This window comes from Anas acuta, unplaced genomic scaffold (assembly GCF_963932015.1).
Source record: "Anas acuta unplaced genomic scaffold, bAnaAcu1.1 SCAFFOLD_50, whole genome shotgun sequence".
In the NCBI taxonomy this organism is placed as follows: Eukaryota; Metazoa; Chordata; class Aves; order Anseriformes; family Anatidae; genus Anas; species Anas acuta.
Window position 1 is genome coordinate 1,673 of NW_027076097.1, and position 141,536 is coordinate 143,208.

At 45.7% G+C, this 141,536-nt stretch overlaps 2 protein-coding genes, 10 long non-coding RNA genes and 1 pseudogene across 13 annotated transcripts in view; 4 read left to right on the forward strand and 9 right to left on the reverse strand.

The window, feature by feature from the left end:
- The first annotated feature begins 13,181 nt into the window (after positions 1 to 13,181).
- LOC137848959 (uncharacterized) lies at positions 13,182 to 35,751 on the forward strand. Its single transcript, XR_011091607.1, has 4 exons — positions 13,182 to 13,397; positions 33,171 to 33,250; positions 34,319 to 34,594; positions 34,867 to 35,751. It is a non-coding gene; the product is annotated as an uncharacterized lncRNA (long non-coding RNA).
- LOC137848963 (uncharacterized) lies at positions 16,308 to 18,032 on the reverse strand. The gene is made up of 2 exons (XR_011091611.1): positions 17,864 to 18,032; positions 16,308 to 17,591 (listed from the first exon to the last, which is right to left on the reverse strand). It is a non-coding gene; the product is annotated as an uncharacterized lncRNA (long non-coding RNA).
- Positions 19,856 to 23,994, reverse strand: LOC137848962 (uncharacterized). The gene is made up of 5 exons (XR_011091610.1): positions 23,902 to 23,994; positions 23,274 to 23,346; positions 21,861 to 21,940; positions 20,947 to 21,322; positions 19,856 to 20,060 (listed from the first exon to the last, which is right to left on the reverse strand). It is a non-coding gene; the product is annotated as an uncharacterized lncRNA (long non-coding RNA).
- Positions 35,752 to 39,169: 3,418 nt separating the features above from the next.
- On the forward strand, positions 39,170 to 61,785 carry LOC137848954 (uncharacterized). Its single transcript, XR_011091603.1, has 4 exons — positions 39,170 to 39,386; positions 59,205 to 59,284; positions 60,353 to 60,628; positions 60,901 to 61,785. It is a non-coding gene; the product is annotated as an uncharacterized lncRNA (long non-coding RNA).
- Positions 42,337 to 44,061, reverse strand: LOC137848961 (uncharacterized). The gene is made up of 2 exons (XR_011091609.1): positions 43,893 to 44,061; positions 42,337 to 43,620 (listed from the first exon to the last, which is right to left on the reverse strand). It is a non-coding gene; the product is annotated as an uncharacterized lncRNA (long non-coding RNA).
- On the reverse strand, positions 45,885 to 50,023 carry LOC137848960 (uncharacterized). The gene is made up of 5 exons (XR_011091608.1): positions 49,931 to 50,023; positions 49,303 to 49,375; positions 47,890 to 47,969; positions 46,976 to 47,351; positions 45,885 to 46,089 (listed from the first exon to the last, which is right to left on the reverse strand). It is a non-coding gene; the product is annotated as an uncharacterized lncRNA (long non-coding RNA).
- Positions 61,786 to 65,213: 3,428 nt separating the features above from the next.
- LOC137848967 (uncharacterized) lies at positions 65,214 to 85,229 on the forward strand. Its single transcript, XR_011091615.1, has 4 exons — positions 65,214 to 65,430; positions 83,445 to 83,524; positions 84,593 to 84,868; positions 85,141 to 85,229. It is a non-coding gene; the product is annotated as an uncharacterized lncRNA (long non-coding RNA).
- On the reverse strand, positions 68,324 to 73,443 carry LOC137848957 (cysteine protease ATG4A-like). The gene is made up of 5 exons (XM_068668440.1): positions 73,289 to 73,443; positions 72,260 to 72,405; positions 71,143 to 71,199; positions 69,881 to 69,992; positions 68,324 to 69,608 (listed from the first exon to the last, which is right to left on the reverse strand). The coding sequence occupies exons 1-5, from the start codon at positions 73,353 to 73,355 to the stop codon at positions 69,544 to 69,546; spliced, it is 447 nt and encodes a 148-aa protein (XP_068524541.1). The 5' UTR covers positions 73,356 to 73,443; the 3' UTR covers positions 68,324 to 69,543.
- Positions 74,203 to 76,350, reverse strand: LOC137848958 (uncharacterized). 2 transcript variants are annotated; one of them, XR_011091606.1, is made up of 3 exons: positions 76,245 to 76,350; positions 75,617 to 75,689; positions 74,203 to 74,282 (listed from the first exon to the last, which is right to left on the reverse strand). It is a non-coding gene; the product is annotated as an uncharacterized lncRNA (long non-coding RNA). The 2 variants fall into 2 exon arrangements; XR_011091605.1 differs by lacking the exon at positions 76,245 to 76,350 and having other exon boundaries at positions 75,617 to 76,088.
- Positions 85,230 to 98,402: 13,173 nt separating the features above from the next.
- LOC137848956 (uncharacterized) lies at positions 98,403 to 121,455 on the forward strand. Its single transcript, XR_011091604.1, has 4 exons — positions 98,403 to 98,537; positions 119,677 to 119,756; positions 120,825 to 121,100; positions 121,373 to 121,455. It is a non-coding gene; the product is annotated as an uncharacterized lncRNA (long non-coding RNA).
- Positions 101,564 to 110,888, reverse strand: LOC137848955 (cysteine protease ATG4A-like; annotated as a pseudogene).
- A 6,326-nt stretch (positions 121,456 to 127,781) lies between the features above and the next one.
- On the reverse strand, positions 127,782 to 140,930 carry LOC137848943 (ubiquitin carboxyl-terminal hydrolase 42-like). Its single transcript, XM_068668437.1, has 16 exons — positions 139,923 to 140,930; positions 138,084 to 138,321; positions 137,140 to 137,340; positions 136,427 to 136,537; positions 136,165 to 136,267; positions 135,893 to 135,960; positions 135,666 to 135,736; positions 135,051 to 135,133; positions 134,022 to 134,133; positions 133,504 to 133,644; positions 133,209 to 133,309; positions 132,604 to 132,745; positions 131,644 to 131,925; positions 130,756 to 130,844; positions 129,120 to 130,221; positions 127,782 to 128,546 (listed from the first exon to the last, which is right to left on the reverse strand). Exons 2-15 carry the CDS (start codon positions 138,319 to 138,321, stop codon positions 129,147 to 129,149), a joined length of 2,817 nt encoding a protein of 938 aa, XP_068524538.1. The 5' UTR covers positions 139,923 to 140,930; the 3' UTR covers positions 127,782 to 128,546; positions 129,120 to 129,146.
- Positions 140,931 to 140,948: 18 nt separating this feature from the next.
- Positions 140,949 to 141,536, reverse strand: part of LOC137848948 (uncharacterized) — a 7,894-nt gene continuing 7,306 nt past the window's right edge. Inside the window, exons 3-4 of the long non-coding RNA XR_011091599.1 lie at positions 141,402 to 141,536; positions 140,949 to 141,320 (exon numbers count right to left, since the gene is read on the reverse strand). The exon at positions 141,402 to 141,536 is cut by the window's right edge and continues 20 nt beyond it. This is a non-coding gene — a long non-coding RNA (uncharacterized lncRNA). The remainder of the gene's footprint in view (positions 141,321 to 141,401) is intronic.

Below are 141,536 nucleotides of genomic sequence, written 5' to 3' on the forward strand. Positions count from 1 at the left end.
GTTGATCTGTAAGAACGAGCAATCGTCAGCACAGCAAATCCCCGTGACCTTGTGTCTATCAGCATCGTCCAAATCCCTCTCTAGAGCTGTGGGCTGGCTAAGCTGTGTGTTGGATGGTGAAAGTGGGAAATGGGAATGGGTTGGGAAAGGATGTGTGAGCCGAGAAGTCCTTGCTGGGATGGGAAGACTTCCTTGGGGTGGAAAGGCATTGGGCTCGGAAATGAAAGAGATGGGAAATGTTCTCTGGGTTTGAAAGCATTGGGAAGCAAAAGCATTGGGATGGGCAGTCACTCCTGGGATGGGAAAGTACTGGGATGGGAAATCTTTAATGGGGTGGGTAACATTTATTGAAGTAGGAAAACCATGGGAAAGTCCTCCAAGAGAGGGGAATTCTTTGGGAAGAGATCTCTTTGGATGAAGGGAAAAATCTGTTTGTGTTGATGGGAAATCTTTTGTATGGGAATCTGTTCTCATGTGAACTTGTCAGGATGGGAAATGACCATGAGGATGAAAGCTGGTCCTGGGCTGGGAAATGCTCAGGACGGGCAAGAGGCGGTGTGGAAGCGTCGTGGGCATGGCAAGTGCTGCGTGGGAGGGAAAGCCTGCTGGGGATGGCCAAGTCTTGCGCTGGGCAGCCTGCTTGGCTCCAAAGCCTGCAGTCCTCCCCAAGATGTCGGCGAGGGGCTGGTCAGCCGTTGGGACGGAACCCCCGTTGCCCGCGTTCCCCAAGCAACCGCCCCACTCTCCAGCCACCATGGCAGGTCCAGCAGCCGGCTCCCGCTCCTCCCGGGGCTGCGGCCCTGCTGGCGAGCCCAGCGCCCCAGAGCTCAGCCCAGCGCCCTTTTTCCCACAGAGGGTTTCCCCAGACGGCTTCCGCGGCTTCCGCAGACGCAAAACTCCCCCTTCGTCGTCCCAGCCGTGCCGCCAACGGTGGCTGCCTGGCTGCTTCCCTCCCTCCCCGGAGCGATGGCGCTGCCCTTGCAGCCCCCGCAGGTACCCACCCTCCCCTCCGCACTGCCCCAGGCCACCGTCTGGCACGTGGTGCCGGGGGTCCAGGGGCAGGTGCTGCAGCTCCCCGCCAGGGTGCAGCTGCCACCTGGGGGGCACCTCCCAGCCCAGGGGCACCACCTGCAGCTTGGGCAGCTCCCCGCCGCCGCCGTGGGGCAGCTCCCTGCTGTGGGGCAGCTCCCCTACAGCGCTCCTCTGGGTGCCCCCAGTGTCTCCCAGCCCCTGCTGATGTGGACGGGGACGCTGGTGCCCCAGGATGGTGCTCCCCTCTGCTTGGGGCCCAGGGCCGTGCTCCATGGGGAGCTCCTGCACCCCGCAGGCACCTGCCTGCTGCAGACCCCTGCCTACCCCGGCCCCCCACCACTCCTCGTGCCGGGGCCTCCGCTGCGGGGGCAGGCGCTCCCCGCGCCCCGCACCCTCAGCAGCAGCCGGGGGCAGCTGCCGGAGCCCTGCTTGCATGCCGTGGGGCTCAGCGAGGACCAGGGGCCCCCGCTGCCCGGCCCCACTCCCCCCGAGCCTGCCCAGGCTCCAGCGACCGCCAGCACTCAGACGGCGACGCCCGACGGTGAGTTTGGGTCTGGCCCAGCCGGCCGCTGGGCGCCCCACACCCAGGAGCCATGGCAAAGCTGGCAGCGGTGGATGCTTGGGGGATTGCATTGGCTTGCTTTTTCCTCAGCGGCGACACTTGCAGAGGTGCCTGAGGAGCCCCTGGAGCTGCTGGAGCTGGGCCCCGATGCCTTCGCCGAGGCCTTTCCCCAGCTGGCAGGGGACAGCCAGCAGCTGCAGCACCTGCAGGACCAGCTCCCGGCCGACCTGGACAGCTCCGGCTTGGAGGAGCTGCTCAGCTGCCTCGATGCCGTGGAGCCCCAGGACGCCTTCGCCGCTGTCCCCAGCAGTCCTGTCCTCAAGCGCTTCCTCTCGCAGCTGCCCGACCTCTGCGAGGACATCGAGGAGCCCAGCACACAGGGACTGGCAGCCACCAGAGCGCTGGGTGAGGTCCCCTCAAGCCCTGGGCTGCACCCCGACAAGGTGCAGGCTGGGCGGGCGCTGCAGACCCCTGCAGCTGCTGTGCCGCCACTCAGCTCCCCCCTCAAGCCTGCAGCCCGGCCCCAGCTCAGGAGAGCCCTGCCCAAAAGGCCCCCCCTGCAGGAATTCATCCCTGCCCACAGGAGAACCCTGCCCCAGCCTCCCTTGGCTCCCCTCAAGAGGCGCCCCGACCCTGACTGCCTCCCTGCCCGCAAGAGACCCCTGCCCCAGCCTCTCCCCAAAAGGCCCCCCCAGCAGGAATTCATCCCTGCCCACAAGAGAACCCTGCCCCAGCCTCCCTTGGCTCCCCTCAAGAGGCCTCAACTTCTCCCAGCCCTCAGGAGAGCCCTGCCCAGTCCCCCTCGCAGTCCCCTCCAGAGCCCCCCGCTCTGGAGGGGACTGCCCACGGCTCTGCCCACGCAGCCGCGCACGCTGCAGCGTCCGGCGCAGCCCCGCGGGGACTACGTGCCCTGCGTGGGGCCCTGGGCGGGCGGCGACGCAGCGCCCACACCGCTGGAGGAGCAGGAGTCGTCGGTGCCCATCACGCCGCAGCAGCGTCCCGAGCGGGAGCGCCTCAAGAAGCTGGCCCAAGAGGAACGGCAGCGGGCGGCCCACCACATGAAGATCGGCCCCGGGCAATTCTTCGAGCAGCGGCAGAAGGACCACGCCAGAGCCTACTCTTACGGCTACCCGTGACCGACCTCGGGCTTCTCCTCGACGGCCCCCGCAGCACCCAGGCCCGCTCAGCACGCAGGCAGGCACAGAGACCTCTGCAGGCACCTGCTCCAGCTTCAGCCACGCTCCTCAGCCCTTGCCCCTCTCGCTTGCCCTCTCCCCTCTCTCGTGCTGGACCTACGCACTGCTTGCCACTCTCAGGGATGGGCAACGGCAAATGCCAATGGCAAATGTGCGCGCGCCTCACCCAGGAAGGTGGCAATGGCAAGCTGGGGGGATGCTGGCAGCAGCTGGGCTGGGAAAGCTTGCCCATGGCAACTGCTGCTTGGGACACCAAAGGGCTGAGAGACAAGACTTAGCTCTTCTTTCGGGGCATTGCTCTTCTTTGCTGCCTTCTGGATTACATTCCTCTCCTTAGGTGCTCACTCAGCAAGGCCTCTGCCTGCAGCTCTTCTTGCACTGGGACACCGAGGGGATCAGAACTGGGACGTTGTTGGGATAGGAAATGATCAGTGGGATGGGAAGTGATGATGGGGATAGGAACTCATTGGCACGGGAAAAATGGGTTTAATTTGTATTAAATTTACATTTTTAAATTTTACTTAATTTCCTGGGTTTTATTATTTATTTAATTAAATCCACTTGATTGACTGTGTTGTACGGTATGGCATTGTTTCATTATTATAAAATGATAAGTATTTAATATTATTAATTAAACAATATTTCTATATTTTATACTCGTAAGGGGGTGTCGAGAGGCAGGAGACCTTTTCTCCATGAACACCAGCGACAGGACCCACGGCAACGGGGTTAAGCTGAGGCAGGGGAAATTTAGGCTTGACATAAGGAGGGGGTTCTTCACAGAGAGGGTGGTTGCACACTGGAACGGGCTCCCCAGGGAAGTGGTCACTGCACCGAGCCTGTCTGAATTTAAGAAGAGATTGGACTGTGCACTTAGTCACATGCTCTGAACTTTTGGGTAGACCTGTGCGGTGTCAAGAGTTGGACTTGATGATCCTTAAGGGTCCCTTCCAACTCAGGATATTCTATGCTTCTATGATTCTATGATACATTATAAATTATCAATATTCTCATTTCTTATTTTGTTTGCTTTTATTCCTTTTGTACCCTATTAAACTCTCTTTATCACAGTGCACTGGTTTGTTCTTATACTTTTTCTTATACTGTGGAGCCCAAAACTGCACTCAGTACTCAGTACATGGAATACCAAGAGAGACTGCCTGGCATTTTCTCTTCTCTGCAGAAGCTCTGTTGCTAACACTGTCCAGAAATCACCACTGTCACAGACAGTAGTAGCATTCCCTCCTCCCACAGTTGGTTCTTCCCCCCCAAGACTTAGACACCATCCAGAAAAATAAGAAGAATAATACTAATAAAGTAAATAAAATAAAATAAAATAAAATAAAATAAAATAAAATAAAATAAAATAAAATAAAATAAAATAAAATAAAATAAAATTAATTAAAATAAAATAAAATAAAATAAAATAAAATAAAATAAAATAAAATAAAATAAAATTAATTAAAATAGTCAAAAGCTGTCAGGAAGGCAGTGGTGCAGACTGTGGAGAGCCTGGGTTCAAATCCTTCTTCTGTGAGGCTCTGAACCTATATCCCACCACAATCTCTCTGCTAATGTATGGCAGGGAAAGGAGGAAGAAAGAACATATCTCCTGCACTTTCCATTTATTGTTGACTGACAATTCTGTAGAGTTATAAAGCCTCAATCAGTGAGATACAGGGTTCTTCTCACATTGTCTCACTGTGCCCTAAGCGGAACAGCTCTCATTTAATAGATGCTTCACCACAAAATCATGAGTCATCTGCAGTTTTGAACTTTTCTGGGATCAAGTCCCTTCAGATGGTTGAGGAATCTGCTCCAGCACCTATGTAAACTGGTGCTCTACTAAGCTAGTGAGTGAACAAGAGAGAAATCCTCTGCTAGATGACTTGACAAATTGGGTCTGAAAATAGTGTTGAGGCAGAATAGTCCACGATTTTTGCCTTGGGTGCACAGAGGGATTGGGTGTTGTAGACTTCTTTTATTCTTCATTAAGATAAACATTTTCAAAAATGTGCTTGTTCAACCTTGCTCCCACTGTGTGCATGGGAGGGAGATAACTGAAAGTGGGGAGCATTGCTTGGATCCTGCAAGTGGCTGAGGTCCAGTGGGGTTGGAGGCTTTCTTCCTCCTTTTGGAAATGCAAAGCAACCCTGCACCTCCCCTGTACTTGCAGGAGGATCATGACAGCCCAAAGCACAGCGGCTTTGTAATTGCTGCATACACTTCGATCGGATTTACGTTTGGTAGCAGGGGCCTGCAGGGATGGCGTCTGTGAGAACAGTCCAGACAACAGCCAGCTCCAGATAGCTCCAAAAGGGCCCCGGCGCTTGCCAGAGCTGAGCCAATAAGCGATGTTGTTTGCACCTCTGGGAGAGCAGATGGAAGAAGGGGGAAATACTGCTGCACAACAGAAGCTGGAAGAGCAAGGAGTGAGAAGCAGCCCTGCAGCCCCCAAGGTGAGTGCAGCAGGAGGCAGGGGGTGCTCCAGGCTCACAGCAGCAGTTCCCCTGCGGCCTGTGCAGGGAGAGGCCCCCGGTGGAGCAGGCTGTCTCCCTGCACCCATGGGTCCCCCATGGAGCAGATCTCCACGCTGCTGCCCCCCTGTGGGTGGAGGAGCCCCCGGTGGAGCACGTGGCTTTGGCCTGGAGGAGGCTGCGGCCCATGGAGAGCCCCCGCAGGAGCAGGCCCCGGGCCGCAGCTGCAGCCCCCCCGTGGAGAGGAGCCCCCGCAGGAGCAGGGGGGCTGGGGGGAGCTGCCGCCCAGCCGTGGGGGACCCGTGCTGGAGCAGTTTGCTCCTGGGGTATGGATGGATGGAGCCCGTGGGACGGAGCCGTGTGGGAGCAGTGCTTGAGGAGCTGCTGCCTGTGGGCAGCCCGTGTGGGATCAGCTGGGGAAGGACGGCATCCCGTGGGAGGGACCCCACGGGGAGCAGGGGCAGGGAGGGACCCTGAGGGTCACTCTGCTGAGTCTGCTTTGCCCGTCACGATACTTGTTGAGCCATCGCCCTGTCCTTATCTCAGCCCTGGAGCCCTTTGCATCATATTTTCTCCCCCTTTCCCTTTGAGGAGGGGGAGTGAGAGAGCGGCCGTGGTGGAACTCGGCTGCCCACCCGCTTTGAACCACCGCAGTTGCAAAGTCCTGGGAAAGATTTCTTTCAAGAAATTAAACAAGGTGTTTAACAAAGAAATGCAGAGTTTCCTTTTGAAGGCTTCCTGGAGAATTGGGCTTCTTTCCTATTCCCAGCTCAGAGGAAGGGAATTGTTGATTTCACCTTCTTTTTTCTTGCATGGAAATCAAAGGTGAACTGCTCTACAAGGACGGGCAACGTCTCAGAATCAAGCTCTTTTGCTCTGTAGTCCTTTCTCAAGGAAAAGATTGATCACCCACCTTCCACAGATGTAGGGGAGCAGAGAATAATTTGGGAACTACTCTAATTCAAGTCAGTTTGGGCATAGTGGTACTTCCCTAGCTGTTTCTGAGACAGACGCATTAGCAACAGAGAGTGTTGTGCCGTCACTGGGAGGCGCCTGCGGTGATGACTTCAGAAACAGAACTGAATTGTGTCACCACAGCACTTTGGCAACAGCTGCCTCTGTGCACGTTTAGCTGGGAGGCACAGAGAAGGGTGCTGGATGCGATGAAACCACGTGAGGAGTTGTGGATCTCCCCTTGAGGTGCACAGAGAGGGACCATGCCCTTCTGTAAGTGTTTTGATGCTTGGCTGAGGAAAAAAATGTGGTTTTGTTGTGAATGCTTCATTGTAGTATTCTGTAGTTTGTGTCAAGTCCTTACAGAAGCCTCAAGGTTGGTACTTTGCTCAATGATGGAGCTGCACAGAGTGAGAACAGACCCAATGTACGGGGGAGGGCCTCTGCACGTTCTCTTCTTCCTACAGACGATCAACAAATAAGGGGAGACAGAGAAGAGTGTGCTGTGGTCCTCCCATAGACCGCAAGTACTAAAGCATAAACAAGAGGCTTAAGAGTCCCCCTGTCATGTTAAAATTCAGGACAGCAATGGACTTCCTCACACGGGCTGGCCTGTCGACTAGTGTCTCAGGCTGTGGCGTATGAAGATGCACTCCATCTGCTTTCAGGGTAGCAATGGCAGTGGGCAAGCTGCCTGACCTTAACATTTGTCATTTCATTTCTCACCTGAGTTTTGGTGGTTCTCCACGATTCATTCTTGGTCTAGAAAAAAAAAAAAAAAAAAAAAAAAAAAGTGAATTTGGATCAAAATAAAAGGATAAAAGGATTTCCTTTCCATTAATTACATGTTCTTAACTTAACTAAAAAAAGTGAACTGCGATGAAAATAAAAGGATTTCCTTTCCATTCATTACATGTTCTTACCTTTGTAACAGATTTGGTTATTGACTTAGAAGGCAAATATCTGGCCAGACTGCAAGACTTGTGCTCGCAGCGTGGGACAGCTCTCGTAAAGGTGATTCAGGGCAGTTTCTGGAAAACAAGACATCAGATCTCCAAAACACTTCCTTTGTGCTAATGTAGGAAGGGTGAGTAAGTGTAAAGGTAAGAGCCCAGATACCGTAAGAAGCAGAAAGTGTGAAGGAAACTTCCTTCTGGCTGATACAGCTCCATATCTAGTTGTCAAGTTTGAAGAGAGCAGTGCTAAGTTTCTTGGGGAGAGGAAAACAAAGAGGCTGGGAGAGGGTACAAAGAAAAAAATGGGATGAGCTATTTCAGGAAATCCTAGTAACTGGAAATAGAGATTGGAAGAGTGCTTTAAGCCAAGACAGACATGTTTTAAAACTAAAACCTAAGAGTTGAATGAACCAAGAAATGAATCCCTTTTGATTATGCAGTTGTGTCCAGCGTTATCTTGGGAAATATGGTTTCCACATAAAACGTATCTGGGGCTTGAAGTTCTCCTAAGACCCTTCTCTGTGTATTCCCTACTGTTTGGTAAGCGCTGAGGTCACACTGCAGACAGCAGCACGTCCTCTCCCCACTACTTAGCTGTCTGTTCTCACAACACGTCTAGGAACAGAATGGCTTGGACACAACTGCGCCTAGGACCGAGTTCATTCAAGCTGCTGGACGAGGTAAAAGCTCTGGACAAGCGAAGGGGAGGGAGGGATGGGTGGACATACAATATGATCACTTTAATCTCATTTCTCTAAGAATCCTGGCTGAGAAAACAAAACAAAACAGAATCAAAAAGAACAGAACAGAACAGAACAAATGAAGCAAGCAGCTAGCTTGCTGGAGACATTGTCTGGGAAGCAGTGAAAACACTTGCAAACAAAAACACGTCAAAGGACTAACTCTTTGAGCTTAATTCTAATCCAACAGCATAACCTCAAAGTCCTGTTTCTGTTCGTAACAGGCTGGTCCAGTAACATGTCCCATTGGATGACTTTGCAGCATAGATGTCAGGAATGCAGCTTGGGATCCCCTCCTTCTACTCAGAGTTCACTTTGAAGGGATGAGCAAGTAATTCTTCCTGGGTTGACGGAAATCTAAAGTCTGTTTTCTAACACTCTTCCAGACGCTTCTCTGTCCATCGGCCTGTCCTGCCAACTCTGGTGTGAGTGTGAAGTTGTGGCAAGAGGGATTTCCCATTCCTATTTGACCTGATGGACACCAGCTTTCCTCGGAAATGGCTGATGTTGCTGAGGAGGCAGCAGTATCAAAGCCCTTGCTGATGAAGGTACAACAAGCTGGGGAGGCTTTGGCATTTCTGCACAACGCTGCTCCCTGACTGTCACTCCAGACTCAGATTCGGAAAGAAGCAAAGCAAGCTAGAGGAAAACTGGATGTCCTGGTAATTTTCTTTTCCTTTAATTTCTTCATTCTTCACTTGTAAGAAAATCTAAATCTTAACCCTTTGTTTGAAAACACGGCTTTACGGAAATGCTTATGGGTGTGCTCCTTCACCTTGTGTGGAACCTGCTTCACCTCGCTTCAGCTATAGGACACCTATGCTCCAATTTATGCTTCCCATGATAAAGCGGTGTTCTTTCGGTATTCTTTTCTGTGATGCTTGCAGGCGAGGTTGAAAAGAGTTGTCAGTAGGATTCTTCGTTTCCTTTGCAGTATCCAAAGCTCCGTATTACCGTGGATCTTCTCCTCTGATCTGGAAAGCTTCACAGGCCAAAAGAGAATTGAGATGAAGAAGGAAATAGTGAATGCTGACCAATATTGCCAAGTACCACCCGTAAGTTTTGTGAAAGAATCCGGTGCATTTCTGTAGTGGTAGAAAGTTCATAAAATCATCGTCGTGCACTTGAAGGCAAGCAATGCTGTAAAAATGAAGAATGCAAGGCCCTGCTTAAGGACAATCTTCAGGCTGCTTCTAGATCAACAGCTTATTTGCTTCTTCCACAACCTCATCTCCGCTTGCTTAGAAGTTGTGAAGGTCGGAAGCACACTCCGTCTTTTTCATCCCCTCTGTGTATCTTTTCCCTGACAGCAACTTCTGTCTTGGCTCTTCACATCCAGCCAGAGCAGTTGCTTTGCCTCCGCAACCTGCAGGCTGACCTCTCGTGTGTACCTGTGCTGGACTGAGGGTAATGCTTGTAACGCACACAGATGCTGCATTCACTGTGACTTTTAGAAAAGAGAGCAAGAAGCTAACCTGCACAGCAGACTCTTAGGTTTCTGTCTCTCTCTCTCTCTCTCTCTCTCTCTCTCTCTCTCTCTGCATATATATTTCAGTACTTATTTACTTCTTTAAAGATACCTTAAACAGAATAGATACTTTAAGAAAGCTTACTTGTTCTTCCCCTTTCCTTGTTTTTAACGTTTGCTTTTCTAACCAATCCTTAATGTTACAACATTGGATTGATGCAGTACTCAGTCCTTAGAAGTTCTCAAAGCACATCAGTGATTTCTCTATTTCTCAACCTTTCCATCTTCATTGAGATCTCTCATCTGAATTTAGGTATGAGGTGAAGAAGAACACTGCAACCAGCTGAAGCCGTATCAGACACATACTTCTGCTAGGAAGTCATTCCGAGTGATTCCACGGTGTACTTTAGACAGGTTTGCTCTGGTCCTCTGGACTCAGCATCCCCAAGGGATATTTCAAAGCTCTCGGAAGGACCCGTCATTATCTCTGACACTGCAGCCTCCAGTAGGAAGGGGTAAATATTCCTTGCCCTTGTGCAAAGGAACTGCTCAGTTAGCTGTTTCTAACCCAAATCTCGGTGTTGTCTTCTATTGACAGACACCACCCGGCTAGCCAAGCTAAACCACTGAAAATGGAAGGAGTGGGACATCTTCCAAAGCCTGCTGCTGCTTCTAAGCAGAACTGCGCTGTAGGTGGGGACACAGCAAGAGGAAACATCCAGGCCACGGTGGAACTGCAAGGCACCTGTCTGAGCCACACAACGAAGTCAGCGATTCCCAGTTGGAGACTGTTGCTCGACCAGTGACACAGCAGCTGGAGCGCTTCTGGTTGCTGCTGATGGGTTCCCGTGAATCAGCCAGGCATAGGAGCTATGAGAACGACTGAACCGATTTGAAGTTACCCGAAAGAAAGAAGAGAGGAGAGAAGAAGACAAGAGGGGAGGGAAGGGGAGGGAATAAAAGGAAGGGAGGGGAGGGGAGGGCAGGGGGAGGGTAGGGTAGGATAGGATAGGATAGGATAGGATAGGATAGGATAGGATAGGATAGGATAGGATAGGATAGGATAGGGTAGGGTAGGGTAGGGTAGGGTAGGGTAGGGTAGGGTAGGGTAGGGTAGGGTAGGGTAGGGTAGGGTAGGGTAGGGTAGGGTAGGGTAGGGTAGGGTAGGGTAGGGTAGGGTAGGGTAGGGTAGGGTAGCATAGCGTAGTGTAGCGTGTTAGAGGGGAGGGGAGCATAGGAGAGTATAGGGTAGTGTAGGTGATCGGAGTTTAGGGGAGTGTAGGGTAGGATAGGGGAGGGGAGTGTAGGAGAATGTAGGGGAGGGGGGCATAGGGTAATGTAGGGTAGTGTAGCGAACGGGAGTGTAGGGTAGTATAGGGGAGGGGAGTGTTGCAGAGTATAGGGACAGGGAGCATAGGGGAGGGGATGGTTGGGGAGGGGAGGAGACAGGAGGGGAGGGGAGGGGATGGGGGGGAGGGGAGGGGAGGCAAAAGTGGGGAGAGGAGGCAAAAGAGGGGAGGGGAGGGGAGGGGAGTGGAGGGGAGGGGAGGGGAGGGGAGGGGAGGGGAGGGGAGGGGAGGGGAGGGGAGGGGAGGGGAGTGCTACCATTAAATAAAATTGCCAAATACATGACATTTTGGATCTGGAGCCAAATCTTTGTGTACATGTCCTCTCCCCGTAGCCCCACGTGCTGACCACCCACCCGAATCTATCATACTGTTGGTCAGAAAGAACAGGGAGCATAGGGGAGGGCAGGGGAGTGGAGGGAAGGGAAAAGAGGGGATGGGAGGGGTGGGGAGCGCTACCATCAATAAAATTGCCAAATACAATGAAGGAGCAGCAGAGCCTGCAACCTCCATTCCCCAACATCCTCCAACCACCCCCCACTGCTCTGTGGGAAATAGGTGGAAGAATCAAGACTGAGGTTTAGCCTGGGATGGAGGTAGTGTGGCGAGGTGGTTTTCTGTTTGGTTGGTTGGTTGGTTGGTTGGTTGGTTGGTTGGTTTTAAAGTTTTTAAATTCTCACTGTCCTACTTTGTGATCAGTTGGCAATAAATTCAATTACTCTTCCCCAAGCCAAGTCTGTTTTGTCCATGAAGCCATCTTCCAGTCCTGAAATAGAAAGGAAACAGACCTGCAAGCAACTGTTACACAAGTGCAGGAAGAGTGACAAAGGAGGGTTTTGAGGCATGAAGTTACTGCAAGGATGCTCTGCTCTTTCCTCACTTCAGGATGAAAAGCACGGCACTAGTGGGTGGTCTGTGGTGGTAGTTGTTTTTTTGTTGTTTGTTTGTTTGTTTTTTGTTTTGTCAGCTCCACCCCACAGTATTTTGCTTGTTCTACTTGTTTTGGTGTGCCCCCATTCCCTCCCTCAAGGTAAAACATCCCTAGGGGCCATAACTTGCTGTTAGCAAACAAGATCTTGCAAAAGAGTGAAGTTAACATGGCACCACCTGCACTGATGTATAAATAGTTCAAATATTTTCCCTCACTTTCCTGTAACTTTCCTGTAAATTGCTGGTCAGGAGATAACAAGTGGAGAAATTTAGGATAAGAGAGAGAAAGTTGTGTTTACTATTGCCCTGGAGTTTCTGTTGGTCTGGCCACGGAAATGGAGTACTCAAAATCCTCAGGACACTCAGTTTATACCAGATTTATCCTAAAACTGCAGTATTTCTAGGCCCTTGGGATTCTTATCAATTAAAACATACTTTTTCACGCACAGAAGATGCAAAAAAGTGCATCTACTGCAGTATGCAGACAGAGCCAGTCCTGTCTCTTGATTCCTTCTGCCTTCTGCCTGAAGAGCAGCAGACAATCGAGTTCTTGTCTTCAGTAGCTACGGCCTTAACCAACTGTGCAGTCTGTCCATTCATACACAGAGGAGGAAAAATAGCGTGGAATAACTCCTCTCCTTTGTGCTAACAGAGGAGGGTACAGCTTCCTCACTCCAACCCCACCGAGGCAAACCAGTCAGCAGTGCACGCCAGAGCCTCCGTCTCTTCCCCGTCTCATGATGTGCAGCTGGATCACTCTCCCTTCTATCCCCAGGATCGCTTTCAGCACAGTCACAGAAGGGTCAGACTCACAGCTTTAGGACCCATCAGAAGAGGCTTGCACTCTTCTGCCACCACACCCCCTATACACATGCAATTTCACACATGCAAAGAGACACCATGGATTGGGGAGTTGCACAGAGAGGAGACCACACCCGTTTGCCTGCCTGCAGTTTGACACCAGTAGGGAGGTAATTCCCGTCAGGAGTTTCCATAGAGATGACAGAATATGGCCCTAGGCTCCTGCTGCTTCTTTCAGCCCTAATTCTTCAAATCCATAGGAACGGAAGAAACCTTCCCAGCCAAGTGCTGCATATCTTGAAGGCTGGAGAACCCACAGCCTTCTGCTTCATTTCATTTTAAAGATCAATCCCAATGTCACTCCCATAGAAGTAGTGGAAGCCATCTGGCTGGCTTGGCTTTCTCTCCAAAGAAGACCAAATGAGAGTTGGTCACGGGTGAGGATGAGCCCTGACAGTTCCTGCATTTTGGTTCTCCTGCAGCCCACAAAGCTCTCACTGCCTTGCCTGAATTTGAACCCCTTTGGAACCAAATCTACGGATTATCTCTGTAAATCCAAAACAGCACTTATTCACCATGTGAACAACAAATGCCTGGGATGGTTAACAGCACTTAGGTGCAAAGGTCAGATATATGTAGCTGCATGTTACACATTTTTAGTCTGAATAGCACAATTTATCCTTTGACTCCATTTTGCTGTCACGTGGATATCAATTTGCAATCATTTGGTCTGTCCTCCCTTTGGTGGCTTCCGTGAGAAGAATCTAGAAGCTGCCCCCCGTTAGATAACGGCTCCACTGCTGGCCAGAGCCAAGCCAAGAAACGATGTCGCTTGTTCCTCTGGGAGAGCATATTGAAGAAAGGAGAACAAAAATAACAACAAAAAGCTGTTTCACAGGGAGAAAGAGAGGAGAAGCAGCCCTGCAGCCCCCCAGGTGAGTGCAGCAGGAGGGCAGGAGGCAGCAGCAGTTCCCCTGCGGGCTGTGCAGGGAGAGGCCCCCGGTGGAGCAGGCTGTCCCCCTGCACCCATGGGTCCCCCATGGAGCAGATCTCCACGCTGCTGCCCCCCTGTGGGTGGAGGAGCCCCCGGTGGAGCAGGTGGCTGTGGCCTGGAGGAGGCTGCGGCCTGTGGAGAGCCCCCGCAGGAGCAGGCCCCGGGCCGCAGCTGCAGCCATGGAGAGGAGCCCACGGGGAGCAGGGGCAGAGAGGGACCTTGGAGGAGGGAACTGTATCCTCTTTTTTCATCGGTGCTGAGATTGAGGATCAGGATTTCGTGGTAGGAATTTGTTTAGATGAACCAATTTACATCCATATGGGCTTTGTATGTTTGTTTCACCTTGTCTTGCAGGACCATCTTGGCTGGGTCTGCAGTGTTGTGCAAAAGTGAAGTTTTTCACAATAAAGAGCATCTTTTTTTTCGGGGAAAAGGCTGAGGTGGCCTTCATCAGAGTCTTGTGACCTGAAAATGCAGAAAATGGGTGCATGGCTGGCTGGCTGGGTGGGTGGGAGTTGGGAATTCAGCCTTGGGATCAGAACTGGGACGTTGTTGGGATAGGAAATGATCAGTGGGATGGGAAGTGATGATGGGGATAGGAACTCATTGGGATGGGATAAATGGGTTTTATTTTTATTGCATTAAATCCACTTTATTGACTGTGTTGTACAGTATGGAGTTGTTTTATTACTATAAAATTATGATGATTATTATTTAATCTTATTAATTAAACAATTTTTATACGTTATTATATTATAAATTATAAATATTAATATTTATTGTATTGTTTTTATTCCTTTTCTACTCTATTAAACTCTCTTTATCCCAGTGCACTGCTTTGGACTTTAGTTTTCCTTCCGAGTCGTTGTGGATTCACTCCGGATGGGGGGACATTAGCGAACGCCTGTGTGCTTCAGATCCAAGGTCACCTTTGCCCTCAACTCAAGATACATGTTTGCATCTGTTGTCGTGAAACAATGTTAACAACATCAACAAAAAAGTTCCCTACTTGCCAGCAGCATCCCTACGTTTGCTGGGGTCTGCTCTGTGCATTTTGAAGACCGTTCCATGCTATTCAGCCCCTTCAGGAGGAAATGGATGGTTCTAGGAAAATGCGTCTTGACCTGATGCAAAGCTGTGACTCAGCACCCTGCAGCCCCCGCAACCCCTGGCATTTTACCTGCAGCCCCTCCAACAACTCTGATGTTCCCTGCATCGACTTCAACCACTGCGGTGGGACCTGAGGCCCCTCAAACCCGTGTCACTCGCCCTGCAGCCCCTCCAGCCCCTGGCATGTTTCCTGCAGCACCTCGAGCCCCTGGCATGTTCCCTGCAGCCACTCCAAGCCTGGCACAGGCCCTACAGCTGGCTGCGGGGACTATCCAGAAATCTGCTCCAGAAATACAGTGATGGCAAGGAGCCCTCCACTTCATTCTTCCTTTTTTTTCTAGCTGGAAGCATTCAGAGTTGTCAACGGAATTGGTTTGGAGGAGTAGGAAAGACAGAATTGCTGGGTTTCTGCTTTCTCCTCCATCCTATCAGACCACAACATGACAGTTGTCTTTCTTTTACATTCTTTTACACCTGGATCTTTCTCAGTTTTATGAGTGTGGGGTATTCCTTCTTTCTCCCTTTACCTTCCTCCCTCTCTCCCTCCCTCCCTCCCTCCCTCCCTCCCTCCCTCCCTTCCTTCCTTCCTTCCTTCCTTCCTTCCTTCCTTCCTTCCTTCCTTCCTTCCTTCCTTCCTTCCCTCCTTTCGTTCTGTCTGTCTGTCTGTCTCTCTTTCTCTGTTTCTGTCCAGCACTGATTTTATGGCTACGTGTGCATATCCACAGTGTACAGTTTTCTCCGTTCTGTTTCTTCCCTGAGTCTTGCCCCTCTTCCCTGCAACTGAACAGCATTGCCTTGATCAAGGAAGTGGCAACATGCGGCTTACACAGTAAACTGCTGAAATTACAGCTATAACCATGGAGTACAGCTGCCGATCAACACAAGACCACCAGTCGCTCACATTTCTAAACTGCTCGTCACAATTCTTCCGTATGTAGGCTGTGATGCTGCTCATTTCTTAAGCACCCATCCATTTCTTCTCTTCCCAGACCCTCAAGGTGTCCTGGTCAAACCACCTCCCTTCCTCTTGCCCCATCCGGCTCTCCCACCTTCCTTTTCCCTCAAGGCTCAACTTTTTTTTTTTTTTCAGCATAGGAGCTCCATAGAAGCTGCTGCTGCCCACCTCCGAGTTGACTAGGGCTGAACTACTGAAAAAGAAAAGAAAATCTATAAATAAGAGTGAGAGATGGTGAATACCTAACCATCTCTTAAAAGCAGGATTTTAAGAGAATAAGTAATTGATAAATGGAGTTAAGATCGGAGGGAAAAAAATCCACTGTTGCAATCAATAGAGTTAAGAAGTTTTTCAAGTACATTAGGAACAAAAATTAGAGTAATGACACAGATCTGATACGGGATGGGTATTGCTTCAGTGAGAAATGATGGAAAAAAACACAACACAACACATGTGTATGTGTTGTTGGGTATTTGTAAAAAAAAAAAGAAACAAAAAAACAGGTTAATGAAAACTGCATGCTCAATTAGATGATTTTTTTGTTGTCATTGGTAGGGAATTGTGTGCCTTACAACACAATATGTGTTATATATATATATTATATATGTTTTTTATATGTTTTATATATGTTTTAATAAAATAAGGAAATGATATTTTTTTTCTACGTTTGTGGTTTCCAAACTGTAGTTAATAAACATTAAACAAGATGCAATAGGATCTCGTTAACTCTATTGTTTGAAAAAAACAGTGGCCCTGATGGAGAGGTGCAAGTGAGAGGAGACACTATTCAGTATTTCTCTATGTTGTCATTTATTGGTGAAGATGAAAGTCTGCAGTTCATGTTCATTACACTAGCATGACAAAATGACCACAAGGGGGACTGTCTGGTAGTGAAAAGGAACTTCAGCATGGATTAAAAATCTTTGCCTTTCTTTATTCTGAACTGTTTTTCTTATGGCTGCTAGAGAGAGATTCTCTGCCTTAGAAATAAAACTGCCCAGGATGTTCTGATAAACCTGTAGGGTTATGGCACTTCTACCAAAACAGATTTCAAAAGGCAAGAAGTCAAAAAGCAACAATTCAGTAATCTGTGTACGCTTCTATATTAAGTTTTAAGATAACCTGGTTTATATTTAGTTCACACAAATTAACCAAACATAGCAGCATACAACCTAAGAAAAGCTTAAGAAATTTATTAGATGCACAGATAAAGTGCTGTAACAGAGAAACTTGTGTAAATCTATTCTAAAATAAATAAGGTACAGTTAAACCACCTTTGACTCGTTTTAACTCGGAAAGAAATAACCTAAGTTTTAATCATTTGAATTTTAAGGTCAAGGTGAAATATACCATAACTATAACAGTGGTTGTGATCTGTATCAACTATTGAGTCTCCTGTTCCTCTTGAGGTCTCCCAGAAACAGGAAGGCTATTGCAAAATGTATACATTAGACATAGTTCCTTTTACAGAAACATTTTTGTAATAAGGTCTGGTTGCTCAAATACATGTTAAAATATTTAACAAGGAAACAATTTTCTCCTGATCCAGTCGATCTTTTAAACAAGACAATGTATTTTTCCTATGACGCAGCCCACAGGAGGGAACAGAAGTAAACATCCTCCTTAACTGAAGACTGTTTTGCTTGAAGAACTAAACTATTGCATTATTATATGAGAGCAAGAAATATCCATTTGGGTTATCCCTTTCTCCAAACATGGTGCCCAGTGATACATGTATTTTTGCCTTAATCTCAAAGGCCCGTTTGTCTCCAGGTAAGGTACGTTAAAAAGAGATTCCCTTTAAGCATCTTATCACAAGAGCTCTTACTGCCTTTCCATCCGGGGAAGCTTGTGTGTTAAACTGCCCTTGGAGTTTTGGATGCTACTAGATTTCTGTGCTCTGTTATCCATAATTTCAGGCACTTCGGGGCTAACATGGCTGTTTAAGTCAATGCAATAATATTACCAATATATTCAACACTCAGAAGAGTCACCACAGTTTCCTTCACACACTCAGGATTTCAAATTCTTCTTCCAATTCAAATAGCTTGTCAGTAGATTCAATGAGTTCTGTAAAAAAAGATAAAGAAAAAAATGCTTCTAAAGACATGCCTGATTTTGTTCACTTAAAAAAAAAAAACTTTGAAAGACGCATTCCAGAAAAGTACTTTGTAAGAGTGAAAAAATAAATCTGTGCTAGCAATTGTATGGCTTGTTTGGATACATGCCTGCTATATATTGCTTGACACTCACAAAGGATAGTTATTCTACCTCTGATTATTCTTTTATTTGCTAACGAGGAACATAACATTGCACAATTAGGCTTTTAATCGGTGCCTTACCTGCTCCTGTGGTTGTCACTTCTGGTTTTGTTGGAGGTATGAAAGGAGGCCAGTGTGGCGGGTGCTTCTGGACCAGCTCCAACATCCGTAGACTCTGCTGCTTTAGAATCTCCTGAGGACAGAATGCTTTCATTTTAAAAGCTGGCTCAGGAGACGCTTCAAACACAAAACGTGTCTGCTTAATTGAAAGTGTTTTTTAATTACGCATGTCCATCAGGAAAAAAAGTCTTTATACAGACATACTGTGAAATCCAAGCACCATGGTCTCTGTAATACATCCCTAGTTCAAACACATCTGGAAGACAGATCTCTTGAACTGTACTACAAATTATCAGTCTTATCATCTTTTGATATCAGCTTTGATATCTGCAAACCTGTAATTTTGTTTACATGTAGCAAGCACACTAGGAATGTACAATATTTTCTGCTTTTTAAAAGAAAGTTGCTTGCATAGAACTCTCCTCAAGTTTTCTGTTGATCAATAGCACAAAAGACAGATCTATCAGCTCCTCCAAAGGGGAAAAAAAAAAAAAAAAAACGCATCAGATTTTGAAGGACAGGTTTTGGTCAGGAAAAAAGGTGTTCCTGAAGCCAAACGCTATTCCTCTTCAAAGAGAAGTTACCTTCTGTCCTGTATTTCAGTTATTTACAAACTGTTTTCCTTAGATGATTTTTTTTTTTTTTAAATAAATGCCTTTAGAGGTTGATGGTACTTTACATTCAGATGTCTGGTGCTTAGCTTAACAGCTGCATGCAGAAACATCCTCAAGTCTGTTTCCTGTGGCAGCCAGCACCTTCTGTTCTCCCTAGATCAGCAGGAGCTAGAGGCCTGCAGCACTTACAGAATCAGATCTTTAAGATAGCTGGGACTAACAGTCATAATTAGAACACGCAATCTATTATGTCAAACAATAAAAAAGGATCAGGAAGCAAATCATTGACACATCACTACAATATGGCAGTTAAACCTTAGTCATTTAGTGAGAATTAGAAGTTAAAAGCAAGTGTCACCCAGTAACACCTTCAAGTGTGTATGTTTACACCCATTTTCCAACTGGCAGGGTTTGTGGCTGGTAAAGTGCTGAACAATTTCCAATTAGCAATTCAGTAGTATTGCCTTACCCTGATGCTTTAACCCATAACTTTAACCCTGATGCAAACCCCTAACGAAATAGTCAAGCAAAAAATAGCAGCAGCTCCTGTGTGCTCCTCCATGGAGCGCCACCCAGTTCCTACAGTCCAGGTATCAGCAGAAGCTGAAAACTTGTAGATGATGGACCACCTAAGGAACTTTTCCATTCTGGTATCTATACTGAAAATATTTGCTCTTCATTATGATTTTGTCTGTCTCGTTGCATCATGCCACATTTTGCACAGTTACGTAGTTAAGTATTAAAACAAAACAAAACAAAACAAAACAAAACAAAACAAAAAAACTTTCTAAAAAGCAGCAGTATTAAAAAACAGGTATGTGAATGAATGACAGATACCGGTATCTTTACAGATTGTTTAAAGCTTTAGAAACACATCCCACTGGTGACAACTGCCAATCACCCAATCACAGGATACTGGCATGGGATCAGATCCAATTTTTTCAAATACCACAGTACCCCCATGACATTTTGGGTGAATTACAAATAATACATTTGTATTTGTAATTTGGGGTGAAATACAATAATTCCACTTAAACATTTTTAACTTATGATAGAAAGTAAGTTTAAGTAACTTGTCTAGAGGTGACCAAACATAAAGTAGTGATAGAATAAAACACGTAAACCTGTTTCAGTTCCTTGCTCTGACCATTATAATGCCTCTTGAAAGAAGTAAAAGCTGCTCAGTAAAGAAAACAAAGCGAGCTCCCTACAGTACAGACAGCTCCCCACTTGCCCTAAGATTCTCCATGTAGTTATGTACATACTACTATGTGTTGATCACAGAAGACAGCTTTGTGATCTTGGTTCTGTTCAAGGAGATGCATTGCTGCCCTTACCAATGTAGAGAGACATTACTTTGAGATAAAGTATATGCATTCAAGATTTCCTGACACTTACTAAAGCTACTGAAGGGTCCAAATTCATGATCTTCATTCTATGTGGGGCTTCCTGGCAGTGGAAACTCTCATCGTCAACCGTGCCATTTTCTTCTGAATCTACAAAGCTTTGAGTGGTGTGAGGGTCCAGATAGATCAGCTCATTGCCTGGATGGGTAAAAGCCGTATGTTAAAAATAAGCAAGTGACATTAATAAGCACTTGGTCCAGAACTGTAAAATAGAAATTAGATTGCCATCGCAGTCAGTATAATCTAGACTTTCCAGCTAGGGATTCTTTAAGAGAATCGGAAGGTTTAGACACAACGTTTCCCACAGGGTATTTAGTATAACTTCCTATTGTGACCTATTACTGTAATTTTTTGGTTGGATATGTTCTATCTTTGTCACATACTTTTATTTTTCCATGTGAGATCCAGTACTTTTTTTTTTTTTTTTTTTTTTTAAATCTCAATTGTTGTAAACACTAACATTTGACAGATTAAAAGGTACAGGATGTTCACAGATGCAATCTGTAATCCCACTAGGCATTCATTCAGAAATTGGAACAAAAAAGCCTAACTAAAACAGGTTAGGTTTTACAAAAGGACAAAATAGGGTTGCAAAATTTTGGCCCAAAGTGGGGTGAAATCTGAAGGAATGCATTTTAAATTAATTAGAGCAATACTTAATAACAGAAGGTATGCAAAAGGTGAAAAAGATACTGCTATCAGAAACAGTTTTGAAATACAAGAAAATAAAAGTGACATTTGACCAATACACTTGTCAAATGCTATCAGCTATTCTTAGTATGTTGCTCTTGTTGATGTCATCACTTATTTTTACACCTAGCTTTGGTGTTAACTTTCTGCTCCTGTTAAGGATCATCTCATACTGTTTCTAAACTCTTTTAGATATGCTTCTTCATTTATTTTATTCTATTCTCATCTTTCTTTACTTCTAGAGGTTCACGCTTAGACTCCTTACTATTTCCCCTTCAAAAAATGTTCTCTTTGGATCATCTGCACATTTGGAATAAGTTTCTTTTTTCCTTACCTAAAAATCCTATGAAATAATAGGCATTATTTGGTTTCCCTCCTAATGCTCCCAAAGACTGTGGCATCGTAAAGCATTCCTAGGAGTTCAAAAGGAATAAAGGAAATTGTAATTCATTTCTTTACTGACATCACAGATACCCAAACTTATTTGACAGTAACGAGCAATGAATTGAAAGAAAACCTTACTTTAAATGCATCAATATATACGGGATTTATATGATTTATCCCTAGTCGTAGAGGTATAATAAGCAAGAGGGGTTTCCAGCCTGTGCAGAGTCCTCCTGCGTTCTTGCTTCGGCCAAGAGCACTTCTGTGCAAATGTGCACTGCTGTGGGACGCGCTGCTGCTCTGAGGAGGGGACCAGCACATTTTCTCTGCAGGAATAAAACTAGAAATCAGTCAACGCACAGAGGAACACAAAGCAGATCTTCCTCTCAGTAGTGAATTAAGCTAGTTTGCCAGGGATCTTTATAGGGCACCCAAGACAAAACGAGCCGGGCATGGCAATTACAGCTATTTAGTAGAAGTAATTCTAGCAGACAGTATGTGCTGGCACGTCCAAGTGAGACGTTAGATAAATGATTGGGGGATGACAATTTAAGACTGCAGTGACATGTACTATTATTGTTATTAATACTGTCAAGCTTTGCCTATAAAACGCCAGAGAAATGAAATGGCAGAAATGATGACAGTAGAAATTCTTCAAGGAGCTCTTCACATCCAGTGATGTGAGCACGGAGTTGGCATCAGGGATCAAAAAAACACAACTGAGTTTGTATGTCCTTCTTCCCTCTTCTTACCCTTGCAAGACAAAGCCATGGCCCCCCAGGTATTTGTTCATGTTTAGATACATGCTGGCAAATGGAGTCAAATCAGAAACTGTTACCAGAAAACTGATGAGGTGTCACTTACTGATGTCTTCAATGACCACCGTATTGCCCATAGATACATAAACTGCTAATGAATTCCATTCATCAAATAAAGCAAGCTTCCTAGAAAACATTAAGGTACTAATTAATATAAACTAGTTGGATCAAAAGGGTAGCTTTACACTCAGAACCATTTATTTATTTTTTTTTTCTTAAGAAAAAACATCCTTTCTGCATTTTTTAAAGTCTCCATGTAAAAAAAAGAAAACTTTAAACATTAAATGTTTAATATCTTTAGAAAAATAGGTACTGAGTGGTACCAGGAAAAACATATGCGCTGCACCATGTGCAAACTGTTTTGTCTTACTGCTAAGTGCAGTGACAGTAACAGTCCAACTACATCAAGTTTATTACTTTTTATTGCACTCGACAGTCTCTGCAATGGGTTCTTGCCCAATTGTGTCTTTTCTCATCTGGAAAAGAAAAAAATTCCTATGCCAGTTTTGCAGATTACTTTTTGCTTAAGAAATTCCACTGAATTCAGTGGAATTACTTCTGCCTGAGCCTGCGTGCACAGCAGAAATGGGGCATTAAAAGCTAAATCAGCTAAGGGTTTGGGGCACCAAAACTTCAGTGGGAGACAGCAGCACACAGTTTTATGTCCACTTCTGCAAAATCCAAACCTTTGGGGAAGGCAGCTACACTCTTAAGCTGCACTGGCAGAATTAGCTGTTTCAAATAAGCCAGAAAGAAATGGGGGTGAGCGTTTCACCATGAAAAACTTGGCCATGAAAGATCTGGAGTCCAGGGCATGCTTCAGCTCCCCTCCCTCTTCAGATCATGTGCCTGTTCCAGGGTGTCAAAGACTTGCTGCTGAGCTCGCAGGACCTGTAGCCTAGCCCCTGCCTGAGGTAAGACACCTCCACGTACCCCTGGAGAACTGAGCAGCCTCAGTTCCTTTCAGTGTGGCTCCCAGACTATGAGGAGCTGCCCATCTTTATCCAGTAGCCTTGCTGGCAGAACTGCTGCTCAGAAAGGGAGGAATTGCAGCTCAGTTCCCTCCTCAGCCGAGATGGCTTCTCTCTGATGTTTCACACCACCACTCCGACCTACACGGTGGCACTCTTGACCTGCCAGAGCTGTGCCACTGTGCAGAAAGGAATATACATCTGTGGTGTGACTGGTGAGGGCATGCAGACGGCATAGCAGGAGACCTTCCTGCAGTTTCTTCTCCTCAGGCTCTTCCTTTATTAAAATTTAGAGGTCACCCATTCCCAACTCAGTATCTGCACACCGAGCTGTGGCATGACATTCCATGCTGCACTTGTAAAGAGATGGCAAGTACATTCCTGACTGTGGGACAGGGGGAGATGCAGCCTTCAAAACTCTGCCTGGGCCTTGTCTTGGCTGCCTCAGGGGAGTACGTTCTGAATGAGACTGGTATGATCTCACTTACTTTAGTACTTGAGCAACTGTATTTGGTCCAAACCATTCTCCAATTGACTTCCCCTCTCCAACACCCACCTGTGCTGTTTTCATAGTGAAAAAAAGACACACGTACACAAAATCAAAGAAAAATGAGACCATAAAGAATGTGGGAACAATATACAGTAAATACCGTGACTGTCAAACATTCTAGAGTAACTGCAATCTGTATTTAGCAATAACAATTATTTTCTCAATCTATGCTCTTTTCAAAACTTAGGGAGTGCCAGTTTCTTTAATAAACAAAAGGCTTCTAAACTATAATGAGAATTACAAGTTAACAAATGTTAGTGCCCCTTATTACAAATTACAGCAATAAGCTACAAGACTGTCTATTCTAACATTACTGACTCTGGTACCCAAGGCTTACAGAGTTTATCAAGAGCTAGATTCTAGTACATGGCTTTATTTAGGTCTCAGGGAATGTTTCTGTACTACTAGTCTTTGCGCCCATCTGCATACCTTTCTATTTTTGTATAAGCATACACATTGTCTTCACATCCACTTTTTAAAATTATGAATTAACATACTGCAAATTAGTGATTCAACACAGTAGAAATTTCAGTGGAAAAAAACTGAAAGTTTATGTTTGTTCTTACCCATCTGGTGGATTGAATAACAGCAAGCCTTCCTGTCGAGAAAGCATCGTAGGATTCTGTGATATTCTTCTGGTTGTTTTGTGTGTTTTTCCCATTGCCAATCTGAAAGGAAAAATTGATATAGAATAAAAAATGGTGACGTTTTCATTACACTGATCAAATGTCTAGACAGCAGAAAGCTTTATAATGAGATGTTAAAAGACATTTCAATTCATCTTGAATATTTACATTTTGTGTAGAGCTCCTAGAATTCCAAGCTTGTTATTTATCATCAAGCTGCCCTTTATCATCATAGGCTAGATTGTAAAAACAGGGAAAATAAAACAAAACAAAAACATCAACTGCAAACATATTCTGACGGATCATGCTGCGTGTTGATAGCCATTCCAGTATCTATGAGCTTCCAAGATTATTTAAAAGTACAGGCTGTGTTTAGACCTTGTTGGATTTCTAAGCACCCATTAAATAACAACATAAGATCCATACAGAAAGTCCAAACACTCCACTGGCAGCATCCTGGGATGTGACATGCATGCTTAAGAGCTTGCACCAGGGGGGTTTGGACCTCGTGCTGCTGACAAGCGAGTAGTGAAGAGAAGGGTAAGAGCACTGTCCCACGGTGGCAGGTTTTCCCTTGGCCTCAACTTGGGTGTTACACTAAAAGGTTTATAAAATAATGGCGACAGGATTCCCCATTTGTTCTCCTTCTATGCCTATTTCTCTGCTTCAGGCTGGGATGATTTCACCCAGCTGAATATGAATTGATTCATTAGGAACTGTTACCAGGGCATCAAAGAAAGTCTCACTAATAAATTCAGGGTTTGTGCTTTTAATGGAGTACTTACGAAGAAGCGTCTGCAGACAATACCGAAGTTCCCTCAGGACCAGCACTCACCTCTCCCTAAGTGTCTGCAGATCAGTGCTTGGGCCAGCATCATCTGCCCACATCGCAGCATACATCCCCAGCCAGCGTCCGACGAAGGACCCGTGCCTCCTGTTAGGAAAGTTCATCACAATCAGTGCAGGCTTTCAACTGGGTGCAGCACCACAGAGGACATTTCAGAGTGCTAGAAAACAGATAGGGCTGCTGAAGCCTCCATGAACTGTCCTACAGATAAAAGGCACAGAGCAAGACTTTGGTTCCATGCTGTTGGTCTAATTCTAATCTCTGCATTGCACAAATAAACAAAATTCATTTATTCCTTGTGGAGCTGACTTACTCTTTTCATTCTTCAAGCAGCATTCACAAACGATTTACTGCATGCTATACAACATGATCACCTGTTTACATACAGACATAAATAAACACTGATTTTAATAATCTTCATGTTTGCATAAACAGTTAAAATGATGCTCAAAATGCGCTAATACTCTAGAAATATTTTCCCAGCCTACGATGCCATCACTTATCTTGCTATTTCATTTAGAACAATGCAGCAAATCTGCAGTATACTCACCAATAGGCGAAAACTTTCTTCTATACGTAAACCACACGTAAACCACAGTAAACCACACGTGAACACACCTTGGCTTATTGTCTGACTTTGGCTTATGGTGCGTCTGTTGCTGTGTCCAGCACAGTGCAGCCCCTAAATTGCTACCAAAACCTTGCCACAAACCTCAATCCCCCTGTTAAAAGAGACCCTCTTGTTTGTTGCCCTTCTTTCGACACTCTCTAACAGGTTTATGTCTTCATACATATATATACAACAAAACATCAAAGAGCTCAGCAAGGTCCACCAAGGAAAGGAAGCAATGCAGGAGAAAGAAGACAGGACAACAGGGAGAATGGGCAGCATAAGGGAGGAGGCAGCCAGTGGCCTTAAAAACAAAGCCTAAAAAATAACTTCCACTAGTGGGACATAGTGAATTGGAGCTCTGGGGTCTGCATCTAGAGATGTCTTTTCTATTTATCGTGTTGTTGCGGAGATGGGTCCTCTGGCTTTGGTTGTGTTTTTTCATGTTGGGCAATTATCTCCCAAGAAGAACCCCCTGTTGGACAGAAAGGTAGAGGTGTGCTCCAGAAACACAGTGATGGCAAGGAGTCCTCCACTTCATTCTGGCATTTTTTTCCAGCTGGAAGCATTCCCAGTTGTCAACGGAATTGGTTTTGAGGAGTAGGAAAGACAGCATTGCTGGATTTCTGCTTTCTCCTCCATCCTATCAGACCACATCATGAGAGTTGTCTTTGTTTGATGTTCTTATGTCGCGTTCTGTTATTCTACATTTTTTTCTCTCTGATGTGATTTTATGTTCTTCTGTTACGTTATGTTCTTATGTTCACAACAGGACTCCTTGCCAACACCGCCTCACAGACACCTGGGCCAAAGAGCAGGGCCTTGAGCGGCTAGCTCACCATGACAGAGCTCATTTCCTTCCCAGTAGCTGCCAGGTGCCCTCTGGGGGCATTTCGGGGCTACAGCATGGGAAGACTTCTTTGGGGTGGGAAGCCATTGGGCTAGGAAATGGGCAATGTTCCCTAGGAAGGAAATCCCTGGGAAGCAAAAGCCTTGGGATGGGAAGTCTTGAATGGGGTGGGTACCATTCCCTGGGGAAGGAAGTGCTTGGAGAAGTCCTCCAAGAGAGGGGAATTCTTTGGGACGAGGTCTCTTTGGCTGAAGAAACGCTTCGTGTTGATGGGGCAGATTTCGTCTGGGTTGCTGGGAATGTGCCATGCGGTGAAATGGCAAGGATGGGCACTGCCGCTGAGGCCGAGAAGCTGGTCCTGGGCTGGGCAAGCCTTGGGCCGGGCAAGTGGTGGTGTGGAAGCGTCCTGGGCATGGCAAGTGCTGCGTGGGAGGGAAAGCCTGCTGGGGATGGCCAAGTCTTGCGCTGGGCAGCCTGCTTGGCTCCAAAGCCTGCAGTCCTCCCCAAGATGTCGGCGAGGGGCTGGTCAGCCGTTGGGACGGAACCCCCGTTGCCCGCGTTCCCCAAGCAACCGCCCCACTCTCCAGCCACCATGGCAGGTCCAGCAGCCGGCTCCCGCTCCTCCCGGGGCTGCGGCCCTGCTGGCGAGCCCAGCGCCCCAGAGCTCAGCCCAGCGCCCTTTTTCCCACAGAGGGTTTCCCCAGACGGCTTCCGCGGCTTCCGCAGACGCAAAACTCCCCCTTCGTCGTCCCAGCCGTGCCGCCAACGGTGGCTGCCTGGCTGCTTCCCTCCCTCCCCGGAGCGATGGCGCTGCCCTTGCAGCCCCCGCAGGTACCCACCCTCCCCTCCGCACTGCCCCAGGCCACCGTCTGGCACGTGGTGCCGGGGGTCCAGGGGCAGGTGCTGCAGCTCCCCGCCAGGGTGCAGCTGCCACCTGGGGGGCACCTCCCAGCCCAGGGGCACCACCTGCAGCTTGGGCAGCTCCCCGCCGCCGCCGTGGGGCAGCTCCCTGCTGTGGGGCAGCTCCCCCACAGCGCTCCTCTGGGTGCCCCCAGTGTCTCCCAGCCCCTGCTGATGTGGACGGGGACGCTGGTGCCCCAGGATGGTGCTCCCCTCTGCTTGGGGCCCAGGGCCATGCTTCATGGGGAGCTCCTGCACCCCGCAGGCACCTGCCTACTGCAGGCCCCTGCCTACCCCGGTCCCCCACCACTCCTCGTGCCGGGGCCTCCGCTGCGGGGGCAGGCGCTCCCCGCGCCCCGCACCCTCAGCAGCAGCCGGGGGCAGCTGCCGGAGCCCTGCTTGCATGCCGTGGGGCTCAGCGAGGACCAGGGGCCCCCGCTGCCCGGCCCCACTCCCCCCGAGCCTGCCCAGGCTCCAGCGACCGCCAGCACCCAGACGGCGACGCCCGACGGTGAGTTTGGGGCTGGCCCAGCCGGCCGCTGGGCGCCCCACACCCAGGAGCCATGGCAAAGCTGGCAGCGGGGGATGCTTGGGGGATTGCATTGGCTTGCTTTTTCCTCAGCGGCGACACTTGCAGAGGTGCCTGAGGAGCCCCTGGAGCTGCTGGAGCTGGGCCCCGATGCCTTCGCCGAGGCCTTTCCCCAGCTGGCAGGGGACAGCCAGCAGCTGCAGCACCTGCAGGACCAGCTCCCGGCCGACCTGGACAGCTCCGGCTTGGAGGAGCTGCTCAGCTGCCTCGATGCCGTGGAGCCCCAGGACGCCTTCGCCGCTGTCCCCAGCAGTCCTGTCCTCAAGCGCTTCCTCTCGCAGCTGCCCGACCTCTGCGAGGACATCGAGGAGCCCAGCACACAGGGACTGGCAGCCACCAGAGCGCTGGGTGAGGTCCCCTCAAGCCCTGGGCTGCACCCCGACAAGGTGCAGGCTGGGCGGGCGCTGCAGACCCCTGCAGCTGCTGTGCCGCCACTCAGCTCCCCCCTCAAGCCTGCAGCCCGGCCCCAGCTCAGGAGAGCCCTGCCCAAAAGGCCCCCCCTGCAGGAATTCATCCCTGCCCGCAGGAGAACCCTGCCCCAGCCTCCCTTGGCTCCCCTCAAGAGGCGCCCCGACCCTGACTGCCTCCCTGCCCGCAAGAGACCCCTGCCCCAGCCTCTCCCCAAAAGGCCCCCCCAGCAGGAATTCATCCCTGCCCACAAGAGAACCCTGCCCCAGCCTCCCTTGGCTCCCCTCAAGAGGCCTCAACTTCTCCCAGCCCTCAGGAGAGCCCTGCCCAGTCCCCCTCGCAGTCCCCTCCAGAGCCCCCCGCTCTGGAGGGGACTGCCCACGGCTCTGCCCACGCAGCCGCGCACGCTGCAGCGTCCGGCGCAGCCCTGCGGGGACTACGTGCCCTGCGTGGGGCCCTGGGCGGGCGGCGACGCAGCGCCCACACCGCTGGAGGAGCAGGAGTCGTCGGTGCCCATCACGCCGCAGCAGCGTCCCGAGCGGGAGCGCCTCAAGAAGCTGGCCCAAGAGGAGCGGCAGCGGGCGGCCCACCACATGAAGATCGGCCCCGGGCAATTCTTCGAGCAGCGGCAGAAGGACCACGCCAGAGCCTACTCTTACGGCTACCCGTGACCGACCTCGGGCTTCTCCTCGACGGCCCCCGCAGCACCCAGGCCCGCTCAGCACGCAGGCAGGCACAGAGACCTCTGCAGGCACCTGCTCCAGCTTCAGCCACGCTCCTCAGCCCTTGCCCCTCTCGCTTGCCCTCTCCCCTCTCTCGTGCTGGACCTACGCACTGCTTGCCACTCTCAGGGATGGGCAACGGCAAATGCCAATGGCAAATGCGCGCGCGCCTCACCCAGGAAGGTGGCAATGGCAAGCTGGGGGGATGCTGGCAGCAGCTGGGCTGGGAAAGCTTGCCCATGGCAACTGCTGCTTGGGACACCAAAGGGCTGAGAGACAAGACTTAGCTCGTCTTTCGGGTCATTGCTCTTCTTTGCTGCCTTCTGGATTACATTCCTCTCCTTGGGTGCTCACTCAGCAAGGCCTCTGCCTGCAGCTCTTCTTGCACTGGGACACCGAGGGGATCAGAACTGGGACGTTGTTGGGATAGGAAATGATCAGTGGGATGGGAAGTGATGATGGGGATAGGAACTCATTGGCACGGGAAAAATGGGTTTTATTTGTATTAAATTTACATTTTAAAATTTTATTTAATTTCCTGGGATTTATTATTTATTTAATTAAATCCACTTGATTGACTGTGTTGTACAGTATGGCATTGTTTCATTATTATAAAATGATAAGTATTTAATATTATTAATTAAACAATATTTCTATATTTTATACTCGTAAGGGGGTGTCGAGAGGCAGGAGACCTTTTCTCCATGAACACCAGCGACAGGACCCACGGGAACGGGGTTAAGCTGAGGCAGGGGAAATTTAGGCTTGACATAAGGAGGGGGTTCTTCACATAGAGGGTGGTTGCACACTGGAACGGGCTCCCCAGGGAAGTGGTCACTGCACCGAGCCTGTCTGAATTTAAGAAGAGATTGGACTGTGCACTTAGTCACATGCTCTGAACTTTTGGGTAGACCTGTGCGGTGTCAAGAGTTGGACTTGATGATCCTTAAGGGTCCCTTCCAACTCAGGATATTCTATGCTTCTATGATTCTATGATACATTATAAATTATCAATATTCTCATTTCTTATTTTGTTTGTTTTTATTCCTTTTGTACCCTATTAAACTCTCTTTATCACAGTGCACTGGTTTGTTCTTATACTTTTTCTTATACTGTGGAGCCCAAAACTGCACTCAGTACTCAGTACATGGAATACCAAGAGAGACTGCCTGGCATTTTCTCTTCTCTGCAGAAGCTCTGTTGCTAACACTGTCCAGAAATCACCACTGTCACAGACAGTAGTAGCATTCCCTCCTCCCACAGTTGGTTCTTCCCCCCCAAGACTTAGACACCATCCAGAAAAATAAGAAGAATAATACTAATAAAGTAAATAAAATAAAATAAAATAAAATAAAATAAAATAAAATAAAATAAAATAAAATAAAATAAAATAAAATAAAATAAAATAAAATAAAATAAAATAAAATAATAAAATTAATTAAAATAGTCAAAAGCCGTCAGGAAGGCAGTGGTGCAGACTGTGGAGAGCCTGGGTTCAAATCCTTCTTCTGTGAGGCTCTGAACCTATATCCCACCACAATCTCTCTGCTAATGTATGGCAGGGAAAGGAGGAAGAAAGAACATATCTCCTGCACTTTCCATTTATTGTTGACTGACAATTCTGTAGAGTTATAAAGCCTCAATCAGTGAGATACAGGGTTCTTCTCACATTGTCTCACTGTGCCCTAAGCGGAACAGCTCTCATTTAATAGATGCTTCACCACAAAATCATGAGTCATCTGCAGTTTTGAACTTTTCTGGGATCAAGTCCCTTCAGATGGTTGAGGAATCTGCTCCAGCACCTATGTAAACTGGTGCTCTACTAAGCTAGTGAGTGAACAAGAGAGAAATCCTCTGCTAGATGACTTGACAAATTGGGTCTGAAAATAGTGTTGAGGCAGAATAGTCCACGATTTTTGCCTTGGGTGCACAGAGGGATTGGGTGTTGTAGACTTCTTTTATTCTTCATTAAGATAAACATTTTCAAAAATGTGCTTGTTCAACCTTGCTCCCATTGTGTGCATGGGAGGGAGATAACTGAACGTGGGGAGCGTTGCTTGGATCCTGCAAGTGGCTGAGGTCCAGTGGGGTTGGAGGCTTTCTTCCTCCTTTTGGAAATGCAAAGCAACCCTGCACCTCCCCTGCACTTGCAGGAGGATCATGACAGCCCAAAGCACAGCGGCTTTGTAATTGCTGCATACACTTCGATCGGATTTACGTGGCAAGGGTTTGGTAGCAGAGGCCTGCAGGGATGGCGTCTGTGAGAACAGTCCAGACAACAGCCAGCTCCAGATAGCTCCAAAAGGGCCCCGGCGCTTGCCAGAGCTGAGCCAATAAGCGATGTTGTTTGCACCTCTGGGAGAGCAGATGGAAGAAGGGGGAAATACTGCTGCACAACAGAAGCTGGAAGAGCAAGGAGTGAGAAGCAGCCCTGCAGCCCCCAAGGTGAGTGCAGCAGGAGGCAGGGGGTGCTCCAGGCTCACAGCAGCAGTTCCCCTGCGGCCTGTGCAGGGAGAGGCCCCCGGTGGAGCAGGCTGTCTCCCTGCACCCATGGGTCCCCCATGGAGCAGATCTCCACGCTGCTGCCCCCCTGTGGGTGGAGGAGCCCCCGGTGGAGCACGTGGCTTTGGCCTGGAGGAGGCTGCGGCCCATGGAGAGCCCCCGCAGGAGCAGGCCCCGGGCCGCAGCTGCAGCCCCCCCGTGGAGAGGAGCCCCCGCAGGAGCAGGGGGGCTGGGGGGAGCTGCCGCCCAGCCGTGGGGGACCCGTGCTGGAGCAGTTTGCTCCTGGGGTATGGATGGATGGAGCCCGTGGGACGGAGCCGTGTGGGAGCAGTGCTTGAGGAGCTGCTGCCTGTGGGCAGCCCGTGTGGGATCAGCTGGGGAAGGACGGCATCCCGTGGGAGGGACCCCACGGGGAGCAGGGGCAGGGAGGGACCCTGAGGGTCACTCTGCTGAGTCTGCTTTGCCCGTCACGATACTTGTTGAGCCATCGCCCTGTCCTTATCTCAGCCCTGGAGCCCTTTGCATCATATTTTCTCCCCCTTTCCCTTTGAGGAGGGGGAGTGAGAGAGCGGCCGTGGTGGAACTCGGCTGCCCACCCGCTTTGAACCACCGCAGTTGCAAAGTCCTGGGAAAGATTTCTTTCAAGAAATTAAACAAGGTGTTTAACAAAGAAATGCAGAGTTTCCTTTTGAAGGCTTCCTGGAGAATTGGGCTTCTTTCCTATTCCCAGCTCAGAGGAAGGGAATTGTTGATTTCACCTTCTTTTTTCTTACATGGAAATCAAAGGTGAACTGCTCTACAAGGACGGGCAACGTCTCAGAATCAAGCTCTTTTGCTCTGTAGTCCTTTCTCAAGGAAAAGATTGATCACCCACCTTCCACAGATGTAGGGGAGCAGAGAATAATTTGGGAACTACTCTAATTCAAGTCAGTTTGGGCATAGTGGTACTTCCCTAGCTGTTTCTGAGACAGACGCATTAGCAACAGAGAGTGTTGTGCCGTCACTGGGAGGCGCCTGCGGTGATGACTTCAGAAACAGAACTGAATTGTGTCACCACAGCACTTTGGCAACAGCTGCCTCTGTGCACGTTTAGCTGGGAGGCACAGAGAAGGGTGCTGGATGCGATGAAACCACGTGAGGAGTTGTGGATCTCCCCTTGAGGTGCACAGAGAGGGACCATGCCCTTCTGTAAGTGTTTTGATGCTTGGCTGAGGAAAAAAATGTGGTTTTGTTGTGAATGCTTCATTGTAGTATTCTGTAGTTTGTGTCAAGTCCTTACAGAAGCCTCAAGGTTGGTACTTTGCTCAATGATGGAGCTGCACAGAGTGAGAACAGACCCAATGTACGGGGGAGGGCCTCTGCACGTTCTCTTCTTCCTACAGACGATCAACAAATAAGGGGAGACAGAGAAGAGTGTGCTGTGGTCCTCCCATAGACCGCAAGTACTAAAGCATAAACAAGAGGCTTAAGAGTCCCCCTGTCATGTTAAAATTCAGGACAGCAATGGACTTCCTCACACGGGCTGGCCTGTCGACTAGCGTCTCAGGCTGTGGCGTATGAAGATGCACTCCATCTGCTTTCAGGGTAGCAATGGCAGTGGGCAAGCTGCCTGACCTTAACATTTGTCATTTCATTTCTCACCTGAGTTTTGGTGGTTCTCCACGATTCATTCTTGGTCTAGAAAAAAAAAAAAAAAAAAAAAAAAAAAGTGAATTTGGATCAAAATAAAAGGATAAAAGGATTTCCTTTCCATTCATTACATGTTCTTACCTTTGTAACAGATTTGGTTATTGACTTAGAAGGCAAATATCTGGCCAGACTGCAAGACTTGTGCTCGCAGCGTGGGACAGCTCTCGTAAAGGTGATTCAGGGCAGTTTCTGGAAAACAAGACATCAGATCTCCAAAACACTTCCTTTGTGCTAATGTAGGAAGGGTGAGTAAGTGTAAAGGTAAGAGCCCAGATACCGTAAGAAGCAGAAAGTGTGAAGGAAACTTCCTTCTGGCTGATACAGCTCCATATCTAGTTGTCAAGTATGAAGAGAGCAGTGCTAAGTTTCTTGGGGAGAGGAAAACAAAGAGGCTGGGAGAGGGTACAAAGAAAAAAATGGGATGAGCTATTTCAGGAAATCCTAGTAACTGGAAATAGAGATTGGAAGAGTGCTTTAAGCCAAGACAGACATGTTTTAAAACTAAAACCTAGGAGTTGAATGAACCAAGAAATGAATCCCTTTTGATTATGCAGTTGTGTCCAGCGTTATCTTGGGAAATATGGTTTCCACATAAAACGTATCTGGGGTTTGAAGTTCTCCTACGGCCCTTCTCTGTGTATTCCCTACTGTTTGGTAAGCGCTGAGGTCACACTGCAGACAGCAGCATGTCCTCTCCCCACTACTTAGCTGTCTGTTCTCACAACACGTCTAGGAACAGAATGGCTTGGACACAACTGCGCCTAGGACCGAGTTCATTCAAGCTGCTGGACGAGGTAAAAGCTCTGGACAAGCGAAGGGGAGGGAGGGATGGGTGGACATACAATATGATCACTTTAATCTCATTTCTCTAAGAATCCTGGCTGAGAAAACAAAACAAAACAGAATCAAAAAGAACAGAACAGAACAGAACAAATGAAGCAAGCAGCTAGCTTGCTGGAGACATTGTCTGGGAAGCAGTGAAAACACTTGCAAACAAAAACACGTCAAAGGACTAACTCTTTGAGCTTAATTCTAATCCAACAGCATAACCTCAAAGTCCTGTTTCTGTTCGTAACAGGCTGGTCCAGTAACATGTCCCATTGGATGACTTTGCAGCATAGATGTCAGGAATGCAGCTTGGGATCCCCTCCTTCTACTCAGAGTTCACTTTGAAGGGATGAGCAAGTAATTCTTCCTGGGTTGACGGAAATCTAAAGTCTGTTTTCTCACACTCTTCCAGACGCTTCTCTGTCCATCGGCCTGTCCTGCCAACTCTGGTGTGAGTGTGAAGTTGTGGCAAGAGGGATTTCCCATTCCTATTTGACCTGATGGACACCAGCTTTCCTCGGAAATGGCTGATGTTGCTGAGGAGGCAGCAGTATCAAAGCCCTTGCTGATGAAGGTACAACAAGTTGGGGAGGCTTTGGCATTTCTGCACAACGCTGCTCCCTGACTGTCACTCCAGACTCAGATTCGGAAAGAAGCAAAGCAAGCTAGAGGAAAACTGGATGTCCTGGTAATTTTCTTTTCCTTTTATTTCTTCATTCTTCACTTGTAAGAAAATCTAAATCTTAACCCTTTGTTTGAAAACACGGCTTTACGGAAATGCTTATGGGTGTGCTCCTTCACCTTGTGTGGAACCTGCTTCACCTCGCTTCAGCTATAGGACACCTATGCTCCAATTTATGCTTCCCATGATAAAGCGGTGTTCTTTCGGTATTCTTTTCTGTGATGCTTGCAGGCGAGGTTGAAAAGAGTTGTCAGTAGGATTCTTCGTTTCCTTTGCAGTATCCAAAGCTCCGTATTACCGTGGATCTTCTCCTCTGATCTGGAAAGCTTCACAGGCCAAAAGAGAATTGAGATGAAGAAGGAAATAGTGAATGCTGACCAATATTGCCAAGTACCACCCGTAAGTTTTGTGAAAGAATCCGGTGCATTTCTGTAGTGGTAGAAAGTTCATAAAATCATCGTCGTGCACTTGAAGGCAAGCAATGCTGTAAAAATGAAGAATGCAAGGCCCTGCTTAAGGACAATCTTCAGGCTGCTTCTAGATCAACAGCTTATTTGCTTCTTCCACAACCTCATCTCCGCTTGCTTAGAAGTTGTGAAGGTCGGAAGCACACTCCGTCTTTTTCATCCCCTCTGTGTATCTTTTCCCTGACAGCAACTTCTGTCTTGGCTCTTCACATCCAGCCAGAGCAGTTGCTTTGCCTCCGCAACCTGCAGGCTGACCTCTCGTGTGTACCTGTGCTGGACTGAGGGTAATGCTTGTAACGCACACAGATGCTGCATTCACTGTGACTTTTAGAAAAGAGAGCAAGAAGCTAACCTGCACAGCAGACTCTTAGGTTTCTCTCTCTCTCTCTCTCTCTCTCTCTCTCTCTCTCTCTCTGCATATATATTTCAGTACTTATTTACTTCTTTAAAGATACCTTAAATAGAATAGATACTTTAAGAAAGCTTACTTGTTCTTCCCCTTTCCTTGTTTTTAACGTTTGCTTTTCTAACCAATCCTTAATGTTACAACATTGGATTGATGCAGTACTCAGTCCTTAGAAGTTCTCAAAGCACATCAGTGATTTCTCTATTTCTCAACCTTTCCATCTTCATTGAGATCTCTCATCTGAATTTAGGTATGAGGTGAAGAAGAACACTGCAACCAGCTGAAGCCGTATCAGACACATACTTCTGCTAGGAAGTCATTCCGAGGGATTCCACGGTGTACTTTAGACAGGTTTGCTCTGGTCCTCTGGACTCAGCATCCCCAAGGGATATTTCAAAGCTCTCGGAAGGACCCGTCATTATCTCTGACACTGCAGCCTCCAGTAGGAAGGGGTAAATATTCCTTGCCCTTGTGCAAAGGAACTACTCAGTTAGCTGTTTCTAACCCAAATCTCGGTGTTGTCTTCTATTGACAGACACCACCCGGCTAGCCAAGCTAAACCACTGAAAATGGAAGGAGTGGGACATCTTCCAAAGCCTGCTGCTGCTTCTAAGCAGAACTGCGCTGTAGGTGGGGACACAGCAAGAGGAAACGTCCAGGCCACGGTGGAACTGCAAGGCACCTGTCTGAGCCACACAACGAAGTCAGCGATTCCCAGTTGGAGACTGTTGCTCGACCAGTGACAAGCAGCTGCTGGAGCGCTTCTGGTTGCTGCTGATGGGTTCCCGTGAATCAGCCAGGGATAGGAGCTATGAGAACGACTGAAGCGATTTGAAGTTACCCGAAAGAAAGAAGAGAGGAGAGAAGAAGACAAGAGGGGAGGGAAGGGGAGGGAATAAAAGGAAGGGAGGGGAGGGGAGGGCAGGGGGAGGGTAGGATAGGATAGGGTAGGGTAGGGTAGGGTAGGGTAGGGTAGGGTAGGGTAGGGTAGGGTAGGGTAGGGTAGGGTAGGGTAGGGTAGGGTAGGGTAGGGTAGGGTAGTGTAGCATAGCGTAGAGTAGCGTGTTAGAGGGGAGGGGAGCATAGGAGAGTATAGGGTAGTGTAGGTGATCGGAGTTTAGGGGAGTGTAGGGTAGGATACGGGAGGGGAGTGTAGGAGACTGTAGGTGAGGGGGGCATAGGGTAATGTAGGGTAGTGTAGCGAACGGGAGTTTAGGGTAGGATAGGGGAGGGGAGTGTAGGAATGTGTAGGGTAGTCTAGGGGAGGGGAGTGTAGCAGAGTATAGGGACAGGGAGCATAGGGGAGCTGATGGTAGGGGAGGGGAGGAGACGGGAGGGGAAGGGAGGGGAGGGGAGGGGAGGGGAGGGGAGGGGAGGGGAGGGGAGGGGAGGGGAGGGGAGGGGAGGCAAAAGTGGGGAGAGGAGGCAAAAGAGGGGAGGGGAGGGGAGGGGAGGGGAGGGGAGGGGAGGGGAGGGGAGGGGAGGGGAGGGGAGGGGGAGGGGAGGGGAGGGGAGGGGAGTGCTACCATAAATAAAATTGCCAAATACATGACATTTTGGATCTGGAGCCAAATCTTTGTGTACATGTCCTCTCCCCGTAGCCCCACGTGCTGACCACCCACCCGAATCTATCATACTGTTGGTCAGAAAGAACAGGGAGCATAGGGGAGGGCAGGGGAGTGGAGGGAAGGGAAAAGAGGGGATGGGAGGGGTGGGGAGCGCTACCATCAATAAAATTGCCAAATACAATGAAGGAGCAGCAGAGCCTGCAACCTCCATTCCCCAACATCCTCCAACCACCCCCCACTGCTCTGTGGGAAATAGGTAGAAGAATCAAGACTGAGGTTTAGCCTGGGATGGAGGTAGTGTGGCGAGGTGGTTTTCTGTTTGGTTGGTTGGTTGGTTGGTTGGTTGGTTTTAAAGTTTTTAAATTCTCACTGTCCTACTTTGTGATCAGTTGGCAATAAATTCAATTACTCTTCCCCAAGCCAAGTCTGTTTTGTCCATGAAGCCATCTTCCAGTCCTGAAATAAGAAAGGAAACAGACCTGCAAGCAACTGTTACACAAGTGCAGGAAGAGTGACAAAGGAGGGTTTTGAGGCATGAAGGTACTGCAAGGATGCTCTGCTCTTTCCTCACTTCAGGATGAAAAGCACGGCACTAGTGGGTGGTCTGTGGTGGTAGTTGTTTTTTTGTTGTTTGTTTGTTTGTTTGTTGTTTTGTCAGCTCCACCCCACAGTATTTTGCTTGTTCTACTTGTTTTGGTGTGCCCCCATTCCCTCCCTCAAGGTAAAACATCCCTAGGGGCCATAACTTGCTGTTAGCAAACAAGATCTTGCAAAAGAGTGAAGTTAACATGGCACCACCTGCACTGGTGTATAAATAGTTCAAATATTTTCCCTCACTTTCCTGTAACTTTCCTGTAAATTGCTGGTCAGGAGATAACAAGTGGAGAAATTTAGGATAAGAGAGAGAAAGTTGTGTTTACTATTGCCCTGGAGTTTCTGTTGGTCTGGCCACGGAAATGGAGTACTCAAAATCCTCAGGACACTCAGTTTATGCCAGTTTTATCCTAAAACTGCAGTATTTCTAGGCCCTTGGGATTCTTATCAATTAAAACATACTTTTTCACGCACAGAAGATGCAAAAAAGTGCATCTACTGCAGTATGCAGACAGAGCCAGTCCTGTCTCTTGATTCCTTCTGCCTTCTGCCTGAAGAGCAGCAGACAATCGAGTTCTTGTCTTCAGTAGCTACGGCCTTAACCAACTGTGCAGTCTGTCCATTCATACACAGAGGAGGAAAAATAGCGTGGAATAACTCCTCTCCTTTGTGCTAACAGAGGAGGGTACAGCTTCCTCACTCCAACCCCACCGAGGCAAACCAGTCAGCAGTGCACGCCAGAGCCTCCGTCTCTTCCCCGTCTCATGATGTGCAGCTGGATCACTCTCCCTTCTATCCCCAGGATCGCTTTCAGCACAGTCACAGAAGGGTCAGACTCACAGCTTTAGGACCCATCAGAAGAGGCTTGCACTCTTCTGCCACCACACCCCCTATACACATGCAATTTCACACATGCAAAGAGACACCATGGATTGGGGAGTTGCACAGAGAGGAGACCACACCCGTTTGCCTGCCTGCAGTTTGACACCAGTAGGGAGGTAATTCCCGTCAGGAGTTTCCATAGAGATGACAGAATATGGCCCTAGGCTCCTGCTGCTTCTTTCAGCCCTAATTCTTCAAATCCATAGGAACGGAAGAAACCTTCCCAGCCAAGTGCTGCATATCTTGAAGGCTGGAGAACCCACAGCCTTCTGCTTCATTTCATTTTAAAGATCAATCCCAATGTCACTCCCATAGAAGTAGTGGAAGCCATCTGGCTGGCTTGGCTTTCTCTCCAAAGAAGACCAAATGAGAGTTGGTCACGGGTGAGGATGAGCCCTGACAGTTCCTGCATTTTGGTTCTCCTGCAGCCCACAAAGCTCTCACTGCCTTGCCTGAATTTGAACCCCTTTGGAACCAAATCTACAGATTATCTCTGTAAATCCAAAACAGCACTTATTCACCATGTGAACAACAAATGCCTGGGATGGTTAACAGCACTTAGGTGCAAAGGTCAGATATATGTAGCTGCATGTTACACATTTTTAGTCTGAATAGCACAATTTATCCTTTGACTCCATTTTGCTGTCACGTGGATATCAATTTGCAATCATTTGGTCTGTCCTCCCTTTGGTGGCTTCCGTGAGAAGAATCTAGAAGCTGCCCCCCGTTAGATAACGGCTCCACTGCTGGCCAGAGCCAAGCCAAGAAACGATGTCGCTTGTTCCTCTGGGAGAGCATATTGAAGAAAGGAGAACAAAAATAACAACAAAAAGCTGTTTCACAGGGAGAAAGAGAGGAGAAGCAGCCCTGCAGCCCCCCAGGTGAGTGCAGCAGGAGGGCAGGAGGCAGCAGCAGTTCCCCTGCGGGCTGTGCAGGGAGAGGCCCCCGGTGGAGCAGGCTGTCCCCCTGCACCCATGGGTCCCCCATGGAGCAGATCTCCACGCTGCTGCCCCCCTGTGGGTGGAGGAGCCCCCGGTGGAGCAGGTGGCTGTGGCCTGGAGGAGGCTGCGGCCTGTGGAGAGCCCCCGCAGGAGCAGGCCCCGGGCCGCAGCTGCAGCCATGGAGAGGAGCCCACGGGGAGCAGGGGCAGAGAGGGACCTTGGAGGAGGGAACTGTATCCTCTTTTTTCATCGGTGCTGAGATTGAGGATCAGGATTTCGTGGTAGGAATTTGTTTAGATGAACCAATTTACATCCATATGGGCTTTGTATGTTTGTTTCACCTTGTCTTGCAGGACCATCTTGGCTGGGTCTGCAGTGTTGTGCAAAAGTGAAGTTTTTCACAATAAAGAGCATCTTTTTTTTCGGGGAAAAGGCTGAGGTGGCCTTCGTCAGAGTCTTGTGACCTGAAAATGCAGAAAATGGGTGCATGGCTGGCTGGCTGGGTGGGTGGGAGTTGGGAATTCAGCCTTGGGATCAGAACTGGGACGTTGTTGGGATAGGAAATGATCAGTGGGATGGGAAGTGATGATGGGGATAGGAACTCATTGGGATGGGATAAATGGGTTTTATTTTTATTGCATTAAATCCACTTTATTGACTGTGTTGTACAGTATGGAGTTGTTTTATTACTATAAAATTATGATGATTATTATTTAATCTTATTAATTAAACAATTTTTATACGTTATTATATTATAAATTATAAATATTAATATTTATTGTATTGTTTTTATTCCTTTTCTACCCTATTAAACTCTCTTTATCCCAGTGCACTGCTTTGGACTTTAGTTTTCCTTCCGAGTCGTTGTGGATTCACTCCGGATGGGGGGACATTAGCGAACGCCTGTGTGCTTCAGATCCAAGGTCACCTTTGCCCTCAACTCAAGATACATGTTTGCATCTGTTGTCGTGAAACAATGTTAACAACATCAACAAAAAAGTTCCCTACTTGCCAGCAGCATCCCTACGTTTGCTGGGGTCTGCTCTGTGCATTTTGAAGACCGTTCCATGCTATTCAGCCCCTTCAGGAGGAAATGGATGGTTCTAGGAAAATGCGTCTTGACCTGATGCAAAGCTGTGACTCAGCACCCTGCAGCCCCCGCAACCCCTGGCATTTTACCTGCAGCCCCTCCAACAACTCTGATGTTCCCTGCATCGACTTCAACCACTGCGGTGGGACCTGAGGCCCCTCAAACCCGTGTCACTCGCCCTGCAGCCCCTCCAGCCCCTGGCATGTTTCCTGCAGCACCTCGAGCCCCTGGCATGTTCCCTGCAGCCACTCCAAGCCTGGCACAGGCCCTACAGCTGGCTGCGGGGACTATCCAGAAATCTGCTCCAGAAATACAGTGATGGCAAGGAGCCCTCCACTTCATTCTTCCTTTTTTTTCTAGCTGGAAGCATTCAGAGTTGTCAACGGAATTGGTTTGGAGGAGTAGGAAAGACAGAATTGCTGGGTTTCTGCTTTCTCCTCCATCCTATCAGACCACAACATGACAGTTGTCTTTCTTTTACATTCTTTTACACCTGGATCTTTCTCAGTTTTATGAGTGTGGGGTATTCCTTCTTTCTCCCTTTACCTTCCTCCCTCTCTCCCTCCCTCCCTCCCTCCCTCCCTCCCTCCCTCCCTCCCTCCCTCCCTCCCTCCCTCCCTCCCTTCCTTCCTTCCTTCCTTCCTTCCTTCCTTCCTTCCTTCCTTCCTTCCTTCCTTCCTTCCTTCCTTCCTTCCTTCCCTCCTTTCGTTCTGTCTGTCTGTCTGTCTCTCTTTCTCTGTTTCTGTCCAGCACTGATTTTATGGCTACGTGTGCATATCCACAGTGTACAGTTTTCTCCGTTCTGTTTCTTCCCTGAGTCTTGCCCCTCTTCCCTGCAACTGAACAGCATTGCCTTGATCAAGGAAGTGGCAACATGCGGCTTACACAGTAAACTGCTGAAATTACAGCTATAACCATGGAGTACAGCTGCCGATCAACACAAGACCACCAGTCGCTCACATTTCTAAACTGCTCGTCACAATTCTTCCGTATGTAGGCTGTGATGCTGCTCATTTCTTAAGCACCCATCCATTTCTTCTCTTCCCAGACCCTCAAGGTGTCCTGGTCAAACCACCTCCCTTCCTCTTGCCCCATCCGGCTCTCCCACCTTCCTTTTCCCTCAAGGCTCAACTTTTTTTTTTTTTTCAGCATAGGAGCTCCATAGAAGCTGCTGCTGCCCACCTCCGAGTTGACTAGGGCTGAACTACTGAAAAAGAAAAGAAAATCTATAAATAAGAGTGAGAGATGGTGAATACCTAACCATCTCTTAAAAGCAGGATTTTAAGAGAATAAGTAATTGATAAATGGAGTTAAGATCGGAGGGAAAAAAATCCACTGTTGCAATCAATAGAGTTAAGAAGTTTTTCAAGTACATTAGGAACAAAAATTAGAGTAATGACACAGATCTGATACGGGATGGGTATTGCTTCAGTGAGAAATGATGGAAAAAAACACAACACAACACATGTGTATGTGTTGTTGGGTATTTGTAAAAAAAAAAAGAAACAAAAAAACAGGTTAATGAAAACTGCATGCTCAATTAGATGATTTTTTTGTTGTCATTGGTAGGGAATTGTGTGCCTTACAACACAATATGTGTTATATATATATATTATATATGTTTTTTATATGTTTTATATATGTTTTAATAAAATAAGGAAATGATATTTTTTTTCTACGTTTGTGGTTTCCAAACTGTAGTTAATAAACATTAAACAAGATGCAATAGGATCTCGTTAACTCTATTGTTTGAAAAAAACAGTGGCCCTGATGGAGAGGTGCAAGTGAGAGGAGACACTATTCAGTATTTCTCTATGTTGTCATTTATTGGTGAAGATGAAAGTCTGCAGTTCATGTTCATTACACTAGCATGACAAAATGACCACAAGGGGGACTGTCTGGTAGTGAAAAGGAACTTCAGCATGGATTAAAAATCTTTGCCTTTCTTTATTCTGAACTGTTTTTCTTATGGCTGCTAGAGAGAGATTCTCTGCCTTAGAAATAAAACTGCCCAGGATGTTCTGATAAACCTGTAGGGTTATGGCACTTCTACCAAAACAGATTTCAAAAGGCAAGAAGTCAAAAAGCAACAATTCAGTAATCTGTGTACGCTTCTATATTAAGTTTTAAGATAACCTGGTTTATATTTAGTTCACACAAATTAACCAAACATAGCAGCATACAACCTAAGAAAAGCTTAAGAAATTTATTAGATGCACAGATAAAGTGCTGTAACAGAGAAACTTGTGTAAATCTATTCTAAAATAAATAAGGTACAGTTAAACCACCTTTGACTCGTTTTAACTCGGAAAGAAATAACCTAAGTTTTAATCATTTGAATTTTAAGGTCAAGGTGAAATATACCATAACTATAACAGTGGTTGTGATCTGTATCAACTATTGAGTCTCCTGTTCCTCTTGAGGTCTCCCAGAAACAGGAAGGCTATTGCAAAATGTATACATTAGACATAGTTCCTTTTACAGAAACATTTTTGTAATAAGGTCTGGTTGCTCAAATACATGTTAAAATATTTAACAAGGAAACAATTTTCTCCTGATCCAGTCGATCTTTTAAACAAGACAATGTATTTTTCCTATGACGCAGCCCACAGGAGGGAACAGAAGTAAACATCCTCCTTAACTGAAGACTGTTTTGCTTGAAGAACTAAACTATTGCATTATTATATGAGAGCAAGAAATATCCATTTGGGTTATCCCTTTCTCCAAACATGGTGCCCAGTGATACATGTATTTTTGCCTTAATCTCAAAGGCCCGTTTGTCTCCAGGTAAGGTACGTTAAAAAGAGATTCCCTTTAAGCATCTTATCACAAGAGCTCTTACTGCCTTTCCATCCGGGGAAGCTTGTGTGTTAAACTGCCCTTGGAGTTTTGGATGCTACTAGATTTCTGTGCTCTGTTATCCATAATTTCAGGCACTTCGGGGCTAACATGGCTGTTTAAGTCAATGCAATAATATTACCAATATATTCAACACTCAGAAGAGTCACCACAGTTTCCTTCACACACTCAGGATTTCAAATTCTTCTTCCAATTCAAATAGCTTGTCAGTAGATTCAATGAGTTCTGTAAAAAAAGATAAAGAAAAAAATGCTTCTAAAGACATGCCTGATTTTGTTCACTTAAAAAAAAAAAACTTTGAAAGACGCATTCCAGAAAAGTACTTTGTAAGAGTGAAAAAATAAATCTGTGCTAGCAATTGTATGGCTTGTTTGGATACATGCCTGCTATATATTGCTTGACACTCACAAAGGATAGTTATTCTACCTCTGATTATTCTTTTATTTGCTAACGAGGAACATAACATTGCACAATTAGGCTTTTAATCGGTGCCTTACCTGCTCCTGTGGTTGTCACTTCTGGTTTTGTTGGAGGTATGAAAGGAGGCCAGTGTGGCGGGTGCTTCTGGACCAGCTCCAACATCCGTAGACTCTGCTGCTTTAGAATCTCCTGAGGACAGAATGCTTTCATTTTAAAAGCTGGCTCAGGAGACGCTTCAAACACAAAACGTGTCTGCTTAATTGAAAGTGTTTTTTAATTACGCATGTCCATCAGGAAAAAAAGTCTTTATACAGACATACTGTGAAATCCAAGCACCATGGTCTCTGTAATACATCCCTAGTTCAAACACATCTGGAAGACAGATCTCTTGAACTGTACTACAAATTATCAGTCTTATCATCTTTTGATATCAGCTTTGATATCTGCAAACCTGTAATTTTGTTTACATGTAGCAAGCACACTAGGAATGTACAATATTTTCTGCTTTTTAAAAGAAAGTTGCTTGCATAGAACTCTCCTCAAGTTTTCTGTTGATCAATAGCACAAAAGACAGATCTATCAGCTCCTCCAAAGGGGAAAAAAAAAAAAAAAAAACGCATCAGATTTTGAAGGACAGGTTTTGGTCAGGAAAAAAGGTGTTCCTGAAGCCAAACGCTATTCCTCTTCAAAGAGAAGTTACCTTCTGTCCTGTATTTCAGTTATTTACAAACTGTTTTCCTTAGATGATTTTTTTTTTTTTTAAATAAATGCCTTTAGAGGTTGATGGTACTTTACATTCAGATGTCTGGTGCTTAGCTTAACAGCTGCATGCAGAAACATCCTCAAGTCTGTTTCCTGTGGCAGCCAGCACCTTCTGTTCTCCCTAGATCAGCAGGAGCTAGAGGCCTGCAGCACTTACAGAATCAGATCTTTAAGATAGCTGGGACTAACAGTCATAATTAGAACACGCAATCTATTATGTCAAACAATAAAAAAGGATCAGGAAGCAAATCATTGACACATCACTACAATATGGCAGTTAAACCTTAGTCATTTAGTGAGAATTAGAAGTTAAAAGCAAGTGTCACCCAGTAACACCTTCAAGTGTGTATGTTTACACCCATTTTCCAACTGGCAGGGTTTGTGGCTGGTAAAGTGCTGAACAATTTCCAATTAGCAATTCAGTAGTATTGCCTTACCCTGATGCTTTAACCCATAACTTTAACCCTGATGCAAACCCCTAACGAAATAGTCAAGCAAAAAATAGCAGCAGCTCCTGTGTGCTCCTCCATGGAGCGCCACCCAGTTCCTACAGTCCAGGTATCAGCAGAAGCTGAAAACTTGTAGATGATGGACCACCTAAGGAACTTTTCCATTCTGGTATCTATACTGAAAATATTTGCTCTTCATTATGATTTTGTCTGTCTCGTTGCATCATGCCACATTTTGCACAGTTACGTAGTTAAGTATTAAAACAAAACAAAACAAAACAAAACAAAACAAAACAAAAAAACTTTCTAAAAAGCAGCAGTATTAAAAAACAGGTATGTGAATGAATGACAGATACCGGTATCTTTACAGATTGTTTAAAGCTTTAGAAACACATCCCACTGGTGACAACTGCCAATCACCCAATCACAGGATACTGGCATGGGATCAGATCCAATTTTTTCAAATACCACAGTACCCCCATGACATTTTGGGTGAATTACAAATAATACATTTGTATTTGTAATTTGGGGTGAAATACAATAATTCCACTTAAACATTTTTAACTTATGATAGAAAGTAAGTTTAAGTAACTTGTCTAGAGGTGACCAAACATAAAGTAGTGATAGAATAAAACACGTAAACCTGTTTCAGTTCCTTGCTCTGACCATTATAATGCCTCTTGAAAGAAGTAAAAGCTGCTCAGTAAAGAAAACAAAGCGAGCTCCCTACAGTACAGACAGCTCCCCACTTGCCCTAAGATTCTCCATGTAGTTATGTACATACTACTATGTGTTGATCACAGAAGACAGCTTTGTGATCTTGGTTCTGTTCAAGGAGATGCATTGCTGCCCTTACCAATGTAGAGAGACATTACTTTGAGATAAAGTATATGCATTCAAGATTTCCTGACACTTACTAAAGCTACTGAAGGGTCCAAATTCATGATCTTCATTCTATGTGGGGCTTCCTGGCAGTGGAAACTCTCATCGTCAACCGTGCCATTTTCTTCTGAATCTACAAAGCTTTGAGTGGTGTGAGGGTCCAGATAGATCAGCTCATTGCCTGGATGGGTAAAAGCCGTATGTTAAAAATAAGCAAGTGACATTAATAAGCACTTGGTCCAGAACTGTAAAATAGAAATTAGATTGCCATCGCAGTCAGTATAATCTAGACTTTCCAGCTAGGGATTCTTTAAGAGAATCGGAAGGTTTAGACACAACGTTTCCCACAGGGTATTTAGTATAACTTCCTATTGTGACCTATTACTGTAATTTTTTGGTTGGATATGTTCTATCTTTGTCACATACTTTTATTTTTCCATGTGAGATCCAGTACTTTTTTTTTTTTTTTTTTTTTTTAAATCTCAATTGTTGTAAACACTAACATTTGACAGATTAAAAGGTACAGGATGTTCACAGATGCAATCTGTAATCCCACTAGGCATTCATTCAGAAATTGGAACAAAAAAGCCTAACTAAAACAGGTTAGGTTTTACAAAAGGACAAAATAGGGTTGCAAAATTTTGGCCCAAAGTGGGGTGAAATCTGAAGGAATGCATTTTAAATTAATTAGAGCAATACTTAATAACAGAAGGTATGCAAAAGGTGAAAAAGATACTGCTATCAGAAACAGTTTTGAAATACAAGAAAATAAAAGTGACATTTGACCAATACACTTGTCAAATGCTATCAGCTATTCTTAGTATGTTGCTCTTGTTGATGTCATCACTTATTTTTACACCTAGCTTTGGTGTTAACTTTCTGCTCCTGTTAAGGATCATCTCATACTGTTTCTAAACTCTTTTAGATATGCTTCTTCATTTATTTTATTCTATTCTCATCTTTCTTTACTTCTAGAGGTTCACGCTTAGACTCCTTACTATTTCCCCTTCAAAAAATGTTCTCTTTGGATCATCTGCACATTTGGAATAAGTTTCTTTTTTCCTTACCTAAAAATCCTATGAAATAATAGGCATTATTTGGTTTCCCTCCTAATGCTCCCAAAGACTGTGGCATCGTAAAGCATTCCTAGGAGTTCAAAAGGAATAAAGGAAATTGTAATTCATTTCTTTACTGACATCACAGATACCCAAACTTATTTGACAGTAACGAGCAATGAATTGAAAGAAAACCTTACTTTAAATGCATCAATATATACGGGATTTATATGATTTATCCCTAGTCGTAGAGGTATAATAAGCAAGAGGGGTTTCCAGCCTGTGCAGAGTCCTCCTGCGTTCTTGCTTCGGCCAAGAGCACTTCTGTGCAAATGTGCACTGCTGTGGGACGCGCTGCTGCTCTGAGGAGGGGACCAGCACATTTTCTCTGCAGGAATAAAACTAGAAATCAGTCAACGCACAGAGGAACACAAAGCAGATCTTCCTCTCAGTAGTGAATTAAGCTAGTTTGCCAGGGATCTTTATAGGGCACCCAAGACAAAACGAGCCGGGCATGGCAATTACAGCTATTTAGTAGAAGTAATTCTAGCAGACAGTATGTGCTGGCACGTCCAAGTGAGACGTTAGATAAATGATTGGGGGATGACAATTTAAGACTGCAGTGACATGTACTATTATTGTTATTAATACTGTCAAGCTTTGCCTATAAAACGCCAGAGAAATGAAATGGCAGAAATGATGACAGTAGAAATTCTTCAAGGAGCTCTTCACATCCAGTGATGTGAGCACGGAGTTGGCATCAGGGATCAAAAAAACACAACTGAGTTTGTATGTCCTTCTTCCCTCTTCTTACCCTTGCAAGACAAAGCCATGGCCCCCCAGGTATTTGTTCATGTTTAGATACATGCTGGCAAATGGAGTCAAATCAGAAACTGTTACCAGAAAACTGATGAGGTGTCACTTACTGATGTCTTCAATGACCACCGTATTGCCCATAGATACATAAACTGCTAATGAATTCCATTCATCAAATAAAGCAAGCTTCCTAGAAAACATTAAGGTACTAATTAATATAAACTAGTTGGATCAAAAGGGTAGCTTTACACTCAGAACCATTTATTTATTTTTTTTTTCTTAAGAAAAAACATCCTTTCTGCATTTTTTAAAGTCTCCATGTAAAAAAAAGAAAACTTTAAACATTAAATGTTTAATATCTTTAGAAAAATAGGTACTGAGTGGTACCAGGAAAAACATATGCGCTGCACCATGTGCAAACTGTTTTGTCTTACTGCTAAGTGCAGTGACAGTAACAGTCCAACTACATCAAGTTTATTACTTTTTATTGCACTCGACAGTCTCTGCAATGGGTTCTTGCCCAATTGTGTCTTTTCTCATCTGGAAAAGAAAAAAATTCCTATGCCAGTTTTGCAGATTACTTTTTGCTTAAGAAATTCCACTGAATTCAGTGGAATTACTTCTGCCTGAGCCTGCGTGCACAGCAGAAATGGGGCATTAAAAGCTAAATCAGCTAAGGGTTTGGGGCACCAAAACTTCAGTGGGAGACAGCAGCACACAGTTTTATGTCCACTTCTGCAAAATCCAAACCTTTGGGGAAGGCAGCTACACTCTTAAGCTGCACTGGCAGAATTAGCTGTTTCAAATAAGCCAGAAAGAAATGGGGGTGAGCGTTTCACCATGAAAAACTTGGCCATGAAAGATCTGGAGTCCAGGGCATGCTTCAGCTCCCCTCCCTCTTCAGATCATGTGCCTGTTCCAGGGTGTCAAAGACTTGCTGCTGAGCTCGCAGGACCTGTAGCCTAGCCCCTGCCTGAGGTAAGACACCTCCACGTACCCCTGGAGAACTGAGCAGCCTCAGTTCCTTTCAGTGTGGCTCCCAGACTATGAGGAGCTGCCCATCTTTATCCAGTAGCCTTGCTGGCAGAACTGCTGCTCAGAAAGGGAGGAATTGCAGCTCAGTTCCCTCCTCAGCCGAGATGGCTTCTCTCTGATGTTTCACACCACCACTCCGACCTACACGGTGGCACTCTTGACCTGCCAGAGCTGTGCCACTGTGCAGAAAGGAATATACATCTGTGGTGTGACTGGTGAGGGCATGCAGACGGCATAGCAGGAGACCTTCCTGCAGTTTCTTCTCCTCAGGCTCTTCCTTTATTAAAATTTAGAGGTCACCCATTCCCAACTCAGTATCTGCACACCGAGCTGTGGCATGACATTCCATGCTGCACTTGTAAAGAGATGGCAAGTACATTCCTGACTGTGGGACAGGGGGAGATGCAGCCTTCAAAACTCTGCCTGGGCCTTGTCTTGGCTGCCTCAGGGGAGTACGTTCTGAATGAGACTGGTATGATCTCACTTACTTTAGTACTTGAGCAACTGTATTTGGTCCAAACCATTCTCCAATTGACTTCCCCTCTCCAACACCCACCTGTGCTGTTTTCATAGTGAAAAAAAGACACACGTACACAAAATCAAAGAAAAATGAGACCATAAAGAATGTGGGAACAATATACAGTAAATACCGTGACTGTCAAACATTCTAGAGTAACTGCAATCTGTATTTAGCAATAACAATTATTTTCTCAATCTATGCTCTTTTCAAAACTTAGGGAGTGCCAGTTTCTTTAATAAACAAAAGGCTTCTAAACTATAATGAGAATTACAAGTTAACAAATGTTAGTGCCCCTTATTACAAATTACAGCAATAAGCTACAAGACTGTCTATTCTAACATTACTGACTCTGGTACCCAAGGCTTACAGAGTTTATCAAGAGCTAGATTCTAGTACATGGCTTTATTTAGGTCTCAGGGAATGTTTCTGTACTACTAGTCTTTGCGCCCATCTGCATACCTTTCTATTTTTGTATAAGCATACACATTGTCTTCACATCCACTTTTTAAAATTATGAATTAACATACTGCAAATTAGTGATTCAACACAGTAGAAATTTCAGTGGAAAAAAACTGAAAGTTTATGTTTGTTCTTACCCATCTGGTGGATTGAATAACAGCAAGCCTTCCTGTCGAGAAAGCATCGTAGGATTCTGTGATATTCTTCTGGTTGTTTTGTGTGTTTTTCCCATTGCCAATCTGAAAGGAAAAATTGATATAGAATAAAAAATGGTGACGTTTTCATTACACTGATCAAATGTCTAGACAGCAGAAAGCTTTATAATGAGATGTTAAAAGACATTTCAATTCATCTTGAATATTTACATTTTGTGTAGAGCTCCTAGAATTCCAAGCTTGTTATTTATCATCAAGCTGCCCTTTATCATCATAGGCTAGATTGTAAAAACAGGGAAAATAAAACAAAACAAAAACATCAACTGCAAACATATTCTGACGGATCATGCTGCGTGTTGATAGCCATTCCAGTATCTATGAGCTTCCAAGATTATTTAAAAGTACAGGCTGTGTTTAGACCTTGTTGGATTTCTAAGCACCCATTAAATAACAACATAAGATCCATACAGAAAGTCCAAACACTCCACTGGCAGCATCCTGGGATGTGACATGCATGCTTAAGAGCTTGCACCAGGGGGGTTTGGACCTCGTGCTGCTGACAAGCGAGTAGTGAAGAGAAGGGTAAGAGCACTGTCCCACGGTGGCAGGTTTTCCCTTGGCCTCAACTTGGGTGTTACACTAAAAGGTTTATAAAATAATGGCGACAGGATTCCCCATTTGTTCTCCTTCTATGCCTATTTCTCTGCTTCAGGCTGGGATGATTTCACCCAGCTGAATATGAATTGATTCATTAGGAACTGTTACCAGGGCATCAAAGAAAGTCTCACTAATAAATTCAGGGTTTGTGCTTTTAATGGAGTACTTACGAAGAAGCGTCTGCAGACAATACCGAAGTTCCCTCAGGACCAGCACTCACCTCTCCCTAAGTGTCTGCAGATCAGTGCTTGGGCCAGCATCATCTGCCCACATCGCAGCATACATCCCCAGCCAGCGTCCGACGAAGGACCCGTGCCTCCTGTTAGGAAAGTTCATCACAATCAGTGCAGGCTTTCAACTGGGTGCAGCACCACAGAGGACATTTCAGAGTGCTAGAAAACAGATAGGGCTGCTGAAGCCTCCATGAACTGTCCTACAGATAAAAGGCACAGAGCAAGACTTTGGTTCCATGCTGTTGGTCTAATTCTAATCTCTGCATTGCACAAATAAACAAAATTCATTTATTCCTTGTGGAGCTGACTTACTCTTTTCATTCTTCAAGCAGCATTCACAAACGATTTACTGCATGCTATACAACATGATCACCTGTTTACATACAGACATAAATAAACACTGATTTTAATAATCTTCATGTTTGCATAAACAGTTAAAATGATGCTCAAAATGCGCTAATACTCTAGAAATATTTTCCCAGCCTACGATGCCATCACTTATCTTGCTATTTCATTTAGAACAATGCAGCAAATCTGCAGTATACTCACCAATAGGCGAAAACTTTCTTCTATACGTAAACCACACGTAAACCACAGTAAACCACACGTGAACACACCTTGGCTTATTGTCTGACTTTGGCTTATGGTGCGTCTGTTGCTGTGTCCAGCACAGTGCAGCCCCTAAATTGCTACCAAAACCTTGCCACAAACCTCAATCCCCCTGTTAAAAGAGACCCTCTTGTTTGTTGCCCTTCTTTCGACACTCTCTAACAGGTTTATGTCTTCATACATATATATACAACAAAACATCAAAGAGCTCAGCAAGGTCCACCAAGGAAAGGAAGCAATGCAGGAGAAAGAAGACAGGACAACAGGGAGAATGGGCAGCATAAGGGAGGAGGCAGCCAGTGGCCTTAAAAACAAAGCCTAAAAAATAACTTCCACTAGTGGGACATAGTGAATTGGAGCTCTGGGGTCTGCATCTAGAGATGTCTTTTCTATTTATCGTGTTGTTGCGGAGATGGGTCCTCTGGCTTTGGTTGTGTTTTTTCATGTTGGGCAATTATCTCCCAAGAAGAACCCCCTGTTGGACAGAAAGGTAGAGGTGTGCTCCAGAAACACAGTGATGGCAAGGAGTCCTCCACTTCATTCTGGCATTTTTTTCCAGCTGGAAGCATTCCCAGTTGTCAACGGAATTGGTTTTGAGGAGTAGGAAAGACAGCATTGCTGGATTTCTGCTTTCTCCTCCATCCTATCAGACCACATCATGAGAGTTGTCTTTGTTTGATGTTCTTATGTCGCGTTCTGTTATTCTACATTTTTTTCTCTCTGATGTGATTTTATGTTCTTCTGTTACGTTATGTTCTTATGTTCACAACAGGACTCCTTGCCAACACCGCCTCACAGACACCTGGGCCAAAGAGCAGGGCCTTGAGCGGCTAGCTCACCATGACAGAGCTCATTTCCTTCCCAGTAGCTGCCAGGTGCCCTCTGGGGGCATTTCGGGGCTACAGCATGGGAAGACTTCTTTGGGGTGGGAAGCCATTGGGCTAGGAAATGGGCAATGTTCCCTAGGAAGGAAATCCCTGGGAAGCAAAAGCCTTGGGATGGGAAGTCTTGAATGGGGTGGGTACCATTCCCTGGGGAAGGAAGTGCTTGGAGAAGTCCTCCAAGAGAGGGGAATTCTTTGGGACGAGGTCTCTTTGGCTGAAGAAACGCTTCGTGTTGATGGGGCAGATTTCGTCTGGGTTGCTGGGAATGTGCCATGCGGTGAAATGGCAAGGATGGGCACTGCCGCTGAGGCCGAGAAGCTGGTCCTGGGCTGGGCAAGCCTTGGGCCGGGCAAGTGGTGGTGTGGAAGCGTCCTGGGCATGGCAAGTGCTGCGTGGGAGGGAAAGCCTGCTGGGGATGGCCAAGTCTTGCGCTGGGCAGCCTGCTTGGCTCCAAAGCCTGCAGTCCTCCCCAAGATGTCGGCGAGGGGCTGGTCAGCCGTTGGGACGGAACCCCCGTTGCCCGCGTTCCCCAAGCAACCGCCCCACTCTCCAGCCACCATGGCAGGTCCAGCAGCCGGCTCCCGCTCCTCCCGGGGCTGCGGCCCTGCTGGCGAGCCCAGCGCCCCAGAGCTCAGCCCAGCGCCCTTTTTCCCACAGAGGGTTTCCCCAGACGGCTTCCGCGGCTTCCGCAGACGCAAAACTCCCCCTTCGTCGTCCCAGCCGTGCCGCCAACGGTGGCTGCCTGGCTGCTTCCCTCCCTCCCCGGAGCGATGGCGCTGCCCTTGCAGCCCCCGCAGGTACCCACCCTCCCCTCCGCACTGCCCCAGGCCACCGTCTGGCACGTGGTGCCGGGGGTCCAGGGGCAGGTGCTGCAGCTCCCCGCCAGGGTGCAGCTGCCACCTGGGGGGCACCTCCCAGCCCAGGGGCACCACCTGCAGCTTGGGCAGCTCCCCGCCGCCGCCGTGGGGCAGCTCCCTGCTGTGGGGCAGCTCCCCCACAGCGCTCCTCTGGGTGCCCCCAGTGTCTCCCAGCCCCTGCTGATGTGGACGGGGACGCTGGTGCCCCAGGATGGTGCTCCCCTCTGCTTGGGGCCCAGGGCCATGCTTCATGGGGAGCTCCTGCACCCCGCAGGCACCTGCCTACTGCAGGCCCCTGCCTACCCCGGTCCCCCACCACTCCTCGTGCCGGGGCCTCCGCTGCGGGGGCAGGCGCTCCCCGCGCCCCGCACCCTCAGCAGCAGCCGGGGGCAGCTGCCGGAGCCCTGCTTGCATGCCGTGGGGCTCAGCGAGGACCAGGGGCCCCCGCTGCCCGGCCCCACTCCCCCCGAGCCTGCCCAGGCTCCAGCGACCGCCAGCACCCAGACGGCGACGCCCGACGGTGAGTTTGGGGCTGGCCCAGCCGGCCGCTGGGCGCCCCACACCCAGGAGCCATGGCAAAGCTGGCAGCGGGGGATGCTTGGGGGATTGCATTGGCTTGCTTTTTCCTCAGCGGCGACACTTGCAGAGGTGCCTGAGGAGCCCCTGGAGCTGCTGGAGCTGGGCCCCGATGCCTTCGCCGAGGCCTTTCCCCAGCTGGCAGGGGACAGCCAGCAGCTGCAGCACCTGCAGGACCAGCTCCCGGCCGACCTGGACAGCTCCGGCTTGGAGGAGCTGCTCAGCTGCCTCGATGCCGTGGAGCCCCAGGACGCCTTCGCCGCTGTCCCCAGCAGTCCTGTCCTCAAGCGCTTCCTCTCGCAGCTGCCCGACCTCTGCGAGGACATCGAGGAGCCCAGCACACAGGGACTGGCAGCCACCAGAGCGCTGGGTGAGGTCCCCTCAAGCCCTGGGCTGCACCCCGACAAGGTGCAGGCTGGGCGGGCGCTGCAGACCCCTGCAGCTGCTGTGCCGCCACTCAGCTCCCCCCTCAAGCCTGCAGCCCGGCCCCAGCTCAGGAGAGCCCTGCCCAAAAGGCCCCCCCTGCAGGAATTCATCCCTGCCCGCAGGAGAACCCTGCCCCAGCCTCCCTTGGCTCCCCTCAAGAGGCGCCCCGACCCTGACTGCCTCCCTGCCCGCAAGAGACCCCTGCCCCAGCCTCTCCCCAAAAGGCCCCCCCAGCAGGAATTCATCCCTGCCCACAAGAGAACCCTGCCCCAGCCTCCCTTGGCTCCCCTCAAGAGGCCTCAACTTCTCCCAGCCCTCAGGAGAGCCCTGCCCAGTCCCCCTCGCAGTCCCCTCCAGAGCCCCCCGCTCTGGAGGGGACTGCCCACGGCTCTGCCCACGCAGCCGCGCACGCTGCAGCGTCCGGCGCAGCCCTGCGGGGACTACGTGCCCTGCGTGGGGCCCTGGGCGGGCGGCGACGCAGCGCCCACACCGCTGGAGGAGCAGGAGTCGTCGGTGCCCATCACGCCGCAGCAGCGTCCCGAGCGGGAGCGCCTCAAGAAGCTGGCCCAAGAGGAGCGGCAGCGGGCGGCCCACCACATGAAGATCGGCCCCGGGCAATTCTTCGAGCAGCGGCAGAAGGACCACGCCAGAGCCTACTCTTACGGCTACCCGTGACCGACCTCGGGCTTCTCCTCGACGGCCCCCGCAGCACCCAGGCCCGCTCAGCACGCAGGCAGGCACAGAGACCTCTGCAGGCACCTGCTCCAGCTTCAGCCACGCTCCTCAGCCCTTGCCCCTCTCGCTTGCCCTCTCCCCTCTCTCGTGCTGGACCTACGCACTGCTTGCCACTCTCAGGGATGGGCAACGGCAAATGCCAATGGCAAATGCGCGCGCGCCTCACCCAGGAAGGTGGCAATGGCAAGCTGGGGGGATGCTGGCAGCAGCTGGGCTGGGAAAGCTTGCCCATGGCAACTGCTGCTTGGGACACCAAAGGGCTGAGAGACAAGACTTAGCTCGTCTTTCGGGTCATTGCTCTTCTTTGCTGCCTTCTGGATTACATTCCTCTCCTTGGGTGCTCACTCAGCAAGGCCTCTGCCTGCAGCTCTTCTTGCACTGGGACACCGAGGGGATCAGAACTGGGACGTTGTTGGGATAGGAAATGATCAGTGGGATGGGAAGTGATGGGGATAGGAACTCATTGGCACGGGAAAAATGGGTTTTATTTGTATTAAATTTACATTTTAAAATTTTATTTAATTTCCTGGGATTTATTATTTATTTAATTAAATCCACTTGATTGACTGTGTTGTACAGTATGGCATTGTTTCATTATTATAAAATGATAAGTATTTAATATTATTAATTAAACAATATTTCTATATTTTATACTCGTAAGGGGGTGTCGAGAGGCAGGAGACCTTTTCTCCATGAACACCAGCGACAGGACCCACGGGAACGGGGTTAAGCTGAGGCAGGGGAAATTTAGGCTTGACATAAGGAGGGGGTTCTTCACATAGAGGGTGGTTGCACACTGGAACGGGCTCCCCAGGGAAGTGGTCACTGCACCGAGCCTGTCTGAATTTAAGAAGAGATTGGACTGTGCACTTAGTCACATGCTCTGAACTTTTGGGTAGACCTGTGCGGTGTCAAGAGTTGGACTTGATGATCCTTAAGGGTCCCTTCCAACTCAGGATATTCTATGCTTCTATGATTCTATGATACATTATAAATTATCAATATTCTCATTTCTTATTTTGTTTGTTTTTATTCCTTTTGTACCCTATTAAACTCTCTTTATCACAGTGCACTGGTTTGTTCTTATACTTTTTCTTATACTGTGGAGCCCAAAACTGCACTCAGTACTCAGTACATGGAATACCAAGAGAGACTGCCTGGCATTTTCTCTTCTCTGCAGAAGCTCTGTTGCTAACACTGTCCAGAAATCACCACTGTCACAGACAGTAGTAGCATTCCCTCCTCCCACAGTTGGTTCTTCCCCCCCAAGACTTAGACACCATCCAGAAAAATAAGAAGAATAATACTAATAAAGTAAATAAAATAAAATAAAATAAAATAAAATAAAATAAAATAAAATAAAATAAAATAAAATAAAATAAAATAAAATAAAATAAAATAAAATAAAATAAAATAAAATAAAATAATAAAATTAATTAAAATAGTCAAAAGCCGTCAGGAAGGCAGTGGTGCAGACTGTGGAGAGCCTGGGTTCAAATCCTTCTTCTGTGAGGCTCTGAACCTATATCCCACCACAATCTCTCTGCTAATGTATGGCAGGGAAAGGAGGAAGAAAGAACATATCTCCTGCACTTTCCATTTATTGTTGACTGACAATTCTGTAGAGTTATAAAGCCTCAATCAGTGAGATACAGGGTTCTTCTCACATTGTCTCACTGTGCCCTAAGCGGAACAGCTCTCATTTAATAGATGCTTCACCACAAAATCATGAGTCATCTGCAGTTTTGAACTTTTCTGGGATCAAGTCCCTTCAGATGGTTGAGGAATCTGCTCCAGCACCTATGTAAACTAGCTCTACTAAGCTAGTGAGTGAACAAGAGAGAAATCCTCTGCTAGATGACTTGACAAATTGGGTCTGAAAATAGTGTTGAGGCAGAATAGTCCACGATTTTTGCCTTGGGTGCACAGAGGGATTGGGTGTTGTAGACTTCTTTTATTCTTCATTAAGATAAACATTTTCAAAAATGTGCTTGTTCAACCTTGCTCCCATTGTGTGCATGGGAGGGAGATAACTGAACGTGGGGAGCGTTGCTTGGATCCTGCAAGTGGCTGAGGTCCAGTGGGGTTGGAGGCTTTCTTCCTCCTTTTGGAAATGCAAAGCAACCCTGCACCTCCCCTGCACTTGCAGGAGGATCATGACAGCCCAAAGCACAGCGGCTTTGTAATTGCTGCATACACTTCGATCGGATTTACGTGGCAAGGGTTTGGTAGCAGAGGCCTGCAGGGATGGCGTCTGTGAGAACAGTCCAGACAACAGCCAGCTCCAGATAGCTCCAAAAGGGCCCCGGCGCTTGCCAGAGCTGAGCCAATAAGCGATGTTGTTTGCACCTCTGGGAGAGCAGATGGAAGAAGGGGGAAATACTGCTGCACAACAGAAGCTGGAAGAGCAAGGAGTGAGAAGCAGCCCTGCAGCCCCCAAGGTGAGTGCAGCAGGAGGCAGGGGGTGCTCCAGGCTCACAGCAGCAGTTCCCCTGCGGCCTGTGCAGGGAGAGGCCCCCGGTGGAGCAGGCTGTCTCCCTGCACCCATGGGTCCCCCATGGAGCAGATCTCCACGCTGCTGCCCCCCTGTGGGTGGAGGAGCCCCCGGTGGAGCACGTGGCTTTGGCCTGGAGGAGGCTGCGGCCCATGGAGAGCCCCCGCAGGAGCAGGCCCCGGGCCGCAGCTGCAGCCCCCCCGTGGAGAGGAGCCCCCGCAGGAGCAGGGGGGCTGGGGGGAGCTGCCGCCCAGCCGTGGGGGACCCGTGCTGGAGCAGTTTGCTCCTGGGGTATGGATGGATGGAGCCCGTGGGACGGAGCCGTGTGGGAGCAGTGCTTGAGGAGCTGCTGCCTGTGGGCAGCCCGTGTGGGATCAGCTGGGGAAGGACGGCATCCCGTGGGAGGGACCCCACGGGGAGCAGGGGCAGGGAGGGACCCTGAGGGTCACTCTGCTGAGTCTGCTTTGCCCGTCACGATACTTGTTGAGCCATCGCCCTGTCCTTATCTCAGCCCTGGAGCCCTTTGCATCATATTTTCTCCCCCTTTCCCTTTGAGGAGGGGGAGTGAGAGAGCGGCCGTGGTGGAACTCGGCTGCCCACCCGCTTTGAACCACCGCAGTTGCAAAGTCCTGGGAAAGATTTCTTTCAAGAAATTAAACAAGGTGTTTAACAAAGAAATGCAGAGTTTCCTTTTGAAGGCTTCCTGGAGAATTGGGCTTCTTTCCTATTCCCAGCTCAGAGGAAGGGAATTGTTGATTTCACCTTCTTTTTTCTTACATGGAAATCAAAGGTGAACTGCTCTACAAGGACGGGCAACGTCTCAGAATCAAGCTCTTTTGCTCTGTAGTCCTTTCTCAAGGAAAAGATTGATCACCCACCTTCCACAGATGTAGGGGAGCAGAGAATAATTTGGGAACTACTCTAATTCAAGTCAGTTTGGGCATAGTGGTACTTCCCTAGCTGTTTCTGAGACAGACGCATTAGCAACAGAGAGTGTTGTGCCGTCACTGGGAGGCGCCTGCGGTGATGACTTCAGAAACAGAACTGAATTGTGTCACCACAGCACTTTGGCAACAGCTGCCTCTGTGCACGTTTAGCTGGGAGGCACAGAGAAGGGTGCTGGATGCGATGAAACCACGTGAGGAGTTGTGGATCTCCCCTTGAGGTGCACAGAGAGGGACCATGCCCTTCTGTAAGTGTTCTGATGCTTGGCTGAGGAAAAAAATGTGGTTTTGTTGTGAATGCTTCATTGTAGTATTCTGTAGTTTGTGTCAAGTCCTTACAGAAGCCTCAAGGTTGGTACTTTGCTCAATGATGGAGCTGCACAGAGTGAGAACAGACCCAATGTACGGGGGAGGGCCTCTGCACGTTCTCTTCTTCCTACAGACGATCAACAAATAAGGGGAGACAGAGAAGAGTGTGCTGTGGTCCTCCCATAGACCGCAAGTACTAAAGCATAAACAAGAGGCTTAAGAGTCCCCCTGTCATGTTAAAATTCAGGACAGCAATGGACTTCCTCACACGGGCTGGCCTGTCGACTAGCGTCTCAGGCTGTGGCGTATGAAGATGCACTCCATCTGCTTTCAGGGTAGCAATGGCAGTGGGCAAGCTGCCTGACCTTAACATTTGTCATTTCATTTCTCACCTGAGTTTTGGTGGTTCTCCACGATTCATTCTTGGTCTAGAAAAAAAAAAAAAAAAAAAAAAAAAAAGTGAATTTGGATCAAAATAAAAGGATAAAAGGATTTCCTTTCCATTCATTACATGTTCTTACCTTTGTAACAGATTTGGTTATTGACTTAGAAGGCAAATATCTGGCCAGACTGCAAGACTTGTGCTCGCAGCGTGGGACAGCTCTCGTAAAGGTGATTCAGGGCAGTTTCTGGAAAACAAGACATCAGATCTCCAAAACACTTCCTTTGTGCTAATGTAGGAAGGGTGAGTAAGTGTAAAGGTAAGAGCCCAGATACCGTAAGAAGCAGAAAGTGTGAAGGAAACTTCCTTCTGGCTGATACAGCTCCATATCTAGTTGTCAAGTATGAAGAGAGCAGTGCTAAGTTTCTTGGGGAGAGGAAAACAAAGAGGCTGGGAGAGTGTACAAAGAAAAAAATGGGATGAGCTATTTCAGGAAATCCTAGTAACTGGAAATAGAGATTGGAAGAGTGCTTTAAGCCAAGACAGACATGTTTTAAAACTAAAACCTAGGAGTTGAATGAACCAAGAAATGAATCCCTTTTGATTATGCAGTTGTGTCCAGCGTTATCTTGGGAAATATGGTTTCCACATAAAACGTATCTGGGGTTTGAAGTTCTCCTACGGCCCTTCTCTGTGTATTCCCTACTGTTTGGTAAGCGCTGAGGTCACACTGCAGACAGCAGCACGTCCTCTCCCCACTACTTAGCTGTCTGTTCTCACAACACGTCTAGGAACAGAATGGCTTGGACACAACTGCGCCTAGGACCGAGTTCATTCAAGCTGCTGGACGAGGTAAAAGCTCTGGACAAGCGAAGGGGAGGGAGGGATGGGTGGACATACAATATGATCACTTTAATCTCATTTCTCTAAGAATCCTGGCTGAGAAAACAAAACAAAACAGAATCAAAAAGAACAGAACAGAACAGAACAAATGAAGCAAGCAGCTAGCTTGCTGGAGACATTGTCTGGGAAGCAGTGAAAACACTTGCAAACAAAAACACGTCAAAGGACTAACTCTTTGAGCTTAATTCTAATCCAACAGCATAACCTCAAAGTCCTGTTTCTGTTCGTAACAGGCTGGTCCAGTAACATGTCCCATTGGATGACTTTGCAGCATAGATGTCAGGAATGCAGCTTGGGATCCCCTCCTTCTACTCAGAGTTCACTTTGAAGGGATGAGCAAGTAATTCTTCCTGGGTTGACGGAAATCTAAAGTCTGTTTTCTCACACTCTTCCAGACGCTTCTCTGTCCATCGGCCTGTCCTGCCAACTCTGGTGTGAGTGTGAAGTTGTGGCAAGAGGGATTTCCCATTCCTATTTGACCTGATGGACACCAGCTTTCCTCGGAAATGGCTGATGTTGCTGAGGAGGCAGCAGTATCAAAGCCCTTGCTGATGAAGGTACAACAAGCTGGGGAGGCTTTGGCATTTCTGCACAACGCTGCTCCCTGACTGTCACTCCAGACTCAGATTCGGAAAGAAGCAAAGCAAGCTAGAGGAAAACTGGATGTCCTGGTAATTTTCTTTTCCTTTTATTTCTTCATTCTTCACTTGTAAGAAAATCTAAATCTTAACCCTTTGTTTGAAAACACGGCTTTACGGAAATGCTTATGGGTGTGCTCCTTCACCTTGTGTGGAACCTGCTTCACCTCGCTTCAGCTATAGGACACCTATGCTCCAATTTATGCTTCCCATGATAAAGCGGTGTTCTTTCGGTATTCTTTTCTGTGATGCTTGCAGGCGAGGTTGAAAAGAGTTGTCAGTAGGATTCTTCGTTTCCTTTGCAGTATCCAAAGCTCCGTATTACCGTGGATCTTCTCCTCTGATCTGGAAAGCTTCACAGGCCAAAAGAGAATTGAGATGAAGAAGGAAATAGTGAATGCTGACCAATATTGCCAAGTACCACCCGTAAGTTTTGTGAAAGAATCCGGTGCATTTCTGTAGTGGTAGAAAGTTCATAAAATCATCGTCGTGCACTTGAAGGCAAGCAATGCTGTAAAAATGAAGAATGCAAGGCCCTGCTTAAGGACAATCTTCAGGCTGCTTCTAGATCAACAGCTTATTTGCTTCTTCCACAACCTCATCTCCGCTTGCTTAGAAGTTGTGAAGGTCGGAAGCACACTCCGTCTTTTTCATCCCCTCTGTGTATCTTTTCCCTGACAGCAACTTCTGTCTTGGCTCTTCACATCCAGCCAGAGCAGTTGCTTTGCCTCCGCAACCTGCAGGCTGACCTCTCGTGTGTACCTGTGCTGGACTGAGGGTAATGCTTGTAACGCACACAGATGCTGCATTCACTGTGACTTTTAGAAAAGAGAGCAAGAAGCTAACCTGCACAGCAGACTCTTAGGTTTCTCTCTCTCTCTCTCTCTCTCTCTCTCTCTCTCTCTCTCTGCATATATATTTCAGTACTTATTTACTTCTTTAAAGATACCTTAAATAGAATAGATACTTTAAGAAAGCTTACTTGTTCTTCCCCTTTCCTTGTTTTTAACGTTTGCTTTTCTAACCAATCCTTAATGTTACAACATTGGATTGATGCAGTACTCAGTCCTTAGAAGTTCTCAAAGCACATCAGTGATTTCTCTATTTCTCAACCTTTCCATCTTCATTGAGATCTCTCATCTGAATTTAGGTATGAGGTGAAGAAGAACACTGCAACCAGCTGAAGCCGTATCAGACACATACTTCTGCTAGGAAGTCATTCCGAGGGATTCCACGGTGTACTTTAGACAGGTTTGCTCTGGTCCTCTGGACTCAGCATCCCCAAGGGATATTTCAAAGCTCTCGGAAGGACCCGTCATTATCTCTGACACTGCAGCCTCCAGTAGGAAGGGGTAAATATTCCTTGCCCTTGTGCAAAGGAACTACTCAGTTAGCTGTTTCTAACCCAAATCTCGGTGTTGTCTTCTATTGACAGACACCACCCGGCTAGCCAAGCTAAACCACTGAAAATGGAAGGAGTGGGACATCTTCCAAAGCCTGCTGCTGCTTCTAAGCAGAACTGCGCTGTAGGTGGGGACACAGCAAGAGGAAACGTCCAGGCCACGGTGGAACTGCAAGGCACCTGTCTGAGCCACACAACGAAGTCAGCGATTCCCAGTTGGAGACTGTTGCTCGACCAGTGACAAGCAGCTGCTGGAGCGCTTCTGGTTGCTGCTGATGGGTTCCCGTGAATCAGCCAGGGATAGGAGCTATGAGAACGACTGAAGCGATTTGAAGTTACCCGAAAGAAAGAAGAGAGGAGAGAAGAAGACAAGAGGGGAGGGAAGGGGAGGGAATAAAAGGAAGGGAGGGGAGGGGAGGGCAGGGGGAGGGTAGGATAGGATAGGATAGGATAGGGTAGGGTAGGGTAGGGTAGGGTAGGGTAGGGTAGGGTAGGGTAGGGTAGGGTAGGGTAGGGTAGGGTAGTGTAGCATAGCGTAGAGTAGCGTGTTAGAGGGGAGGGGAGCATAGGAGAGTATAGGGTAGTGTAGGTGATCGGAGTTTAGGGGAGTGTAGGGTAGGATACGGGAGGGGAGTGTAGGAGACTGTAGGTGAGGGGGGCATAGGGTAATGTAGGGTAGTGTAGCGAACGGGAGTTTAGGGTAGGATAGGGGAGGGGAGTGTAGGAATGTGTAGGGTAGTCTAGGGGAGGGGAGTGTAGCAGAGTATAGGGACAGGGAGCATAGGGGAGCTGATGGTAGGGGAGGGGAGGAGACGGGAGGGGAAGGGAGGGGAGGGGAGGGGAGGGGAGGGGAGGGGAGGGGAGGGGAGGGGAGGGGAGGGGAGGCAAAAGTGGGGAGAGGAGGCAAAAGAGGGGAGGGGAGGGGAGGGGAGGGGAGGGGAGGGGAGGGGAGGGGAGGGGGAGGGGAGGGGAGGGGAGGGGAGGGGAGGGGAGGGGAGGGGAGGGGAGGGGAGGGGAGGGGAGGGGAGTGCTACCATAAATAAAATTGCCAAATACATGACATTTTGGATCTGGAGCCAAATCTTTGTGTACATGTCCTCTCCCCGTAGCCCCACGTGCTGACCACCCACCCGAATCTATCATACTGTTGGTCAGAAAGAACAGGGAGCATAGGGGAGGGCAGGGGAGTGGAGGGAAGGGAAAAGAGGGGATGGGAGGGGTGGGGAGCGCTACCATCAATAAAATTGCCAAATACAATGAAGGAGCAGCAGAGCCTGCAACCTCCATTCCCCAACATCCTCCAACCACCCCCCACTGCTCTGTGGGAAATAGGTAGAAGAATCAAGACTGAGGTTTAGCCTGGGATGGAGGTAGTGTGGCGAGGTGGTTTTCTGTTTGGTTGGTTGGTTGGTTGGTTGGTTGGTTTTAAAGTTTTTAAATTCTCACTGTCCTACTTTGTGATCAGTTGGCAATAAATTCAATTACTCTTCCCCAAGCCAAGTCTGTTTTGTCCATGAAGCCATCTTCCAGTCCTGAAATAAGAAAGGAAACAGACCTGCAAGCAACTGTTACACAAGTGCAGGAAGAGTGACAAAGGAGGGTTTTGAGGCATGAAGGTACTGCAAGGATGCTCTGCTCTTTCCTCACTTCAGGATGAAAAGCACGGCACTAGTGGGTGGTCTGTGGTGGTAGTTGTTTTTTTGTTGTTTGTTTGTTTGTTTGTTGTTTTGTCAGCTCCACCCCACAGTATTTTGCTTGTTCTACTTGTTTTGGTGTGCCCCCATTCCCTCCCTCAAGGTAAAACATCCCTAGGGGCCATAACTTGCTGTTAGCAAACAAGATCTTGCAAAAGAGTGAAGTTAACATGGCACCACCTGCACTGGTGTATAAATAGTTCAAATATTTTCCCTCACTTTCCTGTAACTTTCCTGTAAATTGCTGGTCAGGAGATAACAAGTGGAGAAATTTAGGATAAGAGAGAGAAAGTTGTGTTTACTATTGCCCTGGAGTTTCTGTTGGTCTGGCCACGGAAATGGAGTACTCAAAATCCTCAGGACACTCAGTTTATGCCAGTTTTATCCTAAAACTGCAGTATTTCTAGGCCCTTGGGATTCTTATCAATTAAAACATACTTTTTCACGCACAGAAGATGCAAAAAAGTGCATCTACTGCAGTATGCAGACAGAGCCAGTCCTGTCTCTTGATTCCTTCTGCCTTCTGCCTGAAGAGCAGCAGACAATCGAGTTCTTGTCTTCAGTAGCTACGGCCTTAACCAACTGTGCAGTCTGTCCATTCATACACAGAGGAGGAAAAATAGCGTGGAATAACTCCTCTCCTTTGTGCTAACAGAGGAGGGTACAGCTTCCTCACTCCAACCCCACCGAGGCAAACCAGTCAGCAGTGCACGCCAGAGCCTCCGTCTCTTCCCCGTCTCATGATGTGCAGCTGGATCACTCTCCCTTCTATCCCCAGGATCGCTTTCAGCACAGTCACAGAAGGGTCAGACTCACAGCTTTAGGACCCATCAGAAGAGGCTTGCACTCTTCTGCCACCACACCCCCTATACACATGCAATTTCACACATGCAAAGAGACACCATGGATTGGGGAGTTGCACAGAGAGGAGACCACACCCGTTTGCCTGCCTGCAGTTTGACACCAGTAGGGAGGTAATTCCCGTCAGGAGTTTCCATAGAGATGACAGAATATGGCCCTAGGCTCCTGCTGCTTCTTTCAGCCCTAATTCTTCAAATCCATAGGAACGGAAGAAACCTTCCCAGCCAAGTGCTGCATATCTTGAAGGCTGGAGAACCCACAGCCTTCTGCTTCATTTCATTTTAAAGATCAATCCCAATGTCACTCCCATAGAAGTAGTGGAAGCCATCTGGCTGGCTTGGCTTTCTCTCCAAAGAAGACCAAATGAGAGTTGGTCACGGGTGAGGATGAGCCCTGACAGTTCCTGCATTTTGGTTCTCCTGCAGCCCACAAAGCTCTCACTGCCTTGCCTGAATTTGAACCCCTTTGGAACCAAATCTACAGATTATCTCTGTAAATCCAAAACAGCACTTATTCACCATGTGAACAACAAATGCCTGGGATGGTTAACAGCACTTAGGTGCAAAGGTCAGATATATGTAGCTGCATGTTACACATTTTTAGTCTGAATAGCACAATTTATCCTTTGACTCCATTTTGCTGTCACGTGGATATCAATTTGCAATCATTTGGTCTGTCCTCCCTTTGGTGGCTTCCGTGAGAAGAATCTAGAAGCTGCCCCCCGTTAGATAACGGCTCCACTGCTGGCCAGAGCCAAGCCAAGAAACGATGTCGCTTGTTCCTCTGGGAGAGCATATTGAAGAAAGGAGAACAAAAATAACAACAAAAAGCTGTTTCACAGGGAGAAAGAGAGGAGAAGCAGCCCTGCAGCCCCCCAGGTGAGTGCAGCAGGAGGGCAGGAGGCAGCAGCAGTTCCCCTGCGGGCTGTGCAGGGAGAGGCCCCCGGTGGAGCAGGCTGTCCCCCTGCACCCATGGGTCCCCCATGGAGCAGATCTCCACGCTGCTGCCCCCCTGTGGGTGGAGGAGCCCCCGGTGGAGCAGGTGGCTGTGGCCTGGAGGAGGCTGCGGCCTGTGGAGAGCCCCCGCAGGAGCAGGCCCCGGGCCGCAGCTGCAGCCATGGAGAGGAGCCCACGGGGAGCAGGGGCAGAGAGGGACCTTGGAGGAGGGAACTGTATCCTCTTTTTTCATCGGTGCTGAGATTGAGGATCAGGATTTCGTGGTAGGAATTTGTTTAGATGAACCAATTTACATCCATATGGGCTTTGTATGTTTGTTTCACCTTGTCTTGCAGGACCATCTTGGCTGGGTCTGCAGTGTTGTGCAAAAGTGAAGTTTTTCACAATAAAGAGCATCTTTTTTTTCGGGGAAAAGGCTGAGGTGGCCTTCGTCAGAGTCTTGTGACCTGAAAATGCAGAAAATGGGTGCATGGCTGGCTGGATGGGTGGGTGGGAGTTGGGAATTCAGCCTTGGGATCAGAACTGGGACGTTGTTGGGATAGGAAATGATCAGTTGGATGGGAAGTGATGATGGGGATAGGAACTCATTGGGATGGGATAAATGGGTTTTATTTTTATTGCATTAAATCCACTTTATTGACTGTGTTATGCAGTATGGCGTTGTTTTATTATTATAAAATTATGATGATTATTATTTAATCTTATTAATTAAACAATTTTTATACGTTATTATATTATAAATTATAAATATTAATATTTATTGTATTGTTTTTATTCCTTTTCTACCCTATTAAACTCTCTTTATCCCAGTGCACTGCTTTGGACTTTAGTTTTCCTTCCGAGTCGTTGTGGATTCACTCCGGATGGGGGGACATTAGCGAACGCCTGTGTGCTTCAGATCCAAGGTCACCTTTGCCCTCAACTCAAGATACATGTTTGCATCTGTTGTCGTGAAACAATGTTAACAACATCAACAAAAAAGTTCCCTACTTGCCAGCAGCATCCCTACGTTTGCTGGGGTCTGCTCTGTGCATTTTGAAGACCGTTCCATGCTATTCAGCCCCTTCAGGAGGAAATGGATGGTTCTAGGAAAATGCGTCTTGACCTGATGCAAAGCTGTGACTCAGCACCCTGCAGCCCCCGCAACCCCTGGCATTTTACCTGCAGCCCCTCCAACAACTCTGATGTTCCCTGCATCGACTTCAACCACTGCGGTGGGACCTGAGGCCCCTCAAACCCGTGTCACTCGCCCTGCAGCCCCTCGAGCCCCTGGCATGTTTCCTGCAGCCACTCCAAGCCTGGCACAGGCCCTACAGCTGGCTGCGGGGACTATCCAGAAATCCATTCCAAAAATACAGTGATGGCAAGGAGCCCTCCACTTCATTCTTCCTTTTTTTTCTAGCTGGAAGCATTCAGAGTTGTCAACGGAATTGGTTTGGAGGAGTAGGAAAGACAGAATTGCTGGGTTTCTGCTTTCTCCTCCATCCTATCAGACCACAACATGACAGTTGTCTTTCTTTTACATTCTTTTACACCTGGATCTTTCTCAGTTTTATGAGTGTGGGGTATTCCTTCTTTCTCCCTTTACCTTCCTCCCTCCCTCCCTCCCTTCCTTCCTTCCTTCCTTCCTTCCTCCCTCCCTCCCTCCCTTCCTTCCTTCCTTCCTTCCTTCCTTCCTTCCTTCCTTCCTTCCTTCCTTCCTTCCTTCCTTCCCTCCTTTCGTTCTGTCTGTCTGTCTGTCTCTCTTTCTCTGTTTCTGTCCAGCACTGATTTTATGGCTACGTGTGCATATCCACAGTGTACAGTTTTCTCCGTTCTGTTTCTTCCCTGAGTCTTGCCCCTCTTCCCTGCAACTGAACAGCATTGCCTTGATCAAGGAAGTGGCAACATGCGGCTTACACAGTAAACTGCTGAAATTACAGCTATAACCATGGAGCACAGCTGCCGATCAACACAAGACCACCAATTGCTCACATTTCTAAACTGCTCGTCACAATTCTTCCGTATGTAGGCTGTGATGCTGCTCATTTCTTAAGCACCCATCCATTTCTTCTCTTCCCAGACCCTCAAGGTGTCCTGGTCAAACCACCTCCCTTCCTCTTGCCCCATCTGGCTCTCCCACCTTCCTTTTCCCTCAAGGCTCAACTTTTTTTTTTTTTTTCAGCATAGGAGCTCCATAGAAGCTGCTGCTGCCCACCTCCGAGTTGACTAGGGCTGAACTACTGAAAAAGAAAAGAAAATCTATAAATAAGAGTGAGAGATGGTGAATACCTAACCATCTCTTAAAAGCAGGATTTTAAGAGAATAAGTAATTGATAAATGGAGTTAAGATCGGAGGGAAAAAAATCCACTGTTGCAATCAATAGAGTTAAGAAGTTTTTCAAGTACATTAGGAACAAAAATTAGAGTAATGACACAGATCTGATACGGGATGGGTATTGCTTCAGTGAGAAATGATGGAAAAAAACACAACACAACACATGTGTATGTGTTGTTGGGTATTTGTAAAAAAAAAAAAGAAACAAAAAAACAGGTTAATGAAAACTGCATGCTCAATTAGATGATTTTTTTGTTGTCATTGGTAGGGAATTGTGTGCTTTACAACACAATATGTGTTATATATATATATTATATATGTTTTTTATATGTTTTATATATGTTTTAATAAAATAAGGAAATGATATTTTTTTTCTACGTTTGTGGTTTCCAAACTGTAGTTAATAAACATTAAACAAGATGCAATAGGATCTCGTTAACTCTTTTGTTTGAAAAAACAGTGGCCCTGATGGAGAGGTGCAAGTGAGAGGAGACACTATTCAGTATTTCTCTATGTTGTCATTTATTGGTGAAGATGAAAGTCTGCAGTTCATGTTCATTACACTAGCATGACAAAATGACCACAAGGGGGACTGTCTGGTAGTGAAAAGGAACTTCAGCATGGATTAAAAATCTTTGCCTTTCTTTATTCTGAACTGTTTTTCTTATGGCTGCTAGAGAGAGATTCTCTGCCTTAGAAATAAAACTGCCCAGGCTGTTCTGATAAACCTGTAGGGTTAAGGCACTTCTACCAAAACAGATTTCAAAAGGCAAGAAGTCAAAAAGCAACAATTCAGTAATCTGTGTACGCTTCTATATTAAGTTTTAAGATAACCTGGTTTATATTTAGTTCACACAAATTAACCAAACATAGCAGCATACAACCTAAGAAAAGCTTAAGAAATTTATTAGATGCACAGATAAAGTGCTGTAACAGAGAAACTTGTGTAAATCTATTCTAAAATAAATAAGGTACAGTTAAACCACCTTTGACTCGTTTTAACTCGGAAAGAAATAACCTAAGTTTTAATCATTTGAATTTTAAGGTCAAGGTGAAATATACCATAACTATAACAGTGGTTGTGATCTGTATCAACTATTTGAGTCTCCTGTTCCTCTTGAGGTCTCCCAGAAACAGGAAGGCTATTGCAAAATGTATACATTAGACATAGTTCCTTTTACAGAAACATTTTTGTAATAAGGTCTGGTTGCTCAAATACATGTTAAAATATTTAACAAGGAAACAATTTTCTCCTGATCCAGTCGATCTTTTAAACAAGACAATGTATTTTTCCTATGACGCAGCCCACAGGAGGGAACAGAAGTAAACATCCTCCTTAACTGAAGACTGTTTTGCTTGAAGAACTAAACTATTGCATTATTATATGAGAGCAAGAAATATCCATTTGGGTTATCCCTTTCTCCAAACATGGTGCCCAGTGATACATGTATTTTTGCCTTAATCTCAAAGGCCCGTTTGTCTCCAGATAAGGTACGTTAAAAAGAGATTCCCTTTAAGCATCTTATCACAAGAGCTCTTACTGCCTTTCCATCCGGGGAAGCTTGTGTGTTAAACTGCCCTTGGAGTTTTGGATGCTACTAGATTTCTGTGCTCTGTTATCCATAATTTCAGGCACTTCGGGGCTAACATGGCTGTTTAAGTCAATGCAATAATATTACCAATATATTCAACACTCAGAAGAGTCACCACAGTTTCCTTCACACACTCAGGATTTCAAATTCTTCTTCCAATTCAAATAGCTTGTCAGTAGATTCAATGAGTTCTGTAAAAAAAGATAAAGAAAAAAATGCTTCTAAAGACATGCCTGATTTTGTTCACTTAAAAAAAAAAAACTTTGAAAGACGCATTCCAGAAAAGTACTTTGTAAGAGTGAAAAAATAAATCTGTGCTAGCAATTGTATGGCTTGTTTGGATACATGCCTGCTATATATTGCTTGACACTCACAAAGGATAGTTATTCTACCTCTGATTATTCTTTTATTTGCTAACGAGGAACATAACATTGCACAATTAGGCTTTTAATCGGTGCCTTACCTGCTCCTGTGGTTGTCACTTCTGGTTTTGTTGGAGGTATGAAAGGAGGCCAGTGTGGCGGGTGCTTCTGGACCAGCTCCAACATCCGTAGACTCTGCTGCTTTAGAATCTCCTGAGGACAGAATGCTTTCATTTTAAAAGCTGGCTCGGGAGACGCTTCAAACACAAAACGTGTCTGCTTAATTGAAAGTGTTTTTTAATTACGCATGTCCATCAGGAAAAAAAGTCTTTATACAGACATACTGTGAAATCCAAGCACCATGGTCTCTGTAATACATCCCTAGTTCAAACACATCTGGAAGACAGATCTCTTGAACTGTACTACAAATTATCAGTCTTATCATCTTTTGATATCAGCTTTGATATCTGCAAACCTGTAATTTTGTTTACATGTAGCAAGCACACTAGGAATGTACAATATTTTCTGCTTTTTAAAAGAAAGTTGCTTGCATAGAACTCTCCTCAAGTTTTCTGTTGATCAATAGCACAAAAGACAGATCTATCAGCTCCTCCAAAGGGGAAAAAAAAAAAAAAAAACGCATCAGATTTGAAGGACAGGTTTTGGTCAGGAAAAAAGGTGTTCCTGAAGCCAAACGCTATTCCTCTTCAAAGAGAAGTTACCTTCTGTCCTGTATTTCAGTTATTTACAAACTGTTTTCCTTAGATGATTTTTTTTTTTTTTTAAATAAATGCCTTTAGAGGTTGATGGTACTTTACATTCAGACGTCTGGTGCTTAGCTTAACAGCTGCATGCAGAAACATCCTCAAGTCTGTTTCCTGTGGCAGCCAGCACCTTCTGTTCTCCCTAGATCAGCAGGAGCTAGAGGCCTGCAGCACTTACAGAATCAGATCTTTAAGATAGCAGGGACTAACAGTCATAATTAGAACACGCAATCTATTATGTCAAACAATAAAAAAGGATCAGGAAGCAAATCATTGACACATCACTACAATATGGCAGTTAAACCTTAGTCATTTAGTGAGAATTAGAAGTTAAAAGCAAGTGTCACCCAGTAACACCTTCAAGTGTGTATGTTTACACCCATTTTCCAACTGGCAGGGTTTGTGGCTGGTAAAGTGCTGAACAATTTCCAATTAGCAATTCAGTAGTATTGCCTTACCCTGATGCTTTAATGCATTCTTCTCCATGGCTCATACAATTTGTATACAAAGGAAAATGCAAAGGAAAATTTTACAAAAAACAGACAATAAAAACCAGACTTTATAAAGAACAAATCGAGATGCTAAGTTCCCACTCTTACCTTTTGTACAAGACTACACCAGTTATCAAAATCACATTCTTCTTTGCAAAAGAAGCCCTTAGGGGAAAAAACAAACACACAGAGTTTTACCTTTGCAGATGGTAGGTATGTGGTACCAGCAGGTAAGGCGGTTTGACCTCTGATACAGTAATGCCCTGTACGATCAGTAGATATAAGACTCCAAATATGTGGCAGCTCTAGGGAGAGAACCCACGGGGAGAACAAGGCCCTGCAAACCCCTAACAAAATAGTCAAGCAAAAAATAGCAGCAGCTCCTGTGTGCTCCTCCATGGAGCGCCACCCAGTTCCTACAGTCCAGGTATCAGCAGAAGCTGAAAACTTGTAGATGATGGACCACCTAAGGAACTTTTCCATTGTGGTATCTATACTGAAAATATTTGCTCTTCATTATGATTTTGTCTGTCTCGTTGCATCATGCCACATTTTGCACAGTTACGTAGTTAAGTATTAAAACAAAACAAAACAAAACAAAACAAAAAAACTTTCTAAAAAGCAGCAGTATTAAAAAACAGGTATGTGAATGAATGACAGATACCGGTATCTTTACAGATTGTTTAAAGCTTTAGAAACACATCCCACTGGTGACAACTGCCAATCACCCAATCACAGGATACTGGCATGGGATCAGATCCAATTTTTTCAAATACCACAGTACCCCCATGACATTTTGGGTGAATTACAAATAATACATTTGTATTTGTAATTTGGGGTGAAATACAATAATTCCACTTAAACATTTTTAACTTATGATAGAAAGTAAGTTTAAGTAACTTGTCTAGAGGTGACCAAACATAAAGTAGTGATAGAATAAAACACGTAAACCTGTTTCAGTTCTTTGCTCTGACCATTATAATGCCTCTTGAAAGAAGTAAAAGCTGCTCAGTAAAGAAAACAAAGCGAGCTCCCTACAGTACAGACAGCTCCCCACTTGCCCTAAGATTCTCCATGTAGTTATGTACAAACTACTATGTGTTGATCACAGAAGACAGCTTTGTGATCTTGGTTCTGTTCAAGGAGATGCATTGCTGCCCTTACCAATGTAGAGAGACATTACTTTGAGATAAAGTATATGCATTCAAGATTTCCTGACACTTACTAAAGCTACTGAAGGGTCCAAATTCATGATCTTCATTCTATGTGGGGCTTCCAGGCAGTGGAAACTCTCATCGTCAACCGTGCCATTTTCTTCTGAATCTACAAAGCTTTGAGTGGTGTGAGGGTCCAGATAGATCAGCTCATTGCCTGGATGGGTAAAAGCCGTATGTTAAAAATAAGCAAGTGACATTAATAAGCACTTGGTCCAGAACTGTAAAATAGAAATTAGATTGCCATCGCAGTCAGTATAATCTAGACTTTCCAGCTAGGGATTCTTTAAGAGAAACGGAAGGTTTAGACACAATGTTTCCCACAGGGTATTTAGTATAACTTCCTATTGTGACCTATTACTGTAATTTTTTGGTTGGATATGTTCTATCTTTGTCACATACTTTTATTTTTCCATGTGAGATCCAGTACTTTTTTTTTTTTTTAAAAAAAAATCTCAAGTGTTGTAAACACTAACATTTGACAGATTAAAAGGTACAGGATGTTCACAGATGCAATCTGTAATCCCACTAGGCATTCATTCAGAAATTGGAACAAAAAAGCCTAACTAAAACAGGTTAGGTTTTACAAAAGGACAAAATAGGGTTGCAAAATTTTGGCCCAAAGTGGGGTGAAATCTGAAGGAATGCATTTTAAATTAATTAGAGCAATACTTAATAACAGAAGGTATGCAAAAGGTGAAAAAGATACTGCTATCAGAAACAGTTTTGAAATACAAGAAAATAAAAGTGACATTTGACCAATACACTTGTCAAATGCTATCAGCTATTCTTAGTATGTTGCTCTTGTTGATGTCATCACTTATTTTTACACCTAGCTTTGCTGTTAACTTTCTGCTCCTGTTAAGGATCATCTCATACTGTTTCTAAACTCTTTTAGATATGCTTCTTCATTTATTTTATTCTATTCTCATCTTTCTTTACTTCTAGAGGTTCACGCTTAGACTCCTTACTATTTCCCCTTCAAAAAATGTTCTCTTTGGATCATCTGCACATTTGGAATAAGTTTCTTTTTTCCTTACCTAAAAATCCTATGAAATAATAGGCATTATTTGGTTTCCCTCCTAATGCTCCCAAAGACTGTGGCATCTTAAAGCATTCCTAGGAGTTCAAAAGGAATAAAGGAAATTGTAATTCATTTCTTTACTGACATCACAGATACCCAAACTTATTTGACAGTAACGAGCAATGAATTGAAAGAAAACCTTACTTTAATTGCATCAATATATACGGGATTTATGTGATTTATCCCTAGTCGTAGAGGTATAATAAGCAAGAGGGGTTGCCAGCCTGTGCAGAGTCCTCCTGCGTTCTTGCTTCGGCCAAGAGCACTTCTGTGCAAATGTGCACTGCTGTGGGACGCGCTGCTGCTCTGAGGAGGGGACCGGCACATTTTTTCTGGGGGAATAAAACTAGAAATCAGTCAACGCACAGAGGAACACAAAGCAGATCTTCCTCTCAGTAGTGAATTAAGCTAGTTTGCCAGGGATCTTTATAGGGCACCCAAGACAAAACGAGCCGGGCATGGCAATTACAGCTATTTAGTAGAAGTAATTCTAGCAGACAGTATGTGCTGGCACGTCCAAGTGAGACGTTAGATAAATGATTGGGGGATGACAATTTAAGACTGCAGTGACATGTACTATTATTGTTATTAATACTGTCAAGCTTTGCCTATAAAACGCCAGAGAAATGAAATGGCAGAAATGATGACAGTAGAAATTCTTCAAGGAGCTCTTCACATCCAGTGATGTGAGCACGGAGTTGGCATCAGGGATCAAAAAAACACAACTGAGTTTGTATGTCCTTCTTCCCTCTTCTTACCCTTGCAAGACAAAGCCATGGCCCCCCAAGTATTTGTTCATGTTTAGATACATGCTGGCAAATGGAGTCAAATCAGAAACTGTTACCAGAAAACTGATGAGGTGTCACTTACTGATGTCTTCAATGACCACCGTATTGCCCATAGATACATAAACTGCTAATGAATTCCATTCATCAAATAAAGCAAGCTTCCTAGAAAACATTAAGGTACTAATTAATATAAACTAGTTGGATCAAAAGGGTAGCTTTACACTCAGAACCATTTATTTATTTTTTTTTTTCTTAAGAAAAAACATCCTTTCTGCATTTTTTAAAGTCTCCATGTAAGAAAAAGAAAACTTTAAACATTAAATGTTTAATATCTTTAGAAAAATAGGTACTGAGTGGTACCAGGAAAAACATATGCGCTGCACCATGTGCAAACTGTTTTGTCTTACTGCTAAGTGCAGTGACAGTAACAGTCCAACTACATCAAGTTTATTACTTTTTATTGCACTCGACAGTCTCTGCAATGGGTTCTTGCCCAATTGTGTCTTTTCTCATCTGGAAAAGAAAAAAATTCCTATGCCAGTTTTGCAGATTACTTTTTGCTTAAGAAATTCCACTGAATTCAGTGGAATTACTTCTGCCTGAGCCTGCGTGCACAGCAGAAATGGGGCATTAAAAGCTAAATCAGCTAAGGGTTTGGGGCACCAAAACTTCAGTGGGAGACAGCAGCACACAGTTTTATGTCCACTTCTGCAAAATCCAAACCTTTGGGGAAGGGAGCTACACTCTTAAGCTGCACTGGCAGAATTAGCTGTTTCAAATAAGCCAGAAAGAAATGGGGGTGAGCGTTTCACCATGAAAAACTTGGCCATGAAAGATCTGGAGTCCAGGGCATGCTTCAGCTCCCCTCCCTCTTCAGATCATGTGCCTGTTCCAGGGTGTCAAAGACTTGCTGCTGAGCTCGCAGGACCTGTAGCCTAGCCCCTGCCTGAGGTAAGACACCTCCACGTACCCCTGGAGAACTGAGCAGCCTCAGTTCCTTTCAGTGTGGCTCCCAGACTATGAGGAGCTGCCCATCTTTATCCAGTAGCCTTGCTGGCAGAACTGCTGCTCAGAAAGGGAGGAATTGCAGCTCAGCTCCCTCCTCAGCCGAGATGGCTTCTCTCTGATGTTTCACACCACCACTCCGACCTACACGGTGGCACTCTTGACCTGCCAGAGCTGTGCCACTGTGCAGAAAGGAATATACATCTGTGGTGTGACTGGTGAGGGCATGCAGACGGCATAGGAGGAGACCTTCCTGCAGTTTCTTCTCCTCAGGCTCTTCCTTTATTAAAATTTAGAGGTCACCCATTCCCAACTCAGTACCTGCACACCGAGCTGTGGCATGACATTCCATGCTGCACTTGTAAAGAGATGGCAAGTACATTCCTGACTGTGGGACAGGGGGAGATGCAGCCTTCAAAACTCTGCCTGGGCCTTGTCTTGGCTGCCTCAGGGGAGTACGTTCTGAATGAGACTGGTATGATCTCACTTACTTTAGTACTTGAGCAACTGTATTTGGTCCAAACCATTCTCCAATTGACTTCCCCTCTCCAACACCCACCTGTGCTGTTTTCATAGTGAAAAAAAGACACACGTACACAAAATCAAAGAAAAATGAGACCATAAAGAATGTGGGAACAATATACAGTAAATACCGTGACTGTCAAACATTCTAGAGTAACTGCAATCTGTATTTAGCAATAACAATTATTTTCTCAATCTATGCTCTTTTCAAAACTTAGGGAGTGCCAGTTTCTTTAATAAACAAAAGGCTTCTAAACTATAATGAGAATTACAAGTTAACAAATGTTAGTGCCCCTTATTACAAATTACAGCAATAAGCTACAAGACTGTCTATTCTAACATTACTGACTCTGGTACCCAAGGCTTACAGAGTTTATCAAGAGCTAGATTCTAGTACATGGCTTTATTTAGGTCTCAGGGAATGTTTCTGTACTACTAGTCTTTGCGCCCATCTGCATACCTTTCTATTTTTGTATAAGCATACACATTGTCTTCACATCCACTTTTTAAAATTATGAATTAACATACTGCAAATTAGTGATTCAACACAGTAGAAATTTCAGTGGAAAAAAACTGAAAGTTTATGTTTGTTCTTACCCATCTGGTGGATTGAATAACAGCAAGCCTTCCTGTCGAGAAAGCATCGTAGGATTCTGTGATATTCTTCTGGTTGTTTTGTGTGTTTTTCCCATTGCCAATCTGAAAGGAAAAATTGATATAGAATAAAAAATGGTGACGTTTTCATTACACTGATCAAATGTCTAGACAGCAGAAAGCTTTATAATGAGATGTTAAAAGACATTTCAATTCATCTTGAATATTTACATTTTGTGTAGAGCTCCTAGAATTCCAAGCTTGTTATTTATCATCAAGCTGCCCTTTATCATCGTAGGCTAGATTGTAAAAACAGGGAAAATAAAACAAAACAAAAACATCAACTGCAAACATATTCTGACGGATCATGCTGCGTGTTGATAGCCATTCCAGTATCTATGAGCTTCCAAGATTATTTAAAAGTACAGGCTGTGTTTAGACCTTGTTGGATTTCTAAGCACCCATTAAATAACAACATAAGATCCATACAGAAAGTCCAAACACTCCACTGGCAGCATCCTGGGATGTGACATGCATGCTTAAGAGCTTGCACCAGGGGGGTTTGGACCTCGTGCTGCTGACAAGCGAGTAGTGAAGAGAAGGGTAAGAGCACTGTCCCACGGTGGCAGGTTTTCCCTTGGCCTCAACTTGGGTGTTACACTAAAAGGTTTATAAAATAATGGCGACAGGATTCCCCATTTGTTCTCCTTCTATGCCTATTTCTCTGCTTCAGGCTGGGATGATTTCACCCAGCTGAATATGAATTGATTCATTAGGAACTGTTACCAGGGCATCAAAGAAAGTCTCACTAATAAATTCAGGGTTTGTGCTTTTAATGGAGTACTTACGAAGAAGCGTCTGCAGACAATACCGAAGTTCCCTCAGGACCAGCACTCACCTCTCCCTAAGTGTCTGCAGATCAGTGCTTGGGCCAGCATCATCTGCCCGCATCGCAGCATACATCCCCAGCCAGCGTCCGACGAAGGACCTGTGCCTCCTGTTAGGAAAGTTCATCACAATCAGTGCAGGCTTTCAACTGGGTGCAGCACCACAGAGGACATTTCAGAGTGCTAGAAAACAGATAGGGCTGCTGAAGCCTCCATGAACTGTCCTACAGATAAAAGGCACAGAGCAAGACTTTGGTTCCATGCTGTTGGTCTAATTCTAATCTCTGCATTGCACAAATAAACAAAATTCATTTATTCCTTGTGGAGCTGACTTACTCTTTTCATTCTTCAAGCAGCATTCACAAACCATTTACTGCATGCTATACAACATGATCACCTGTTTACATACAGACATAAATAAACACTGATTTTAATAATCTTCATGTTTGCATAAACAGTTAAAATGATGCTCAAAATGCGCTAATACTCTAGAAATATTTTCCCAGCCTACGATGCCATCACTTATCTTGCTATTTCATTTAGAACAATGCAGCAAATCTGCAGTATACTCACCAATAGGCGAAAACTTTCTTCTATACGTAAACCACACGTAAACCACAGTAAACCACACGTGAACACACCTTGGCTTATTGTCTGACTTTGGCTTATGGTGCGTCTGTTGCTGTGTCCAGCACAGTGCAGCCCCTAAATTGCTACCAAAACCTTGCCACAAACCTCAATCCCCCTGTTAAAAGAGACCCTCTTGTTTGTTGCCCTTCTTTCGACACTCTCTAACAGGTTTATGTCTTCATACATATATATACAACAAAACATCAAAGAGCTCAGCAAGGTCCACCAAGGAAAGGAAGCAATGCAGGAGAAAGAAGACAGGACAACAGGGAGAATGGGCAGCATAAGGGAGGAGGCAGCCAGTGGCCTTAAAAACAAAGCCTAAAAAATAACTTCCACTAGTGGGACATAGTGAATTGGAGCTCTGGGGTCTGCATCTAGAGATGTCTTTTCTATTTATCGTGTTGTTGCGGAGATGGGTCCTCTGGCTTTGGTTGTGTTTTTTCATGTTGGGCAATTATCTCCCAAGAAGAACCCCCTGTTGGACAGAAAGGTAGAGGTGTGCTCCAGAAACACAGTGATGGCAAGGAGTCCTCCACTTCATTCTGGCATTTTTTTCCAGCTGGAAGCATTCCCAGTTGTCAACGGAATTGGTTTTGAGGAGTAGGAAAGACAGCATTGCTGGATTTCTGCTTTCTCCTCCATCCTATCAGACCACATCATGAGAGTTGTCTTTGTTTGATGTTCTTATGTCGCGTTCTGTTATTCTACATTTTTTTCTCTCTGATGTGATTTTATGTTCTTCTGTTACGTTATGTTCTTATGTTCACAACAGGACTCCTTGCCAACACCGCCTCACAGACACCTGGGCCAAAGAGCAGGGCCTTGAGCGGCTAGCTCACCATGACAGAGCTCATTTCCTTCCCAGTAGCTGCCAGGTGCCCTCTGGGGGCATTTCGGGGCTACAGCATGGGAAGACTTCTTTGGGGTGGGAAGCCATTGGGCTAGGAAATGGGCAATGTTCCCTAGGAAGGAAATCCCTGGGAAGCAAAAGCCTTGGGATGGGAAGTCTTGAATGGGGTGGGTACCATTCCCTGGGGAAGGAAGTGCTTGGAGAAGTCCTCCAAGAGAGGGGAATTCTTTGGGACGAGGTCTCTTTGGCTGAAGAAACGCTTCGTGTTGATGGGGCAGATTTCGTCTGGGTTGCTGGGAATGTGCCATGCGGTGAAATGGCAAGGATGGGCACTGCCGCTGAGGCCGAGAAGCTGGTCCTGGGCTGGGCAAGCCTTGGGCCGGGCAAGTGGTGGTGTGGAAGCGTCCTGGGCATGGCAAGTGCTGCGTGGGAGGGCAAGCCTGCTGGGGATGGCCAAGTCTTGCGCTGGGCAGCCTGCTTGGCTCCAAAGCCTGCAGTCCTCCCCAAGATGTCGGCGAGGGGCTGGTCAGCCGTTGGGACGGAACCCCCGTTGCCCGCGTTCCCCAAGCAACCGCCCCACTCTCCAGCCACCATGGCAGGTCCAGCAGCCGGCTCCCGCTCCTCCTGGGGCTGCGGCCCTGCTGGCGAGCCCAGCGCCCCAGAGCTCAGCCCAGCACCAGCAACAGCAACAATTAAGTTACCTTATTTATTATTTCATGTTATTTCATAATTTCATGTTCAGTTATTTCATGCAGCCCGCTCCCGCTGCCCATGCTCAGGCCGGGCATGGATGTGGGCATGGCCAGCACGGACGGCAGAAAATGGGTGCATGGCTGGATGGATGGCTGGGTGGGAGTTGGGAATTCAGCCTTGGGATCAGAACTGGGAGGTTATTGGGATAGGAAATGATCAGTGGGATGGGAAGTGATGATGGGGATAGGAACTCATTGGGATGGGAAAAATGGGTTTTATTTGTATTAAATTTACATTTTAAAATTTTATTTAATTTCCTGGGATTTATTATTTATTTAATTAAATCCACTTGATTGACTGTGTTGTACGGTATGGCATTGTTTCATTATTATAAAATGATAAGTATTTAATATTATTAATTAAACAATATTTCTATATTTTATACTCGTAAGGGGGTGTCGAGAGGCAGGAGACCTTTTCTCCACGAACACCAGCGACAGGACCCACGGGAACGGGGTTAAGCTGAGGCAGGGGAAATTTAGGCTTGACATAAGGAGGGGGTTCTTCACAGAGAGGGTGGTTGCACACTGGAACGGGCTCCCCAGGGAAGTGGTCACTGCACCGAGCCTGTCTGAATTTAAGAAGAGATTGGACTGTGCACTTAGTCACATGCTCTGAACTTTTGGGTAGACCTGTGCGGTGTCAAGAGTAGGACTTGATGATCCTTAAGGGTCCCTTCCAACTCAGGATATTCTATGCTTCTATGATTCTATGATACATTATAGATTATCAATATTCTCATTTCTTATTTTGTTTGCTTTTATTCCTTTTGTACCCTATTAAACTCTCTTTATCACAGTGCACTGGTTTGTTCTTATACTTTTTCTCATACTGTGGAGCCCAAAACTGCACTCAGTACTCAGTACATGGAATACCAAGAGAGACTGCCTGGCATTTTCTCTTCTCTGCAGAAGCTCTGTTGCTAACACTGTCCAGAAATCACCACTGTCACAGACAGTAGTAGCATTCCCTCCTCCCACAGTTGGTTCTTCCCCCCCAAGACTTAGACACCATCCGGAAAAATAAGAAGAATAATACTAATAAAGTAAATAAAATAAAATAAAATAAAATAAAATAAAATAAAATAAAATAAAATAAAATAAAATAAAATAAAATAAAATAAAATAAAATAAAATAAAATAAAATAAAATAAAATAATAAAATTAATTAAAATAGTCAAAAGCCGTCAGGAAGGCAGTGGTGCAGACTGTGGAGAGCCTGGGTTCAAATCCTTCTTCTGTGAGGCTCTGAACCTATATCCCACCACAATCTCTCTGCTAATGTATGGCAGGGAAAGGAGGAAGAAAGAACATATCTCCTGCACTTTCCATTTATTGTTGACTGACAATTCTGTAGAGTTATAAAGCCTCAATCAGTGAGATACAGGGTTCTTCTCACATTGTCTCACTGTGCCCTAAGCGGAACAGCTCTCATTTAATAGATGCTTCACCACAAAATCATGAGTCATCTGCAGTTTTGAACTTTTCTGGGATCAAGTCCCTTCAGATGGTTGAGGAATCTGCTCCAGCACCTATGTAAACTGGTGCTCTACTAAGCTAGTGAGTGAACAAGAGAGAAATCCTCTGCTAGATGACTTGACAAATTGGGTCTGAAAATAGTGTTGAGGCAGAATAGTCCACGATTTTTGCCTTGGGTGCACAGAGGGATTGGGTGTTGTAGACTTCTTTTATTCTTCATTAAGATAAACATTTTCAAAAATGTGCTTGTTCAACCTTGCTCCCACTGTGTGCATGGGAGGGAGATAACTGAACGTGGGGAGCGTTGCTTGGATCCTGCAAGTGGCTGAGGTCCAGTGGGGTTGGAGGCTTTCTTCCTCCTTTTGGAAATGCAAAGCAACCCTGCACCTCCCCTGCACTTGCAGGAGGATCATGACAGCCCAAAGCACAGCGGCTTTGTAATTGCTGCATACACTTCGATCGGATTTACGTGGCAAGGGTTTGGTAGCAGGGGCCTGCAGGGATGGCGTCTGTGAGAACAGTCCAGACAACAGCCAGCTCCAGATAGCTCCAAAAGGGCCCCGGCGCTTGCCAGAGCTGAGCCAATAAGCGATGTTGTTTGCACCTCTGGGAGAGCAGATGGAAGAAGGGGGAAATACTGCTGCACAACAGAAGCTGGAAGAGCAAGGAGTGAGAAGCAGCCCTGCAGCCCCCAAGGTGAGTGCAGCAGGAGGCAGGAGGTGCTCCAGGCTCACAGCAGCAGTTCCCCTGCGGCCTGTGCAGGGAGAGGCCCCCGGTGGAGCAGGCTGTCCCCCTGCACCCATGGGTCCCCCATGGAGCAGATCTCCACGCTGCTGCCCCCCTGTGGGTGGAGGAGCCCCCGGTGGAGCAGGTGGCTGTGGCCTGGAGGAGTCTGCGGCCTGTGGAGAGCCCCCGCAGGAGCAGGCCCCGGGCCGCAGCTGCAGCCCCCCCGTGGAGAGGAGCCCCCGCAGGAGCAGGGGGGCTGGGGGGAGCTGCCGCCCAGCCGTGGGGGACCCGTGCTGGAGCAGTTTGCTCCTGGGGGATGGATGGATGGAGCCCGTGGGACGGAGCCGTGTGGGAGCAGTGCTTGAGGAGCTGCTGCCTGTGGGCAGCCCGTGTGGGATCAGCTGGGGAAGGACGGCATCCCGTGGGAGGGACCCCACGGGGAGCAGGGGCAGGGAGGGACCCTGAGGGTCACTCTGCTGAGTCTGCTTTGCCCGTCACGATACTTGTTGAGCCATCGCCCTGTCCTTATCTCAGCCCTGGAGCCCTTTGCATCATATTTTCTCCCCCTTTCCCTTTGAGGAGGGGGAGTGAGAGAGCGGCCGTGGTGGAACTCGGCTGCCCACCCGCTTTGAACCACCGCAGTTGCAAAGTCCTGGGAAAGATTTCTTTCAAGAAATTAAACAAGGTGTTTAACAAAGAAATGCAGAGTTTCCTTTTGAAGGCTTCCTGGAGAATTGGGCTTCTTTCCTATTCCCAGCTCAGAGGAAGGGAATTGTTGATTTCACCTTCTTTTTTCTTGCATGGAAATCAAAGGTGAACTGCTCTACAAGGACGGGCAACGTCTCAGAATCAAGCTCTTTTGCTCTGTAGTCCTTTCTCAAGGAAAAGATTGATCACCCACCTTCCACAGATGTAGGGGAGCAGAGAATAATTTGGGAACTACTCTAATTCAAGTCAGTTTGGGCATAGTGGTACTTCCCTAGCTGTTTCTGAGACAGACGCATTAGCAACAGAGAGTGTTGTGCCGTCACTGGGAGGCGCCTGCGGTGATGACTTCAGAAACAGAACTGAATTGTGTCACCACAGCACTTTGGCAACAGCTGCCTCTGTGCACGTTTAGCTGGGAGGCACAGAGAAGGGTGCTGGATGTGATGAAACCATGTGAGGATTTGTGGATCTCCCCTTGAGGTGCACAGAGAGGGACCATGCCCTTCTGTAAGTGTTTTGATGCTTGGCTGAGGAAAAAAATGTGGTTTTGTTGTGAATGCTTCATTGTAGTATTCTGTAGTTTGTGTCAAGTCCTTACAGAAGCCTCAAGGTTGGTACTTTGCTCAATGATGGAGCTGCAGAGAGTGAGAACAGACCCAATGTACGGGTGAGGGCCTCTGCACGTTCTCTTCTTCCTACAGACGATCAACAAATAAGGGGAGACAGAGAAGAGTGTGCTGTGGTCCTCCCATAGACCGCAAGTACTAAAGCATAAACAAGAGGCTTAAGAGTCCCCCTGTCATGTTAAAATTCAGGACAGCAATGGACTTCCTCACACGGGCTGGCCTGTCGACTAGCGTCTCAGGCTGTGGCGTATGAAGATGCACTCCATCTGCTTTCAGGGTAGCAATGGCAGTGGGCAAGCTGCCTGACCTTAACATTTGTCATTTCATTTCTCACCTGAGTTTTGGTGGTTCTCCACGATTCATTCTTGGTCTAGAAAAAAAAAAAAAAAAAAAAAAAAAAAGTGAATTTGGATCAAAATAAAAGGATAAAAGGATTTCCTTTCCATTAATTACATGTTCTTAACTTAACTAAAAAAAGTGAACTGCGATGAAAATAAAAGGATTTCCTTTCCATTCATTACATGTTCTTACCTTTGTAACAGATTTGGTTATTGACTTAGAAGGCAAATATCTGGCCAGACTGCAAGACTTGTGCTCGCAGCGTGGGACAGCTCTCGTAAAGGTGATTCAGGGCAGTTTCTGGAAAACAAGACATCAGATCTCCAAAACACTTTCTTTGTGCTAATGTAGGAAGGGTGAGTAAGTGTAAAGGTAAGAGCCCAGATACCGTAAGAAGCAGAAAGTGTGAAGGAAACTTCCTTCTGGCTGATACAGCTCCATATCTAGTTGTCAAGTATGAAGAGAGCAGTGCTAAGTTTCTTGGGGAGAGGAAAACAAAGAGGCTGGGAGAGAGTACAAAGAAAAAAATGGGATGAGCTATTTCAGGAAATCCTAGTAACTGGAAATAGAGATTGGAAGAGTGCTTTAAGCCAAGACAGACATGTTTTAAAACTAAAACCTAGGAGTTGAATGAACCAAGAAATGAATCCCTTTTGATTATGCAGTTGTGTCCAGCGTTATCTTGGGAAATATGGTTTCCACATAAAACGTATCTGGGGTTTGAAGTTCTCCTACGGCCCTTCTCTGTGTATTCCCTACTGTTTGGTAAGCGCTGAGGTCACACTGCAGACAGCAGCACGTCCTCTCCCCACTACTTAGCTGTCTGTTCTCACAACACGTCTAGGAACAGAATGGCTTGGACACAACTGCGCCTAGGACCGAGTTCATTCAAGCTGCTGGACGAGGTAAAAGCTCTGGACAAGCGAAGGGGAGGGAGGGATGGGTGGACATACAATATGATCACTTTAATCTCATTTCTCTAAGAATCCTGGCTGAGAAAACAAAACAAAACAGAATCAAAAAGAACAGAACAGAACAGAACAAATGAAGCAAGCAGCTAGCTTGCTGGAGACATTGTCTGGGAAGCAGTGAAAACACTTGCAAACAAAAACACGTCAAAGGACTAACTCTTTGAGCTTAATTCTAATCCAACAGCATAACCTCAAAGTCCTGTTTCTGTTCGTAACAGGCTGGTCCAGTAACATGTCCCATTGGATGACTTTGCAGCATAGATGTCAGGAATGCAGCTTGGGATCCCCTCCTTCTACTCAGAGTTCACTTTGAAGGGATGAGCAAGTAATTCTTCCTGGGTTGACGGAAATCTAAAGTCTGTTTTCTCACACTCTTCCAGACGCTTCTCTGTCCATCGGCCTGTCCTGCCAACTCTGGTGTGAGTGTGAAGTTGTGGCAAGAGGGATTTCCCATTCCTATTTGACCTGATGGACACCAGCTTTCCTCGGAAATGGCTGATGTTGCTGAGGAGGCAGCAGTATCAAAGCCCTTGCTGATGAAGGTACAACAAGCTGGGGAGGCTTTGGCATTTCTGCACAACGCTGCTCCCTGACTGTCACTCCAGACTCAGATTCGGAAAGAAGCAAAGCAAGCTAGAGGAAAACTGGATGTCCTGGTAATTTTCTTTTCCTTTTATTTCTTCATTCTTCACTTGTAAGAAAATCTAAATCTTAACCCTTTGTTTGAAAACACGGCTTTACGGAAATGCTTATGGGTGTGCTCCTTCACCTTGTGTGGAACCTGCTTCACCTCGCTTCAGCTATAGGACACCTATGCTCCAATTTATGCTTCCCATGATAAAGCGGTGTTCTTTCGGTATTCTTTTCTGTGATGCTTGCAGGCGAGGTTGAAAAGAGTTGTCAGTAGGATTCTTCGTTTCCTTTGCAGTATCCAAAGCTCCGTATTACCGTGGATCTTCTCCTCTGATCTGGAAAGCTTCACAGGCCAAAAGAGAATTGAGATGAAGAAGGAAATAGTGAATGCTGACCAATATTGCCAAGTACCACCCGTAAGTTTTGTGAAAGAATCCGGTGCATTTCTGTAGTGGTAGAAAGTTCATAAAATCATCGTCGTGCACTTGAAGGCAAGCAATGCTGTAAAAATGAAGAATGCAAGGCCCTGCTTAAGGACAATCTTCAGGCTGCTTCTAGATCAACAGCTTATTTGCTTCTTCCACAACCTCATCTCCGCTTGCTTAGAAGTTGTGAAGGTCGGAAGCACACTCCGTCTTTTTCATCCCCTCTGTGTATCTTTTCCCTGACAGCAACTTCTGTCTTGGCTCTTCACATCCAGCCAGAGCAGTTGCTTTGCCTCCGCAACCTGCAGGCTGACCTCTCGTGTGTACCTGTGCTGGACTGAGGGTAATGCTTGTAACGCACACAGATGCTGCATTCACTGTGACTTTTAGAAAAGAGAGCAAGAAGCTAACCTGCACAGCAGACTCTTAGGTTTCTCTCTCTCTCTCTCTCTCTCTCTCTCTCTCTCTCTCTCTGCATATATATTTCAGTACTTATTTACTTCTTTAAAGATACCTTAAATAGAATAGATACTTTAAGAAAGCTTACTTGTTCTTCCCCTTTCCTTGTTTTTAACGTTTGCTTTTCTAACCAATCCTTAATGTTACAACATTGGATTGATGCAGTACTCAGTCCTTAGAAGTTCTCAAAGCACATCAGTGATTTCTCTATTTCTCAACCTTTCCATCTTCATTGAGATCTCTCATCTGAATTTAGGTATGAGGTGAAGAAGAACACTGCAACCAGCTGAAGCCGTATCAGACACATGCTTCTGCTAGGAAGTCATTCCGAGTGATTCCACGGTGTACTTTAGACAGGTTTGCTCTGGTCCTCTGGACTCAGCATCCCCAAGGGATATTTCAAAGCTCTCGGAAGGACCCGTCATTATCTCTGACACTGCAGCCTCCAGTAGGAAGGGGTAAATATTCCTTGCCCTTGTGCAAAGGAACTACTCAGTTAGCTGTTTCTAACCCAAATCTCGGTGTTGTCTTCTATTGACAGACACCACCCGGCTAGCCAAGCTAAACCACTGAAAATGGAAGGAGTGGGACATCTTCCAAAGCCTGCTGCTGCTTCTAAGCAGAACTGCGCTGTAGGTGGGGACACAGCAAGAGGAAACGTCCAGGCCACGGTGGAACTGCAAGGCACCTGTCTGAGCCACACAACGAAGTCAGCGATTCCCAGTTGGAGACTGTTGCTCGACCAGTGACACAGCAGCTGGAGCGCTTCTGGTTGCTGCTGATGGGTTCCCGTGAATCAGCCAGGCATAGGAGCTATGAGAACGACTGAAGCGATTTGAAGTTACCCGAAAGAAAGAAGAGAGGAGAGAAGAAGACAAGAGGGGAGGGAAGGGGAGGGAATAAAAGGAAGGGAGGGGAGGGGAGGGCAGGGGGAGGGTAGGGTAGGGTAGGGTAGGGTAGGATAGGATAGGATAGGATAGGATAGGATAGGATAGGATAGGATAGGATAGGATAGGATAGGATAGGATAGGATAGGGTAGGGTAGGGTAGGGTAGGGTAGGGTAGGGTAGGGTAGGGTAGGGTAGGGTAGGGTAGGGTAGGGTAGGGTAGGGTAGGGTAGGGTAGGGTAGTGTAGCATAGCGTAGTGTAGCGTGTTAGAGGGGAGGGGAGCATAGGAGAGTATAGGGTAGTGTAGGGGATCGTAGTTTAGGGGAGTGTAGGGTAGGATACGGGAGGGGAGTGTAGGAGACTGTAGGGGAGGGGGGCATAGGGTAATGTAGGGTAGTGTAGCAAACGGGAGTTTAGGGTAGGATAGGGGAGGGGAGTGTAGGAGTGTGTAGGGTAGTATAGGGGAGGGGAGTGTAGCAGAGTATAGGGACAGGGAGCATAGGGGAGCTGATGGTAGGGGAGGGGAGGAGACGGGAGGGGAAGGGAGGGGAGGGGAGGGGATGGGGGGGAGGGGAGGGGAGGCAAAAGTGGGGAGAGGAGGCAAAAGAGGGGAGGGGAGGGGAGGGGAGTGGAGGGGAGGGGAGGGGAGGGGAGGGGAGGGGAGGGGAGGGGAGGGGAGGGGAGGGGAGGGGAGGGGAGGGGAGGGGAGGGGAGGGGAGGGGAGGGGAGGGGAGGGGAGGGGAGGGGAGGGGAGGGGAGGGGAGGGGAGTGCTACCATAAATAAAATTGCCAAATACATGACATTTTGGATCTGGAGCCAAATCTTTGTGTACATGTCCTCTCCCCGTAGCCCCACGTGCTGACCACCCACCCGAATCTATCATACTGTTGGTCAGAAAGAACAGGGAGCATAGGGGAGGGCAGGGGAGTGGAGGGAAGGGAAAAGAGGGGATGGGAGGGGTGGGGAGCGCTACCATCAATAAAATTGCCAAATACAATGAAGGAGCAGCAGAGCCTGCAACCTCCATTCCCCAACATCCTCCAACCACCCCCCACTGCTCTGTGGGAAATAGGTGGAAGAATCAAGACTGAGGTTTAGCCTGGGATGGAGGTAGTGTGGCGAGGTGGTTTTCTGTTTGGTTGGTTGGTTGGTTGGTTGGTTGGTTTTAAAGTTTTTAAATTCTCACTGTCCTACTTTGTGATCAGTTGGCAATAAATTCAATTACTCTTCCCCAAGCCAAGTCTGTTTTGTCCATGAAGCCATCTTCCAGTCCTGAAATAAGAAAGGAAACAGACCTGCAAGCAACTGTTACACAAGTGCAGGAAGAGTGACAAAGGAGGGTTTTGAGGCATGAAGGTACTGCAAGGATGCTCTGCTCTTTCCTCACTTCAGGATGAAAAGCACGGCACTAGTGGGTGGTCTGTGGTGGTAGTTGTTTTTTTGTTGTTTGTTTGTTTGTTTGTTGTCAGCTCCACCCCACAGTATTTTGCTTGTTCTACTTGTTTTGGTGTGCCCCCATTCCCTCCCTCAAGGTAAAACATCCCTAGGGGCCATAACTTGCTGTTAGCAAACAAGATCTTGCAAAAGAGTGAAGTTAACATGGCACCACCTGCACTGATGTATAAATAGTTCAAATATTTTCCCTCACTTTCCTGTAACTTTCCTGTAAATTGCTGGTCAGGAGATAACAAGTGGAGAAATTTAGGATAAGAGAGAGAAAGTTGTGTTTACTATTGCCCTGGAGTTTCTGTTGGTCTGGCCACGGAAATGGAGTACTCAAAATCCTCAGGACACTCAGTTTATACCAGATTTATCCTAAAACTGCAGTATTTCTAGGCCCTTGGGATTCTTATCAATTAAAACATACTTTTTTCACGCACAGAAGATGCAAAAAAGTGCGTCTACTGTGTAATACATACACCATAGATGTTTGTTCATTGTCTTTTGTATTATAAAACAAAGAGTTTTTTTTGAGGAGCGGGAGTTGCAATGGTTTCCTGCTGAAGTAAGGAGCTGTATAATGCTTAGCTAGACACTATGAAAATTCCATTGCTTAATGTAACAAAAAAAGAGAATCCTCTCCCCTTCCCTCCTTCTGCATCTCAGTAGCCTCTTTTGTTCAGAAAACACAGCTGCAAAGTTCATGTAACCATCTCCTGATAAGTTGTTAAACTAGTGTATCAACACCCTGCCTTCCTGTCTCACGCTGGGCCAACATGACCAAATAAAGAAAGAAGTTGAACCACAACGCCGAGGAAGACTACGGCCTTCATCTTCACGACCACCAGAGGGACAGAGACGACCCCCTAGCAACAGTGCGCGCAGTCGCAGAATATACCAGGATGTGCTGCGTAATCCTGAAATCACCAAGATATAAAAAGGGACCCTGGGGGGGGGTAAGGTGCGCGCCGTTGGCGGAGCCGAGACTCCCCGGCCGCCCAGCGCTGTTTTGCTTGCTGTTGCTTACTCAATAAATTCCTTTCTATTATTAATGCAATGCTCTCTGAAAATTAATTAAGAGGGAGCTTATAACAAATTTGGTGCCGTGACTCGGATGAAGGCAATCTGATTGAAAGACCTTCGGAGGGGGCGCCCCGCTGATTTCAGCAGCCTTCGCTAGGACTACTTTCATTCAAATCCTTCACCAACGAACCCTAAATTCGGCAGCAAGCAAATAAAGCCGGCAACCCCTAGTAATCTTTGTGCACGAAGACCGAACAAAGACTCAGGAGTGAGTAAGTATAGGCCGGTGATCCGTTCGGTTGGGGTTGGGTATCCTGGAGCGTAGCGTTGTGAGACGTCCAATTGCGGACGAAGCGAGTGCGGACCCCTCGGTAGTGCGGTTCCCACATCCCGCGAGGGACTGGGCCACGAAAAGGGGGAAGCGATTTGTGTGTGTGTGTGTGGAGGCGCTCCAGAAGATGGGACAGAAGAAGAGTAAGCCTTCTGGTCCCATGGGTGGGGTAACGACAGATGTTAGGTTACCCTCTATTCCTCCAGACAGTCCTTTAGGAATAATGATCAAAAATTGGGATGATTCCCCTTTTAGGCGGGGAAAAAGTAAAGTAAAAATGATACATTATTGCATTGAAATTTGGGGTGGTAAACAGATTCGAGACCACCTTTACTGGCCTGTATTTGGGTCCTTTGACGATTGGGTTTGCCAGGCCCTAAATATTTATGTGAACTCAAAGGAACCCTTTAGTTTAGAAGAGAGTGAGTATGCACATTTGTGGATCAGTTCAGAAACTCAGACCAAATTATACCCTCTAAAAGAAAAAGGAGGGGACGGGAGGCGTAAGAAAAACCGAGAATTAGAGATCCCAGCCTCACCGCCTCCCTATGTTTCACCAACCCCACCTGCAGCCCCTCCGACTCCCAGGCCTCTTAATCTGCAGCCCCAGGGAGATGCTGACAGCGACTCTGATTCTAGTGTTCAGGGACCAATAACTAGGAGTCAGGCCAGAAGACAGCAGCTTAGAAACAAAGAAGGGTTGTATCCACTAAGGGAAATAGCAATGGGAGGACCACAACCCGGTATGGGATATGTGGCCATCCCTATGAACTCTGGAGATGTCCGAGATTTTAAGAAAGAAATGGGAAACCTATTGGAGGACCCCTTAGGGGTGGCAGAACGAGTAGATCAGTTCTTAGGGCCCAATATCTACACCTGGGAGGAAATGCAATCTATTTTAGGGATATTATTTACATCGGAAGAAAGAGGAATGATTAGAAAAGCTGGAATGCGAATTTGGGATCAGCAACACCAGCAAGGTCCTGCAGCAGACGTTAAATGGCCATTACAGAAACCCAATTGGGATAATCAAGACCCCATACATCGTGGCCACATGCAGGACCTTAGAACCATTATCATTCAGGGAATTAGGGAATCAGTCCCAAGAGGGCAAAACATTAATAAGGCCTTTAATGAGCAACAAAAGAAAGATGAAACTCCGACAGAATGGTTGGAGAGATTACGAAAAAGTTTGCAACTATACTCGGGATTAGATCCAGGAACCCCTGTGGGAGAGGCTTTGCTAAAAACTCAGTTTGTAGCAAAGTCCTGGATAGACATTAGGAAAAAATTAGAGAAAATAGAAGATTGGCAAGACCGAGGTCTAGACGAATTGCTAAGGGAGGCACAGAAAGTGTATGTAAGGAGGGAGGATGAAAAGGAGAAGAAGCAAGCACGAATAATGATGGCCGTGATGCGGGAGGGGCAGAGAAGAGGCGAATACAGAAAAGATTTAAAGGTGGTTCGCCAAAAACTAGAGGGAGAAGGGAAAGTGACAGGAGGATTGAGGAATGTGACTTGTTTTTACTGCAATAAGAAAGGTCATAAGAAGAAGCAGTGTCGACTGAGAATGGAGGATGAGAAGATGTTTAAGGAAGACTAGGGGTGTCAGGGGCTCTATCTGCTGGGGACCCAAAAGAAAACTGAGCCCTTGATAAAGTTAAAAGTAGGTCCCCAGCGTGAGGAAATTGAGTTCCTCATAGATACAGGGGCTGAAAGATCTACAGTCCAAAATTTGCCTTTAGGATGTAAAATCTCAACAGAAAAGGTTCAAGTAATTGGAGCAAAAGGGGAACCCTTTGGGGTCCCTGTTATCAAAGAGGTGTTAATTGAATCGGACTCTAAATTAGGGGTGGGATCCTTACTCTTAGTGCCTGAGGCAGAATATAACTTGTTAGGGAGAGACTTAATAGTAGAATTAGGCATAAGTTTAGAGGTAGTAGATAAAGAGCTAAAAATTAGGTTGTGTCCTCTGAGAGCGGAGGACGAGCAAAGCATAAATCCTGAAGTCTGGTACACTCCAGAAAGTGTAGGAAAATTAAATATTAAACCCTTTAAGGTAACTATAACTAACCCAGGTGTACCAACGAGAATTAAACAATACCCCCTGTCTGAGGAAGACAGGCAAGGGTTAAAACCTGAAATTCAAAGGCTACTACAACAAGGGTTGCTAGAACCCTGTATGTCTCCGTTTAATACTCCAATATTACCAGTAAAAAAGAAAGATGGCAATTATAGGTTGGTACATGATCTAAGAGAAATTAATAAGAGAACCGTGACCAGATTTCCTGTTGTGGCAAATCCCCATACCCTATTAGGTCAATTGCACCCAGATGATCAGTGGTATAGCGTAGTGGATTTAAAGGATGCATTTTGGGCATGTCCTCTGGAGGAAGGTAGTGGGGATTATTTTGCCTTTGAATGGGAAGACCCAGATACCCACCAAAAGCAGCAATTACGGTGGACTGTGCTTCCTCAAGGATTCACTGAATCACCTAATTTATTTGGACAAGCCCTGGAGCAAATTTTACAAAACTACGACAAGCCACCAGGAATAACATTAGTACAATATGTAGATGATTTGTTATTAGCAGGGAAAGACGAAGACACTGTTAGGCAGGCCAGCATACAGCTGTTGAATTTTCTTAGCTTGCAGGGACTGAAAGTCTCGAAATCGAAGCTGCAGTTTGTAGAACGAGAGGTAAAATACTTGGGCCACCGACTAAGTGAGGGAACTAAGAAATTAGACCCAGACAGAATCAGTGGGGTATTGGCTTTAACGACCCCACAAACTAAGAGGCAGGTACGACAATTATTAGGGTTAACTGGCTATTGTAGACAATGGATTGAAGATTACAGCGGCAAAGTTAAATTTCTTTATAAAAAATTGACTAAGGATGGGTTGCTAAAATGGACCAAAGAGGATGAAAAACAATTAGAAAAATTAAAAGAAGAATTAGCACGCCCTCCAGTGCTGAGTCTTCCGGATCTGAGGAGACCGTTTTTCTTATTTGTTAACAGCAATGAGGGCACTGCATATGGAGTATTAGCCCAAGAATGGGCAGGGAGTAAAAAAACCTATGGCTTACCTATCCAAATTGCTGGACCCAGTTAGTCAGGGCTGGCCAAGTTGTTTACAGGTAGTAGTAGCGGCTGCCTTATTAGTAGAAGAAGCACAGAAAATTACCTTCGGAGGAGAACTCAAGGTGATATCCCCACACAATATCCGGGGAGTACTACAGCAAAAAGCAGAAAAATGGATCACAGATGCTAGGTTACTAAAATATGAAGGAATTTTAATTTCCTCCCCAAAACTAACATTAACAACAACTTCCCTGCAAAATCCTGCTCAGTTTCTCTATGGGGAACCAAATGAGCCCTTAGAACATGACTGCCTCCAAAATATAGAAGAGCAAACAAAACTGAGACCTGATTTGGAGGAAGAAGAGTTACTTATAGGGGAACAGATATATGTGGATGGTTCTTCACGAATAGTGGAAGGGAAGCGGAAATCGGGGTACGCATTAGTGAATGGGAAAACTTTTGAAATAATTGAATCCGGACCTTTAAGTCCAAGTTGGTCTGCCCAGGCTTGCGAATTATATGCTGTACTGCGGGCCTTAAGACCCGCAGTACAGCATAAAGGGCAAAAGGGCAAAAGTGGTACAATATATACAGATTCAAAATATGCATACGGGGTAGTACATACATTTGGTAAAATATGGGAAGAGCGAGGGCTCATTAATTCACAGGGAAAGGGATTAATACACCAAGAACTGATTACCCAAGTCTTACAGGCTATCAGAGAACCTAAAGAAATTGCTGTAGTACACATTAAAGGACACCGGCGGGGCCTCACCCCTCAGATCAGAGGGAATAATTTGGCAGACCAGGAGGCTAAAAGAGCGGCACTAATGACCATGCGAATTACAAAAACAAGGGAAGACTGCTCAGACTGCGGGAATGATTTAATGAAATTTCCATGCGATGATTATGAATGGGGGGACGGGAAGAAACATACACATTGTTACCATCATAGGCCAATTTATACTCTGTTTAGCTTCACATTACAAGAAAAGAGCAAAATGATTCAAATGGGGATAAAAGAAACAGATAAAGGCAAATGGGTGCTGCCTGATGGACGGGAAATGCTTTCAAAATCCGCAGCTCTGAGGGTATTACAAAGATTTCACGAAAACACCCACTGCGGAACTCAAGCATTGGTGGATCAATTTGCAATAAATTATATGTGTATTGGAATTTATAATATAGCAAAACGAATTGTAAATGATTGTTTAACTTGCAGAAAGGTAAACGCCCAACACTTGAGGAAAAAAGTATCGGGAGGTCGGGAATTGGCTCACCGACCTTTTGCTAAAATTCAATTGGACTTTACAGACCTTCCAAAAACAGGGAGGTACAAATATCTGTTAGTGATTGTAGATCATCTTACACATTTTGTTGAAGCCTTTCCGACAGCAAGGGCCACAGCTCAAACCGTGGTAAAAATACTACTTGAGAATATTATCCCTAGATATGGAATTGTAGAAACAATTGACTCTGACCGAGGCCCTCATTTTGTCTCCAAAGTGTCTCAAGAGACCATGAAAGCTCTAGGAACAAATTGGGAATACCACACTCCGTGGCATCCCCAAAGTTCTGGAAAGGTAGAGCAAATGAATGGTGAAATTAAAAAACAACTAACTAAACTAATGCTGGAAACAAAAGCCTCTTGGGTAAAATGTTTACCTCTTGCACTGTTAAACATACGGACACAGCCCAGGACAGATGTAGGAATTTCTCCTTTTGAAATGTTATATGGTATGCCCTATGACTTGGAATTGCCACTTGATCACCCTCAGTTACAGGATGCCCAGTTAAGACCTTATTTAATACAACTCACGAATCGACAGAGGGAGCTCCGAGCGAAAGGTTTGGTAGCACAACGCCCTCCGTTAGACATAGCAATTCACAAGATACATCCCGGGGACAAGATTTTAATTAAGACTTGGAAAGAGACGTCTTTAACACCACGATGGGAAGGTCCCTATGTTGTTTTGCTTACCACAGAAACGGCTGTCCGGACAGCGGAGAAGGGGTGGACTCATGCCAGCCGCGTGAAAGGACCAGTCTACGAGGATAAGTGGGAAATAGCACCAGGACCTGAGGACCTGAAACTGACACTGAAACGGACTCGATAAGTATTGTGTGCTGGCTGTGTATTGTGGGAGTGGGTGGAAACCCTATTTATCGTCTCTTTGAAACAGGTGCGGACAATTCCTCAGATTCCCCTGAAGAATACTGCTGCTGCCGAGAAGAATCGATACCTCGTGGTTCGCTGCAACCGAACTGACGAGTGAGGCAGAGGAGTAAAATGGTGGGGAAGCACTAAAGAGGCTGGGCAAGGCCTGGTCAAAGCACCTTGAGAGATGGGTTTTAATCACCTCCTACAATACATGGGGGTCATTATTACCAGCCTGATAAACCATGGATCTGCTCACCCCCATCAGCCTTACAAGTGGAGTTTAATAAGGTGGGAAGATCAAACCATCCTCGGAACTGTCACTATAGCCGGCGCACCGAGTTTCCAAACTACTCTATGTGAAATAATAACTACTGATGGTTCGTGCTGGAATGTATCAAGTTACTATTTTTGCCCAAGTTCTAACCCAGGAAGGAGCTACTGCAATTTTCCAAATGCTTACTTCTGTGCTTATTGGGGATGTGAGACCATTGCTTCAGATTGGATTCCCGGGGCTGGTCGAGACAAATTTTTGCAAGTGGAATATGGACCCTATGGGTGTAAAAGGCTTAGGAATTGTAACTTTTTGTATCTTAATGTAACTAATCCAAACGACCAGGCCTGGCTACTTGGAAAAACATGGGGTGTAAGATATTACGAAAATGGGCTTGACAGGGGAGGGCTCATACTAATAAAGAAGGAGGTTGCTGATAAGCCCCAGGTGGTAGGACCAAATGAGGTATTATCAAGAAATGTTCAGAGAATCCAGCCTGCAGAAAATGCTACAGTGCCAACCTTCGGCAGCCTTTTGAGCTCAGATGTAGCTGAAAATGATAACATAGCTGAGAGTAACATATGGGAGGTCATGAATGCCAGCTACCAACTATTAAACAAAACAAACCCAAATATGACAGAGCATTGCTGGTTATGTTTTAGTATAAGGCCCCCATATTATGATGCTATAGGGGACCTTGGGGAGCTCACCCGCACAAACGAGAGCAACCCTCTACAATGCAACTGGGGAAAAGAGATAGGGGTAACACTAACACAAGTCACTGGGAGTGGTAGATGTGTGGGCACGGTTCCTGGGGGGAAGCGCCACCTATGTAATATCACGGAGAATGGAAAACAATCAGCTGAATGGTTAATCCCGGCTAGCAACGCCAGGTGGGTTTGCTCATCAGTAGGTGTGACTCCTTGTCTATCGCTAAAAGTCTTTAATGCGTCTCATGATTTCTGTGTACAGGTAATAATTATACCAAGGATTTTACACCATTCTGAGGATTATATGTATGCTCAGCACACGGCAGCAAATTATCATTTGGAAAAAAGGGAACCAATCACAGCTTTAACTCTGGCCACTTTAATAATCTTGGGAGGGGCAGGGGTCAGTACTGGAGTTGCTTCATTGGTCAAGCAAAATCAAGAGTTCACCTCTTTACGCATTGCTGTGGATGAGGACCTGACCCGGATTGAACAATCTATCTCAGCCCTGGAAAAATCTGTCAGGTCACTCTCAGAGGTAGTGCTACAAAATCGTAGAGGATTAGATTTGGTATTTCTACAACAGGGCGGGTTGCGTGTAACCCTGAAAGAAGAATGTTGCATGTATGCTGACCATACTGGAGTGGTAAGGGATACCATGGCCAAGCTCAGGGAAGGATTGGAGAAGAGAAAACGGGAATATGAAGACCGGCAGAACTGGTATGAATCTTGGTTTAATTATTCACCTTGGCTTACTACCTTACTGTCAACTATAGCAGGACCTTTATTGTTATTAATAGCAGCGCTAACTTTCGGGCCATGTATTTTTAATAAACTGATTGCAATTGTAAAAGGTCGTTTAGAAGCGGCACATCTAATGCTTATACGTGCCAAATACGAGCCAGTAAGTACTAACGAAGAAATCGAGGAAACATTAGTTCTTAGTAGCCAAGCATTGCAAAGATTCAATGAACAAAATGAGTAACTAAAAGAAAAAGGAGGGATTGTAATACATACACCATAGATGTTTGTTCATTGTCTTTTGTATTATAAAACAAAGAGTTTTTTTTGAGGAGCGGGAGTTGCAAAGGTTTCCTGCTGAAGTAAGGAGCTGTATAATGCTTAGCTAGACACTATGAAAATTCCATTGCTTAATGTAACAAAAAAAGAGAATCCTCTCCCCTTCCCTCCTTCTGCATCTCAGTAGCCTCTTTTGTTCAGAAAACACAGCTGCAAAGTTCATGTAACCATCTCCTGATAAGTTGTTAAACTAGTGTATCAACACCCTGCCTTCCTGTCTCACGCTGGGCCAACATGACCAAATAAAGAAAGAAGTTGAACCACAACGCCGAGGAAGACTACGGCCTTCATCTTCACGACCACCAGAGGGACAGAGACGACCCCCTAGCAACAGTGCGCGCAGTCGCAGAATATACCAGGATGTGCTGCGTAATCCTGAAATCACCAAGATATAAAAAGGGACCCTGGGGGGGGGTAAGGTGCGCGCCGTTGGCGGAGCCGAGACTCCCCGGCCGCCCAGCGCTGTTTTGCTTGCTGTTGCTTACTCAATAAATTCCTTTCTATTATTAATGCAATGCTCTCTGAAAATTAATTAAGAGGGAGCTTATAACATACTGCAGTATGCAGACAGAGCCAGTCCTGTCTCTTGATTCCTTCTGCCTTCTGCCTGAAGAGCAGCAGACAATCGAGTTCTTGTCTTCAGTAGCTACGGCCTTAACCAACTGTGCAGTCTGTCCATTCATACACAGAGGAGGAAAAATAGCGTGGAATAACTCCTCTCCTTTGTGCTAACAGAGGAGGGTACAGCTTCCTCACTCCAACCCCACCGAGGCAAACCAGTCAGCAGTGCACGCCAGAGCCTCCGTCTCTTCCCCGTCTCATGATGTGCAGCTGGATCACTCTCCCTTCTATCCCCAGGATCGCTTTCAGCACAGTCACAGAAGGGTCAGACTCACAGCTTTAGGACCCATCAGAAGAGGCTTGCACTCTTCTGCCACCACACCCCCTATACACATGCAATTTCACACATGCAAAGAGACACCATGGATTGGGGAGTTGCACAGAGAGGAGACCACACCCGTTTGCCTGCCTGCAGTTTGACACCAGTAGGGAGGTAATTCCCGTCAGGAGTTTCCATAGAGATGACAGAATATGGCCCTAGGCTCCTGCTGCTTCTTTCAGCCCTAATTCTTCAAATCCATAGGAACGTAAGAAACCTTCCCAGCCAAGTGCTGCATATCTTGAAGGTTGGAGAACCCACAGCCTTCTGCTTCATTTCATTTTAAAGATCAATCCCAATGTCACTCCCATAGAAGTAGTGGAAGCCATCTGGCTGGCTTGGCTTTCTCTCCAAAGAAGACCAAATGAGAGTTGGTCACGGGTGAGGATGAGCCCTGACAGTTCCTGCATTTTGGTTCTCCTGCAGCCCACAAAGCTCTCACTGCCTTGCCTGAATTTTAACCCCTTTGGAACCAAATCTACAGATTATCTCTGTAAATCCAAAACAGCACTTATTCACCATGTGAACAACAAATGCCTGGGATGGTTAACAGCACTTAGGTGCAAAGGTCAGATATATGTAGCTGCGTGTTACACATTTTTAGTCTGAATAGCACAATTTATCCTTTGACTCCATTTTGCTGTCACGTGGATATCAATTTGCAATCATTTGGTCTGTCCTCCCTTTGGTGGCTTCCGTGAGAAGAATCTAGAAGCTGCCCCCCGTTAGATAACGGTTCCACTGCTGGCCAGAGCCAAGCCAAGAAACGATGTCGCTTGTTCCTCTGGGAGAGCATATTGAAGAAAGGAGAACAAAAATAACATCAAAAAGCTGTTTCACAGGGAGAAAGAGAGGAGAAGCAGCCCTGCAGCCCCCCAGGTGAGTGCAGCAGGAGGGCAGGAGGCAGCAGCAGTTCCCCTGCGGGCTGTGCAGGGAGAGGCCCCCGGTGGAGCAGGCTGTCCCCCTGCACCCATGGGTCCCCCATGGAGCAGATCTCCACGCTGCAGCGCCCCTGTGGGTGGAGGAGCCCCCGGTGGAGCAGGTGGCTGTGGCCTGGAGGAGGCTGCGGCCTGTGGAGAGCCCCCGCAGGAGCAGGCCCCGGGCCACAGCTGCAGCCATGGAGAGGAGCCCACAGGGAGCAGGGGCAGAGAGGGACCTTGGAGGAGGGAACTGTATCCTCTTTTTTCATCGGTGCTGAGATTGAGGATCAGGATTTCGTGGTAGGAATTTGTTTAGATGAACCAATTTACATCCATATGGGCTTTGTATGTTTGTTTCACCTTGTCTTGCAGGACCATCTTGGCTGGGTCTGCAGTGTTGTGCAAAAGTGAAGTTTTTCACAATAAAGAGCAGCTTTTTTTTCGGGGAAAAGGCTGAGGTGGCCTTCATCAGAGCCTTGTGACCTGAAAATGCAGAAAATGTGTGCATGGCTGGCTGGATGGGTGGGTGGGAGTTGGGAATTCAGCCTTGGGATCAGAACTGGGACGTTGTTGGGATAGGAAATGATCAGTTGGATGGGAAGTGATGATGGGGATAGGAACTCATTGGAATGGGATAAATGGGTTTTATTTTTATTGCATTAAATCCACTTTATTGACTGTGTTGTACAGTATGGCGTTGTTTTATTACTATAAAATTATGATGATTATTATTTAATCTTATTAATTAAACAATTTTATACGTTATTATATTATAAATTATAAATATTAATATTTATTATATTGATTTTATTCCTTTTCTACCCTATTAAACTCTCTTTATCCCAGTGCACTGCTTTGGACTTTAGTTTTCCTTCCGAGTCGTTGTGGATTCACTCCGGATGGGGGGACATTAGCGAATGCCTGTGTGCTTCAGATCCAAGGTCACCTTTGCCCTCAACTCAAGATACATGTTTGCATCTGTTGTGAAGCAATGTTAAGAACAGCAACAAAATAGTTCCCTACTAGCTAGCAGCATCCCTACGTTTGCTGGGGTCTGCTCTGTGCATTTTGAAGACCGTTCCATGCTATTCAGCCCCTTCAGGAGGAAATGGATGGTTCTAGGAAAATGCGTCTTGGCCTGATGCAAAGCTGTGACTCAGCACCCTGCAGCCCCCGCAACCCCTGGCATTTTACCTGCAGCCCCTCCAACAACTCTGATGTTCCCTGCATCGACTTCAACCACTGCGGTGGGACCTGAGGCCCCTCAAACCCGTGTCACTCGCCCTGCAGCCCCTCCAGCCGCTGGCATGTTCCCTGCAGCACCTCGAGCCCCTGGCATGTTCCCTGCAGCCACTCCAAGCCTGGCACAGGCCCTACAGCTGGCTGCGGGGACTATCCAGAAATCCATTCCAGAAATACAGTGATGGCAAGGAGCCCTCCACTTCATTCTTCCTTTTTTTTCTAGCTGGAAGCATTCAGAGTTGTCAACGGAATTGGTTTGGAGGAGTAGGAAAGACAGAATTGCTGGGTTTCTGCTTTCTCCCAGAAACTATCAGACCACAACATGACAGTTGTCTTTCTTTTACATTCTTTTAGACCTGGATCTTTCTCAGTTTTATGAGTGTGGGGTATTCCTTCTTTCTCCCTTTACCTTCCTCCCTCCCGCCCTCCCTCCCTCCCGCCCTCCCTCCCTCCCTCCCTCCCGCCCTTCCTCCCTCCCTCCCTCCCTCCCTCCCTCCCTCCCTCCCTCCCTCCCTCCCTCCCTCCCTCCCTCCCTCCCTCCCTCCCTCCCTCCCTCCCTCCCTTCCTTCCTTCCTTCCTTCCTTCCTTCCTTCCTTCCTTCCTTCCTTCCTTCCTTCCTTCCTTCCTTCCTTCCCTCCTTTCGTTCTGTCTGTCTGTCTGTCTGTCTCTCTTTATCTGTTTCTGTCCAGCACTGATTTTATGGCCACGTGTGCATATCCACAGTGTACAGTTTTCTCCGTTCTGTTTCTTCCCTGAGTCTTGCCCCTCTTCCCTGCAACTGAACAGCATTGCCTTGATCAAGGAAGTGGCAACATGCGGCTTACACAGTAAACTGCTGAAATTACAGCTATAACCATGGAGCACAGCTGCCGATCAACACAAGACCACCAATTGCTCACATTTCTAAACTGCTCGTCACAATTCTTCCGTATGTAGGCTGTGATGCTGCTCATTTCTTAAGCACCCATCCATTTCTTCTCTTCCCAGACCCTCAAGGTGTCCTGGTCAAACCACCTCCCTTCCTCTTGCCCCATCTGGCTCTCCCACCTTCCTTTTCCCTCAAGGCTCAACTTTTTTTTTTTTTTTTTTCAGCATAGGAGCTCCATAGAAGCTGCTGCTGCCCACCTCCGAGTTGACTAGGGCTGAACTACTGAAAAAGAAAAGAAAATCTATAAATAAGAGTGAGAGATGGTGAATACCTAACCATCTCTTAAAAGCAGGATTTTAAGAGAATAAGTAATTGATAAATGGAGTTAAGATCGGAGGGAAAAAAATCCACTGTTGCAATCAATAGAGTTAAGAAGTTTTTCAAGTACATTAGGAACAAAAATTAGAGTAATGACACAGATCTGATACGGGATGGGTATTGCTTCAGTGAGAAATGATGGAAAAAAACACAACACAACACATGTGTATGTGTTGTTGGGTATTTGTAAAAAAAAAAAAGAAACAAAAAAACAGGTTAATGAAAACTGCATGCTCAATTAGATGATTTTTTTGTTGTCATTGGTAGGGAATTGTGTGCTTTACAACACAATATGTGTTATATATATATATTATATATGTTTTTTATATGTTTTATATATGTTTTAATAAAATAAGGAAATGATATTTTTTTTCTACGTTTGTGGTTTCCAAACTGTAGTTAATAAACATTAAACAAGATGCAATAGGATCTCGTTAACTCTTTTGTTTGAAAAAACAGTGGCCCTGATGGAGAGGTGCAAGTGAGAGGAGACACTATTCAGTATTTCTCTATGTTGTCATTTATTGGTGAAGATGAAAGTCTGCAGTTCATGTTCATTACACTAGCATGACAAAATGACCACAAGGGGGACTGTCTGGTAGTGAAAAGGAACTTCAGCATGGATTAAAAATCTTTGCCTTTCTTTATTCTGAACTGTTTTTCTTATGGCTGCTAGAGAGAGATTCTCTGCCTTAGAAATAAAACTGCCCAGGCTGTTCTGATAAACCTGTAGGGTTAAGGCACTTCTACCAAAACAGATTTCAAAAGGCAAGAAGTCAAAAAGCAACAATTCAGTAATCTGTGTACGCTTCTATATTAAGTTTTAAGATAACCTGGTTTATATTTAGTTCACACAAATTAACCAAACATAGCAGCATACAACCTAAGAAAAGCTTAAGAAATTTATTAGATGCACAGATAAAGTGCTGTAACAGAGAAACTTGTGTAAATCTATTCTAAAATAAATAAGGTACAGTTAAACCACCTTTGACTCGTTTTAACTCGGAAAGAAATAACCTAAGTTTTAATCATTTGAATTTTAAGGTCAAGGTGAAATATACCATAACTATAACAGTGGTTGTGATCTGTATCAACTATTTGAGTCTCCTGTTCCTCTTGAGGTCTCCCAGAAACAGGAAGGCTATTGCAAAATGTATACATTAGACATAGTTCCTTTTACAGAAACATTTTTGTAATAAGGTCTGGTTGCTCAAATACATGTTAAAATATTTAACAAGGAAACAATTTTCTCCTGATCCAGTCGATCTTTTAAACAAGACAATGTATTTTTCCTATGACGCAGCCCACAGGAGGGAACAGAAGTAAACATCCTCCTTAACTGAAGACTGTTTTGCTTGAAGAACTAAACTATTGCATTATTATATGAGAGCAAGAAATATCCATTTGGGTTATCCCTTTCTCCAAACATGGTGCCCAGTGATACATGTATTTTTGCCTTAATCTCAAAGGCCCGTTTGTCTCCAGATAAGGTACGTTAAAAAGAGATTCCCTTTAAGCATCTTATCACAAGAGCTCTTACTGCCTTTCCATCCGGGGAAGCTTGTGTGTTAAACTGCCCTTGGAGTTTTGGATGCTACTAGATTTCTGTGCTCTGTTATCCATAATTTCAGGCACTTCGGGGCTAACATGGCTGTTTAAGTCAATGCAATAATATTACCAATATATTCAACACTCAGAAGAGTCACCACAGTTTCCTTCACACACTCAGGATTTCAAATTCTTCTTCCAATTCAAATAGCTTGTCAGTAGATTCAATGAGTTCTGTAAAAAAAGATAAAGAAAAAAATGCTTCTAAAGACATGCCTGATTTTGTTCACTTAAAAAAAAAAAAACTTTGAAAGACGCATTCCAGAAAAGTACTTTGTAAGAGTGAAAAAATAAATCTGTGCTAGCAATTGTATGGCTTGTTTGGATACATGCCTGCTATATATTGCTTGACACTCACAAAGGATAGTTATTCTACCTCTGATTATTCTTTTATTTGCTAACGAGGAACATAACATTGCACAATTAGGCTTTTAATCGGTGCCTTACCTGCTCCTGTGGTTGTCACTTCTGGTTTTGTTGGAGGTATGAAAGGAGGCCAGTGTGGCGGGTGCTTCTGGACCAGCTCCAACATCCGTAGACTCTGCTGCTTTAGAATCTCCTGAGGACAGAATGCTTTCATTTTAAAAGCTGGCTCGGGAGACGCTTCAAACACAAAACGTGTCTGCTTAATTGAAAGTGTTTTTTAATTACGCATGTCCATCAGGAAAAAAAAGTCTTTATACAGACATACTGTGAAATCCAAGCACCATGGTCTCTGTAATACATCCCTAGTTCAAACACATCTGGAAGACAGATCTCTTGAACTGTACTACAAATTATCAGTCTTATCATCTTTTGATATCAGCTTTGATATCTGCAAACCTGTAATTTTGTTTACATGTAGCAAGCACACTAGGAATGTACAATATTTCCTGCTTTTTAAAAGAAAGTTGCTTGCATAGAACTCTCCTCAAGTTTTCTGTTGATCAATAGCACAAAAGACAGATCTATCAGCTCCTCCAAAGGGGAAAAAAAAAAAAAAAAACGCATCAGATTTTGAAGGACAGGTTTTGGTCAGGAAAAAAGGTGTTCCTGAAGCCAAACGCTATTCCTCTTCAAAGAGAAGTTACCTTCTGTCCTGTATTTCAGTTATTTACAAACTGTTTTCCTTAGATCATTTTTTTTTTTTTTAAATAAATGCCTTTAGAGGTTGATGGTACTTTACATTCAGACGTCTGGTGCTTAGCTTAACAGCTGCATGCAGAAACATCCTCAAGTCTGTTTCCTGTGGCAGCCAGCACCTTCTGTTCTCCCTAGATCAGCAGGAGCTAGAGGCCTGCAGCACTTACAGAATCAGATCTTTAAGATAGCAGGGACTAACAGTCATAATTAGAACACGCAATCTATTATGTCAAACAATAAAAAAGGATCAGGAAGCAAATCATTGACACATCACTACAATATGGCAGTTAAACCTTAGTCATTTAGTGAGAATTAGAAGTTAAAAGCAAGTGTCACCCAGTAACACCTTCAAGTGTGTATGTTTACACCCATTTTCCAACTGGCAGGGTTTGTGGCTGGTAAAGTGCTGAACAATTTCCAATTAGCAATTCAGTAGTATTGCCTTACCCTGATGCTTTAATGCATTCTTCTCCATGGCTCATACAATTTGTATACAAAGGAAAATGCAAAGGAAAATTTTACAAAAAACAGACAATAAAAACCAGACTTTATAAAGAACAAATCGAGATGCTAAGTTCCCACTCTTACCTTTTGTACAAGACTACACCAGTTATCAAAATCACGTTCTTCTTTGCAAAAGAAGCCCTTAGGGGAAAAAACAAACACACAGAGTTTTACCTTTGCAGATGGTAGGTATGTGGTACCAGCAGGTAAGGCGGTTTGACCTCTGATACAGTAATGCCCTGTACGATCAGTAGATATAAGACTCCAAATATGTGGCAGCTCTAGGGAGAGAACCCACGGGGAGAACAAGGCCCTGCAAACCCCTACCGAAATAGTCAAGCAAAAAATAGCAGCAGCTCCTGTGTGCTCCTCCATGGAGCGCCACCCAGTTCCTACAGTCCAGGTATCAGCAGAAGCTGAAAACTTGTAGATGATGGACCACCTAAGGAACTTTTCCATTCTGGTATCTATACTGAAAATATTTGCTCTTCATTATGATTTTGTCTGTCTCGTTGCATCATGCCACATTTTGCACAGTTACGTAGTTAAGTATTAAAACAAAACAAAACAAAACAAAACAAAAAAACTTTCTAAAAAGCAGCAGTATTAAAAAACAGGTATGTGAATGAATGACAGATACCGGTATCTTTACAGATTGTTTAAAGCTTTAGAAACACATCCCACTGGTGACAACTGCCAATCACCCAATCACAGGATACTGGCATGGGATCAGATCCAATTTTTTCAAATACCACAGTACCCCCATGACATTTTGGGTGAATTACAAATAATACATTTGTATTTGTAATTTGGGGTGAAATACAATAATTCCACTTAAACATTTTTAACTTATGATAGAAAGTAAGTTTAAGTAACTTGTCTAGAGGTGACCAAACATAAAGTAGTGATAGAATAAAACACGTAAACCTGTTTCAGTTCTTTGCTCTGACCATTATAATGCCTCTTGAAAGAAGTAAAAGCTGCTCAGTAAAGAAAACAAAGCGAGCTCCCTACAGTACAGACAGCTCCCCACTTGCCCTAAGATTCTCCATGTAGTTATGTACAAACTACTATGTGTTGATCACAGAAGACAGCTTTGTGATCTTGGTTCTGTTCAAGGAGATGCATTGCTGCCCTTACCAATGTAGAGAGACATTACTTTGAGATAAAGTATATGCATTCAAGATTTCCTGACACTTACTAAAGCTACTGAAGGGTCCAAATTCATGATCTTCATTCTATGTGGGGCTTCCAGGCAGTGGAAACTCTCATCGTCAACCGTGCCATTTTCTTCTGAATCTACAAAGCTTTGAGTGGTGTGAGGGTCCAGATAGATCAGCTCATTGCCTGGATGGGTAAAAGCCGTATGTTAAAAATAAGCAAGTGACATTAATAAGCACTTGGTCCAAACTGTAAAATAGAAATTAGATTGCCATCGCAGTCAGTATAATCTAGACTTTCCAGCTAGGGATTCTTTAAGAGAATCGGAAGGTTTAGACACAATGTTTCCCACAGGGTATTTAGTATAACTTCCTATTGTGACCTATTACTGTAATTTTTTGGTTGGTTATGTTCTATCTTTGTCACATACTTTTATTTTTCCATGTGAGATCCAGTACTTTTTTTTTTTTTTTAAAAAAAATCTCAAGTGTTGTAAACACTAACATTTGACAGATTAAAAGGTACAGGATGTTCACAGATGCAATCTGTAATCCCATTAGGCATTCATTCAGAAATTGGAACAAAAAAGCCTAACTAAAACAGGTTAGGTTTTACAAAAGGACAAAATAGGGTTGCAAAATTTTGGCCCAAAGTGGGGTGAAATCTGAAGGAATGCATTTTAAATTAATTAGAGCAATACTTAATAACAGAAGGTATGCAAAAGGTGAAAAAGATACTGCTATCAGAAACATTTTTGAAATACAAGAAAATAAAAGTGACATTTGACCAATACATTTGTCAAATGCTATCAGCTATTCTTAGTACGTTGCTCTTGTTGATGTCATCACTTATTTTTACACCTAGCTTTGCTGTTAACTTTCTGCTCCTGTTAAGGATCATCTCATACTGTTTCTAAACTCTTTTAGATATGCTTCTTCATTTATTTTATTCTATTCTCATCTTTCTTTACTTCTAGAGGTTCACGCTTAGACTCCTTACTATTTCCCCTTCAAAAAATGTTCTCTTTGGATCATCTGCACATTTGGAATAAGTTTCTTTTTTCCTTACCTAAAAATCCTATGAAATAATAGGCATTATTTGGTTTCCCTCCTAATGCTCCCAAAGACTGTGGCATCTTAAAGCATTCCTAGGAGTTCAAAAGGAGTAAAGGAAATTGTAATTCATTTCTTTACTGACATCACAGATACCCAAACTTATTTGACAGTATCGTTCAATGAATTGAAAGAAAACCTTACTTTAAATGCATCAATATATACGGGATTTATGTGATTTATCCCTAGTCGTAGAGGTATAATAAGCAAGAGGGGTTGCCAGCCTGTGCAGAGTCCTCCTGCGTTCTTGCTTCGGCCAAGAGCACTTCTGTGCAAATGTGCACTGCTGTGGGACGCGCTGCTGCTCTGAGGAGGGGACCAGCACATTTTTTCTGCGGGAATAAAACTGGAAATCAGTCAACGCACAGAGGAACACAAAGCAGATCTTCCTCTCAGTAGTGAATTAAGCTAGTTTGCCAGGGATCTTTATAGGGCACCCAAGACAAAACGAGCCGGGCATGGCAATTACAGCTATTTAGTAGAAGTAATTCTAGCAGACAGTATGTGCTGGCACGTCCAAGTGAGACGTTAGATAAATGATTGGGGGATGACAATTTAAGACTGCAGTGACATGTACTATTAATGTTATTAATACTGTCAAGCTTTGCCTATAAAACGACAGAGAAATGAAATGGCAGAAATGATGACAGTAGAAATTCTTCAAGGAGCTCTTCACATCCAGTGATGTGTGCATGAAGTTGGCATCAGGGATCAAAAAAACACAACTGAGTTTGTATGTCCTTCTTCCCTCTTCTTACCCTTGCAAGACAAAGCCATGGCCCCCCAAGTATTTGTTCATGTTTAGATACATGCTGGCAAATGGAGTCAAATCAGAAACTGTTACCAGAAAACTGATGAGGTGTCACTTCCTGATGTCTTCAATGACCACCGTATTGCCCATAGATACATAAACTGCTAATGAATTCCATTCATCAAATAAAGCAAGCTTCCTAGAAAACATTAAGGTACTAATTAATATAAACTAGTTGGATCAAAAGGGTAGCTTTACACTCAGAACCATTTATTTATTTTTTTTTTTCTTAAGAAAAAACATCCTTTCTGCATTTTTTAAAGTCTCCATGTAAGAAAAAGAAAACTTTAAACATTAAATGTTTAATATCTTTAGAAAAATAGGTACTGAGTGGTACCAGGAAAAACATATGCGCTGCACCATGTGCAAACTGTTTTGTCTTACTGCTAAGTGCAGTGACAGTAACAGTCCAACTACATCAAGTTTATTACTTTTTATTGCACTCGACAGTCTCTGCAATGGGTTCTTGCCCAATTGTGTCTTTTCTCATCTGGAAAAGAAAAAAATTCCTATGCCAGTTTTGCAGATTACTTTTTGCTTAAGAAATTCCACTGAATTCAGTGGAATTACTTCTGCCTGAGCCTGCGTGCACAGCAGAAATGGGGCATTAAAAGCTAAATCAGCTAAGGGTTTGGGGCACCAAAACTTCAGTGGGAGACAGCAGCACACAGTTTTATGTCCACTTCTGCAAAATCCAAACCTTTGGGGAAGGGAGCTACACTCTTAAGCTGCACTGGCAGAATTAGCTGTTTCAAATAAGCCAGAAAGAAATGGGGGTGAGCGTTTCACCATGAAAAACTTGGCCATGAAAGATCTGGAGTCCAGGGCATGCTTCAGCTCCCCTCCCTCTTCAGATCATGTGCCTGTTCCAGGGTGTCAAAGACTTGCTGCTGAGCTCGCAGGACCTGTAGCCTAGCCCCTGCCTGAGGTAAGACACCTCCACGTACCCCTGGAGAACTGAGCAGCCTCAGTTCCTTTTAGTGTGGCTCCCAGACTATGAGGAGCTGCCCATCTTTATCCAGTAGCCTTGCTGGCAGAACTGCTGCTCAGAAAGGGAGGAATTGCAGCTCAGTTCCCTCCTCAGCCGAGATGGCTTCTCTCTGATGTTTCACGCCACCACTCCGACCTACACGGTGGCACTCTCGACCTGCCAGAGCTGTGCCACTGTGCAGAAAGGAATATACATCTGTGGTGTGACTGGTGAGGGCATGCAGACGGCATAGCAGGAGACCTTCCTGCAGTTTCTTCTCCTCAGGCTCTTCCTTTATTAAAATTTAGAGGTCACCCATTCCCAACTCAGTACCTGCACACCGAGCTGTGGCATGACATTCCATGCTGCACTTGTAAAGAGATGGCAAGTACATTCCTGACTGTGGGACAGGGGGAGATGCAGCCTTCAAAACTCTGCCTGGGCCTTGTCTTGGCTGCCCCAGGGGAGTACGTTCTGAATGAGACTGGTATGATCTCACTTACTTTAGTACTTGAGCAACTGTATTTGGTCCAAACCATTCTCCAATTGACTTCCCCTCTCCAACACCCACCTGTGCTGTTTTCATAGTGAAAAAAAGACACACGTACACAAAATCAAAGAAAAATGAGACCATAAAGAATGTGGGAACAATATACAGTAAATACCGTGACTGTCAAACATTCTAGAGTAACTGCAATCTGTATTTAGCAATAACAATTATTTTCTCAATCTATGCTCTTTTCAAAACTTAGGGAGTGCCAGTTTCTTTAATAAACAAAAGGCTTCTAAACTATAATGAGAATTACAAGTTAACAAATGTTAGTGCCCCTTATTACAAATTACAGCAATAAGCTACAAGACTGTCTATTCTAACATTACTGACTCTGGTACCCAAGGCTTACAGAGTTTATCAAGAGCTAGATTCTAGTACATGGCTTTATTTAGGTCTCAGGGAATGTTTCTGTACTACTAGTCCACTAGTACTACTACTACTAGGTACGCCCATCTGCATACCTTTTTATTTTTGTATAAGCATACACATTGTCTTCACATCCACTTTTTAAAATTATGAATTAACATACTGCAAATTAGTGATTCAACACAGTAGAAATTTCAGTGGAAAAAACCTGAAAGTTTATGTTTGTTCTTACCCATCTGGTGGATTGAATAACAGCAAGCCTTCCTGTCGAGAAAGCATCGTAGGATTCTGTGATATTCTTCTGGTTGTTTTTTGTGTTTTTCCCATTGCCAATCTGAAAGGAAAAATTGATATAGAATAAAAAATGGTGACGTTTTCATTACACTGATCAAATGTCTAGACAGCAGAAAGCTTTATAATGAGATGTTAAAAGACATTTCAATTCATCTCGAATATTTACATTTTGTGTAGAGCTCCTAGAATTCCAAGCTTGTTATTTATCATCAAGCTGCCCTTTATCATCATAGGCTAGATTGTAAAAACAGGGAAAATAAAACAAAACAAAAACATCAACTGCAAACATATTCTGACGGATCATGCTGCGTGTTGATAGCCATTCCAGTATCTATGAGCTTCCAAGATTATTTAAAAGTACAGGCTGTGTTTAGACCTTGTTGGATTTCTAAGCACCCATTAAATAACAACATAAGATCCATACAGAAAGTCCAAACACTCCACTGGCAGCATCCTGGGATGTGACATGCATGCTTAAGAGCTTGCACCAGGGGGGTTTGGACCTCGTGCTGCTGACAAGCGAGTAGTGAAGAGAAGGGTAAGAGCACTGTCCCACGGTGGCAGGTTTTCCCTTGGCCTCAACTTGGGTGTTACACTAAAAGGTTTATAAAATAATGGCGACAGGATTCCCCATTTGTTCTCCTTCTATGCCTATTTCTCTGCTTCAGGCTGGGATGATTTCACCCAGCTGAATATGAATTGATTCATTAGGAACTGTTACCAGGGCATCAAAGAAAGTCTCACTAATAAATTCAGGGTTTGTGCTTTTAATGGAGTACTTACGAAGAAGCGTCTGCAGACAATACCGAAGTTCCCTCAGGACCAGCACTCACCTCTCCCTAAGTGTCTGCAGATCAGTGCTTGGGCCAGCATCATCTGCCCGCATCGCAGCATACATCCCCAGCCAGCGTCCGACGAAGGACCCGTGCCTCCTGTTAGGAAAGTTCATCACAATCAGTGCAGGCTTTCAACTGGGTGCAGCACCACAGAGGACATTTCAGAGTGCTAGAAAACAGATAGGGCTGCTGAAGCCTCCATGAACTGTCCTACAGATAAAAGGCACAGAGCAAGACTTTGGTTCCATGCTGTTGGTCTAATTCTAATCTCTGCATTGCACAAATAAACAAAATTCATTTATTCCTTGTGGAGCTGACTTACTCTTTTCATTCTTCAAGCAGCATTCACAAACCATTTACTGCATGCTATACAACATGATCACCTGTTTACATACAGACATAAATAAACACTGATTTTAATAATCTTCATGTTTGCATAAACAGTTAAAATGATGCTCAAAATGCGCTAATACTCTAGAAATATTTTCCCAGCCTACGATGCCATCACTTATCTTGCTATTTCATTTAGAACAATGCAGCAAATCTGCAGTATACTCACCAATAGGCGAAAACTTTCTTCTATACGTAAACCACACGTAAACCACAGTAAACCACACGTGAACACACCTTGGCTTATTGTCTGACTTTGGCTTATGGTGCGTCTGTTGCTGTGTCCAGCACAGTGCAGCCCCTAAATTGCTACCAAAACCTTGCCACAAACCTCAATCCCCCTGTTAAAAGAGACCCTCTTGTTTGTTGCCCTTCTTTCGACACTCTCTAACAGGTTTATGTCTTCATACATATATATACAACAAAACATCAAAGAGCTCAGCAAGGTCCACCAAGGAAAGGAAGCAATGCAGGAGAAAGAAGACAGGACAACAGGGAGAATGGGCAGCATAAGGGAGGAGGCAGCCAGTGGCCTTAAAAACAAAGCCTAAAAAATAACTTCCACTAGTGGGACATAGTGAATTGGAGCTCTGGGGTCTGCATCTAGAGATGTCTTTTCTATTTATCGTCTTGTTGCGGAGATGGGTCCTCTGGCTTTGGTTGTGTTTTTTCATGTTGGGCAATTATCTCCCAAGAAGAACCCCCTGTTGGACAGAAAGGTAGAGGTGTGCTCCAGAAACACAGTGATGGCAAGGAGTCCTCCACTTCATTCTGGCATTTTTTTCCAGCTGGAAGCATTCCCAGTTGTCAACGGAATTGGTTTTGAGGAGTAGGAAAGACAGCATTGCTGGATTTCTGCTTTCTCCTCCATCCTATCAGACCACATCATGAGAGTTGTCTTTGTTTGATGTTCTTATGTCGCGTTCTGTTATTCTACATTTTTTTCTCTCTGATGTGATTTTATGTTCTTCTGTTACGTTATGTTCTTATGTTCACAACAGGACTCCTTGCCAACACCGCCTCACAGACACCTGGGCCAAAGAGCAGGGCCTTGAGTGGCTAGCTCACCATGACAGAGCTCATTTCCTTCCCAGTAGCTGCCAGGTGCCCTCTGGGGGCATTTCGGGGCTACAGCATGGGAAGACTTCTTTGGGGTGGGAAGCCATTGGGCTAGGAAATGGGCAATGTTCCCTAGGAAGGAAATCCCTGGGAAGCAAAAGCCTTGGGATGGGAAGTCTTGAATGGGGTGGGTACCATTCCCTGGGGAAGGAAGTGCTTGGAGAAGTCCTCCAAGAGAGGGGAATTCTTTGGGACGAGGTCTCTTTGGCTGAAGAAACGCTTCGTGTTGATGGGGCAGATTTCGTCTGGGTTGCTGGGAATGTGCCATGCGGTGAAATGGCAAGGATGGGCACTGCCGCTGAGGCCGAGAAGCTGGTCCTGGGCTGGGCAAGCCTTGGGCCGGGCAAGTGGTGGTGTGGAAGCGTCCTGGGCATGGCAAGTGCTGCGTGGGAGGGCAAGCCTGCTGGGGATGGCCAAGTCTTGCGCTGGGCAGCCTGCTTGGCTCCAAAGCCTGCAGTCCTCCCCAAGATGTCGGCGAGGGGCTGGTCAGCCGTTGGGACGGAACCCCCGTTGCCCGCGTTCCCCAAGCAACCGCCCCACTCTCCAGCCACCATGGCAGGTCCAGCAGCCGGCTCCCGCTCCTCCCGGGGCTGCGGCCCTGCTGGCGAGCCCAGCGCCCCAGAGCTCAGCCCAGCGCCCTTTTTCCCACAGAGGGTTTCCCCAGACGGCTTCCGCGGCTTCCGCAGACGCAAAACTCCCCCTTCGTCGTCCCAGCCGTGCCGCCAACGGTGGCTGCCTGGCTGCTTCCCTCCCTCCCCGGAGCGATGGCGCTGCCCTTGCAGCCCCCGCAGGTACCCACCCTCCCCTCCGCACTGCCCCAGGCCACCGTCTGGCACGTGGTGCCGGGGGTCCAGGGGCAGGTGCTGCAGCTCCCCGCCAGGGTGCAGCTGCCACCTGGGGGGCACCTCCCAGCCCAGGGGCACCACCTGCAGCTTGGGCAGCTCCCCGCCGCCGCCGTGGGGCAGCTCCCTGCTGTGGGGCAGCTCCCCCACAGCGCTCCTCTGGGTGCCCCCAGTGTCTCCCAGCCCCTGCTGATGTGGACGGGGACGCTGGTGCCCCAGGATGGTGCTCCCCTCTGCTTGGGGCCCAGGGCCATGCTCCATGGGGAGCTCCTGCACCCCGCAGGCACCTGCCTACTGCAGGCCCCTGCCTACCCCGGTCCCCCACCACTCCTCGTGCCGGGGCCTCCGCTGCGGGGGCAGGCGCTCCCCGCGCCCTGCACCCTCAGCAGCAGCCGGGGGCAGCTGCCGGAGCCCTGCTTGCATGCCGTGGGGCTCAGCGAGGACCAGGGGCCCCCGCTGCCCGGCCCCACTCCCCCCGAGCCTGCCCAGGCTCCAGCGACCGCCAGCACCCAGACGGCGACGCCCGACGGTGAGTTTGGGGCTGGCCCAGCCGGCCGCTGGGTGCCCCACACCCAGGAGCCATGGCAAAGCTGGCAGCGGGGGATGCTTGGGGGATTGCATTGGCTTGCTTTTTCCTCAGCGGCAACACTTGCAGAGGTGCCTGAGGAGCCCCTGGAGCTGCTGGAGCTGGGCCCCGATGCCTTCGCCGAGGCCTTTCCCCAGCTGGCAGGGGACAGCCAGCAGCTGCAGCACCTGCAGGACCAGCTCCCGGCCGACCTGGACAGCTCCGGCTTGGAGGAGCTGCTCAGCTGCCTCGATGCCGTGGAGCCCCAGGACGCCTTCGCCGCTGTCCCCAGCAGTCCTGTCCTCAAGCGCTTCCTCTCGCAGCTGCCCGACCTCTGCGAGGACATCGAGGAGCCCAGCACACAGGGACTGGCAGCCACCAGAGCGCTGGGTGAGGTCCCCTCAAGCCCTGGGCTGCACCCCGACAAGGTGCAGGCTGGGCGGGCGCTGCAGACCCCTGCAGCTGCTGTGCCGCCACTCAGCTCCCCCCTCAAGCCTGCAGCCCGGCCCCAGCTCAGGAGAGCCCTGCCCAAAAGGCCCCCCCTGCAGGAATTCATCCCTGCCCGCAGGAGAACCCTGCCCCAGCCTCCCTTGGCTCCCCTCAAGAGGCGCCCCGACCCTGACTGCCTCCCTGCCCGCAGGAGACCCATGCCCAAGCCTCTCCCCAAAAGGCCCCCCCAGCAGGAATTCATCCCTGCCCACAAGAGAACCCTGCCCCAGCCTCCCTTGGCTCCCCTCAAGAGGCCTCAACTTCTCCCAGCCCTCAGGAGAGCCCTGCCCAGTCCCCCTCGCAGTCCCCTCCAGAGCCCCCCGCTCTGGAGGGGACTGCCCACGGCTCTGCCCACGCAGCCGCGCACGCTGCAGCGTCCGGCGCAGCCCCGCGGGGACTACGTGCCCTGCGTGGGGCCCTGGGTGGGCGGCGACGCAGCGCCCACACCGCTGGAGGAGCAGGAGTCGTCGGTGCCCATCACGCCGCAGCAGCGTCCCGAGCGGGAGCGCCTCAAGAAGCTGGCCCAAGAGGAACGGCAGCGGGCGGCCCACCACATGAAGATCGGCCCCGGGCAATTCTTCGAGCAGCGGCAGAAGGACCACGCCAGAGCCTACTCTTACGGCTACCCGTGACCGACCTCGGGCTTCTCCTCGACGGCCCCCGCAGCACCCAGGCCCGCTCAGCACGCAGGCAGGCACAGAGACCTCTGCAGGCACCTGCTCCAGCTTCAGCCACGCTCCTCAGCCCTTGCCCCTCTCGCTTGCCCTCTCCCCTCTCTCGTGCTGGACCTACGCACTGCTTGCCACTCTCAGGGATGGGCAACGGCAAATGCCAATGGCAAATGCGCGCGCGCCTCACCCAGGAAGGTGGCAATGGCAAGCTGGGGGGATGCTGGCAGCAGCTGGGCTGGGAAAGCTTGCCCATGGCAACTGCTGCTTGGGACACCAAAGGGCTGAGAGACAAGACTTAGCTTGTCTTTCGGGTCATTGCTCTTCTTTGCTGCCTTCTGGATTACATTCCTCTCCTTAGGTGCTCACTCAGCAAGGCCTCTGCCTGCAGCTCTTCTTGCACTGGGACACCGAGGGGATCAGAACTGGGACGTTGTTGGGATAGGAAATGATCAGTGGGATGGGAAGTGATGATGGGGATAGGAACTCATTGGCACGGGAAAAATGGGTTTTATTTGTATTAAATTTACATTTTTAAATTTTATTTAATTTACTGGGTTTTATTTGTATTAAATTTAAATTTTTAAATTTTATTTAAATTTCTGAGTTTTATTTGTATTAAATTAAATTTTTTAATTTTATTTAATTTACTGAGTTTTATTTTTATTAAATTTAAATTTTTAAATTTTATTTAATGTACTGGTTGTATTATTTATTTCATTAAATCCACTTTATTGACTGTGTTGTACAGTATGGCATTGTTTCATTATTAGAAAATGGTAAGTATTTACTATTATTAATTAAACAATATTTACATATTTTATACATTATAAATTATCAATATTCTCATTTCTAATTTTGTTTGTTTTTATTCCTTTTCTACCCTATTAAACTCTCTTTATCCCAGTGCACTGCTTTGGACTTTATTTTTCCTTCTGAGTCGTTGTGGATTCACTCCGGATGGGGGGACATTAGCGAACGCCTGTGTGCTTCAGATCCAAGGTCACCTTTGCCCTCAACTCAAGATCCATGTTTGCATCTGTTGTCATGAAGCAATGTTAACAACAGCAACAATTAAGTTACCTTATTTATTATTTCATGTTATTTCATAATTTCATGTTCAGTTATTTCATGCAGCCCGCTCCCGCTGCCCATGCTCAGGCCGGGCATGGATGTGGGCATGGCCAGCACGGACGGCAGAAAATGGGTGCATGGCTGGATGGATGGCTGGGTGGGAGTTGGGAATTCAGCCTTGGGATCAGAACTGGGAGGTTATTGGGATAGGAAATGATCAGTGGGATGGGAAGTGATGATGGGGATAGGAACTCATTGGGATGGGAAAAATGGGTTTAATTTGTATTAAATTTACATTTTAAAATTTTATTTAATTTCCTGGGATTTATTATTTATTTAATTAAATCCACTTGATTGACTGTGTTGTACGGTATGGCATTGTTTCATTATTATAAAATGATAAGTGTTTAATATTATTAATTAAACAATATTTCTATATTTTATACTCGTAAGGGGGTGTCGAGAGGCAGGAGACCTTTTCTCCACGAACACCAGTGACAGGACCCACGGGAACGGGGTTAAGCTGAGGCAGGGGAAATTTAGGCTTGACATAAGGAGGGGGTTCTTCACAGAGAGGGTGGTTGCACACTGGAACGGGCTCCCCAGGGAAGTGGTCACTGCACCGAGCCTGTCTGAATTTAAGAAGAGATTGGACTGTGCACTTAGTCACATGCTCTGAACTTTTGGGTAGACCTGTGCGGTGTCAAGAGTAGGACTTGATGATCCTTAAGGGTCCCTTCCAACTCAGGATATTCTATGCTTCTATGATTCTATGATACATTATAAATTATCAATATTCTCATTTCCTATTTTGTTTGTTTTTATTCCTTTTGTACCCTATTAAACTCTCTTTATCACAGTGCACTGGTTTGTTCTTATACTTTTTCTTATACTGTGGAGCCCAAAACTGCACTCAGTACTCAGTACATGGAATACCAAGAGAGACTGCCTGGCATTTTCTCTTCTCTGCAGAAGCTCTGTTGCTAACACTGTCCAGAAATCACCACTGTCACAGACAGTAGTAGCATTCCCTCCTCCCACAGTTGGTTCTTCCCCCCCAAGACTTAGACACCATCCAGAAAAATAAGAAGAATAATACTAATAAAGTAAATAAAATAAAATAAAATAAAATAAAATAAAATAAAATAAAATAAAATAAAATAAAATAAAATAAAATAAAATAAAATAAAATAAAATAAAATAATAAAATTAATTAAAATAGTCAAAAGCCGTCAGGAAGGCAGTGGTGCAGACTGTGGAGAGCCTGGGTTCAAATCCTTCTTCTGTGAGGCTCTGAACCTATATCCCACCACAATCTCTCTGCTAATGTATGGCAGGGAAAGGAGGAAGAAAGAACATATCTCCTGCACTTTCCATTTATTGTTGACTGACAATTCTGTAGAGTTATAAAGCCTCAATCAGTGAGATACAGGGTTCTTCTCACATTGTCTCACTGTGCCCTAAGCGGAACAGCTCTCATTTAATAGATGCTTCACCACAAAATCATGAGTCATCTGCAGTTTTGAACTTTTCTGGGATCAAGTCCCTTCAGATGGTTGAGGAATCTGCTCCAGCACCTATGTAAACTGGTGCTCTACTAAGCTAGTGAGTGAACAAGAGAGAAATCCTCTGCTAGATGACTTGACAAATTGGGTCTGAAAATAGTGTTGAGGCAGAATAGTCCACGATTTTTGCCTTGGGTGCACAGAGGGATTGGGTGTTGTAGACTTCTTTTATTCTTCATTAAGATAAACATTTTCAAAAATGTGCTTGTTCAACCTTGCTCCCACTGTGTGCATGGGAGGGAGATAACTGAACGTGGGGAGCGTTGCTTGGATCCTGCAAGTGGCTGAGGTCCAGTGGGGTTGGAGGCTTTCTTCCTCCTTTTGGAAATGCAAAGCAACCCTGCACCTCCCCTGCACTTGCAGGAGGATCATGACAGCCCAAAGCACAGCGGCTTTGTAATTGCTGCATACACTTCGATCGGATTTACGTGGCAAGGGTTTGGTAGCAGGGGCCTGCAGGGATGGCGTCTGTGAGAACAGTCCAGACAACAGCCAGCTCCAGATAGCTCCAAAAGGGCCCCGGCGCTTGCCAGAGCTGAGCCAATAAGCGATGTTGTTTGCACCTCTGGGAGAGCAGATGGAAGAAGGGGGAAATACTGCTGCACAACAGAAGCTGGAAGAGCAAGGAGTGAGAAGCAGCCCTGCAGCCCCCAAGGTGAGTGCAGCAGGAGGCAGGAGGTGCTCCAGGCTCACAGCAGCAGTTCCCCTGCGGCCTGTGCAGGGAGAGGCCCCCGGTGGAGCAGGCTGTCCCCCTGCACCCATGGGTCCCCCATGGAGCAGATCTCCACGCTGCTGCCCCCCTGTGGGTGGAGGAGCCCCCGGTGGAGCAGGTGGCTGTGGCCTGGAGGAGTCTGCGGCCTGTGGAGAGCCCCCGCAGGAGCAGGCCCCGGGCCGCAGCTGCAGCCCCCCCGTGGAGAGGAGCCCCCGCAGGAGCAGGGGGGCTGGGGGGAGCTGCCGCCCAGCCGTGGGGGACCCGTGCTGGAGCAGTTTGCTCCTGGGGGATGGATGGATGGAGCCCGTGGGACGGAGCCGTGTGGGAGCAGTGCTTGAGGAGCTGCTGCCTGTGGGCAGCCCGTGTGGGATCAGCTGGGGAAGGACGGCATCCCGTGGGAGGGACCCCACGGGGAGCAGGGGCAGGGAGGGACCCTGAGGGTCACTCTGCTGAGTCTGCTTTGCCCGTCACGATACTTGTTGAGCCATCGCCCTGTCCTTATCTCAGCCCTGGAGCCCTTTGCATCATATTTTCTCCCCCTTTCCCTTTGAGGAGGGGGAGTGAGAGAGCGGCCGTGGTGGAACTCGGCTGCCCACCCGCTTTGAACCACCGCAGTTGCAAAGTCCTGGGAAAGATTTCTTTCAAGAAATTAAACAAGGTGTTTAACAAAGAAATGCAGAGTTTCCTTTTGAAGGCTTCCTGGAGAATTGGGCTTCTTTCCTATTCCCAGCTCAGAGGAAGGGAATTGTTGATTTCACCTTCTTTTTTCTTGCATGGAAATCAAAGGTGAACTGCTCTACAAGGACGGGCAACGTCTCAGAATCAAGCTCTTTTGCTCTGTAGTCCTTTCTCAAGGAAAAGATTGATCACCCACCTTCCACAGATGTAGGGGAGCAGAGAATAATTTGGGAACTACTCTAATTCAAGTCAGTTTGGGCATAGTGGTACTTCCCTAGCTGTTTCTGAGACAGACGCATTAGCAACAGAGAGTGTTGTGCCGTCACTGGGAGGCGCCTGCGGTGATGACTTCAGAAACAGAACTGAATTGTGTCACCACAGCACTTTGGCAACAGCTGCCTCTGTGCACGTTTAGCTGGGAGGCACAGAGAAGGGTGCTGGATGTGATGAAACCATGTGAGGATTTGTGGATCTCCCCTTGAGGTGCACAGAGAGGGACCATGCCCTTCTGTAAGTGTTTTGATGCTTGGCTGAGGAAAAAAATGTGGTTTTGTTGTGAATGCTTCATTGTAGTATTCTGTAGTTTGTGTCAAGTCCTTACAGAAGCCTCAAGGTTGGTACTTTGCTCAATGATGGAGCTGCAGAGAGTGAGAACAGACCCAATGTACGGGTGAGGGCCTCTGCACGTTCTCTTCTTCCTACAGACGATCAACAAATAAGGGGAGACAGAGAAGAGTGTGCTGTGGTCCTCCCATAGACCGCAAGTACTAAAGCATAAACAAGAGGCTTAAGAGTCCCCCTGTCATGTTAAAATTCAGGACAGCAATGGACTTCCTCACACGGGCTGGCCTGTCGACTAGCGTCTCAGGCTGTGGCGTATGAAGATGCACTCCATCTGCTTTCAGGGTAGCAATGGCAGTGGGCAAGCTGCCTGACCTTAACATTTGTCATTTCATTTCTCACCTGAGTTTTGGTGGTTCTCCACGATTCATTCTTGGTCTAGAAAAAAAAAAAAAAAAAAAAAAAAAAAGTGAATTTGGATCAAAATAAAAGGATAAAAGGATTTCCTTTCCATTAATTACATGTTCTTAACTTAACTAAAAAAAGTGAACTGCGATGAAAATAAAAGGATTTCCTTTCCATTCATTACATGTTCTTACCTTTGTAACAGATTTGGTTATTGACTTAGAAGGCAAATATCTGGCCAGACTGCAAGACTTGTGCTCGCAGCGTGGGACAGCTCTCGTAAAGGTGATTCAGGGCAGTTTCTGGAAAACAAGACATCAGATCTCCAAAACACTTTCTTTGTGCTAATGTAGGAAGGGTGAGTAAGTGTAAAGGTAAGAGCCCAGATACCGTAAGAAGCAGAAAGTGTGAAGGAAACTTCCTTCTGGCTGATACAGCTCCATATCTAGTTGTCAAGTATGAAGAGAGCAGTGCTAAGTTTCTTGGGGAGAGGAAAACAAAGAGGCTGGGAGAGAGTACAAAGAAAAAAATGGGATGAGCTATTTCAGGAAATCCTAGTAACTGGAAATAGAGATTGGAAGAGTGCTTTAAGCCAAGACAGACATGTTTTAAAACTAAAACCTAGGAGTTGAATGAACCAAGAAATGAATCCCTTTTGATTATGCAGTTGTGTCCAGCGTTATCTTGGGAAATATGGTTTCCACATAAAACGTATCTGGGGTTTGAAGTTCTCCTACGGCCCTTCTCTGTGTATTCCCTACTGTTTGGTAAGCGCTGAGGTCACACTGCAGACAGCAGCACGTCCTCTCCCCACTACTTAGCTGTCTGTTCTCACAACACGTCTAGGAACAGAATGGCTTGGACACAACTGCGCCTAGGACCGAGTTCATTCAAGCTGCTGGACGAGGTAAAAGCTCTGGACAAGCGAAGGGGAGGGAGGGATGGGTGGACATACAATATGATCACTTTAATCTCATTTCTCTAAGAATCCTGGCTGAGAAAACAAAACAAAACAGAATCAAAAAGAACAGAACAGAACAGAACAAATGAAGCAAGCAGCTAGCTTGCTGGAGACATTGTCTGGGAAGCAGTGAAAACACTTGCAAACAAAAACACGTCAAAGGACTAACTCTTTGAGCTTAATTCTAATCCAACAGCATAACCTCAAAGTCCTGTTTCTGTTCGTAACAGGCTGGTCCAGTAACATGTCCCATTGGATGACTTTGCAGCATAGATGTCAGGAATGCAGCTTGGGATCCCCTCCTTCTACTCAGAGTTCACTTTGAAGGGATGAGCAAGTAATTCTTCCTGGGTTGACGGAAATCTAAAGTCTGTTTTCTAACACTCTTCCAGACGCTTCTCTGTCCATCGGCCTGTCCTGCCAACTCTGGTGTGAGTGTGAAGTTGTGGCAAGAGGGATTTCCCATTCCTATTTGACCTGATGGACACCAGCTTTCCTCGGAAATGGCTGATGTTGCTGAGGAGGCAGCAGTATCAAAGCCCTTGCTGATGAAGGTACAACAAGCTGGGGAGGCTTTGGCATTTCTGCACAACGCTGCTCCCTGACTGTCACTCCAGACTCAGATTCGGAAAGAAGCAAAGCAAGCTAGAGGAAAACTGGATGTCCTGGTAATTTTCTTTTCCTTTAATTTCTTCATTCTTCACTTGTAAGAAAATCTAAATCTTAACCCTTTGTTTGAAAACACGGCTTTACGGAAATGCTTATGGGTGTGCTCCTTCACCTTGTGTGGAACCTGCTTCACCTCGCTTCAGCTATAGGACACCTATGCTCCAATTTATGCTTCCCATGATAAAGCGGTGTTCTTTCGGTATTCTTTTCTGTGATGCTTGCAGGCGAGGTTGAAAAGAGTTGTCAGTAGGATTCTTCGTTTCCTTTGCAGTATCCAAAGCTCCGTATTACCGTGGATCTTCTCCTCTGATCTGGAAAGCTTCACAGGCCAAAAGAGAATTGAGATGAAGAAGGATATAGTGAATGCTGACCAATATTGCCAAGTACCACCCGTAAGTTTTGTGAAAGAATCCGGTGCATTTCTGTAGTGGTAGAAAGTTCATAAAATCATCGTCGTGCACTTGAAGGCAAGCAATGCTGTAAAAATGAAGAATGCAAGGCCCTGCTTAAGGACAATCTTCAGGCTGCTTCTAGATCAACAGCTTATTTGCTTCTTCCACAACCTCATCTCCGCTTGCTTAGAAGTTGTGAAGGTCGGAAGCACACTCCGTCTTTTTCATCCCCTCTGTGTATCTTTTCCCTGACAGCAACTTCTGTCTTGGCTCTTCACATCCAGCCAGAGCAGTTGCTTTGCCTCCGCAACCTGCAGGCTGACCTCTCGTGTGTACCTGTGCTGGACTGAGGGTAATGCTTGTAACGCACACAGATGCTGCATTCACTGTGACTTTTAGAAAAGAGAGCAAGAAGCTAACCTGCACAGCAGACTCTTAGGTTTCTGTCTCTCTCTCTCTCTCTCTCTCTCTCTCTCTCTGCATATATATTTCAGTACTTATTTACTTCTTTAAAGATACCTTAAATAGAATAGATACTTTAAGAAAGCTTACTTGTTCTTCCCCTTTCCTTGTTTTTAACGTTTGCTTTTCTAACCAATCCTTAATGTTACAACATTGGATTGATGCAGTACTCAGTCCTTAGAAGTTCTCAAAGCACATCAGTGATTTCTCTATTTCTCAACCTTTCCATCTTCATTGAGATCTCTCATCTGAATTTAGGTATGAGGTGAAGAAGAACACTGCAACCAGCTGAAGCCGTATCAGACACATGCTTCTGCTAGGAAGTCATTCCGAGTGATTCCACGGTGTACTTTAGACAGGTTTGCTCTGGTCCTCTGGACTCAGCATCCCCAAGGGATATTTCAAAGCTCTCGGAAGGACCCGTCATTATCTCTGACACTGCAGCCTCCAGTAGGAAGGGGTAAATATTCCTTGCCCTTGTGCAAAGGAACTACTCAGTTAGCTGTTTCTAACCCAAATCTCGGTGTTGTCTTCTATTGACAGACACCACCCGGCTAGCCAAGCTAAACCACTGAAAATGGAAGGAGTGGGACATCTTCCAAAGCCTGCTGCTGCTTCTAAGCAGAACTGCGCTGTAGGTGGGGACACAGCAAGAGGAAACGTCCAGGCCACGGTGGAACTGCAAGGCACCTGTCTGAGCCACACAACGAAGTCAGCGATTCCCAGTTGGAGACTGTTGCTCGACCAGTGACACAGCAGCTGGAGCGCTTCTGGTTGCTGCTGATGGGTTCCCGTGAATCAGCCAGGCATAGGAGCTATGAGAACGACTGAAGCGATTTGAAGTTACCCGAAAGAAAGAAGAGAGGAGAGAAGAAGACAAGAGGGGAGGGAAGGGGAGGGAATAAAAGGAAGGGAGGGGAGGGGAGGGCAGGGGGAGGGTAGGATAGGATAGGATAGGATAGGATAGGATAGGATAGGATAGGATAGGATAGGATAGGGTAGGGTAGGGTAGGGTAGGGTAGGGTAGGGTAGGGTAGGGTAGGGTAGGGTAGGGTAGGGTAGGGTAGGGTAGGGTAGGGTAGGGTAGGGTAGGGTAGGGTAGGGTAGGGTAGGGTAGCATAGCGTAGTGTAGCGTGTTAGAGGGGAGGGGAGCATAGGAGAGTATAGGGTAGTGTAGGGGATCGGAGTTTAGGGGAGTGTAGGGTAGGATACGGGAGGGGAGTGTAGGAGACTGTAGGGGAGGGGGGCATAGGGTAATGTAGGGTAGTGTAGCGAACGGGAGTTTAGGGTAGGATAGGGGAGGGGAGTGTAGGAGTGTGTAGGGTAGTATAGGGGAGGGGAGTGTAGCAGAGTATAGGGACAGGGAGCATAGGGGAGCTGATGGTAGGGGAGGGGAGGAGACGGGAGGGGAGGGGAGGGGAGGGGAGGGGAGGGGAGGGGAGGGGAGGGGAGGGGAGGGGAGGGGAGGGGAGGGGAGGGGAGGGGAGGGGAGGGGAGGGGAGGGGAGGGGAGGGGAGGGGAGGGGAGGGGAGGGGAGGGGAGGGGAGGGGAGGGGGGGGAGGGGAGGGGAGGGGAGGGGAGGGGAGGGGAGGGGAGGGGAGGGGAGGGGAGGGGAGGGGAGGGGAGGGGAGGGGAGGGGAGGGGAGGGGAGGGGAGGGGAGGGGAGTGCTACCATAAATAAAATTGCCAAATGCATGACATTTTGGATCTGGAGCCAAATCTTTGTGTACATGTCCTCTCCCCGTAGCCCCACGTGCTGACCACCCACCCGAATCTATCATACTGTTGGTCAGAAAGAACAGGGAGCATAGGGGAGGGCAGGGGAGTGGAGGGAAGGGAAAAGAGGGGATGGGAGGGGTGGGGAGCGCTACCATCAATAAAATTGCCAAATACAATGAAGGAGCAGCAGAGCCTGCAACCTCCATTCCCCAACATCCTCCAACCACCCCCCACTGCTCTGTGGGAAATAGGTAGAAGAATCAAGACTGAGGTTTAGCCTGGGATGGAGGTAGTGTGGCGAGGTGGTTTTCTGTTTGGTTGGTTGGTTGGTTGGTTGGTTTTAAAGTTTTTAAATTCTCACTGTCCTACTTTGTGATCAGTTGGCAATAAATTCAATTACTCTTCCCCAAGCCAAGTCTGTTTAGTCCATGAAGCCATCTTCCAGTCCTGAAATAAGAAAGGAAACAGACCTGCAAGTAACTGTTACACAAGTGCAGGAAGAGTGACAGAGGAGGGTTTTGAGGCATGAAGTTACTGCAAGGATGCTCTGCTCTTTCCTCACTTCAGGATGAAAAGCACGGCACTAGTGGGTGGTCTGTGGTGGTAGTTGTTTTTTTGTTGTTTGTTTGTTTGTTTGTTGTTTTGTCAGCTCCACCCCACAGTATTTTGCTTGTTCTACTTGTTTTGGTGTGCCCCCATTCCCTCCCTCAAGGTAAAACATCCCTAGGGGCCATAACTTGCTGTTAGCAAACAAGATCTTGCAAAAGAGTGAAGTTAACATGGCACCACCTGCACTGATGTATAAATAGTTCAAATATTTTCCCTCACTTTCCTGTAACTTTCCTGTAAATTGCTGGTCAGGAGATAACAAGTGGAGAAATTTAGGATAAGAGAGAGAAAGTTGTGTTTACTATTGCCCTGGAGTTTCTGTTGGTCTGGCCACGGAAATGGAGTACTCAAAATCCTCAGGACACTCAGTTTATACCAGATTTATCCTAAAACTGCAGTATTTCTAGGCCCTTGGGATTCTTATCAATTAAAACATACTTTTTCACGCACAGAAGATGCAAAAAAGTGCATCTACTGCAGTATGCAGACAGAGCCAGTCCTGTCTCTTGATTCCTTCTGCCTTCTGCCTGAAGAGCAGCAGACAATCGAGTTCTTGTCTTCAGTAGCTACGGCCTTAACCAACTGTGCAGTCTGTCCATTCATACACAGAGGAGGAAAAATAGCGTGGAATAACTCCTCTCCTTTGTGCTAACAGAGGAGGGTACAGCTTCCTCACTCCAACCCCACCGAGGCAAACCAGTCAGCAGTGCACGCCAGAGCCTCCGTCTCTTCCCCGTCTCATGATGTGCAGCTGGATCACTCTCCCTTCTATCCCCAGGATCGCTTTCAGCACAGTCACAGAAGGGTCAGACTCACAGCTTTAGGACCCATCAGAAGAGGCTTGCACTCTTCTGCCACCACACCCCCTATACACATGCAATTTCACACATGCAAAGAGACACCATGGATTGGGGAGTTGCACAGAGAGGAGACCACACCCGTTTGCCTGCCTGCAGTTTGACACCAGTAGGGAGGTAATTCCCGTCAGGAGTTTCCATAGAGATGACAGAATATGGCCCTAGGCTCCTGCTGCTTCTTTCAGCCCTAATTCTTCAAATCCATAGGAACGGAAGAAACCTTCCCAGCCAAGTGCTGCATATCTTGAAGGTTGGAGAACCCACAGCCTTCTGCTTCATTTCATTTTAAAGATCAATCCCAATGTCACTCCCATAGAAGTAGTGGAAGCCATCTGGCTGGCTTGGCTTTCTCTCCAAAGAAGACCAAATGAGAGTTGGTCACGGGTGAGGATGAGCCCTGACAGTTCCTGCATTTTGGTTCTCCTGCAGCCCACAAAGCTCTCACTGCCTTGCCTGAATTTTAACCCCTTTGGAACCAAATCTACAGATTATCTCTGTAAATCCAAAACAGCACTTATTCACCATGTGAACAACAAATGCCTGGGATGGTTAACAGCACTTAGGTGCAAAGGTCAGATATATGTAGCTGCATGTTACACATTTTTAGTCTGAATAGCACAATTTATCCTTTGACTCCATTTTGCTGTCACGTGGATATCAATTTGCAATCATTTGGTCTGTCCTCCCTTTGGTGGCTTCCGTGAGAAGAATCTAGAAGCTGCCCCCCGTTAGATAACGGTTCCACTGCTGGCCAGAGCCAAGCCAAGAAACGATGTCGCTTGTTCCTCTGGGAGAGCATATTGAAGAAAGGAGAACAAAAATAACAACAAAAAGCTGTTTCACAGGGAGAAAGAGAGGAGAAGCAGCCCTGCAGCCCCCCAGGTGAGTGCAGCAGGAGGGCAGGAGGCAGCAGCAGTTCCCCTGCGGGCTGTGCAGGGAGAGGCCCCCGGTGGAGCAGGCTGTCCCCCTGCACCCATGGGTCCCCCATGGAGCAGATCTCCACGCTGCAGCGCCCCTGTGGGTGGAGGAGCCCCCGGTGGAGCAGGTGGCTGTGGCCTGGAGGAGGCTGCGGCCTGTGGAGAGCCCCCGCAGGAGCAGGCCCCGGGCCGCAGCTGCAGCCATGGAGAGGAGCCCACGGGGAGCAGGGGCAGAGAGGGACCTTGGAGGAGGGAACTGTATCCTCTTTTTTCATCGGTGCTGAGATTGAGGATCAGGATTTCGTGGTAGGAATTTGTTTAGATGAACCAATTTACATCCATATGGGCTTTGTATGTTTGTTTCACCTTGTCTTGCAGGACCATCTTGGCTGGGTCTGCAGTGTTGTGCAAAAGTGAAGTTTTTCACAATAAAGGGCAGCTTTTTTTTCGGGGAAAAGGCTGAGGTGGCCTTCATCAGAGTCTTGTGACCTGAAAATGCAGAAAATGGGTGCATGGCTGGCTGGATGGGTGGGTGGGAGTTGGGAATTCAGCCTTGGGATCAGAACTGGGACGTTGTTGGGATAGGAAATGATCAGTGGGATGGGAAGTGATGATGGGGATAGGAACTCATTGGGATGGGATAAATGGGTTTTATTTTTATTGCATTAAATCTACTTTATTGACTGTGTTGTACAGTATGGCGTTGTTTTATTACTATAAAATTATGATGATTATTATTTAATCTTATTAATTAAACAATTTTTATACGTTATTATATTATAAATTATAAATATTAATATTTATTATATTGTTTTTATTCCTTTTCTACCCTATTAAACTCTCTTTATCCCAGTGCACTGCTTTGGACTTTAGTTTTCCTTCCGAGTCGTTGTGGATTCACTCCGGATGGGGGGACATTAGCGAACGCCTGTGTGCTTCAGATCCAAGGTCACCTTTGCCCTCAACTCAAGATACATGTTTGCATCTGTTGTCGTGAAACAATGTTAACAACATCAACAAAAAGTTTCCCTACTTGCTAGCAGCATCCCTACGTTTGCTGGGGTCTGCTCTGTGCATTTTGAAGACCGTTCCATGCTATTCAGCCCCTTCAGGGGGAAATTGATGGTTCTAGGAACATGCGTCTTGACCTGATGCAAAGCTGTGACTCAGCACCCTGCAGCCCCCGCAACCCCTGGCATTTTACCTGCAGCCCCTCCAACAACTCTGATGTTCCCTGCATCGACTTCAACCACTGCGGTGGGACCTGAGGCCCCTCAAACCCGTGTCACTCGCCCTGCAGCCCCTCCAGCCCCTGGCATGTTCCCTGCAGCACCTCGAGCCCCTGGCATGTTCCCTGCAGCCACTCCAAGCCTGGCACAGGCCCTACAGCTGGCTGCGGGGACTATCCAGAAATCCATTCCAGAAATACAGTGATGGCAAGGAGCCCTCCACTTCATTCTTCCTTTTTTTTCTAGCTGGAAGCATTCAGAGTTGTCAACGGAATTGGTTTGGAGGAGTAGGAAAGACAGAATTGCTAGGTTTCTGCTTTCTCCTACATCCTATCAGACCACAACATGACAGTTGTCTTTCTTTTACATACTTTTACACCTGGATCTTTCTCAGTTTTATGAGTGTGGGGTATTCCTTCTTTCTCCCTTTACCTTCCTCCCTCCCGCCCTCCCTCCCTCCCGCCCTTCCTTCCTTCCTTCCTTCCTTTTGTTCTGTCTGTCTGTCTGTCTGTCTCTCTTTCTCTGGGAGAAAAGCTCTTTTTTCTTTAGGAAGGCTGGGTTTCACTAGAACATTACTAGCCTGTAAGCCTCATGGCATCACCTTCCATCTTGACTGCTAAACCTCCTTGCTCCCTACTATCTTCTTTGCCAAGATACAGCTGTCCACGTTTACTTTTCCTACTTGGCTGGACTGAATTTAAGAAGGGATCTTGCAACTCTTCCTCTTGTTTGCCACTTAATCATCACACCAAATGAAAACTATTTGCCTTCCACCTCTTTATTTCAGGCCTTCTTTCCTAGTGGTCATTTAAAAACGGAAAGAAAAAGTCCATCAACTTTTTTTTTTAATATTCAGCAGACTCTTAAGTCATCAAGCACTTCAAGACTGTTTGAAATAATCTCTACATTAATAGAAAAGGAATTCCTCAGACACACTGCGGCCGCTTACCTTTAATACACTCGTTGGATGAGACGGAGCTGTATTTCTTGCTTTCGCCTGCACTGGAAGGCTTCCCTTCCTTGTAAGGTTGTTTACTGCTCTCACTTCTGCATTGCTCACATGAAGAGCCATCTGGAGGATGGGATTCTTCCTTCTTCTCCCGCGTTATCTTCTGGAAACGAGGATCTAAGTGTTCCAAGGAGCCCTTCACTTTCCTGGTGTTTCTCTTTTTTCTTCTTTTTCTTCTCCTTTTTCTGGTTTTTTTACGCTTGCGATTGGCATTGTCAAAGTGGAGTGCACAGAAACACAAATCGTGAAGTCTGAAAGAAACATGCAAGTTTAAAAGAGAAAAAAAGATGTGGCACTTGTTGCCTATATGAAACTTTATTTATTTTACCACAGGTGATGATTTGCAGCATGTCAGCTATTTTGTGGTGCTTTGTGCACACGCAACTTACTTTAGATGTAGCAAACTTAAGCCCTCAGATTGAAGGACCATAGGTCCTGGTTTGTACACAGATCATTAACAATGGCTAGCTCTGGAATACGTGCAAGCAGAAAAAAACTTTTAACCTAATCCAGAATGGTGTACGGATGTGTTTCCAACTATGTGGTCCAAAGCTAGTGCTCTGACACAATTCAGCAATAGCTTTCCTATCTTCACCGATCAACCTAACAACATGATCCCCAGCCAGCTGATGCTATCTAAGTAACTTAGAAACTACCAGAACAAAAAAAAAAAAAAAAAAAAAGAAGAAAATAGAGAAGAAAAAAAAAGGAGAAAAAAAAAAAAGGAGAAAAAAAATAAAGGAGAAAAAAAAAAGGAATACATGAGAAGCACCCAGAAAAGAATTAGGATAAAAAATGCAGAGTATGCTGGAATCCTTGCTTACTTGGAATCCTTCTCTCCATGTTTATCCTTAGACTTCTTTTTCTTCTAGAACTTGTGATATTTTTGCATTTTTTTCACCACCTAAAAGCTCCTTTTCTATCTTTCTGTCTTTCCTTTCTATTTCACTTTCACTACCTTCTGCACGGGTAGATTTTCTTTTTCTGTTTCCTTCTGTTTCATTTTTCTGGCGACAGTTCTCCAAATGAGCTGACACAGGTGGAAGCGCATGTCTTTCACGAGAATGTCTTCCAGAATGTTGCTGAGATACCGAGCAACGATGCAAGTCTGCTCGGGGTGTGCTAAAGCGACGTCCATCTTCATCTCTCAAGAGGGAACCGTGAGGCCATCCACTTTTGTAATGATAATGCTTATGTGACCTGCCGTAGTAAGTTGCAGTCCATTTGTCAAAGGCTGCATCGCCGTGAGAGAACTTTCTCTCTCTACTGTCTCCTGTCGCATGAGGTGAATAGTAATCATTGTAATAGCTACATCTTTCCCACCTCCGTGCTTCATCTCGATAGTATCTTTCTCTGCTCCAACTTCTTTCCCCTTTGGATCGGTAATATCTATTGCTACCTTGTTCTGATCTTCCTCCGCTGCCAGATCTGTACTTTGAATATTTGACTGCTCTTCTGCCATTCTCAGGGCTGTTTCTTTCACCAGGGAAAGATCTGCACCTGCTTCCCTCCCAGTGCTCCTGCTTGTGACGCTTTTGCTCAACAACTTCCACGCTCTGAGAACACCTCCTCTTGCTGGAAGGACCTGCTTTTTGACTCTCCTTCTCTTCACTAGGAGCATGTTCCCTCTTGTTTTGGTAATGCTCTTTCTCAGTGTTTTTAGTCTTGTCCTTTCTACCTTGGCATCTCTCTGCAATAGATGAGGAGGAAAGCTTTTTAGAGCTACATTCAGTGCCACACTTGAGAGAGGAAGTTTGCCGCAATTTCTCACCAGGCTCAGAAGTCTCTTTGCCGTACAAAACATTTTCATTAGAAATGAGGTCACGTTCTTTTGATCTTCTTGGTTTCTCCTTGTCTCCACCGTCATCACATTGGTACTGTGCAAGGTATTCATCCTTCCCAGTAGATTTCGGAGGGTCCGCGACACTGCACAAAATAAAATCACATTTCTCACTTCTGCTGAAGGACGTGAAGATTAAGAGTAAAACCTTCCAAAGGCAAACAAACAAACAAAAACCTCCAGACTACAGGAACACTCGCAGAGATATGCCATTTAGAAACCTCTCCTGTGATTAGGACACCTTCTTCAGCTCCCTGAGAAAGTGCTTTCTCCCCTCTTGCTTCTGAAGCCATTGCACTAAAAAAGCAAATGCATCCGTCTCCTTCCACCTGCTGCTCTGAGAAAAAAGGCATAGGGGCGAGCGGGGAACAGCCAGTGTTTCTCCAGACAGTGGAGAAAAATGGAAAAACATTCTATGAAGGAACACAAGTTCTCCTTGAGGCACCAACCTGCATCAGAGTGATATGCTCAGTGCTGATCATTAGTTCTGTTCGTAACGCTGGACATACAGCATGGAATTGTACTAATTTAAATCCTTCCATTAAATACTATTAGTAGACAGATAAAACCGTAACGAACTTCCATAAGGTCTTGTCTTAATCAGACTGTGCTCATTTTACCTCGTTTCCTCTGACAAGCTGTTCAGCTGGCTGGCTGTGAGGGACTCTGTGATGACTTCTCGATTGACTGAAGGCATAGCTCCAGGCATCTGCAATCAAAACGCACAAGTCAGCAGACAAAACAATACTATTTGTAGTAGTACTGAGGACTAGTCTTGTCAGAATTTCTCCATTAAATGGTAAGCAAGACCGTTTTGAGTTGTATGCATTATCTACACTTCAAAGATAACCCCAACTCACCTCCCAAAATCTACTTTATGAAACTTAGGAATTTTTATCTCAGCTGAGCTTAAGTTGACAAGTTCTAATGTAAGCTCAGGTCTGCAAATTCTAATGGGATAATACCACAAAGTCTTACAATCACATTTGTGCTGTGTTTTCTCAGTATTTCACCTGAATTAGGAACACAATAAACACTCCCGAATACATCATAGGTGAGAAATTCTCGATGGAGCAAATCTATGTTTCAAGCAATCCATTTGTTTTAGAAAAGAACATCTCAGAAGGTTTAACAGGTTCAACTCGGCAAGTGGAATCATCAAGTTTCAGTGCGTTTTCTTTCGATTCATTAACTAACCTAATAGCACCATTTAGTGAATCGGTTTTTGGCAGCTCATGCTGGGATCTTCCTTCGTCAGCATTCTGACAGGAAGAACCGGAATGCTGCAATGTATGGACTACCTTTCCAACCAAAATTCCATTAGAGGACATTGCATTGCAATTCCTTTTAAATACGCCCTTTGACTCCTCCTCAGATTTTCCTGAAGATTCTGCACCGTAAGGGACTGTGTTATCAGAGCTGAGTTTAGGATTTTCATTCACTGTTGGCTCCACAAAAATCTCATCAGAAACTTTTTTGCTTGTTTGCATTTGCTTCATTTGCATTACCGAATTTGTAATTATGGATGAAGGAACAGCCTGGTAGAGATCTTCATCCTCCGCAGCACTGCTAAGACAGTCAGGCTGTGACACAGTCTGACGAGCAGGCAATTTATTGTGAATACTGGTGGTGATCTTCTGTTTTCTTGACGGATCAGTAATTGAAGGCCTGGTAATTGTCTGGTTTTGAACACAGGCCATCGGTGGTGCTGAAGATGGCCTTTTTAGGGTGACACCAGTGGTCTTTGCGTCCTCTTTTATGGATCCATTTCCATTTAAACGGCTTGAATTCTGTATTTATAAAGAAGAAATGGCAAGATGGATTAACGCAAACACTGCATTTAACATTTTGAAACACAAAACTCTCCTACTGAGTATTTCTACAAATGGTCTTAACACCTACAAAGAAAAACACACTGCCCTTTAAAGATAAATGCAAGTCCAATAAGTGTATTCAATTCCTGCTTTTGGTTTACAGCCGATTGGAATCAAATTAACATCATCTTTGAAAACCAGCCAAACAACTTAACATTACCTGCTGCTGTTCCCAAATATATTTATTTTCCCCTTTAAACATACCCTGAAAAGCCTGAAGTAATTGTTCTGGTGCTCAGGAATAAGACACTTAGTTTTCCCTGTCTTAGCTAAAGTGACGACGATAGGAAAAACAAGTCCTCTTTTAAATGATTCGAGGATTAGTACACTCTGCTTAAATTGTCAGAGCGTAGCTCTCTGTGCTTTAGAAAGCTGTCTTGGAGGTATAAAGTAATGGAGTCGCATGGCTGCACAATTTAGCAGTAACCACTGTTTGAATGACTCTGGCTGTAGCATGAGGGCTGTGGAGAAAGCTGCAGCATGGGAAGGAAAACAAAACTAAGATGCCGAAAACCAAACAAAAAACCCCACACCAAACCCCAAACCCACTAGCAGTTTGGTGCCGTTACCTGCCCTCCCACTTCCCTGAATTACCTTAATCATATGAGGAAGAAGTCGTGGTCCCATAAATCCAGCCTGCTTACTATTAGCCCCCTGCTGACCAGGAGGGAATGAACAGGGATAAGATGGTGCTGGCAAGTAAAACGCACGTTCTCCAAGTGTCAAATCATAGCGCCTTCAGAAAAGAGCAGTGATCGTAGTTTAGTTTTTCTTTCAGCCTACTCTTGGATTAAATCCCATCCTATAATTTTAGAGGAACAGTTCATACGATATGGAAGCCTTCTCTACAGAAGGCTTCGCCAAGACTACAAACTGAAAAGGAGAGAACAGTCTTCCTACTAAGACTATCACTTTCAGAGCAATAATTCATTCTTACACCACAGATGACCTTCATTTCTCTCCTTCTCTAAATTAGCCAGCTACAGGTAACACATAGATAGCAATTTACACAAGTGCTGCAGTTTCAGGCCAAGCAACAAAAGATAATAAATGACACAGAGAATTTCAGGTTAGACAGAACTGAATTAGACAAATAATAATCTTTCCCTGGGATAGCAAGAAAAACACTTGCAAAACAGAAAAATATCAATAACAGGAAAGTAAATCTCTTCTGAACACATGTTAAGATTTGTTATTACCTGATATAAAAAAGTATGTAAGCTTGCTGACCAAGAACTCTCTTAATGTCAGTACGGACTACTTTAGCATCATTCATCTGATACCAAAGTCCATTACCAGCCTGCAAATAAAGACAACCATTTCTTTAGGTGAATTGCACGTGTTCCAAATGAAATCACGGATAGGAACAAAATACACACGTGTCAAATAAAAATATAATGAAATCTTTTTCCCTAGAAACAGTAGCTGCTAGTCACGCTTTCATTGGTTTGCCAGCACAACCTTTACCCTGTTAGAAATGCTGTTGACTTCTACCTTTACATAGCATATATAGTGTCCTGAGTGACAGCTGACACCGTGATGTACCAGCACCGCGTATAAGGCATAGAGCAGTGGTTCTCCCATTGACTGTGACATGTAGGCTCTCAGGTCCAAATACTCCGGATATTTCACCTCCTAAAGAGAGACCAAGAAGATAGAAAAATTATCCCAGAGTACTTCGTGGACTAGCCAGAGAAAAACACTTCCAAAAAACACAGACTAGAATTTATTTCTAGAATATATTTCTAGAAGATATTTCTTGATTCACTACAAATAAGTCTTCCCATAAACAATGTTTAAGACTAGAAGTTGCAGAGAACTGTTTCCTGATGAATCAGCCTTCTCAGAGGAAAGCATATGCTTCTTGTCAAGCGGGAACTTTATTGATAGTAAGAGAAAGAATAAGCCATAGTCGTTAGTCTACAATTATTGTCTGAAAATATTAACAACTTTCAGCTTTGGGGGATGTCCCATTACACGATGATATAGTTGCATTACAGTGGTAAATATACCTTGTTGATCTTTCCACCTGTGAAATCTGCAAATCTTTTCAGTGATATTGTGAGAACCTTGGAAGAACGGTGTATGGTAAATCTCTTGGATGCAGGAACCATCTTTTTACACCTTAAAAACAAGCAGAGATAAGTGTTTGAAGGCATCTTCTTTTTTCGCCCCCAAAACAAACTCGTTTTAATGTCTCACGCATGCCTATGCTATTTGAATGACATTTACTTGCATAATAGGTTGGTCTTTTTTCTTTTCATAAACCCATGCACTGCGTGTCAGGTTTGTTAATACAGTGAAGAAGGTAAATTCTCCCAAAACCCCGGGCATAGCAGGAACAGGAATCTCTCACGAAAGGGTATTACCAGGTTGGATGGCAAGGTACCATTTCTTGGTCTACAAAAGTGGCTATTTGAACTCCAATCCTGGATACATTCTTTCAGCTTTCAAGAGAAATACAAATAATGAAAGTGGAACGAGAGAGCCTTGGTCCCCAGGACTAGAAATTGCAAATAATCTCCAACATAGGTCGTCTATCAACATCAAAAATACAACAGAAGCACATGGTCATTCTACAGGAGGGAGACATTTAACAGTAGGAAGTCTTCATGTACTGAGCTTGTCTGGAAAGACACTGAAACTGTCTGCCATCCTTTGAAACACAATAGTTCAGTTTGATACATTGCCCGCTCCAAGGTAGGACCTACAGTGTAAGCAGTGAAAATTAGCCACTAGCCCAGAGAACAACGGAAACTGGGCAGTTTACATCAAGAAAAGTACTGTCGAGAGCTAATAAATAGAAAGAACAAAAGTATCTCTTTTTGAATTCTGATGGCAAAATACGAGCCAGAGAATTGCAAACCCATAGGGAATGCCTCTGAACAAGACTTCCCCCCTCCAAAGAAACAAAAATCCAAGTGTTTTATAAACTTCCACAAAACTCGTAAGTAGATCCAAAGTTTAGAGGTAGTCCAACAGAGTCATGCAACATATAAAACTGACATCTAGGATTAAGACCTAATTCGTCAAAATCTTACTCGCTACATTTATAGCAATTCTCTCCACCCAGCTCTTCAGGTTTCACAAAGAGTTCCAGAGCTCTGGTAACAGATGAAACCGCCTAGAGGAGCGAGAAAGAAGAGCGTAAAGTCACCGTAAATTCAAAATTCCAGAGACGTACTAGTGGTTTATAAGAGAATCTTACTAACATACTCAAGCGATCTACTATGAGCACTGTGAAGAAGGAGGCAGAAAGAGCATGCTCAGCATTGACCTCACCTGGAAGTCATTTGACTTCGGAACAAATACTTTTCCAGTAGCCTAGACAGCATCTATAGTGTGCTTTGTCATCAATACTGGGGACAAATTCATCAGTCTAACAATTAGATGTACATTGGGGTAGAACAACAGAGAAGTATGACAGCATTATAATTTTTGCAGAAAGAGAATTCTTTCCCCTTAAACCCAATGCAAATGTGGAGACTATTTACATGGGTTCCACAGACGGACAAAGTCCAATCCACTTCCTTAGCACCACCAAGCTCTTACGTTTTAACATTATATGTGGTTTGGTTTTTTAAGGTAAACAAGTTTAATTTAGAAAGTTATGCATGTACTTAAACATCATGAATTATATTTAGAAAACATCTTACCTTTATATCCAAAGCGATATCAAGAAATGCCTCATACGTATCCGAAACTGCTTTGCAATTCAAGCACTTCACTGGAAGCAAAATATAAATGCTTAACCTTATGTGAAGGAGACTAACTGTCCAAATTCAAGTTGTTGCCAGATACTACTTTAGACAAACTACAGACTGCTTTACTACCGACAAAAGACACAGATCAGTTCTAAGGACAGGAATATTTTTTAAAGTACCTCTCGATCTTAGAAATCCTCCAAATATTTGATGAATGATAGTGGTAGCTTGAGAAGATCTGTCCAATCTGGAAATAAATTATAATCAGACCTCAGAAGATTTAAGGCGCACAGTTAACTCTTCAAAGAGTTTTATGAAAACTAAGGATGATGTAGACTTTCGTTGCTGATAGTAAATAAGGCACTAAAAGGTGGTAGAGATCATTTTTGATAGTAAATAAAGGACTAGAAGGTGCTAGAGAATGTATGAAAGTGAACTTGTTTATGCTTACTCGGTGCTTCCATTCAAGCACGCTTCCTGTATAGCATCAACAGTATAGCGCAAGAACTCGTGTGCGTCTTCTTGACTGCCAAAACGGAAATGTTGTCCTATTCCTAAAGAAGAAGATGATAGTATTCACCTCATTTAAAAATGAAATCATTCTTCTATTTCTAAAATCTCTCTTCTTTCTAGTGTTAAAACCACTTATACACATCAAATAAGTATTTGAAGATTACAAGCTATCGAAAAGAAACACATCTGAAGCCACTTACGACTGAGATTACTGATAACATGCGTAGGCTTGATGGCATCAACAGTGCAACACAGGGCCTGGTTAATGTGAGTCTCCATTGTGCACATCATGCAAAAATCTTGTTCACGACCTGAAGAGTGAAAGAAGAAAGCATCCCAGTCCAGCAAAATATCCATAACTACAAACAAACATCTAAGTAAAATTTAAACTATAGATACGATATCCACTCTCCTTGCTACATTCTATTCTCCCAAGATGCCAATGTCCCAACAGTCTTGTAACATTTCATTTCACACAACTTTACAGAATAAAAATATCCACTAAGCCTGTATTCAAATGCATTTTGTGATGAGAAATCTAAAAGACTACTGCAAAGTCACATTTGTAAAGGCTGACAGGAATGTGAACTCCACAGGCTGAAAAATGTATTACTCTCTAAAATTACTACTAAATGCATTACTGTCCAATGCACTTCATTATTCCCACGAAGCAATAAATGATCCTTTAATAAATACATAAATACATAAATAAATAAATAAATAAATAAATTCATTAAACAAACATAGTGCATTAATTGCACTCCATATGCTATTCGGAGCCCACTGCTAATACAGTGCTCAAAGCCAGCTTCTACAGGTAAAATCAGGCAAATAAGTTTGTCTCAGAATCACTGCTGTTCTTTCACCTTCAGAGCTGTCCAACAGATTCGAAATACTCTTAGAAAGTACTCACATGACTGGCCGTGCTCGAGAGAAAGCATGTAATTGGCAAGTGGGGGTGTGTAGGTCAAACACTGTAGAGTAGCATTAAGAAAACATGTGTTGCCAAGATTGTACAGGCCAACTCCAACACTTTGTGTTTCTCGCCAATCCATACAAATCTTCTCAGGTGGAAAAAGAATGCTCTGTGGTGGAGCAATTCCATCATTAACGACTGCAAGAAAGTTAAATTTAAAAAGAGATTTTGTTTGTTTGTTTCTAAGGAAGGTATTTAAAAAATACTATTCTGCAGGAGCACCTAGAGGAGCTAGCTACAATCGCAGCCAGAAAAACTTATTGCAGACAGCTTTAATACCGCCAAATTCAAATTGGCTGGTCAACACAATGTTTTTGGGGAAAAAAAAAAAAAAAAAAAAACTTTCGTCAACCATTTTAATTTTTCTAAGGCAAGGCTAACTGCCATTCTGTTTGTAGTACCTAATGCCAAGTTCCTCTCCATCTATAATCTTTAACCTGATTAACTCAACTACTGTTTTTTTCCTTATTATAACTTAAACCACAAGCTTAGACTTGAAATTATACGGAAAAAAGGTAAAAAGTAGTAACGAGGAATGATGGTATCCCTACAGATACCAGATCTTTTCCTGAGCAATGTTATCATTCAAAAAACGTGTGAAAAATGGAAGCTGTGAATAGCAACAATCAAACACTTTTCTTTGCAAAACGGAAAAGACATGGATGAATCTGTGCATTACAAAAAGCTCCCCATATTTCTCTGTTGACTGTAAATATATCAAAATTAATTTCTGTAACATCAGTCACTTCAGCTGCCTTAGGGGATTTGCTTTTGAAGTCTTTGTTCACGCTAGTCCCCTTCTCTATCAGTGCAACAAGTAAGAACTGCATTTTCTACTTTTGCTTTGAAGAAAATGGAGTCAGGATAAAGCTCACGCTTACTTAGATCTCTTGGGGCAAAAGCCTTAGATTTTTCAGATGATCTACAGTAAAAAGCACCTCCACGTCCTTGGGCCACAGAGACTTGGCTTGAATCTTCTGCAGGCGGTATCTGGCCCCAGTTTGTGGTGCGTGACATCAGTATTTTAGTACTTGGTTTCTTGGATTTGCCAGACCGCCTTGAAGAGGGCTTTTTAGACTTTGAAGATTTGGGCTTCTTAACTATGGTCATTGTTGACATCTGCGACAGAGACAGAAGTTCTGGTTGACGTAAGAATATCAAGAAGCATTCCAAGAAGAAAAGAGTAGCAGAAGTCCTGTCACTTAATCTCAAAGAAACAGCCTTAAGAACTAAATCGCTGGTATGAATGATTTAAAAAGAATCTCCAAACTAAACACACAAAGTGAAAATTTCCATCTAAACTCTATCGGTATTACTTTTAGCTTCTGCAGAACTAGTGGCTGATGCCATTTCTTTCACTTCCGTAGGATTTTAATCCATTCCAACTCTGGAGTCTTTTTAATATAAAAATGTAGAAGACATTCTCTGAGGGGAATCAGTTATTTATTGATTTCCAGAGTTGCACAATTATCTGTTAATTATTACCTATGATCTAATAGATAATTGTTGCAATTATCTATTGCTGGCATTAGTAATGGAACACTATTACTTCACTGCCTGCGTTTTTCTGTTTCGTGTGCACAAAGGTACCCAGAACTCACTGCTCCTTTTCTTCTGTCTTTCCAGGGATCGTCCTCTACCTCACTGTCTACTGCACCAATCATGAGGGGGTTGTTGTTATTCTATAATGAGCCTAGCTTTTAAATACACCTTTTCTGGGCGTCACTTTGTGATAGAAAATTAATTTGTGAGGGCTCCTCAGTCTACATCATGTGGTCGCTTTTTCCAGGTGAAAAAGCGGAGCCGTAAGTGGCAGTACACTAAAGCCCTGGCATGTTGAGATCCAAGAAGAGAGATGTTTGGCCCTCCTTCTCACTCCTGGGAACCATATACCTCAAAACCCACAGAGGATGGGCTATATCTCAGAGAAATCTTGGGAAAGGAGAGCATGAAGAGCACATTTGCAAATTTATTTCTCCCCGGGCTTCTTCTGCTTCTCCAAGAAATACGAGTTTGAATAGAACTTTGGCAGCAGTACTTCTGGTGTTTTACTCCTACCACATTTAAAACTCCTACAAAAAACTGAAACGTTAGACTAAAAAGCAGCTCTTTCCGTTCTGCTTTGTAAAGTTGCACGTTTTCCTCATGCAAAACAACAGGGCAATGTAAGCTAGAAACGGAAATGCTGAATGTAAAACAAAACAAAACAAACCTCAGCCCTCCAGGACAAAAGCCAATAACTGCTACAAAGTCCTTTTTAAAATGCTGATTAGGTTTCAAGGTGATACCGCTTTAAATAAGCATAATTGTGTGTCCGTAGGCAGAAGCTGAATAATGACAGGATGAACTTCTATACTTCATGTTTTGTTACTGTCTTACTGTAGCACACAGGGACTTGTTACCTATAGGGAAACCACTAACCTAATGGAGGGTTTAAAACATAAGCTAGTTTGTTATACCAAAATGACTGAGAGAACAAAGCATAAAGTGCTTTCAGATTTCTAGCACGCCTTGATTGCTATCCATTAAACTTCAGACACGTTAAACAAAACACAGTAAATAAGAAAACTCCTAGTCCCACAGCTGGCAAATTGTGTGCAGAGGTTGTAACTAGAACTTTTTTCCCTTGACATTTTACATTTAAGATTGATTTTAAATCCATTCTATACACACTTTCCGTTCCTGAAAAAACAATACGCAAACCTGAAAAATGCATTTACACGAGAAATGAAGTCGTCCTTGTCCGATTGGAAGACTAAGGTGACAGCTCCTGGGCTCAGGGATTTTCAGATAAGCTCTGATCTTCACCAGTGACAGCTCCTTTTTTCGGATTGAAAGAGAAAATGTTTCAGCAACACATTGAAAACACATTTAAGGGACAAGAAACAAAATCAAGACTGCAGTGAGAAGGAGAACAGAAAAACAATACTGGGGAAGAAGAAAGGAAAAGGAAAAGGAAAAGGAAAAGGAAAAGGAAAAGGAAAAGGAAAAGGAAAAGGAAAAGGAAAAGGAAAAGGAAAAGGAAAAGGAAAAGGAAAAGGAAAAAAGGAAAGGCCTTGATCTTTATACTGACCAATGAGATAAGCCTTACACATTTTTAAGTTTATTTTTGACAACTGATTGAGGCGTTACCAGGTATTAAGTACGATTCAAGAGCAAATATTAACACTAGAAAGAAGAAATCCGATCCACCACCACTTTTTCAAAATACATCCATTTCTAACATGGAGATAACGTCTCTCTGACAAGGTAGTAGAAAAACTGTAAATACCGACAGAGCTTCCTCTCCCGATGTTCCATATACATACCGATGCTGTTCCTACACCTACGCTCTGAGCATAAATTTATGTTGACATGAGTATCGGGTGTTACTCCTCTCTTTGTTTGCCTTGAGAGACACACCTCTTGTCCACTGAAAAGTAAACTCAAGATTCCAGATCAGTTAAGACAGTTGCTATCCCCCCATTCAGAGTTCTGCAGCAGCACTGTTCAGATGTGTTTAGCAGTCTCTTTAGAAAACGTTATCACTTAGGACCTGCTTCTCAGTAGGTACACGTTTGGCCTCCGCTTAGCGGAAAGTCAATCCCAGCTTAAGCTTTCGTACAAGAGCCCCTTCACGAAACGGACTTGGGCCCTGACATAACTGAGCTTAACCTTTAACCTTGAAGCTTCCTTAAAGAAGGAAGCAGCACCCAGGCCAGGAAATAGAAATTAATTGTCACTTTACCCTGAAACGCATTGAGCTATTCTGTACTGGCAGGATTGCTGCCGGGCTGGCCGACGAGGCGGCGGGCAGCTCCCCGGGGCCACAGGGCCTGTCACAGGGAGCCGCTGGGGGTCTCCAAGGTCCGGGAACAGAAGCAACAGCGGCAACAGCGGGGACAGAGGGGACAGCAGCGACAGCAGCAGCCACCTCAGCCAGGGCCGTCTCCACAACCGCCACAACGGCCTCGGAACGCCGCCGAACTCGGAGCTCCAGCGTGACGCCTTTTGAACCTGGCCGCTGGAAGGACCTGCTTTTTGACTCTCCTTCTCTTCACTAGGAGCATGTTCCCTCTTGCTTTGGTAATGCTCTTTCTCAGTGTTTTTAGTCTTGTCCTTTCTACCTTGGCATCTCTCTGCAATAGATGAGGAGGAAAGCTTTTTAGAGCTACATTCAGTGTCACACTTGAGAGAGGAAGTTTGCCGCAATTTCTCACCAGGCTCAGAAGTCTCTTTGCCGTACAAAACGTTTGCTTTTGAAATGAGGTCACGTTCTTTTGATCTTCTTGGTTTCTCCTTGTCTCCACCGTCATCAAATCGGTACTCTGCGAGGTATTCATCATTCCCAGTAG

Excerpts from the sequence above, each read along its gene's own strand:
- LOC137848957 (XM_068668440.1), bottom strand. The coding sequence starts at position 73,355 with ATGCCACAGTCTTTGGGAGCATTAGGAGGGAAACCAAATAATGCCTAT. Across the intron at positions 72,406-73,288 it reads TTATTTCATAGGATTTTTAG|GCAATGAGCTGATCTATCTG; the intron begins GTAAGGAAAAAA and ends TTACCCATCCAG. Across the intron at positions 69,993-71,142 it reads GGTGTAGTCTTGTACAAAAG|GAGATTCTAAAGCAGCAGAG; the intron begins GTAAGAGTGGGA and ends TTCTGTCCTCAG.
- LOC137848943 (XM_068668437.1), bottom strand. The coding sequence starts at position 138,321 with ATGTCAACAATGACCATAGTTAAGAAGCCCAAATCTTCAAAGTCTAAA. Across the intron at positions 136,538-137,139 it reads TCTCGAGCACGGCCAGTCAT|GTCGTGAACAAGATTTTTGC; the intron begins GTGAGTACTTTC and ends TTCACTCTTCAG. Across the intron at positions 133,645-134,021 it reads CAGGTGGAAAGATCAACAAG|GAGGTGAAATATCCGGAGTA; the intron begins GTATATTTACCA and ends GTCTCTCTTTAG.